This window comes from Peromyscus maniculatus, chromosome X, assembly GCF_049852395.1.
Source record: "Peromyscus maniculatus bairdii isolate BWxNUB_F1_BW_parent chromosome X, HU_Pman_BW_mat_3.1, whole genome shotgun sequence".
Lineage (NCBI taxonomy): Eukaryota > Metazoa > Chordata > Mammalia > Rodentia > Cricetidae > Peromyscus > Peromyscus maniculatus.
In genome coordinates this window covers 128,271,353-128,415,531 of record NC_134875.1, presented here as the reverse complement: position 1 = coordinate 128,415,531, position 144,179 = coordinate 128,271,353, and the positions used below count along the sequence as shown (strand labels likewise).

General features: G+C 38.4%; 1 pseudogene; it reads left to right on the top strand.

Moving 5' to 3' along the window:
• Positions 1-91,539: 91,539 nt before the first annotated feature.
• Positions 91,540-92,420, top strand: LOC107401206 (small nuclear ribonucleoprotein G pseudogene; annotated as a pseudogene).
• The last annotated feature ends 51,759 nt before the right edge of the window (positions 92,421-144,179 follow it).

Sequence of the window (144,179 nt, the reverse complement as noted above, 5' to 3'; positions counted from 1 at the left end):
ATTCCTTGTGATACAAGTATAAAATAGAAACACAAGGCATCACCAATTTATCAAATTTCCACTTTATAATGCCCATCATTATGAATTACTTATTATGGAGCAGTCCATATGTGAGAGTTCAAGATGTATTATCTAGTTTATCTTTATAACTACTCTTTGATACAAGTCTGTTTTCTAAATAAAGACACTGCAACGTAGAAACATAAATCATGTTTCCATGAGTAGATAGTCCAGATGTTGAGATCTGAGATCTGAGCACAGAAATGAAATGACTCATGTCAACATCTGCTCTCAAACACATATCATTTTCTACACAGGATCAGTCTGTGTGGATTAGTCAATCAAACCCTCTCCAAATATACAGAGGATGTTTAATGTCAGTATCATCAAATCATCTTGAAAATCCCACACTGAAGACAATGTTCCTGACAGTTGAACCTTAGAATACCCTAACAGCACTGAAAACAAAGGGTTTAAATCTGACTTTTGGATTCCAGAGCATATATCACACTGTTGAAATTTGTTAATTACAAGTAGAATGTCAGTGTAAAAAAACTAATAAGAACAGAGAGAAACAGGGTGCTAGAGAAGTTCTTATGTGGTCATTCTGAAGTGATTTATTTCATATTATCATGCTGGTGACATGTTATTTTTGTAAATAACCATATTTATGGCTATGAGTATCATCATTATTATCATTATGTGTTTTATTTCTAATACTGAAAAATGAGTTTCTGGCAACTATGCTGTTTGCTGTGTCTTATCTTGAAGGAGATATCTTGCCTGGACCTTAAACCCTGAAACTAGAGGTACTTCAGAGGTGGGTTTGTGAACACACACTGTATATTGATAATAAAATTAAGTGCTAAATGCTGTTAAAAGGCAACAAATAATCTACAAGGCTTAGAAAAGAAACACTATCCAAAAACCAGAAGGAAAACCAACAAAATTTGCCCTTTAAGAAGGTAAGCAGGGGGAAAAAATTAGAAAATGCCACATCTCCCCACAAGGGTTAACTGCCAAATATAGTCCCTTAGAAAAAAATATAGTCCCTCAGAAAGAACTGGGGCCTCTCTGAGGCTGCTCCCCAACCCGTGATGAAAGTTGAAGAGCCCAAAGATACCCACAGCTGCAGTGAATTCAAGAGCACAACTGCGCCATGTTTACTGAGAGTAAGCCTCTGCACTAGGCTCCAACAGACCAGGCTAAAAATAAAAGTGGAGTAGCTTCCAATGAAGTTCCACTCCACCAAGCTTAGACTAGACTGCTTATTTAGTCTTCTAAGAAGTCAAGATTATTTGTCCCTGTGCTTTATCCAACCTTGGTTTCAACAATTCTCGCTCATATAAACCCTCCTCTTTCTCACTAATTAGACTCCCGGAGCTCCACCTGGGGCCTAGCCGGTGGATCTCTGCATACAGATCCCTCAGTCGTTGGATGGGGTTTCTAGCCTGGGACTTATGCAGGGTCGCTAGGCTCGGCCTGGGAGGAGGGGACTGGACCTGCCTGGACTGAGTCTACCAGGTTGATCTCAGTCCTCGGGCGGAGGCTTTGCCCTGGAGGAGGTGGGAATGGGGGTGGACAGGGGGAAGGGGAGGGGGCGGGAGGGGGAGAACAAGGGAATCCATGGCTGATATGTAGAACTGAATTGTATTGTAAAATTAAATTTTTAAAAAAAAGTCAAGATTAGAGAGGTGACAGCCAAATTTCTCAGAAAAGACCGTCTCATCTAGCATGATAGAGAAGCTCCCTCTCCCTAACTCCTATGTGCATACTCATGAAAGAGTGCATATGTATACACACACACACACACACACACACACCATACATACAAACACATATACCATACATACACATACACACAGCACACACACATACACATAACCACCACACACACACACACACACACACACACACACACACACACACACACACACCGAGGGAGAGAGACACAGACAGAGAAACAGAGACAGAGAGAGGAGAGAATTTGAAGTCACTTAGTGCTAACAAGTTTTTTCTATTGTGCTGTCTTCCTGTTGTTTTTAATGACTAATCTGCCTTTTACTTTTATTTCTGCTTTTTTCAGTCCTTTCTAGTTTGTCAAAGCAATACCCTCTGCTCTACTGCTTAAAACATGTTGTATTTTATGGAGTGAAATTGACGTCTGTTAATTAAGTTGTTGTGATTTTGTCTTTTTATGTGTTTGTATGAATTGGGTGTATGTGTGTGTGTGTGTGTACATATGCACTCTTTTGTGAGTATGCATGTAGGAATTAGGGAGAAGGAGCTTCTCTATCACGCTAGATGAAACTAATGGAACCAATTGGTAACAAATGAAACAGTGAACTTCATTTTTGTTCAGTTTTCTGTCTGGATTCTGAGGCCCTTTTTTAATATTGCCTTCTAGTAGAACCTGTCTAGAAATGAGGTGTCTCCACTGAACCACTATCCATTCTCTTCAGCAGAAGTATGCAATTATATTTCAGGTTAAAGGCAAGGCAAAGCCATGGGAAAGCTGCACCAAGTTTTATCCGCACTTGCTTTTTGGAGTGCCAGTCTGTTACCAGGATGAATGCCATTTTCAAGCCCTAGAGTCTTTCGTCTGCAGATGAGCAAAAACAGCTTTTTTTGACCAACTTGGCAAACATGCCAAAAGGGAATAATGCAGTTTACAAAAGGAGTATAGAAATAATCACTCATGTACCCTGCTACTTTAAAGTGTCAAGTATCCATCAATTAAAATGATATTAATATTAATTGAAAATAGAAGTATTTGCTCAAAAGACTCTGAGTAATTATCTTTTTACACATATGCACTTGCTTGCTCAGTGATCTGAGCATTTTATTTTAAAATAAGCCTCATCTTCATTATGATTCATTACTTGTCAGCCTATCATGAATCTGACTCTTCTACGAACTAGCCTACGTCTTTCTCTATGGCTCAGATCTTTTTGAAAGGAGTATTAAAATAATGCACACCTTATGAAGCTGTAAGAGTAAATGGCAGAACACATATAAAGTGCTCAAGCGTTTGCGTAGTACTTCCTGTTCTAGTGGCAACCATTACCTGAATCATTGTAATTATTGTCATTACTTCATTCACATTTGTTCCTGTGTGGAGCTTAAATTAGCTATTATTACCCTCATTTTCCAGATGAAAGAAATGAAGCACAGAGAGGGTCACCATTACTCAGTGTAATCCAGCTGATCCCTGGGAACACCTATCTTAACAACTTACCAAGCATACCCTCATTTGAATGTCACTAGTTCAGGGCTAAGGGACAACTTCCTGTTTCAAAGATGTTGAGAATAGAATTTACTTACACAGTGGCATTGGATTTAGAAAAGGGTCCCTGCCTCTGGGCTTCTCTGCACCGTGTGTTTCCCATTCTCTCATCCCAAGTCCTCCTCACGACGATTAGAGGTTGTAGAATGGGAGAGAAGGGTGAGGGTGGCAAGACAACAGCAGTCAGAACCAGGCTGGAGGATGGTACCCATTGACCATCATTGTCCACTTAGGTTTAAAGTCAGAACTCAGCTACAGCAGCAATTAATCTTATAAATCAAATTGGCAAGGCATCGGCTTTAAAATCCATTCCATTGAAACAAGAGTAGAGTTTATAGCTAATATACAATGAGGGTACCCTTACAGGGCAGCGACCTTTTAAGGTGGCATAAACCAATGTTCTTGCTCAGCTCTCTCTCCTTCCAATGCCAATGAGTTTGTGATATTAGTTCTCACAGAAAAAGGGCAGACATGTTGACTCAGATTATCCTTAGAAAAATAGATATTAGCAGAATAAATGACACTGTTTCATACTCTAGATGATCTCTTCACCTTCTACTGACCATAACAGCTGCCAGTGAATTGTTTCTCTTAACACGAAGAAGTTTCTTATCTATTTTTTAACTGTGCACTCATTTGGCAGTTACTTACAAATCTGGCTGCCTCCATCAAACTTCATAGACATTATTTTCTGGGCAACCGTCAGTGATGCCCTAACAACTAAATTCTACAAATTTTGCTTATGATACTTGGTAATGCTTTTCCTGCATTGAATTTTAACTGATTATCCTTTCAAGAAAATCTGTATTTTCTTCCCTTCCATAATATTCCAAAATTTTAATCCTCTATTCACCTATCTGAAGACTACAAAGCACCAAACCTTTTAGTTTTCTTGTATATGTTTCTTGAGCTTAGTTCATTAACTCCTGGGATAGAATTTTGGCCCACTAGAGATAACCTTAGTCTAATCTCCTGTGTGTTCAAGTTGATAATGATAATTGGCAGATAGCATTATGCCAAAGAATTGGAGATGGGGAGATCATTGCTGGATTATCCAGGTGGGCTCAACATAGTCAGAAGGAGGTAGCTTTAAAGACAGTAAGAAGCCATCTTAGTCAAGGGAAGTAAATGGCCTCTAAAATCTAGAAAAACCCAGGAACTGGAGTATATCCTAGACCTTTCAGAAAGCACACCTCTGCATGTATGTTGACTTTAAGATTTTTGACTTTCTGAACACGACAAGGCATGCTTTTTCGTGGTGATTTGTTATGGCCCCAACAGAAAACTGGCATGACTGTCTTTTTCATTTGTTTATTTCTCAGTCTGAAATTCTCACAAGTTCCAGTGCTGATGTCCTGTAGACATCTCTACTTAGAAGCTGCACTAGCATTTCATGTAAAAGTGAAATGACATTAAATCATTGTCTTTCTGTCAGGCATGCTGGTACACACACATTGTAATCTTAGCACTCATTAGCCTGAGACTGGAGGATCTTGAGCTCAGGGCCAGCTTGGGCTACATATTAAAACTCTGTCTCAAATTGTACTCTATCCAAACATCTATTCCTCCCATGGATTTTTATGATTGCACTCATTCAGCCATTTATTGGCTGCTACTTATTCAGAAAAGTAAAACATTTGTGTCTACAGCATAGATGTTGCCTAACTATTGGAATGCAGAAGTTAACAAAAGTCTGTGCCCTGGTGAAGATCAAATTCTAGGGAAGGTACACCCACAAACAGATCAATCAGAGGACAGTTTGTAAGCAATATAAAATGATAGAACACGGTGCGAGGGAGGGGCACCTGAGAGGCATCTTTTCAGATAGTATGGTCAGAGAAAGCCCCTGAGAAAGTCACACTTGAGTAGAAAGCTAATTGAAAAGAAGAGGTCAGGGTGAGAATGCAAAAAGGAACATTCCAGAAGGTGCCTCAGATAGAAAGAGCTCAATGCAGCAATGAATTTGGATTGTTCACATTCAAATGATTACAAGATGTGAGTAGTGTAAGGAAGAAGGTAGAGAGCAGTAAAGAGATAAAACCAGGAAGACAGACAGCTATTTCTGTAGTCAGAGACAGGAATTCAGATTGTTTTTGGAGTCTAAGGGAAAGCATAGGAGAATTTTTAACAGGGGAGCAATGTGATGACATGATCTGATTTATAGTTTACAAAAATTTCTGCTTGCTCCATAAAAAACAAACTGAAAGATGAAAGAAGTCTAGGGAAGTAACTAACAAATGGCTATTGTGGTGATACGTTGTTTGTGCTGAAATGTGGTGATGTTTTATTTGTATGTTAATAAATAAAGTTTGCCTGGAGGTCAGAGGAAATAGCAAGACATTTTAAGTAAACACAAAAGTCAGGCAGTGGTAGCACATGCCCTTAATCTGATCACATGGCAGGCAGAGTCTCTGTGTGTTCAAGGACACAGCCAAGTGTGGTGACACACACCTTTAATCCCAGTACCAACCATAGAGACCTGGAGGTCTGTACAGCCTGGCAGTGACAAGGAAGTGAGGTAGCTGGGGTAAGAGCCAATGAGAGAGCAGAACATCAAGGCAATAAAGGCGTGGGTAGACAGGAAGTAGCACACTTTGGAAGCTGCAGCATGGTGAGGTAAGGTTAGCTGGTGGCTATTCCTATATCCCTGATCTCTAAGGCTTTCACCCCTATATTTGGCTCTGTGTTTTTTATTTTATAAGACTGCTTAGAAATTCATCTACAGGCTATAGCTTGCCTTATAGAGGTAATGTATGGAAGTCAATACCAGGATGGATTTTGAAGCTAGAACTGGTAGAATATGTAAGGATTGATGTAGAGGGCTAAAAGAGGAGTTGAGGACAAATACTAAGCATCTGAATTTTGGCTAACATTTCTGTAGTCATCTAAGTTAAATCCTGTTATGTGAGGTTGCTGTTCAAATGTGAACTCTGGATGGAACACAAAGGCACAGGCCTGACACTCAAAGTCATCATACTGGAGAATTTGTTTCAGTAAATACTAAAGACAGAAAGAATTCTACAAAAGCTAAATCTCAGGAACACCGATTCAGAGAGAAGGGAAAAGGAGATGAAGCCAGCAAGTGAGATAAAAAGGGCCAGTTTGTGACCTGGCAGGAAAGTGAGAAGACTACACATAATAAAGCAAGTGGATGATTGGGAAGGGGGAGAGAAATGTGAAGAGAAAGCAAGGGAGAGCAATAAAAGAAGTAATGAACAAATACTACATGCTTGCTCTCATGGACAGAATATAGAAATATATGGCTTGAAACCTAACAGAATACTTGGGGAAAGGAAGGGTACTGGAAGGAATGGGGAAAAAATAATAGGGATGAATGTGAACATGCATAAAAATATAAAGAAATTCATAATTTTATTTATTTATTTATCTATTTAATTATTTATTTATTTGGGTTTTTCGAGACAGGGTTCCTCTGTGTAGTTTTGGAGCCTGTCCTGGAACTCACTCTGTAGCCCAGGCTGGCCTCAAACTCACAGAGATCCGCCTGCCTCTGCCTCCTGAGTGCTGGGATTAAAAGTGTGTGCCACCACCGCCCACCAGAATCTCAGAATATTATATGCTAACTAAAACTTATGATTTTTAAAAAGTCAAAAGAGAAGAATGATTACCTCTGTTAAATATCCTTGAATAGTCACATAAAATAAGACAATGTAGCTTTTGACTTGGTTGTATGAAGTTCTGCCCATCATGACAAGAACTGTTTCCCAAAAATGGAAGGAAGGAGAGGGAGGAGAGAGGCTTTGTATAGAATGTGATAAAGAGAGAAAAGGGAATGAAGAATTTGAGACAGAAAATATAAGTACTTTTTAGGAAACTGCTGTGTAAAAAGACAGTGAAAATGGAATCATAGCTTAAAGGAGATGTGAGATAATGTTGGGTTGTTTTGTTTGAGGACTGAAAATATTACATTTCAGATGACAGTTTATATCATGTTTATATGATGACAAAGATAGGGATTATCATATAGAGATTGTCTCCTAATAACAAATGACAACAGGAATGGGTGAGGGGGTTATGGGATTGATGGGAAAGGAAAATAAGCTTTAAAATGATCTTTTTGAAGGAAGTAAACATTATTTTCCTGAGACCAATAGTTAATATCCAAGACCCTGAAATTTTCAAGATGTAGCTTAGGTACTGTCTATTGTAGAGAACTCTGAGCTCTGTAAACTTATTTTCCAAGTGTAGAGAGATGTTTCCAAGCCTAGAGGAAGAGCCACCAGGAATAGCCATTCATTGCACCTATCAGTTAACTTCTTTTCAAATTAATTTTACTGAAATTTTTTTCATGTGAGTATATATTGTATGTCGAACAGAGGCCACCCATGCCTATATTCCCCCATTCTTTTCCTCCCCTTTCCACATAGCATTTTTTTACCTTTGTTCATCTAACTAGTTTTATTTTATATGTGTATACATGGCTTTATGTATCTATATTAAATGTAGAAACCACAAACATGAGAAAGCATATTTGTCTTTCTGGGACTGGCCTAATTTACTATTCTCTTCAATTACACCCATTTTCCTGCAAATAACCTAATTTCATTCCTCATTATGGCTGAACACAACAAGGCTTATCCTGCCTCCAGCTATGAGTGGTTGGTTTGTGGCTAAGGGATAAGGTAATCATGCTAGTCACACTCGCCCAGATTTCCTCTTTGAGCCCCAGGCTACCATGTCTAACAGTATAGTCAACTTATTTATTTCCAAATCTTTAAGTGGTCTCATATTCAACAAGTTCCACACAGTACTCCTGACCTTCAAACGCTTGCATCCCAAATTGGACACCCACAAATGTCTCTTTTATTATTGAATGGTACAACTGAGAAATCCAATGGTCATCTTTCACTCCTACTTTTCCTTACCTACCATATCAAATCTATTCCCATGGCTTATCTCAAATCTGCGTCTTTTGTTCCATGTCAGCACAAGCATAGTTCACAGATAATACCTTAGACTCTAAGACTTAGAGCAAGCACCCATCTTCTTTGATCAAGTGTAACAGCATTCCAACTGGACTCATTCCTTCCATTTCAACACTGTTCTTGAAAAGTTTACTCTATATTATGCTTATAGCCAATGCAGCCCCTTTCATGAATTTCCAATGTATTCATAATAAAATCTCCATTCATTGCCATGATTTCTAATGCTCAGCATGATCCAGTCCCAGCTTATCAAACTCCAGCCACACCATCCATGTTTATTCTTAACTTTGGACCTTTCCACTTGTTTTCCTCTACTTAGAACTTGCAGTCCTAACTTTTCAAATGACTGACCATTTTGCATCATTTAAACCACAACCCAAGTGTCCTCTTCCCAACAGTTGTCATGAAATGCAATTTGAAGTAGCCAGCTCTTACTCCTAACTTGCTTTAGTCAGCATCACATTTCCCATATTTTCTTTATTCCTGGTGGAATTTGCTTTGCTTATTTACTTCCTGACTTACTTATCATGGGCTTCTCTGTTAGAAAAATGCAATTTCTATGAGGACAGTACCTACCTTCATCATGTTCCTGAAATATGCTCAGAGCCTAGAAATTTGATATAGAGTCAGTATCTAATAATATTATTCAACAACTGCCAGAGGGTTTCTATTGTTAAATGTTTATGTCTTCCATGAATTGGATATCTTCCATCTTACAAGATTGCTAGCCCCACCTCCCACAAATGCCAAAGCTCTATTATATAACATGCCACCATTTAAACTGCTTCTTAGACTCATTTTTTGTACTTAATTTCTCTTGCCCTTCTGCTATTTAATATAAAGCCAGTCTGAACAGAGGAAACTATTATAATGACTTCCCAGGTCTGTTCTGAATAAAAGTAACATAGTTTCAACATGCAAAATTATTTGGATGAAGTTATATTCAAGGTTCCAATGCCTATATTTACCGCTAATATATTATAAAACATTGACTTCGCTCTCTACAAAAGATACAAGACCTCTCTCTCTCTCTCATACACACACACACACACACACACACACACACACACACACACACACACACACACACACATACATAAACAAATAAGTATATCCTGTTAACCATTTTTAAAAGTCACTATACCTACCTACCTACCTTTCCAGCTAATTGTTACTTATTACACAAATTTGTTCCGAAAGGTTTACCCTATTGTCTTCCTGGAAAAAGAAATATGCATATACATTCCTGGATGCCATATGCTGGGTGAGGCTCGGATAATCATTGGTGAAAGTACTCATTTTTGAATGAATCTGGGCTATGTGGGAAGATTATTAATGGACAAGAATCGCAGGCTGCTCTATAGCAAGCTTTCTTTTGGGCCATCAACCAGCTCCCAAATCATGACATGAAGACTTATTATTATTTATGAATGCTCAGCTTTAGCTTATGCTCGTTTCCAGCTAGCTTTTTTCCTTTAACTTAAATTAACCTGTTTCTCTTGATCTATATTTGCCTCAGGGTTTTTTATCTTTCTTTCATTCTGTATGTCCTACTCTGTATCTGGCTGGCTGGCAGCTGGTAGTCTTCCTCTCTTTCTCCCTCATTCTCTTTCTTTTCTCTCTTGAGCCTAGATTCCTACTACTACTTATTCTCTCTGCCAATTAGACCCACCTATTCCTCTACTGCCTTGCTATTGGTCATTCAGCTTTTTAATAGACTAATCAGGTGTCTTAGGCAGGCAAGGTAAAACAGCAACACATCTTTACATAGTTAAACAAATGCAACATAAATAAATGTAAAAATCCTTTACATAGTTAAACAAATGTAATATAAATAAATGTAACACATCATTTAAAATTCAGCATAAATATATGTAATACACCTTTATATAGTTAAAATAATATTCTACAACATTGCTCAATTAATTGTTTTTTTTTCTTATCTACAGGATAGCCATTCCTTCATTTTCACTGTAGCTGATGTATAATAGACTGATCTCAAAGTACACAATTGAACTCCCTCTGGGTGTAAGAATATGTGCTTTTATAAATGGAAAACTTGCTGTCAATTTAATAAAGGAAATTATATGGGTTGAAATTAACCCTTCCTGTTTGTTCTATGGGAACATGTTGTCATTATTCTCATGGGTAAAAGCTGGCCCAGATGGGAAGGAAAAACTGACAATAAATAGATGTGTTTATATCAAGGTCCACATGCTTCTTTGATCATTGTATGCAGATCCCTTGTTCTTCAAATGAAAGAAAATGAAAGTTCTTTTATAACTTCATTTCTAAGAAGCATAGGTAGTATTTTTCTTTCAAACTACTCATAATCATCCTATCTATCATTGTCCTGTTCATTTCTGAATCTATGACTCTTTACAAATATCAATTTTCTCACTGTCACTATGAAATAAGATAGGATGATCTCACAGATCAATTAGTCTGTTCACATGTTGTAAGGACACTGCAGACATTTCTGGCTTTAAAAGAATTGACCTTTCTTATTGGATTTTCCCTGCAGAGTAGTTATTGGTCACTTTTTGGAGAAAATGTCCTATTTATTTCTGAAGTAGATCAAATCTATTGGCAGTTCTGAACTAAAATTCCATCCAAAATGATATTTCATTAATTGCAATCAATGTATTAGTTGTATGTGAAGCAATGAGAGCCAAGCTAGTTCATCTCCAGAACTCTTGGTTAGTTGGACTTCCCAGATCACACACACCTTTAATGGGAATGATGATTTTTCCATGAATCCTGGCTTCAGGTGCAGTTGGAAGTTTAAGATTAAAAGTTGATACATTTTATTGATGAAATACATCAGTAGCCCTTCTTTTCTTTGTGAAGGGATTCTAAAAAGCTTGTAGGTGTTAAAGGAAGTGAAATAGCTTATACATTTTCAGAAAGTATAATACTTTGGAATTTGCCAAAACCATGAAGATTTTCTGTGTATTAACTTTTCTCTGCTGTAAAGTAAAATGATAATTAGAGGATGGAATTTTTATTTACTGTGATTGAACATTATAAAATGCTAGTTGAGAGCTGGTTATGCTGGTACATGCCTCTAGTTGCAAAACCAGGAGGGTCATGATTCAGAGGCCAGCCTTTGCTACATTATGGAGACCCTGTCTCAAAATAAGTCAGTAAGTTAGTTAATTAAAATAAATAAAATGGCTGTTGAAATCCTCATTGGCTGACCTTCCTATCATAAATCCTTCAGCTTGGGAGTCAACATTTCAATTAACATTATAAACCTGAAAGGTGATTAACAGATGAAAACAAAAATAATTGCCCATTTTTCAGATATTTAATAGCCATTGGCTTTTGCTGTATAATGAAATAGCCTAAGCTTGATGATTTCAAATGCAAACCATCTAATGAGTAAATAATTTGGGGGGTTTCACAGCTTGGGTTATGTTCTTCTGAGTAATTTGGTGTCTGCTGGAATCGTTTGTGACTTTGTGGGTTGTCTGGGTGTTGATTTTTCTCAAAGCACTTCTTGTTCAACAATTCATCTCTCCTTTGTGTGGCATCATACTTCAGTAAGCTTCTGAGCAGTTCTTCAAAAGGGCAAGCATAAACATTCAAGTCCTCTTGAAGTCTATTCTCGGGCATAGTATCAGTTCTGCTGGATGCTACTAGCCAAATCAAAGCCTCGAAGAAAGGATTGAGAACTGGTAAATCAGAGAAAGTTGGAGATGTCAAAGTAGATAGTTACATGGATAGAAATACCCTGGCCCAAGAATCTGTTTTAATTATGGAGTGTGAGAATATTTGGCTTAAATACAGAAATTATACCCCTAATATAACCTCATGTATTGGAGGATTTATTAAGGCAACTCCACATAGTTAAAAGGGAGGTTTATTTGGGGTAACTTACAACAAGTAAAGGGACAGGTAATAGGATCCAGGAGAGGTGAAGTGCAGTCCAGTGGTGTTCTCTAGAGAACTCTGCTCGGTCTACATCCAGCATCCAGGATCACCAGGAACGAAGAGAGCTGGCATATCCACATCTTGGGTCTTAAGGGCCCTGCCTCAGGCGTGACAGTTACAGGAAGCCTCAATGGGGGTAGTACTTCCAGGTCAAAGCTGGAACAGCTACCCACTACATCCATGCTCAAAATGTAACCTTCTGATTTTTGTTTTGGATTTGGTACAATGATAATTTCCTGACCAATATACTTTAGAGTCATTAATATTTGTTGCAAATATGCATATTTACACTCAGCTACATTTAACTCTTTCTTGTCCAACCTTTTTCTTCTTTTCCTCACATTACAGAAAGTAGCTTCATTCTTCCTCTGTACCTTGAGTACTATGGCACTCAGATATTGGGGCTATGGATTTAATTTTAGCACAGGATTCCTTGTGTCAACATCATAGATTGTCTTCCCTCCCTTTAGCATCAAGGGCTCACAAGCTTGATCGTATTTGCTCCAGAAGTAGTCTCAGTCCAATACCCAAATCTGATAACCTAGATTCACAGAGGTTTTGTCTTTTCTCACGACTGATTACCAGAATAGGTATAGGTGTTAATTCCTACAGGGTGAATTTAGACCAATAAGATAAGAGGCAGAAAGGAGTTTGCATATAAACTCCTGGCCCACTCGTCCAACCCAACCAGATGTTTTAGGCAATCTTTACTTCACACACTCTGGGAAAAAAAGAAAACCTACACAGCCAATCAACCAGCCAGGCTTCTTGTGCCTCTGTCAATGACTTGGTAAAGCATTGCCTTATATCAGGTTTCCCCCTTCCCTGACTAAAATCTCCCTTTCCCTCATTTGTGACTCCCAGAGAATAACATTATGTCCAAAAATCATGTCTGCAAGGTGGTGTGACTCTGTTTTTTTTTTTCGGGGGGGGGGGGAGGGATGACTTAGGATAAAACACAAAAGCATGAAAAACAGAAACTGTCATGCATTTGTTATTTTCTGTTAAGTAAACATAGAGTTGGAGGACTTGTTAGTTTTGAGTTTTGTCCAACCAATGAACGATGGTTGTATTTAGAAATAGTCTTGATTGACTGGAGCATATTGTGGTTTGTTGTTTTGCTGAAGCTTAACGTTTAATCTCCTATGCTTTGGGACAGATTGGCAGAGTTACCTAGCTAGATAACATCTGCAGCCTGCCTACAGCAAAGCCAGTTTCAGCAAAAATATTCTGTGTCAAAACATTTTTTAACTTATAAAGAAAAGAGACAATTTTTACTGGCCCATCATGGTGACAGAAACTCTTTAAAATTATAATGGCCTATAAATACAAACCCAATGATAAACTCTTTATGCTATTATCCCCTTTATATTGATGCAATATAAGTTAAAAGTTGAATTCATTATATCATGTGACTAATAAAATTCAAATAACATTAATCTGTATAACAGTTAATTTTCTACTAAAGCCAAACTAGTACATTAATATTACATGTCCAAATAGGATAGTCTGTCATTTCATGGACTGATTTTCCTATTGCCTACTTTGTTTAGAGAATTTTATGATGCTTTATTTTAAAGATAGTATTTATTTTTTTTTCATCCTATGAATGGGCCATTCACATACTAGTTTTACCTTTGTAGTTTTCCACAAGCTCCAAAAAATTAAAGTATAATATTGCTACAAAACACAAAGTAGTTTTCAGAATATCACAACAGACTCTTATGTAAGCAAATGAAAGTGAAAACTGAAAACTTTCAAAGACTAATGGTTTTATCATTATTATTTATTGTGTGTGTGCACATGTACACACACACACACACACACACACACACACACACACACACACACTCGCCATACTGTTCATGGGGAGTTAGAGGACAACTCGGGCTAATCTATTCATTCAGCATGTGGATCCTGGTGACTGAACTCAGGTAATCAGTCTTAGTGACGAATCAGGCTAGGTGCAAGTGCTTTTACAATGTCACTGGCACCTATTTACACTTTTGTTCAAACTATTTTTTTGAGATTATAATATAGTTACATCATTTTCCTTTCCTCTCTGAAACCCCTCTCATATACCCTACCCCAACTCTCATTTAAATTCATAACTGGTTTTTAACAAAATTGTTGTTGTTATTGTTATTGTTGTGTATATATGTGGTGTGTGTATGTGTATGTATTCCTAAATATATAAGTATAACATGCTCAGTCCTTATAATGTTACTTGTATGTATATGTGTTTTCAGGGTTGACCATTTAGTATTAGATAACCAACTGGTATATTCTTCCTTAGTTGCATGTAGTTATTTGACTTGGGGTGAGGCCTTGGGAGCTTTCCTCTCTCCATATTACCATGTCTATTGGTGTCATCCTTGTTTACATCGTATTTAGGCAGCCAGTTTTAGGATTCATGTGTGTAGCTTCTCTGCCATTGCTAGGCCAGACAATCTCATAGCAAACTTCCTGTTGCACTGGGTTTTGCAGTCTTTCTGCCACTTCTTACACAATGAATTCTGAGCCTTTGTTATGTGCAGGAGTTTTGTTGCAGAAGCGATTGAACTCCACAAGGCTGCATTTGGTTTAGTTGTGGCTTTCTGGAATGGTCTCCATCTTTTGAAGAAATGCTATTGATGAAGAGTGAGAACTACACTTACCTGAGTGTGATACCTGAGTGAGGATAAAGACAAGTATTTATAATGTGGGGTTAGAGACCATGTGGTTTAGTAAAGTAGTAGTTGTAGGTTCTCTTCCAGGATCCAGGACTTCACTAGCCCTGGGTAAGTGCTTAAGTTTCTGTGGTCAGGCATGACTTTCCTTTTGTTGAGCGGGTCTTAACTCCAATTAGAGAGCTGGCGGTTACTACCAAGGTATGCATATCACTACTGTACCCTTTGGCTTATTGTGCCAGGCTGGTTGCTGTGGTGGTTATTAACACTTTTAAATAAGGGACGCATAATTTATTTATTTTGGAAGATGGAATATGGTATCAGATTCAGCACTCAGTCACTTAGTCCCATGTTCCAGGGTGGAAAACCGTGGTGGCAGCGGCCTGTGTTACACACTGCCCTTCAGGAAGCAGACAACTAATACTTTTATAAGAAAAATTTAGGGGATTTTGTCCTAAAAAGATTTGTTTAAGGTAATCAGTGTTTATACAATAATAAGGGCTAGGAAGGTTTTATTTGAGAATTTTTTTATTTCATATAAGAGATTTTCTAGTTGTTTTACATATCAGCCACGGATTCCCCTGTCCTCCCTCCTCCCACCCAGCTGTCCCCCTAATCCACCCCCCATTTCCACCACCTCCAAGGCAAGGTCTCCCCTGGGGAGTCAGCCCAGCCTGGTACATTCAGTTGAGGCAGGTTTAATCCCCTCCTCCTTGCACCCAAGATAGGCAAAAGAACCCTGTACAATAAAACCTACTCACTAACAACTCAGTGAGGTCATTTTTTAAAAGAAGACATGAAGTTGGAATGTGGGGCTGTGGAGTTCTGGTAGGAAGTGAGATAGAATGGAGGATGGATATGATCTAAATACATTAGCAAATAATAAATTTTAAAAAACCTCAAAAGTCCCAGATGGGGTATATGCCTTCAATCTCAGCACTCAGGAGCCAGAAGCAGGGAAACTTTCTAGGCCAGTCTCATCTACATAGTGAATTCCAGGATAGCCAGAGCTATACAGTGAGACCCAGTCTGAAAACAAAACCAATCAAACAACAAAGCACATAATATCCAAAATATTCAAACCATTTACATTTAATGTGATTGCTTACATATTTATATTGCTTCCTATATATTAAATGTATTTTAGTTTTTCTTTCCTGTCTTATTTTCTCCATATTAAATAAATACCATTTTGTCATTCTACTTCTTTTATGAAATTTCTATTGAATTTTTAAATTTATAGTTTCTAGTTATTTTCTGGTCTCCATATATAATAACAACAATGGCTTTGTCTTTTTTAAGTCTTATTTTTGTTTGATAGTGCTTGGAATGTAACCTAAGACATTACACATCTACCCCTGAGTCATACTTCCAGCCCTACTGATTTTCCACTGTATGTGACCATTGATGGTTTAAAGCACTGGGTTATAATTTCTTTCTCCAGTGAGAATGTGCCTTTGTTTCTGCATGGCAGTGATATTAGGATACCCAGGCAATGAGGTATGGAGCTCTTTCAAAGCTATCAGTCTCTCTTAAGGCTGAACTATTTACTATTCAGTATTATTTTTAAATTAGATGTCTTTGAGGTAGTTCATTCTTCACAGGCTGCTATCTGAAATCCCCCTCCATATGCTGAAGCCTAGGAAACTTCCAGCTTCTCAGCCACCACTGTTTGCAACGTCTTTGCTTTGCAGGTGTTTTCTGCCTAGCTTCTGAGTCTAGCCAAAGGCAGTGTTATATTTTCACATGCATAGAAATAAGTAGTAACTTCCTATAGGACTAACACAGTGTATACTTATATCTTAGAACCCCATGGACCAAGAATCCAGCTTTATAAATTCTCACTTGATTTGTAAGCAGAAAAGATCTAACTTAAGCCTAGAGAACAGTCTTACAGCAAAGATCTCTTTATGTCAGACTATGCTGATCACTGCTTTGACTCCACAGACTATTATAGTACCTACATCTTGTCTGTGGAAGTTTTAGACTAGTTTCTTTGGACCTAAACAGCAGGAGTTGCTTTTTTCAATCTGGAGGTCAGAAGTATGAAAGCCAAGTTTTATCAAGGTTGGTTCCTTCAGGAGGCTGTTGGAGCCTATTTATTCCATTTCACTTTTCTAGCTTCTGCTGTTGGTTCTGTATACCTTGACATCCAAATTCCCCTCTTCTTATAAGGAAACCATCGACATGATTATAGACCACATTAATTCATTACGACCTTATCTTTATTTTATAGCACCTCAAAGACCCCATTCTGTAGCTAGGGTTTTCCTGCCTGTCCCACAGTCAGGACAAATCTCTCTTACCTGTCAGTCCTATAGCCGCTCAGACCCAACCAAGTAAACACACAGAGACTTATATTGCTTACAAACTGTATGGCTGTGGCAGGCTTCTTGTTAACTGTTCTTATAGCTTAAATTAACCCATTTCTATTAATCTATAAGTTGCCACGTGGCTTGTGGCTTACAGGTATCTTAACATTTTGCTTGTCATCATGGCGGCTGGCAGCTCTCTCCCTCTCAGCCTTCCACTTCCCCGAATTCTCCTCTCTGCTTGTCCCGCCTGCCTGGCTACAGGCCAATTAGTGTTTTATTTATTAACCAATCAGAGCAACACATTTAACATACAGAACATCCACAGCACCGTTCTACCATTTATAAGTACCAGAGGGTATATATATAATATATACAATCTTACAAAAGCAATTAAGTGCCAGATCACTGTCATCTTGGAGTTCCTTCATTCTCCTTGTATACAGGGCTTCCAGCTTTGTGGTAGTGGTTCCCATAGTAATTACTGATATGGAATGAACAGTCAACACTGTTAGGGAGAGTGTGCAGGCTTAGTGGATTAAGACATTGACATTTCAACATCATGAACCATTTGTTTGGAGCCTTGATCACAAACTCCAAGTCTCTTAGAACTGCACAGAAAAAGATTTTTGTTATTTAAGTTCCTATCTTTGGTGTTTTGTTGTGGCAGCCTAGGATGACTAATATAGGCTGATGTCAATAAATTCTGCATGCAATATTCCTTTCATTTTAGCCCCATGCTTTTAGGAATGATTGAAATGCATATTTCCTAGGTGTTCATTCACATAAATGAGAGAATCATGAAACTGCTGTTCTTCTTTGTTGCTTTTTCACTTTATGAGACAGGGACTTACATAGCCTGGACTCTGATTCCCAGTGTAGCTGGGCATGATCTCAAACTATGATTCCTCCTATGGCTATCTCCAAAGATATGGGTGGCAGGCAGGAATTGCCATACCTGATAAAGCTGTGCTGTTCTTTGATTTTCTACAGAGGCACCTCATTGGTCACACTTTAACATTAACCTTTGTGGCTCACTGGAACTGAAGTCTAGTAGAGATGTAGAAGCAAGGATGATTGTGAGCTAAGTACAAAGTCAGTGCCTTACAAATCAACCCTTTCACTAAAGGCAAGGATAGGCTGACCTTCTCAGAAGGTACTAGAAGAGCCGATTCTACTGGCAAAGCAGAACTTACAATGGTTAGAGGCGCTCTGCCTTGTTAGGAGCTTCTCATGGGACTGCCTTCCAGTTTTAAGAGCTCATTCTTCCCCCAAACAAGCTCTTACGTTTATTCCTAGAGGTGCTGTGGGACTGGGAATTTCGTTTGCATAATTCAGCACTGTAGGAAGAAACCTGGGTTTCCTTTTCAGAAATCTCAGCCCTCTAGCTACAAAAGAGAAACATTATTTCAGGCCAGACAAAACCACTTTCCCATCCTCTCTGTGGACATTGCTATGAGAGTTTAGATCTCTGAGTTCATCCTTTCCCTCTTCTCTCCAGCACAGTTAAGAGGAACCAACCAACCCTTTTACACTTTTGGGTACATCATATTCTAAGGTACCAAAGACATGTTCACCCCAAACTGTGCCTTCCATATGGTGCTATTTTATGTATCTCTAATTCTCTGTTCTGCTGTTGACTATCAGTACCTTCCTAGCTACAGGGAATGTGCTCATTAGTGCTTTGAACTCTAATCTTATTTCCCTAACACTCAAAGCCAAACTAATTTATGCTCCTATTGCTTTGGAACCACATTCGGTATAAAAATCTGTGTCTGTTTGAGTTTAATCAAAGGAAAATCACTAATATCTATCTCTAGCTATGTCAAAATTTATATCAGAATTTCTTTAAGGTGACATTGACGATGATTTGGAGATGCAGATTATTTTGTGAATTGTGGGGTGTTTAGGAGTATTCCTGGTCTCCACGTACTAGATATCAGTAGCAAAATTCACATATCCACACAGAGTCAGAACAATAAATAATATGTCCAAATATTGCAAATGTTACCTGAGGGACAAAATTGACACCCAGTAAGAACCATCAGTATGTCTGTCACTATCACCTAGATTTATTTCTAAGTTCTGTGTATCCTTTTAAGACAGGTATTTATTATATAGTACTGGCCTCATGTGATTTATTGGAGAAGTATATGTAGTCTATGTATGGCTGTTTTCTTACATTTGCTGCTAAGGTTCTGTGCTGGTTAGTTCTTGTTAACTTTACAAAACTAGGGATAGTTGGGAAGAGAGAACATCACCTGAGGACTTGCCTGTATCAAATTGGCCATAGGCAAGCCTGTGATTCATTTTCTTGATTAATGACTGATATGGGAGGAGCCATCCCACTATGGGCAGTGCCACCCATATAAAGGTGGTCCTGGGTTGTATTTGAAATCAAGTTGAGTGAGCCATAAAGAACAATCCAGTAAGCAGTGTTCCTCCATGGACTCTGCTTCTGTTCCCAACTCCAGGTTCCTGCCTTGTGTCCCTTTGATAACAGAATGTAACTTGTATGGCAAATGAACAATTTCTTCCCTATGAGTTGTTTGGGGTTGATTTTTTTTTATCATAGTAACAAATCAAATTAGGAGGCATTCCAGGTTCCCTATGATAGCACTCCAAAAGGAAGCTCTCAAGCAGGATGAAAGCACCAAGCCTGCATCACTTCTCATGGCTTTGGACCTTGGTGATAATGCTGTCCAGCAGAAGTAAGGCCTTTTGTCACTAAGTTAAACACACCCGTCTGGTTCAGGAGTCTGAGAAACTGAAGGAGGATCGGAGGATGGGGGAGGTAAATCATGTTCAGGGCAAGGTATTGCTTCATACCAACTGCATGAGTCAGCAGAACATTACACACAGGTTTGAGAATAGCCAGGGCTTCCCTTCTAGAAGCCTTCATATCTCTAATAATATACCGTTTCACTGGCCTGAGTCCAAAATGAGCAAGGGGATTAAGATGGGGAAATTTAGTACAATTTAAGCACATTGACATATAACAAACCATTACAAGATAGTTTTCTCTAAGCAGGATCCAAAGTAAGTCAAGAGTCAAATGAAAATATTGATCAAGTTGGGACAATTTGCAATTACAAAGATTAACCACAAGAGAAATGGTGACTTTACCTAAGTCAAGCAAATATTAAATATCGGGAACTCCATAACTCCTTAATCCATGTTTTTTCCATATTAAATCACAATGGATCCAGCAATTGTGCCTTGTGGGGCTGGGGCAAGGACTCCAAAAGTTTCTATAGTTATGTGGTTTGAATATGGTTTATCTTCACCAAAATTCATGCAGAAACTTAGTCCCTACCAAGGCAGTGCTTAATGGTGGTGGAAACTTTAAGAAGCATGTTGGATCTTGGAATCATTAGTCTTGGAGGGCTCTAATGCCTGTATTATGGGAGTGAGTTAGCTTTTATGGGACTTAAATGATCATGTTTCCCATGAAAATATGTTGTTGCTGAGTTTTGTATCCTTTGCTCAGCTGTGCTTCCCATATTCCCATGTGATCTCTTCTGAGCACACTTGCTTCTACTTCTGCTTCTCTGCCAACTTGTGATACAATTTGCACTGCTATCATAATAACAGATGAAGAAAATTAGCACCCAACATATGGTACTGTTTCTTCCCAATTGGATATTCCCAAATTCAGGAATGGAGTGGTACCTCTTACTATTAACACTAATGTCACACTGGCAAAAGTCTGGTTTTCACTCCAGTTAATTCAGGCTGGTGGTGTGGGGTCCTTGGTGTAGTGATACTTGTTCTGCCCATGACCTTGGGCTATAGGGCCTGAAGGAAGCGGTGCTTCCTGCCATTTTATGTGACTCTTATAAGGGAAGAGAGAAGGGTCATATGCCCCTTCTCCCTGTTCCTGCCAGCTAGGTAGATTTGCTCCCAGTCAGATCAGAGGATGGCTTCAGCTGTCTACTCTGTTCTGTATTCATGAGTATATTTCCTCAATTTATATCTTAATAAATTTTGTTACCTACATAATAGACCCACGTGGATTGATCATAATACCTTAGTTTTAAAGAGCAGGGTGCTTTTTAAAGTGTATTGGTTATTTTTATCGTCATTGTGACCAAATAGCTCTTGTAAACAACTTAAGATAGGAGTTTTATTTCAGCTCATGGCTTCAGAGGACTCACTTCTTGCTTCAGCGGTTGTTTTGCACTTGTAGCAAACCAGTAACTTCAAGGTGGTGGGAACATGGAAAGATTTGTGAATGGCAAGAATGTATGTAGGCTAACTGCTACACTTTTACTTTAAAGTGTGATCACAATTAGTAACAATGCTCCTCCTCCTCCTCCTCCTCCTCTTCCTTCTCTGCTTCCTCCTGTTTCTTTTAAGTAAAACTTGCCAGACCTGGACAAAGTCACTGTTGGTTTTAAATGTGGCACTTGTTACTGTGTGAGAAAGGTCATGAGGCATGACAAAACCCAGCATCAGAGCTTTATTGGGGGAGGGAGACAGAAGAAAGTGACCAGGCCTGTGAAAGACATGTGCAGGGAGAAAGAGAGGGGAGAGGAGGAGAGAGCAGAAGAGAGGGGAGGAGTCTGTGACCAGCTTTTTAAAGGAATCCCCTGTATATGCACATGTGGCCTTACAGAAGATGTTAGGCCCCTTGCTTAGCTACTGAACTGCACATGTGTAGTCATGCAGCTGGAGGAGTGGCAGAATCCTAACAACTTTTGCTTATTATAAAAAAAAGGTGTGTAAACAGGAATAGGGGCATCGTTTCTCTCAAAAACTGCCTCCAGCTGACTTGGTGGGCATCAGTTGACTCTTGGGGGGCATAAGGAAGGGGGCTTCTGAGGTAGACATGCATCCTGAGATGGTGGCTGTCGTCTGATGCCTTGGACCTGTCCATCATCCTTCTCAGCGTGGGACTCTGGCTGCTTGTATCTGAGAAGGTGCTGGTGAGACAGAGAAAAGCTTAGAAAAAAATATTATTATTATTATTATTATTATTTTCCTTTGGGGGAGTCCCCAGGGTGAGAGAGGAGGTCCCAAGACCAGGAAAGTTTGTTTGCACGTATCTGAAACATATCCGACCTGTCCAAATAGATTCAAGCTGGTCCCAGAGCTCGCTGACCTGTCCAAGTGGATTCTCTGGAGCTCGGGAAAATTTTTAAACATATTAAGAAGCAGCCATGGGAAATTGAAAATCTTGAGCTGGTGACCATATTATTGTAATGTTTTAGAACTCTGATATATTGGTTAGTGTTAGAGGGGGGGATATTTGGAACATGCTTTTAATTTTTACCTGAGATAAGCCTTATCAAAGACAGATTATTTTAAGGCACCTGTTTCCTTTATTAGTTTAGCATCTAGGAGACACAGGTGATCAATTGCTGAGGGCATTTAACAGTAATAGATTGTTACATTAAAGTCTATATTTTGCAGAGCCCAGACACTTTTGGGTCTAGGGGTGTAAATACCTTTGGACTGTTACTGCTCCTTTCCACCTGGGTATATACTTGATGGTCCTTGGACTCCAGCTCTATGGTGATCCTCTAACAATTAGCTGAGTAAATTAGAAGAAGTGAACCAGGAAGAGTAAAGCTTGTGGGGTGAGACCTCATTCTCCTGGAATTGGTGACAAATTAGTGGATCCTGGTGTCCTCTGGAACTTGAGAGAGAGCAGGGCCCTGTCTGTGTCACTGTGCATGAGGAGGAGAAGCACTTCTGACCAGTCTGGAGTGAGGCACATGGAGGGAGCAATGAAATGAAAGCTCCTACCTTAGCTGGAAAATCTTTTCCCATTAGGTACCCCTGAAAGTACAATTAAGTGGTGGGATCTGGTGAGGTGGTTAAGGCTGTCCCCGTACCCTGACAATAGGGAAATGAGAAGGAGAGGTGGGACCCCAAAACTCCCTCCGGACTGATTAAGTGGCTCCGTGTCCAACAGGAAGGAAATGGATGGCCCCATGCTACATCCTGGGTTCCCTGTGAGCTCGTGGTCAAGCCTAGGAGGTCTGCTGGAGGTCCTTGTTTGATGTCCCCACACCACAAGGTACGTGAAGGCAGTCAGATGACCAGTTATCTCTCGAGGTAACTTTTTGAACCGAGGGGCAGCGCACGCACTAGCCTGAGTGGCCTTTTCTAGCACACAATTAAAACAGGGACCTGGGTGCCCTTATGCAGCCACTCGGATAGCGTGTGCCAGCATTTGGCAATTCTGTTCATGGGCTTTCTCATCTCTCCCATGGCACCTTAAATGCCACAGCTGAAACTTCTGCCTGTGTGGTTAGGGGACCCTGCTCTCCAGATGCTTAAGCTTAGCCCTGATATTGGGGAGCTCTGGGAGACATGAGATGAATTTTATTCCATGTCTTGAATTCTTTTTTTTTTTTTTTGATAGTTTGTTGGTTTGAGGACAGCTTTAGGAAGACCCACCAGGAGGCAGGTTGTAAACTGATCTCTGGCTGGAGAGCCATCCGGATTATTATAATCCCCATGTGGGTCCTGACTGTAAACTTATTTGCATGCATCCTAGCCTGCTTCCAGACCTGTCCGTGCCTCTCCGGGCAGCTGAGAAGGGTGACAGGTGACAGCAAGAGTGAAAGAGGGAGCCAGAGTTGGAGAGGTCCGCCTGATCCCGGGGAGCAGAGCAGAGGGCAGATAGGCAGAGGTTCTTTGGAGTCAGAGATTCCTCAGGTTCAGGAAGGCACGTGGACAGGAGAGAAAGACTCAGAAAGGGAGGGTTCAGAGCTTAGGTAAAAGCGTGGGGATAAGGTAACTCTTTTCATTTGATTGTTCACTGGCAGAACTTAGATAATTCTTGTGAAATGTTGGAGTTCAAGCAGCCGTTATGTGGCCATATTTACCTAAAATTGGGATATTTAAGCCATTTCTCAGAGGAGGAGTGGGACCAAGAAGAGGAAGCCTCTATGTCATGTGACTGCAGCTGAGAGAAAAACAAAAATAAAAAGTTAAAATGACAAATGGGATCCCAGACTCCCATCTTGGGCATCCCCAAGAGTAGGTAATCTGTGGACTGGCATAAATTATCAGCACAAGTTACCCCAAACTTCATCAAGGGAAGGGCAAGGGCTGGAAGTGTACACAGCATGAGGACCCCCCAGGAGTCCAACAGCATTCAATGCTTCATCAAGAGAGAATGTGTCATGGCCTGTGCAGCCCAAGGACCCCCTGGGGTCCAACACGAGAAATATATCTCAGGCTACAATCATGGTAAGTGGTGAGGAATCAGAAAGGGAAAACTCACCAATCTGGGTAACTGGTGTGTTGTGTATAGCAGTCCCAGTGACTGGGCAAATGAAAAAGGTGTGCAGTCATAAATCCAAGAAACCTCTGTACAGGTTCCCAGACACAGAGCACTATCAGAGCCTGCTTCATCACAGCACCAACGTTTGTTTTAATTGTGGCGCTTTTACTCTGTGAGGAAAGGTCACAAGGCACCACAAAATCCGGTATCAGAGCAAGGTTTTATTAGAAAGGAGGGGGAGGGACAGAAGATAGCATGACCAAGCCTGTAGAAGAGACACATGCAGAAAGGGAGAGTGGGGGAAGAGAGAGGAGAAGAGAAGAGAGGAGTCTGTGACTAGCTTTTTAAGGATTCCCCTGCACAGGTGCAGTTGGGCTTATGAAGCTATGCCACGCATGCAACAGATTGCATGGCCATAATTATGCAGCTCACTGATGATGAAAGATGTAAGGCCCCTTACTTAGCTACTGAACCGCGCATGTGTGGTCATATAGCTAGAGGAGTGGCAGAATCCTAACAGTTACCACAAGGCCTGTGTGGGTAGGGGTAGTCACCAACTGATGGTGATTTGCAGGTGATTATAGAACTCATCATCACTTAAAAGTACTCATCACAAGAAGAGGGTTCATTTGGGTGACTTCCTCACTCTTTAAAATACCTTCTGGAGAAGAACACTATTTTCATCTAGGATATTAGTCACTTATCCAAATACACCTTAATCACATTGAATACTTATGCCTAATGCCTAAATGAAAATGTCTCAGGCGGTGAGGGTTTTGGATGGGATAGTTGAGTAATCACCACACAGCAAATAGCCAGGAAGTGGGGTGCAGAGGATTTTGATAGGAAAAAGAGGAGCAAAATGGGTGAGGTTGGACTGGATATACCATTTGATCAAATGGAGTTATGGTAAGGATTCAGGCACCCCCAGAAGACAGTGTTGGGATGCTAGCCTATAAAAGGTGATTCTCTTGAAGAAAAGGAAGAGCACATGAGATAAGTAAAATGAAGTGTTTTTTTTTAATTTTTAGTAATTACACTGATTTGATTTCTTTCTTTTTCTCTCACGCTACATACCATCTATTAGCAAATCTAATATCTACTTCAGAATATCCTTAGAATCTGGTGCCATTTTTTTTACTTCTTTAAAGTGTGTGTGTGTGTGTGTGTGTGTGTGTGTGTGTGTGTGTGTGTGTGTGTGTCTGAATTTGAGTGCCTATGTATGGAGGTCAGGGGACAAATTTTCAGGAGTCATTTTTTTCCATTCTGCCTTGCTTTTGAGACAGGAGCAATGCACATACAACTTCTAGCTGATTCTCTTGTCTCTACCTCCCATTTTTCCCTAAGGAGACCTGGGTCTATCCCATGGCTTCTCAGGGGGTCTGAACATGGATAGGCAAGCTTGCAGAGTGAGTGCTTTTAGAGCTGAGTCATCTCCATTTCCTGACTTCCTCATTTTCCTGTCCCACTCTTTCACCCTAGTCTCTCTGATTACTGTCCTTCTTGCTTTTTCCATTTTCCCCCTAACACACTCGCCTGTATAAATAGCTCATCCTATCTGACTTCACCCATTCTGCTCCTCTTTTTCCTATCAAAATCCTCTGCACCCCACTTCCTGACTATTTGTTGTGTGGTGATTACTCAACTACCCCATCCAAAACCCTCACTGCCTGAGATATTTTCATTTAGGCATTAGGCATAAGTATTCAATGTGAATAATGTGTATTTGGGTAAATGACTAACATCCTAGATGAAAATAGTGTTCTTCTCGGGAGAGTGCGGAAGTCACCCAAATGAGCCCTCTTCTTGTGATGAGTACTTTTAAGTGATGATGAGTTCTATAATCACCTGTAAATCACAGTCAGTTAATGACTGCCCCTACCCACACAGGCCTATGATTCTGTGTACAATACTGTGGCTTGAATACGGTTTGTCCTCTCTAAAACTCATGCAGAAACTTTGTCCCTACTGTGGCAGTGCTTAACTGTGGTGTGAACTTTAAGAAGTGTTTTGCATCATGAACCCATTAGTCTTGGGGTGCCCTAATGCCTGTAGTGCAGGAGTGAGTTAGGTTTTGTGGAACTTAAATGACTAGGCTTCCCATGATAGCATGTTGTTGCTGAGTTTGATGGTCTTTGCTCCCTGAGCTTCCCGACTTTCCATGTGATCTCTTCCGAGCACACTTCTGCTTCTCTGCCAACTTGTGATGCAATTTGCACTGTAATAGTAATACCAGATGAAAAAATTAGCACCCAACATATGGCACTGTTTAATCCCAAGCTGATATGCTCAAATCCAGGAATGGAAATGAGAGTGGTACCTTTCATTGCTAATGCTGTCACACTGGCAAAAGTCTTGCTTTCACTCCAGTTACTTCAGGCTGGTGGTGTGGAGCCTTTGGTTTTAAAGAGTAGGATGTAGCTAGAGTTTTCCTGCCTTGCTCACAGTCAGGACAAATCTTTGTCACCCATCAGTCCCACAGCTGCTCAGACCCAACCAAGTAAACACAGAGACTTATATTGCTTACAAACTGTATGGCCGTGGCAGGCTTCTTGCTTACTGTTCTTATAGCTTAAATTAATCCATTTCCATAAGTCTATACCTTGCCATGTGGCTTGTGGCTTACCGGCATCTTCACATGCTGCTTGTCATGGCAGTGGCTGGCAGTGACTCCTTCTGCCTTCCTGTTCTTTCTTTTTTTCCTCTCTGTTAGTCCCACCTATACTTCCTGCCTAGCCACTGGCCAATCAGTGTTTTATTTATTGACCAATCAGAGCAATTTGACATACAGGCTATCCCACAGCAGTGGGATGCTTTATAGGGTGTATTGGTTATTTTTATCATTACTGTGACCAAATAGCTATCATAAGCCAAATGGAGGATTTATTTCAACTCATGGCTTCAGAGAGTTCTGTTCGTGCTTGTTTAGTCCCACTTGATTGGACAGAATATTATGGCAGCTTAAGAATGTGGAGAGGAAAGATGTATACCTTATGTCTAAAAATAAATAGAAAATGGAATATAGGAATAGGTCACATGATTCCACTGATCTACTTCTTCCAACTATGCTCCAAATCCTTCTCCATCACCTCATAATAATGTTATGAATTACGTTCAGAATCTCTGAATGTAAACACCAAGAGTTCAATGGCTGGAGACTATGGAGGACAATTCATATTCAAGCCATACTGGCTAGGGTCTAAAGATGGCTCATGTGATTGTGGAGGCTTGGTGCTTCAGTGAGTTCAGATAGCTTTCACAAAATACTTGGAACAATGCTGCCACTTATTAACAACACAGGTAGATTTCTCTGAGTTCTAGAGAGTGGGAAGTCCACAATGATGGTCAAGAACATACAGAGTCTGGTTCATAGATTATGCCTTCTAGGTAGGTCCTCATGTGGTAATAGGGATAAGGAATTTCTCTCTGGCCTCATCTTAAAAGGGCAATAATACCATCCATGAGAGTAGAGTACTCTTGACCTAATCATGTCCCAAAGGTCCCTCATTCTAATATCATCACTTTGAAAAGGTTAGGATTTCAAAATATGAACTTTAGGAGGAACATAATCAAACCCCAACATTTGGTAAGTTCAGAATCATAAATGGAATTATCTAACATCATCCTAGATACCTGGAGAAAAGTTGCAGTTTGAGTCCAAAGGTAGTGGGGATATGGCTGCAGCATTCTTTCCTGTTTACAGGAAGCCAGTCTTTGTTCTCTCAAAGCCTTCAATTGAATGTGTGAGGCCTATCAACATCGTGAAAGGTCATTTGCTTTAATTAAAGTCCACCAAGTTAAGCCTTAATCTTATTCAAATAACACTTTTGTAGAAACATTTATAATAATGTTTGCCAAAATATCTCAGAACCATGGCTCAGACAAGTTGACACAAACTTAATCCCCGCACTAGTTCCCAGGATCCTTTCTAAGAAGTACATTCATCCTGGGAAAATAAAGTCCTGTCCTGCAATGAAACATGAATAGCATGTTCTTTGTGTGAATGGCTAAGCTATAAATTGAAATCCTACAAAGAACTTGAACTGCCCCCATCAGGACTCATACATGCAGACTCTGAAAAGAAATCATTCAGAATCAGTTGATTGTCCTGTTATGAGGCTTTTTTCTTCATAACTCACTCCTCCCTCCCTCTTTGTAGAGACTTTAATTCAGCTTCTAGTAAAAATAGCTACAGCAAACAGGCCACTTTCACATTTCCATTCTCGGGGGACTGAATGATTTATGATGTACAGTCCATCTCAAACATCAGTATTCAAAGACCACAGAGGTCCCTTGGTAAAGCTGACACTTACTTAAAAAACAAAACAAAACCTGGAGTTTCAAAAAAAAAAAAAACACTGGACTTTGAAAAACAATGTTGAACATTTGAACAAAAGAAGAAGGACATGGAGATTTGAGATAGTATGTCCATGTGAAATCATATTACACTAAAAATGCAAGTGAAAAACATAAATGTCTATTTGTATAATTAATAAGATTGTACCCATTGAGAGAATATCAGATAACATTCAAACAAAACCTAGAATTACTAAGTTTAAACATGCAATGGAAGTGGGAAAAATGAGTTGAAAAGTACAAAAAACACAGTTCATACAGGATAATTAGGAAAACAATGAAAGATAAGGAAATTGAAGTTATGAAGAAAATTGATGAATGAATGTATGTATGTGCATTTATTCCATATTTTCTACAAAATCACATGATGTAAATGAAACACCACAAAAAATTCAGGCACATGCTCTGTTTTCCTCCTTCAGATCCATGCAGGGCTTGCTTATATGGAATAATAGTAAGTTCATAAAAAATAAGAGTGCATTGTTTTAAAAATACTACAAAAGGCTATAGCTTTCCTGGAAAACTGGATTTCTTATCTCCTTGTGATTATCAGGAGAAATAATAGAATAATTAGAAGACTGTGATATTGGTCCATTGTCCAGAGGTAGAAGCAATAAGGAAAACTATCTGGAGCTGAGTGTGGAGCTCAGTGGTAGAGCACTTGTCTAGTATATGTGTCATAAATGAGGCCTGAGTTTGAGGCCTTGTACCACACATACACACAGAAATAAGAAAACGAAAGAGGAATACATCAAAATAATAATAGATCTTATCAAGTAAAAACTGAAATCAGTTGCATTACCAAATGAAATAAATCAAAATGAAAAGCAAATAACAAATGAATAAAATATTTACAATATCTATTACAGACATAAATTTGATGGCTTTAATATGAAAAATTCTTCTAAAATAATGAGAAATGACAAATTGCTACTATGGAATAATAGGCAAAATGCATAAAGTATCATTTCACATTAAAAGAAATATTATGGCCAACAGGCATATAAGATATTCAAACTCACTAGTGGTAATAAAGAATGCAAATTAAGATTTTTGCTTCTGGCCAAGATGCAATAACAGGGACTAGATTTATTCTCATACTTGAAACAATTCAATAAATGAAATTGAAATAAATGAGCAATGGCTTTCAAGACACTGAGTATCAGGTAATCAAGGACAATGATCTTTATGGGGCCAGGAACAAATGAGGTGAATCCTGCAGTTGTACTAATTTACTGCCTGGAGAGTTCTAAACCAGGGTGCTTGGATGGTAACCCAGGGAAAAGCATGGAGAAGTAAATTTAGGAAACAGAGCTGGGAGGTCAGGGAGTCCAAGAAACTTAGAGATGACAAAGCAAAATTATGAGGATAAAGATTCACAGAGAATCCTACAGACAGAGTTATAAAGAGGTCCCTCCTTAAGTCAATTTCAGGATATTCTCAGAGTGTTTGTGGTAAAAACTACCCAAGGCCAGGGAATAACCATTTTAAGAGGTTAAAGTATGGGAGACTTTTACTCAAGACTAGGAATAATGCTCCTTCCCACTAACTAGACTGAACAGACTTATAATTCACTGTACATTACATGGACTGGTTTGAGAAATCTTTCCTCCATCTAAAAAATAATTGGGCCTTTATTGTTCACTGCATTGTACCTAACAAATCATAAAAGCAAGATATAAGATATTTCAAGGGTTAGCACCTAAAATAATCACATCAGTAGAAAAAAGAAAAATATCCAAAACTAAAAAGGTAAAGTCATAATATTTGCATAGGATTTAGCCGTTTCTTTTTATTGCTATAAAACAACATCTTAAAAAGTCCAATTGAAAGGTAAAGGATCTTTATTTAGCTCAGTTTGAAAAAATCAAATACAAAGACTGAATTGGAGGTGGATGGGTGAGTCTTTGGCCTCTGATTAGGGTAGAAGATGACAGCATGCTGCATGTGAACTGCTATCAAGGTCATGTGGAATATATCTCATGTGCACAATGACCTAAAAACTGTTGACTAAGAACCTAGTTCTTACACAAGGTAAGAACCTAGTTCTTACACTAGGTTCTTACCTCTTCAAGGTTCCACCAACTCACCAACTCAAACAAACAAACAAACAAACAAACAAACCAACCAAAAACAATCCTGGAAAGAAAGCAATCCTGGAAATAAAGTCTTCAATCACTATAAACCTTTAGGAGCCACAGAGCACAACCAAATATAGCAGCATCAAATCATATCTTTCTAAGATTACAAAGAAGCAAGAGAGCCTTACTTGAACTGACCCACATGTTAATTATCAGACAACAGGAATCAATACAAAACTAATTCTGATTAGCAGAAGAGTGTTGTAACACTTATCAGAAGTGTATTTTGTGTGTTGACAAAACAGACAGAGGATGTATGTCAAATGCTCCAAATGAACTTACAGAAAAAGTCTATAAAACATAAGAAAAATATACTAGGTCAGATTAAAATATACTAGCGATTTTAAAGATTATTACTTGTTGGGGAATATTATTTTAAAGTGTGTTGTATTTTTTCTATTGCTTTTGTTAACAATTCAAAAATGTGGTTGATTAAATAAAATTAACCTGCGAGCAGGAGGCTGAGTCAGCAAGTAGTTGACAGGAAGTTGTAAGGAGGAACCACGCATAGCAAGGGTTCTTAAGTAGAGGTTGAGAGAAGGACACTGGGTTTTATGGAAGATACCAGCAAAGGGAGAAGGTTAGCTACTTGCTATTCAGCCTTTCTGAGAGAGCAGAATTCCACCCAAACCATTGAATCATGAGTTCTTTAGATTTAGATCCAGTTTCCCTTGTAGCTTTGAAAGAGTCGGTGCCTGAGGGAACAGAGTCCCCTCAAGCTGCAGCCCTTGACCTCTGCTGGTAGCAGTGGAGTTGCAGTTTCTGGTTTGGACAGCCATTGCCTAAGGGTCAGTCACTATAGATAATAAAAAGAGTTAACAACAATTACTGAAGGATGTGGGTTCAGTCTCTATGAATTTAAGAAAATGAATTAGCTTGAAGAAAACAATTTAAACTATAATGTAAAGAAGAGATTTATTTTTAAAGCTGAAGTCCAAAGAAGGGCATGCCTGATGCTTGTAGAGACAAAAAAGAAGGTACTTGATTCCCTGGAACTGGAGTTATAAACAGTTAAGAGCTGTCATGTGGTTGCTTGTAATTGAACCTGGGTCCTCTGGAAGAGCAGCCAGTGCTCTTAACTGCTGACCCATCTCTCTAGTCCCCCTTTAAATAATTTTATGTATCTGCTCTGTATGTTCAGGTGAGGTTAGAAGACAGTGATGGATGGATCCCTTGGAACTGGAGTTATAAGCTGAGCTGTCCAACGTGGTTTCTGGGAACCAAACTCCTGTCTTCAGGAAGGGCATCTGAGCCATTTCTCCAGTCCCTTGGCTTTGGCTTTTATCAAAGAATTTTTCAGGATGGAAGTCTGTGCTAGTAAATTTTGTTTTCTGCTTTGTGGGATGGAGGACCAGCCAGCATCTTTGAGCATCTGTTCCATGGATCTAGTCCAAGGTTGGATGAAACATGGGAGCATGCTTTCTACAGCCATGTGGAGGGATCTAGACCAGAATCTGTGGAGGGAGCAGTGCCAAAGGAAGGAAGAGGCTCATATGCCCCAAGCCTTCAGTGGCTGGGGTACCACATGAACCCAAAAAGAGGGTGCCAAGACAACAGAACAGCCCATTGCCAGAATGAGGGAATCTCTCAATCCAGAAAAGAGAATTTAAAAAAAGATGGTTTCTATCTGCAAGGGAGGAATGGAGGAAGAAGAGGAGGGAATATATATGTACCTAACAGTTTATGCAAAAGTCATCTCAAAGTCGATCATGGGCCTAAATGTCAAACAAATCTCTAAGGCTTTCCAAAGAAAATACTGGCAAAAATCTGTCCTTGGGGTAAAAGCATGATTCATGAAAGAAAGAAAAAAATGTCAAGTTGAACTTTATAAAAATTAAAAACATTTGCTCTGCAAAAGGCATTGTTGAGAGTATGCAAAACGATAAGCCTTAGAGTGGGAGAAAATATTTGTGAATTATGTATTAAATAAAAGACTTGTATCTAGGTTATAAAAACAATTTAACAAGAAGAAAGCAAACAACCCCATTACAAATAAACAAAAGATCTGAACAGTTACTTCATCTAAAAAATCCATACAAATAGCAAACAAGCATATGAAATGATGCTCAGCATCACTTGGTATTGGGAAAATACAAATTAAAACAACAGTGAGATACCACCACAGGACAATGAAGGAGGCCATTAATATCTGACAATATCACATGCTGGCAAGAATATAGAGGAACAGGAGCTTTCATACATTATTAGTAGAAATGGAAAACAGCACAGCCCCTCTAGAAAATAGTTTGGAAGCTCCTTATCATATGATCCCACAATATACTACTAGGTATTTATCGTATGGCTTATGAAATTAAAGAAAAACTTACAACCATTTAAAACCTGTATATGAATACTTGTAACAATTTGAGTCATAGCCACATAAAAATAGATACAATTCAAATGCCTGTCAATAGTTTAATAAATACTTGGCACATTCATGCAATAGAATAATCCTCAGCTATAAGAAGGAACAATTCATAACGTCACTACTGAATGGATCCCAAAGGCATTCTACATTGTGAAAAAAACAGCCAGTCTCAAAAGATCATATATTCTAAATAATTATATGTGTGTATGTGTAATTATAAAAAAAGAAATTATGACTTTGAAAGGGAGTAGAGAGGAGGACACAGGAGGAATTGGAAGAGGGGGAAGGAAGGGTAAAAGCTTTGTAAACATAGTACTCACGCATGGAATTTTCAAAATAATAATAAAAAGATTATATATTTGGTTGTGAGCCTAGCCTTTAACAGCTGAACCATCTCTCCAGCCATACTCAAAACTTCAAACTTCAGGTAACTATTTTGAATTACAAATGACAAAAATTTAGTGTTCAAACAATCTGATAAAATAACCATTTATAAACTGAAAAAAGGTAAATAAAAAGATTATATATATTTGATGATTATATTTTGTAGCATTTAGAAAAAAGAAACTTATAAGAACATGGAATTGCCAGGCGGTAGTGGCACATGCCTTTAATCCCAGCACTTGGGAGGCAGAGGCAGGCGGATCTCTGTGAGTTCAAGGCTAGCCTGGTCTACAGAGTGAGTTCCAGGACAGCCAGGACTATTTCACAGAGAAACCCTGTCTCAAAAAACAAAACAAAACAAAACAAAAAAACCAGGGAATCACCACTGATTACCAGTGATTATGGTTGGATGAAGGTAGTGACTATAAAGGAGCAGCATAAAGGAATTGATAAAACCATTTCCTATCATAATAGTGGTGAGAGCTTATATAAATATGCATGTGTTCTAATTCATAGAAATATATACATATGATACTGTAATACCACTATACATCCATAAAGACAGGCAAAAATGCAAATAGTTAACTGATAAGACCTAAAATTTTATATACTACTCATACATATTTGGGAAATCATAGTAAAAGTCTAGTGCCACTTACTGAATTTTAACAATACATATTCTATTCCACCACCTTTACTTCTTCATATATAGAGTTTAAGTGCATATATCAGCTTGCATACAAGTCTTACAAACAAATGGAAACATCTCAAATTTCTATCCACAGAAAAATAAAATAATACTGTGTTATATTTTAATATAATAAAATATTACTTCATTAATGTGAAACTAATAAATTACCACAGACTTGGAGTTTATAAATCACTGATATTTATTTCTTTCAGCTCTGCAGACTGGGAAATATAAGATCAAGTTGCTGGAAGATTTTATTTGGCAAGGGTTCCTCTGTTATAGGCAGTGACTTTTTCTCCTCCCCTTAGATGTTTGAGGGGCAAGCTAGCTTTCTGTATTTTCTTTTATAAAGAAGTTAACACCATTTATGAAGGTAGAGCTCTCATAACCAAATTATCTCCTAAAATCTCTGTGTTCTATGGTACTTGAAGGCATAGACATTCAATATATGTAATTTAAGGGCACAGAAATGTTCAGACCACAGAAAAGCTGATAACGACAAAGGAAGTTAACAAATCACTGTTATATCTACCAATTCTGGTGAATCTCAAAAATGTAAGATGGAGTAAAGTAAAACACGTAAACATGCTTGTCATATAATTTTCTATTTAGAAATCAAAAGGGGAGAGGTCTGATGTATTACAGGTCAACATAGGGATTATCTTGGGGAGGAAGCATGGTTTTTAGAAAGTTATTTTTAAGATAATGGTGCAGGATCATTTTTGTGACAATTTTTCATTGCTAGATTTATTTCAGTATGCCATTTTTAAAAGTATAGCTAATAGTGAGCACTGAAAGAAAAGATGAGTAGAGAGAGTTATCCTGACAAATGAAAAAAGATTGTTTCCTCTAATTCTTAAGCAGTTCTTCTCCCACCTCAGTTAATACTCTCTGAAACACACCCCTAGACACACCCAAAAGTTGGCCTCAGAATCCTGGGTGGTTCACAGTAAGGGCTGATTATTCTAGGAAGTGTCCAAAAGAAAATCAGTAAGTCTTCAAACAGGTGGATTAGAATTGGAGGGTGGGCTGGGGGGAAGGGGAGGGAGGCAGGAAGGGAGAGAACAAGGGAATCTGTGGCTATTATGTAGAACTGAATAGTATTGTAAAATAAAAAAAAATTAAAAAAATAGAATTCAACTTTAAAAGTATTTAAAATACCATCTTCATTTGGGCATGGTGATACATGCTTGTAATCCTATCTGCCCAGGAGGCAGAGGCAAGAGGATCACAAATTTCAGAACAGCTTTGGCTATATAACAAGACAATGTTTCTAATCAAATAAATTATCTGTTGTGTAGCAGCTTCTTCTGAGTTTAAAATCTTCCCTCTTCGAGGGAAACTGCATAGGATGGGAGAAGGGGTTGGAAAAAAACAGGATATTTTAAAGATAGGATGATTCAGGAAAAGTGAAACAACAGGATGTTTTAAGGAGTGTAGCGATAATGCCCGAGCTCCCATCACCCGTTCGCCATGTCCGAGCGAGGGGCTGTGGATTGAAAAACAGAGACAAAGACAGAGGGTCACTCGCCTCAGCAGAATGTTGAATGCCATTTATTGAAAGAGGGAGGAAACCTTAAATACAGGCTTACAGCACAATGGGAGAACCCCAGAGGGCAGAAGTTTGCTACAGAACGTTCTATATTCTTGCATCTAAGCTGTTAACACCCAATATGCAGGATACACAGACAAGGAACTTCCTTAAGCATTCAGGAGGTTGGATACCCGCAGGGAATTAGCATAGGGAGGACATCTGGTCAAGGTCGGCAAGCAGGCAACAGCTTTACTCAATATGGGAGGAGACCAGGGCCCTACAAAGGAGAGGTAAATATTCCATCTTACAGGAAGCTAGTTAAAAGATGAAGTAAACAACTCACAATAGTTTTAGGAAGTCCCTAAAACTGACTAGACTCACTAGGCCCCTCCCTCCTCAATATTATATGAACAGTAAACACTGCTGAGAGTTACTCTCAGAGGAGCCCAGCTACTTGGGGGAGGCTCAGATGAAGCAGACATGAAGAAGCAGAGACCAGCTAAATTGCCTAGAAGAAACAGACCAGTTGAGCTGCATAAAAGAGGCTCAGACCAACTGAGTCACGGGACACCCCCCAACCTGCCAGCAGGTTGAGCAGTGTGCTCCAAATATTGGCTTTCAAGAGCTGTCACTCATGCTGGGGTGGGCTTTGGTGATGCAGATGTCTGAGTTATTTCTGCTCTTTTAATTCACACTCGCATTCCTGTAAGTAACCTCAATAAAATTCATTGGTTCACAAGTTGGATTTTGTGATCTTATCCATATTTTACTCTGTCATTGGTTCTCTATCTTGGATGAATAGACATTTGTTCAGGAATAATGTCACAAAACACTATCTTCAGTTTAAATAAATAAAAAGAGTTGTTATGAAAGAGGCCAGACATGGGGAAGTGACCAGGAAAACCATAGTAAATAAAGATAAAGTGTATTATACAGGCTCAAGTCTTGTCTGTTCTCCTTTTCATTCTCCATTGATTAAGAGTCTCTGGTAACTTACTTGCTTTCTCTTCTTGGCACTGAATTTGGGGAGGCATATGCTGGGGGTTTCCTTCATTGATGTAAATTAACTTCACAAACGAGTTTTAGTCTATTTTCAGAGCTTTTCATATGTCTGCAGTTTCTCAAAATAACCCTTATGCCTGAGGCATATTTTGGGATGGTATATTCTGGTCTTCTGCAGTACCAATAAAATCAAAATCTAAATACTGCCTATAAATTGGAAAAATAATGTAGAAAATGTTGATATGCCTCCAACAGAGTAGAGAAATGTTGAAGTTTATGCAACTTTCAATCACCACTGGAAAATATGTATGCCTATAATGCTCACATGCCTTGGTAGAAGAGCCCTCCAAGAATAAACTGTAGGAGAACCTTTAGCTAGGATCAACTGATATAAAACTTAGTCTATAGAATGAGATTATGTCTTCCTCCCATGATTAATTTGTGGACTAGTGTTCAGGAAAAAAGTCCTAGGTCAAAATTTAAGGAGATAGTATCTTGGGTACCACTTCTGTGTCTCCACTTATTTCTCCTAAAACGTTTGCCTTAAGTATTTCAGACCTATTTCAACATAGGACAATTTCTTGACCTTTTTATTGTGCATTCTGGTTCTTCTCATTCTAAATTCCTGTAATGGAATTTCACACACAGTAAAGCCCAGCAATCTCAATTCAGTGTCTAAAAGTCAAAATAGAGACAAGAGTAAGAACTAGAAGCAGGTTTCCCAGGAGTCCTATGAAAAGAAACCTATGTGTGGCTTTAGGGTGAAAATAACTTTCTACTTTCTGAAAATTTGATCATTTGAATCTATAAAACAGTGGAAGAATAGATTAGCAAAAAAAAAAAATCCATAGAAGTTTACTAACTTTGCAAGTGCCCAGGAATCACGCAAGTGTGTGAAACCCCAAGAAAGGTCAGAGAGTTGAATATTATATGCACTCTCACAGGGGGAAGTTGAATCATCTCTCTAGGCAACTTTAGGGGAACAGCAACTAATCTTGAGGAGAGAAAAATGCTCCCCAAAGAAAAGACACAAACAGGAAATCAAATTTGACTGGGATCTGGTAGCATGTCCTCTGGCATTTCTTCTGAATCATGTGCCCTTTTAGTAGACAAATGTACTTTGAGGGGGCTTTCTGGGGGCAAAAGCTGGAAGACTATAATTTTAGGGCCAGACTGAGCTATAACACAATAACTTTTCTCAAATAGCAAAAAAAAGAAGAAGAAGGAGGAGGAGGAGGAGGAGGAGGAGGAGGAGGAGGAGGAGGAGGAGGAGGAGAAGGAGAAGGAGAAGGAGAAGGAGAAGGAGAAGGAGAAGGAGAAGGAGAAGGAGAAGGAGAAGGAGAAGGAGAAGGAGAAGGAGAAGGAGAAGGAGAAGGAGAAGGAGAAGGAGAAGGAGAAGGAGAAGGAGGAAGAAGAAGAAGAAGAAGAAGAAGAAGAAGAAGAAGAAGAAGAAGAAGAAGAAGAAGAAGAAGAAGAAGAAGAAGAAGAAGAAGAAAGATGAGGAAAAGAAAGAAAATGGACAGAGCTGGGAGAGGGGGAAAGATGATGATGAGGAGACGAAAGGAGAACAGAGAGGGAGGATGGAGGGGATATTTGGGAGGACTGAAGGGAATCATGCTCATGTTCCAGGAGGGAAAGAGAAATGAAAGAAACAGATAAGGAGAAAGTCTGAGAAAGCTTGATGTGTTTATATAAAGTTATCAGCATGCCAATCATTAAACTTTGGAGTGGCACTTCCTGAGCCCCAAGAACTGAATGGCAATAATGCAACATTTGAAATGGAAACACTTCTTAAAAGTTCCAGAGCTGAGCAATGACATGGGCCTTTATATTAAAAGGCATTCATGTAACAAACACAAGAATTCAAAAAAATAGTAAGATAAATCTTTTTGAAATAAGAGAAACCAAGGATAAAGATGGAAACTTTGAAAGACAGAAAAAAGGATGCTTTTCCACAGAAAAGGAATGCAATCTTGAGTATCTAATCTGCTTCAAGCACATAAAAATGTGGACTTACCCTGTATGAGCCAGAAAATAAGCACATAAAAATGATGAATAAAATATTAAGAAGAGAAAGTAAAAAGGTAAAACTCAGTGTCTGGCATGATAAGGATTTGCAAAACAAATATACACAATGTGCAACAAGCAGTTGGCTAGTGAACACACTTAAGTCACAAGCTGGCTAAATGTTCAGTCTGAAAACCAAGACGGCCACTGTTTGGGTGACTACGACAGCACGGATTTAACATTTCCACTTTGATGTTAGCCAGGGTCAAGACCCGTCTCTGAAATCACCCCACCCCCTGAAAGAATGAATACTGCTTCTGCCAGGTGTCTGCTCATGACCCACAGCAGTACTGGGACATCAGATTATGGAGCTGCCAGCCATCTATGCAGCTGAATCAGCCATATGCCCAAAATTACTGTGAGACAAGCATTGCCAGTTGCCAAGTTTGAACTAGTTGCAGATGGGGAGATTAGACAATTCCCATTGAGGATCAAGGGGAGAGAGACAACAGGAAAGAGGAAATAAAGGAATAGCTTTTGGTAGGCTTACATTGATTGAGTGGGCAGTCATCCTCTTTCCTACTGCTGTCAAAGGGCCAAACTGTGAGCCAACTCAGAGTGTTGCTCTGGCTCATAGAGGATAAGTCCACTAAAATCTCCAGGAGTCCTGATTATCTTTCCAACAGTGGCCTTAGTGAATATTGTTTCCTCTGCTCCTTCCCATGAAATATAACCCCCTGGAGAATCTTCTGGTTTCATGAAATACATCCATTCTAGCATGCCTCTTCCTCTGACTCCTTTCATTCCTTCCTCCAGTCTTCGCCTTGGCAACACAGACAAAGCCACTTTGTTCACCATGTGCTGGGTTTTGGCTCCTGAGAGTCCCAATAGCAGAAACTTACTCTGTTCCCTGCAATCTTGTCTGGGTTTGGTTTTATTTGTACTAAGGGAGTGGCCTCAATGTTAATAAACTCCTGATTGTCTTTAGTACATTGCATTCTGGCCCACCTAATCAAATACCCTCAAAGTCCAATCCCATTTGTACTTCTCTGGTTATTGCCAGTAATGGTAGCCAATTCCTGTGACTCTTGTTGTTTCAATCTGTTTCTTATTTTATTAGGCTGAGCTGGGTATCTTCCAGGGTAGATTAGAACTTATATCTATTATCAGTTGGAAACCCAAGAGAGGCAAGTGTCACAATTTTATTGGTATTTTGACAAATGCTATGACAAGGAGAAACTTAGGGAAAGAATGGGTTTATTTCATCTTATAGTTCCAGGACACAGTCCATAGTTGAGGGAAGTCAGGGCAAGAAGTCAAGCTGGAAATTGAAGCAGAAACCATGCAGAAAGGCTATGTGCTGACTCTCTTGCTAGCTTATACTTATCCATATTTTTTATAGCCCAGAATATCTGTTCAAGGAATGGCAATACCCACAGTGAGCAAAACCCTTATTCTACATAAATTAATACTTAAGACTGTGCCCCACAGATATGCTCACAGGCCAATCTGATATAGACAATTTCTTTCTCAAGTTATCCTAGGCTCTATCAAATTGACAGTCAAAACTAACTAGGACAATGATGGAAGATTCTGGGACAAGTCACCTACAAGCTTAGGGAGCTCTGTAGGATATTTCCACACAGGGGAATGGTTATCTTTCAGTATAGTGGATAGGCTACTTCTGTAGGCTCTTTAGGATTCAGAGAAGTTATCATTTTTTAAACATTCACCTAGAAACCTACATTGTACATGTCAGGTTTCCAAGTAATGTCTTGACTACAGTCTTGACATGACAGTGTTTCACAGATTCAGTTCATCATCAACATAGTGGAGAGCATGGCAGAATCCAGGCAGGCAATGAGGCAGTAGCTGAGCTACATCTAATCCACTGGCACAGCCTGGGCCTGGTGTAGGTTTTTGAAACTGCAAAGCCCACCCCAGTGACAGAGTTCCCCCAATAAGGCCACACCTATTCAAACAAAACCATACCTCCTAATTCTTCTAATATTTTCAAACAGTTCTATTACCTGGTGACTTAGCATGCAAATATATGAGTCTATGAGAACCATTCTTATTCAAGCCACCACATTCCACTGCATGGCCCTCATAGGCTTGTACCATTATAATAATGAAAAACTGCATTCAGTCACCTCAGAAGTCCCCATAGTCTTTCACAAACTCAAGACTGCTTCAAAGTCCAAAGTCTCTTCTGAAGCTCAAGGCAATCTCTTAAATTGTAACCCCTTGTAAAATCAAACAGCAGATCACATATTTCCAACATAAATTACCATTTCAAAAGGGGATTGTGGAACCAAAATAAGACCAAAATGCTCTCACCCCAAAACTAAAGGCTTAAGACTGTAAAGGCCTAAGACTGCTCCTTTTAGCTACAGGCCATAAGTTACTGGAACAGGCCAGAAGTTACTGAGACCAGTCAGTTCAGATTCCAGAAACCAGGAAGTGTAAAAGTACAGAGTCACAAGGTAGTCAGGAGGTAATGGCTGCTGGACTATGGAATGTCCTCTCCCTGGCCCCCTAGGCAACTGCTTGACCATAGAATGTCCCAACCCTAGTTTCCATAGTGAAGGTAGTCAGGAGGTAATGGCTGCCGGACTATGGAATGTCCTCTCCCTGGCCCCCTAGGCAACTGCTTGACCATAGAATGTCCCAACCCTAGTTTCCATAGTGACTGGGTAATCACCAGATGCCCCCATCTGGGGGCAGCCAATGAAAAATGGTGGTGGGCAACTACTTCCTTAGAAGGAAAACTGAATTGTGATTTCTGGAATTCCTAGACACAAGCCAATCAGAATTGTACCCGTACTAGCACACCCTAAATGATGTAACCTTGTGATTTTTCCCTTTAAAAACTGAGCTTGCAGACAGGTGGGCGCTTCCTCCAGCCTCCACTGCGTTGGATGTATTGGACGAAGTCCCCGCCTAGGCTTGTATTGCTTTTGGATATCCAGAATTAAACCTTGCTTTTGCATTCCGGCTTGCTCGTCCTTGGTGGTCTCTCTGGGGGTCGCGATCTGGGCACAACAGGGATAAGGGGAGCATAGTGAGGAAATACTGGACCAAAGCAAGACCAAAAACCAGCTGGGCAAACTCCAAGTTCTGCACCTCCATGTCTGATGTCAAAACTCTTTTCAGCTTTGTTGACTGCAACAAACTTCTGTTTCTTGGGCTGGTTCAGCCCTGGTCTTCAGCTTTCCTGGGCAGATATGACTCTGTCATCTCCAACATCTTGGGGTCTCCCAACACAATCCAGTCTTCACATTCACTGCTTCCTAAAGTGGCCTCCAGGAAATGACATCTCTGACACGTTCTTGGCCTCAGGAACATTCTTTAGCAGTGGAGGGAGTTTCCACAACCCTTTTCTTATAGCCTTGACTCAAAAGCCAGAGTTACAGGGCTGATGCTGTCAAGTTCTCCTGCTTCATGGGGCTGGAACTTGGAAGCTGGCTTCAATCACATTTGCATCAGCTTTCTGTTTTTTATGTGTTCCTTCACTGGTTGAAATTTTCTTTAATTTCTTTGCACAAGTTGGAAGCTTAGCTGAGTGTGGAGTTGCCCGGAGGTCACCACTCCCTTTACTCAATTTAGCACCAGGCTTTTCTTTAAACATTTTTATCTCCTTGAATACTAGACTTAGCTCTATTCTATTTCCTGGTGACCCCTTTCTCCTCAAACTGTACATTTTGGATTTATCTTTGTCCAGCTTGCTCCCTTTTTTCTTAATAAATCTGAATAATAACCACACAACACAGTCAATATTAGGCTGTCTTGACATATGCTTTACCAATGACACTAATCCATAATTCTTCAGTTTATCCTCAGGCAAACTTTTAGGACTCGGGTAAAAATCAGACACATTATTTGCCAAAATATCATAAGAATGGTCTCTATATGATTTGCCCAATCTGTCAACACTTCATTTATGAACTTAAACATATAGTGTTGTTGATTGTTATTTGGGAGCCCACTACCCAGCTCCCAAATACATCACACATAGAAGTTTATAATGATAAGTAATCACATTACTTACAAATGCTCAGCCTTAGCTTAGCTTGTTTCTAGCCAGCTTTTCTTAAATTATCTCATTTATCTTTTGCCTCTTGGCCTTTTCCTTTTCTTAATTTTGTAATCTTAACTTCACTCTTTCTCTGTGGCTGGATGTGTAGCTGGGTAGCTGGCCCCTAGTGTCCTCCTCTTCTTGTTTTCTTACTCTTCTTCTTCTCCTCCTCCCAGATTTCTCCTTCTATTTGTTCTTTCTGCCTGCCAGCCCTAAATATTCTTTCTTCTACCTCATTCTTGGCCATTCAGCTCTATATTAGATCATCAGGTGTTTAGACAGGCAAAGTAACTTTCCAGAGTTAAGCAAATGCAACGTAAAGGAATGCAACACATCTTTGCATCATTAATCAAATGTTCCACAGCTTAAACAAATGTAATACATCTTAAAATGATATTATATAACAATATAGAAGTTGTATTTCCTGAGAATTTAGGTCTTCAATATGAAGGGTCCTATGTCATGTAAAAAAATTTATTCTAGTTTTTCTCTTGTTAATCTGTTGTTTATTGTATTTAGAGAAATCAGTAATTATTCTTGTGATGGGTGAGAAAAGTAATTTTGTATCTTTTCAACTTTTCACCCCCCCCTCTAAATGAACAGAGAGTCTTACACCCATGCATAGATGGCAACTCAATGTACAACAAAGTTGTCATTACAAGTGAGTGGCAAAAGTTAAGGTACTCAATGTTTATTTTTTGTTGTTGTTGTTAAGACCATTAGATGTTTTAGCATTTTAGTGAAAAGCAGACTTATGAAAAGGACTTCCTTTCCTTTAAATTTGGTATAAGGCCAATTCATTTGGGCACAAGTACAGAACATAATAGAAGTGAGCTAGCCACTCAGAGCCAGAGCAGCTGCTTCATAAATTGGAATGACTTTTTCATTTTCCACTATCCTTAAATTCATAAAGCATGAATACCTGCCAAACACAATCTCAGAGCAGAAAGTAGCTAGAATTTTACTATGCCTAAGCTCAGCTATTCTTGAGCTGATATCACTAGTCCATAGACATTGCATTAATAAACTATTACTTCTGTTTAGGGAATATTCACACAGATACACACACACACACACACACACACACACACACACACACACACACACTAGCTTGATTTTATAAAAGTACATTCAGCAAGAACTAAGCCACAATACCTTGTCCAGTGAGAGAAAAAAATCATTACCCAGGTCAATATTTTTACCCACATCACACCAGTTTACTGAAAGTATATCTTTCCACATACCACCTCCTAAATCTGGTTTAATATCCTTTTATCTCCAGTGGGCTTTGGCACTCTGTTATATTTAGGATCATGATCTCAGATATTTTCCCATAGTTATCCATATAAAAATAACTAAATATAATGAAATTTTATATTATTATAAATTTTAAGTAGAATGGAAACTTAAATGAAAAAACACTAAAATTTCAAAATTATTTCTAATGGAGTATACATGCATAAGACTGTAAGATGAATTGCTAAATGGTCTTGTTAATAAAAAACCTGATGCCAGCTATTGGGGTAAATTTTGAAAGATCAAAGAGACTGAACAAGCCACAGATAACCTCACCTCGCCAAACTTCTTGTTTCCTCAAACTGGAAGCCTCTGAGTCCTCATCTGAATAGATCTCAGCTGAACTGCTACTAAAAGCCTAAAAGCATAAAGGCCTCTAGTTCCTGGTCATCACATCTTATATACCTTTCTGCTTCCTGCCATCATTTCCTGGGATTAAAAATGTGTGTCACCATGCCTGGCTGTTTCCAGTGTAGCCTTGAACTCACAGAGATCTGGATGGATCTCTGCCTCCCAAGTGATAGGATTAAAGGTGTGTGTGCCACCATTTTCTGGCCTCGATGTCTATCTAGTGGCTGCTCTGTTCTCTGACCCCAGATAAGTTTATTAGGGTGTACAATATATTGGGGGACACAATATCACCACATAAGACTTTTAAGGTCTAAATGAAAATGGCTTTATCAAACAAAACAGTGATACAATGTAAATAAACATGAAAATTTTGATATAGCAGGACATGTTAGGAAGAGTGAAAACATTAGACACACAGTATAGAATAGGAGAAAAATATTTGTATCACATGCAAATAGTAATGTACTAGCATCCAAGATGTTTAATGAAGCCTACAAATCAATAAATAATGCAAATAACTCAATAGCAAAATGGACAAAGAATGTGAGCAAGCAATTAGCAGAAGAGGAATTTCAAATGGAAAGCACATTTTTAGAAAATCTACCACTGTGCTAGAAATTAAGGAAATAAAAAAATATTGGAAAGCAGTAAGATACCATGCCAGATCAATCTGCCTAGTGAAAAATATGAGACCATTTGTTGATGAGGATGAACACTCAACTGAGAGTTTATCCTGATAGTACTAATTTGGAAGGTAATTCAAAAATAGTTAGAGGAATAGAACACAAATCACATATAACTCAATAACTGCACTTCTAATTGTTTTCTGGTAAGCACTACTGTCAGGGAGTGCTACCACATTTTTTTTCTGTTTAATTTTCCGACCAAAAAATAATTGGCATGTTAGAGAACATGTCCTTGCCTCCAAACCCATGGGCAGACTCCTCACATTTCTGAGGTATTCACTGAGAGATGTCTGCTTTCATTCAAAGAATATCAAAACCTAACTCTCCCTAGAACCAGGGATGTAAACCTAAAGTAGAAATATTGCCCTTTTCTTTTTTTTTTCTTTTTTTGGTTTTTCGAGACAGGGTTTCTCTATGTAGCTTTGCGCCTTTCCTGGAACTCACTTGGTAGCCCAGGCTGGCCTCGAACTCACAGAGATCCTCCTGCCTCTGCCTCCTGAGTGCTGGGATTAAAGGCGTGTGCCACCACCGCCCAGCCAGCCCTTTTCTTTTTACAAAGGATATATATTTGCATTTTAAAATCTGCTTTTCTGTGTGTATGTATAGAGATTAACTAATTAATACTGTAAGGTTATTTTGACTGTTTTGTCTCTGTGGTCTTTTCTACACACACACACACACACTTTGTGTGTGTGTGTGTGTGTGTGTGTGTGTGTGTGTGTGTGTGTGTGTACTCTACTGTGGGACATGGGTCATATACAGGGCACAACTCCCAGCTGAAGCATCCTGAATTTGGAAGTTATTCTAAGGAAAAGAGCTGCCTTGGAGGGTCTCTTAATGAAAAGAATTTTATGAGAAATAAATGCATGTAGTATGTCACTAGTATTTAAGTCTTATTTTTAAAAGTTGAAGTTTGTTTTGACTAATAAAATAGTGCTGTCAAACATTTTTCCTGACTTTTCTAAGGAACCAGCTCTTATTAAATGCAAAAATAGTGGCTTCTATATTAATAATTTCTGCCTTTTCTCATATCCTTTCTGCTTTTTTTAGGTTTAATTATTGTTGTTTTTCTACACACTGAATTCATTTTTATTTTCTTATAGTTACTAAAGTAAGCATTTGAGTGTAATATTTTTACTTTGAATAGCATTTTAGTTTTTGTCTGATATACAACATTAAATGACTATATTTGTTTTTGAAATTGTATTTTCCCTCATACCTGTTTTTTTTTTTCTTCAGGAAAATGTTGCATTTGACTTTAATTTTGGAGCATCAATATGATTTTCTTTTTTCTTCCCTGCATCACTAAGCTAGTTAAAAACTAACTTTAGTTTATTACAATCAGAATATATTTTTCTACTTTTCTATGCATGTCAGTATAAGTAAATCTTGAATATCTTACTGTACAAATCTTCTGGAGACTTACTGTTCTTTCTTTTCCTGATTGTTCTAGCTTGACACATGTAAAATACCAAACCCCCAAAATTGTAAACTATTCATTCATTACAAAGGTTCATAAATCATATGTAACATATGTTGGCCATATCAAAGGAATATGAAAGGAATAAAATAACTCAGAGTATGTTCCTTCAAAATAACAGAAATAAGTCAGACATTAACATTAATAACAAAATCTAGAAAATTCTTTTGGGTTTGGGTCAGAGAATAAATTATAATACAGATAAAAAAATTCCAAGTTGAATCATAATTGAAATGTAAGCTGTCATGTGCATATCTGAAGATTTATGACACTGAAACAAACATGTTTTGGTTATTGCTGGGGATATGTGAAAGAGTCATCATAATTAATTATTAAAATTCAAATTCAAAATGAAATATAGCTATTACTTACCAGAATGGATGAATTAAGGGTGAACTTGCTAGATATTGTAATGATGTGGAGCAACTAGACCCCACATATATTACCAATACTATTTTAAATTGACACAAAGTACTTTGGAAACCTGGGACTTTTCACTCCTTATCATTTATCCTATAGTTCAAAATTGCACTTCCAGATAAACACCCAGAAATATGTGTATAGGTATTTATGTACATCAAAAGTCAGGGACAAGTATGTTCATTTCCACATTATTTATGACAGCCAGATATTTGAAACAGCTTAGATAGCCATCAGTTGAGTGGATAAATGAATTGAGTATATTTATAAAAAACATAGTGATAAAAATTAATGAACTACTGCTGTGTGCAATGATACTGATGAATGGCTCACATAAATATAATGCTGGGCAAAATGTCCAGACATAGAAAAGCATATGCTACAAGATTTCATTTATGGGAAATGCGAACACTGGTTAGGAATCAAGATAGCAGCCACTTCTGGAAGGATAGTGGGTTTTGTACATGGGAGAAGACCCAGAGTCACTTGGGAAGTGCTGGCCATGCTCTAGTTCTCATCTAGATGACAGTGATTATTTCTTGGCTGAAAAATGTGTGATTTCTACCTTTTATTTCCAGTATTTCCTTTTTCAATGTTTAATAATTGAACTAGAAATTACTATTTTGTCATGCATGTCAGATAAATACTGATCTGAATCAAATTTGAGTTGCTGAAGCAGACACCAGAGAATGTTCAGGTTTTAAAAATGAACTGTTCATATTTGGGAGCTCTCAGTGCATTAGGTCCCTTTGGAAGTCAGAACTTGGACTGTGCCGTCTGAACACCCTCCTTTATACAATTCAGCTTCAGCAACATCAAATACTTCCTCTTTTCTTTCACTCTTTTCTCTGATTTTACTTCTAAAAGTTCTGATAAATTTTGTAAACTCTTTTGGCTACTTGGACTCTCCTCTATCTTAAAATGTGCTGAGCTACCCTCAAAATGTGTTCAGAAACCCACCATTTCTCCAACTCTCTTTCCTAGTTTTCCTGGCTTAAGCCACTTCATGTCTCTCCTGAAGACACAAGACAACAACTTTTAGTTGTTGTTTTTTTAGCCTAGCACTCTGATCTGGACTGCATAAGGAAATCAAACTTCTCATTAATGTTGAGATAGTTTTTCTTATACTCAAAACATTCTGAAAAAAACCCTCTTATTCACTCAACATCTGATTTTAAGCTGTTATCTAACCTACAATACCTTCTAATGGCCTTACCTCTCTGTCCTTACTTCATTGTAGGTGTCTGGGCCTCCTTTATATCCCTTTAAATAATTAGTGTGGCTCTATCTCAAGGCTTTTGTATTTGTTCCTCCTTCCAGGGTATTCTTTATCCACAAATGGCCATTGTCCTTGTACCTTTCTTTCTGGATTCTGCTCACATATCTTTGTCACATACAAGCCTTGTTGACCATTTAAAAAAAAACTGCTCTCCTTATCACCCACTTTCCCTTTTTCCTATCTTTTTTTCCTTGAAATTTATTACTACATAATAGCATATAGGAAATTCTGTGCTATGATTTAATTGCCATAAGGCTATGAAATGTGTCTTCTTCCAACTTATATCTTCAACATGAAGAAGAATGTATCTAGAAAATAAGAATCAATAAATGATGAATTTATGAATAGTTGAACAATATCATAAGAATTAATGTGACTGTTAGATTGTAACACAGATTTGGCAGGCATATTTTTAAGTCAAAAGTAGTGAAGTAACACACACATAACATTCTGTTTGACATCTGAAGTGGAATTTTTAACATCCTTCTATGTGATAAAATTGTTTTCAGCAATAGCCACCCAATGACCGATAATAATTATCATTTTCTTGATTTGACTTTAGTTTTAATGTTATTAAAAATCAAGGAAAAATTTAATCCAAACTCCATGATATTTAACTTCAATGCAATTCTTTCATCTATGCGCTCTAATTCGCACTTACCAAATAAGAATATCATACTTTACTATTGCATGTGGTTTCACTACTTCAACATTTAAGCACAAATAACTTGAAAAGTAATTCTGTGGCCAGAGAGATGGCTTAGCAGTTAAGAGGACCAGCTGCTCTTCTAGAGGATGTGAGTGAGATTCCTAGCACCCACATTGTGGCTCACAGTTGTCTGTAACTCAAGTTCCAATGGATCCATTGCCTTCTTTGGACATTGCATGCAGACAAAACATTCATACACACAAAATAAAAATTGATAAATCTTTCTTTAAAAGCTTATACATGGTTAGTAAGAATGACAGAAATGAAAGAATTGAAGTGACCGTAGTCTTTTTTATTTTCATAGCCACTGTCTTAGGGTTTCTATTTCTGTGAAGAGACACCATGACCACAGTAACTCTTATAAAGGAAAACATTTCATTAAGGCTGGCTTACAGATCAGAGCTTTAAAAAGTTGTCATCATGGCATAAAGCATAGAGGGTGCAGGCAGATATGGTGCTGTAGAAGGAGCTGAGAATTCTACATCTTGATCTGCAGGCAGCAGGAAGTGAACTGGTTTGAGCTTCCGAGATCTCAAAGCCCACCCCCTAGTGACACACCTCCCTCCAACAAGGCCACACCTACTAGTGCCACTCCCTATGAGACTATGGGGGGCATTTTTTCAAACCACCACAGCCACTGTGCTATCATTATTTACTTCTAATTTATTTTACTCTACACAGGAATATGAAATAATGCAGATGTTGGAGGTAGAAACTGCCAAACAGAGCTTGTGAAAATCTGAGCTTCCATTAACTCACACTCAACTGAATATGTATAGTTGAGGCTGCATGTGCTGAGGACCCACCATACAAGTCACAATTCTCAAAATGAATGTCTATATAGAAAGATTTTTTAAAGAGAAGTAATAAAAATAGCTCTTGGTTGCCTGCCAGAACTTGAAGACAAGATTCTATTGCTGAACATATCATACATTTAATCACAAGACTTGAAGGAATCATGCTGGTATTGACCTGGAAGACTCCTTACTTAGGACTAGGGGGGCAATTTTTTCTTAGGTCCTGGTTATTGAGGGAGGGGAGTCCCAAGACCAGAAAAAGGTGGGGAAGCTTAGGCTGTTGATTGACAGTACTTCTGGAGTGTATCTGACCTGTTACAGGTGGATTTAAGTCCCTGGAGCTTACATGATTTTTTTTTGAGTTTGCAAAGAGATAAGTTTTAGACACATTAGCATTGCCACTGTTTATAATCTGTACTGAAATTTACCTTGTAGAAACAGCAGTATACTCATGCCTTTGAGCCGTTAAAAAGCAACCAAAGGGAATTTAAAATCCATAGCTTGTGGCTATGATAATAGTAGTAGTAGAGTGGTTAGTACCCTGCCAGAGTTAGATTAATTGCTTATCAGAATTCCATCAATTAATATTTCATTCTGTTATACATCTCAAATCACTTTCTCCTTATCACCACTTAAGCTTTCCTATCTTCACATAAACAAACCTTAAAGCACCTGCTCATTTCCCATCACCACAGCATCACCTTGACATCCTCATTCTATCCAATTTACCAGGAGACACAGGTGGTTGATTACTGAGGGCAGTTATTGTAAAGAGTGACTTTTAAATAAAGGAATAGTAAAAAGTTACATTGAAATCCATTCTGTGAGTCTCTTTTGGAGTCTGAGGTGTGTGGATATCTCTGGCAGTCCTGTAACAATAGCTAATTAGTTGTTTGATTAGAGATTTTTTTCCTTTTACTTTATTTTACAATACCATTCAGTTCTACATAACAGCCACAGATTCCCTTGTTCTCCCCCTTCCTGCCCCCCTCCCCTTCCCCCCAGCCCACCCCCCATTCCAACCTCCTCCAGGACAAAGCCTCGCCTGAGGACTGAGATCAACCTGGTAGACTCAGTCCAGGCAGGTCCAGTCCCCTCCTCCCAGATTGAGCCAAGCGTCCCTGCATAAGTCCCAGGTTTCAAACAGCTAACTCATGCAATGAGCCCAGAACCTGGTACCACTGCCTAGATGCCTCCCAAACAGATCAAGCCAATCACTGTATCACCTATTCAGAGGGCCTGATCCAGTTGGGGGCCCCTCAGCCTTTGGTTCATAGTTCATATGTTTCCATTCATTTGGCTATTTGTCCCTGTGCTTTATCCAACCTTGGTTTCAACAATTCTCGCTCATATAAACCCTCCTCTTTCTCGCTAATTAGACTCCTGGTGCTCCACCGGGGGCCTAGCCGTGGATGTCTGCATTCGGATTCCTCAGTCCTTAGATGGGGTTTCTGGCACAACTATTAGGGTGTTTGGCCATCTCATCACCGGAGTAGGTCAGTCCCGGCTGTCTCTCGACCATTGCCAGCAGTCTTTTGTGGGGGTATCTTTGTGGATTTCTGTGGGCCTCTCTAGCACTTTGCTTCTTCCTTTTCTCATGTGGTCTTCATTTACCATGGTCTACTATTCCTTGTTCTCCCTCTCTGTTCTTGATCCAGCTGGGATCTCCCGCTCTCTTTCCCTTGACCCTCGCCCTTCATTTCTCCTACTCATGTCCAGGTTGTTCATGTAGATCTCAGCCATTTCTCCATCATTGGGCTATCCTCATGTCTTTCTTGGGGTCCTGTTTTCCAGGTAGCCTCACTGGTGATGTGAGTAGCAGTCCAGTCATCCTTGTTCCACATCTAGTATCCTCCTATGAGTGAGTACATACCATATTTGTCTTTCTGAGTCTGGGTTACCTCACTCAGGATGATTTTTTTCTAGATCCATACATTTGCCTGCAAACCTCATGATGTCATTGTTTTTCTCTGCTGAGTAGTATTCCATTGTGTATATGTGCCACAATTTATTTATCCATTCTTCAGTTGAAGGGCATCTAGGTTGTTTCCAGGTTTTGGCTATTACAAATAATACCAATATGAACATAGCCGAGCAAGTGCTCTTGTGGTATGATTGAGCATTTCTTGTGTATATGCCCAAGAGTGGTATAGATGGATCTTGGGGGAGATTGATTCCCAATATTCTAAGAAAGAGCCATATTGATTTCCAATGTGGTTGTACAAGCTTGCATTCACACCAGCACTGGAGGAGAGTTCCCCTAGTTCCACATCCTCTCCAGCATAAAGTGTCTTCAGTGTTTTTGATCTTAGCCATTCTGACAGGCATAAGGTGGTATCTCAGAGTTGTTTTGATTTGCATTTCCCTGATGATTAGGGATGTTGAGCAATTCCTTAAATTTCTTTCAGCCATTTGAGATTCCTCTGTTGAGAATTCTCTGTTTAGTTCTATAGCCCATTTCTTAATTGGACTGTTGGTCGTTTTGATGTCTAATTTCTTGAGTTCCTTATATATTCTGGATATCAGTCCTCTGTCAGATGTGGGGTTGGTGAAGATCTTTTCCCATTCTGTGGGCTGTCACTTTGTCTTGTTGACAGTATCCTTTGCTCTACAAAAGCGTCTCAGTTTCAAGAGGTCCTATTGATTGATTGTTTCTCTCAGTGTCTGAGCTATTGGTGTTTTATTTGGGAAGTGATCTCCTATGCTAATGTGTTCAAGACTACTTCCTACTTTCTCTTCTAGCAGGTTTAGAGTACCTGGATTTATGTTGAGGTCCTTGATCCACTTGGACTTATGTTTTCTGCACGGTGACAGATATGGATCTATTTGCAGCCTTCTACACGTTGATATCCAGTTATGCCAGCACCATTTGTTGAAGATGCTTTCTTTTTTCCATTGTACACTTTTGGCTTCTTTGTCGAAAATTATATGTTCATAGATGTGCGGGATAATGTCAGGGTCTTCAATTCAATTCCATTGGTCCACATGTCGGTGTTTATGCCAATACCAAGCTGTTTATATTACTGAGGCTCTATAGTAGAGCTTGAAGTCAGGGATCGTGATGCCTGCAGAGGTTGTTTTATTGTATAGAATTCTTTTGGCTATCTTGGGTTTTTTGTTTTTCCATATGAAGTTGAGTATTATTCTTTCCAGGTCTGTGAAGAATTGTTTTGGTATTTTGATGGGGATTGCATTGAATCTGTAGATTGCTTTTGGTAAAATTGCCATTTTTACTATGTTAACCCTGCCTATCCATGAGCATAGGAGATCTTTCCATTTTCTGACATCTTCTTCAATTTCTTTTTTCAGGGACTTAAAGTTCTTGTCATATAGGTCCTTCACTTGCTTGGCTAGGGTTACAACAAGGTATTTTATGTCATTTGTGGCTATTGTAAAGGGTGATGTATCTCTGATTTCCTTCTCAGCTTCTTTGTCCATTGTATATAGGAGGGCTACTGATTTTTTTTTAGTTGATCTTGTATCCTGCTATGTTGCTGAAGGTGTTTATAAGCTTTATCGGTTCCTGGGTGGATCTTTGGGGTCACTCAAGTATACTATCATGTCATCTGCCAATAGGGAAAGCTTGACTTCTTCCTTTCCAATTTGTATCCCCTTAATCTCCTTATGTTGTCTTATTGCTCTGGCTAGAACTTCAAGTACTATATTGAATAAGTATGGGGAGAGTGGACAGCCTTGCCTCATTCCTGATTTTAATGGAAATGCTTTGAGTTTCTCTCCATTTAATTTGATGTTGGCTGTTGGCTTGCTATAAATTGCCTTAATTATGTTTAGGTATGTTCCCTGTATTCCTGATTGCTCCAAGACTTTTATTTTATGAAGGGGTGTTGGATTTTGTCAAATGCCTTTTCTGTATCTAGTGAGATGATCATGTGGTTTTTTTCTTTGAGTTTGTTTATATGGTGTATTACATTGACGGACTTCCCTATGTTGAACCACCCTTGCATCCCTGGGATGAAGCCTACTTGATCATGGTGGATAATTGTTCTGATGTGTTCTTGGAGTCTGTTTGCCAGTATTTTATTGAGTATTTTTGCATCAATGTTCATGAGGGAGATCGGTCTGTAGTTCTCTTTCTTTGTTGTATTCTTGTTTGGTTTAGGAACCAGGGTAATTGTAGCCTCATAGAAGGAGTTTGGTAATGTTCCTTCTGTTTCTATTATGTGAAACAATTTAGACAGTATTGGTATTAATTCTTCTTTGAAGATCTGGTAGAATTCTGTGCTGAAACCATCTGGTCCTGGGCTTATTTTGGTTGGGAGACTTTTAATGACTGTTTCTATTTCCTTAGGGGTTATTGGACTATTTAAATAGTTTACCTGCTCTTGATTTAACTTAGGTATGTGGTACCTATCCAGAAAATTGTCCATTTCTTTTAGGTTTTCCAGTTTTGTGGAGTAGGGTTTTTTGAAATATGACCTGATAATTCTTTGGATTTCCTCAATGTCTGTTGTTATGTCCCCCTTTTCATTTCTGATTTTGTTGATTTGGATTCTCTCTCTCTGTCTTTTGGTTAGTTTGGATAAGGGCTTGTCTATCTTGTTGATTTTCTCAAAGAACCAACTCTTTGTTTCGTTAATTTTTTGTATTGTTCTCTTAGTTTCTATTTTATTAATTTCACCTCTCACTTTGATAATTTCCTGGCATCTATTCTTCCTGGGAGACTTTGCTTCTTCTTGTTCTAGAGCTTTCAGGTATACTGTTAAGTCACTAGTGTGAAATTTCTCCAACTTCTTTATGTGGGCATTTAGTGCTATGAATTTCCCTCTTAGCACTGCTTTCATAGTGTCCCATAAGTTTGGGTATGTGGTGTCTTCATTTTCGTTGATCTCCCAGAAGTCTTTAATTTCTTTCTTTATTTCTTTCTTAACCCATTGGTGATTCAGTTGAGCATTATTCAGTTTCCATGAGATTGTAGGTTTTCTGTAGTTTTTGTTGTTGTTGAAATCTAACTTTAAACCATGGTGGTCTGCTAGAACACAGGAGGTTATTCCAATTGTTTTGTATCTGTTGAGGTTTGCTTTGTGGCCAAGTATGTGGTTGATTTTAGAGAAAGTTCCATGGGGTGCTGAGAAGAAAGTATATTCTTTCTTGTTAGGATGGAATGTTCTGTAGATATCTATTAGGTCCAATTGGGTCATGACATCAGTTAAGTCCTTTATTTCTCTGTTAAGTTTCGATTTGGGAGATCTGTCCAGTGGTGAAAGTGGGGTGTTGAGATCTCCCACTATTAATGTGTGGGGTTTTTTATGTGGTTTAAGCTTTAGTAATGTTTCTTTTACATATGTGGGTGCCCTTGTGTTTGGGGCATAAATATTCAGAATTGAAACTTCATCTTGGTGGATCTTTTCTGTGATGAGTATGTATACCCTTCTTGATCTCTTTTGATTGATTTTAGTTTGAAGTCTATTTTGTTGGATATCAGGATGGCTATACCCGCTTGTTTCTTAAGACCATTTGATTGGAAAGTCTTTTCCCAGCCTTTTATTCTTAGGTAATGTCTGTCTTTGAATTTGAGATGTGTTATATGCAGCAGAAAGATGGGTCCTGCTTTCCGATCCATTCTGTAAGCCTATGTCTTTTTATAGGTGAATTAAGTCCATTGATATTAAAAGATATTAATGACCAGTGATTGTTCATCCCTGTTATTTTTGGTGGTAGTGTGTGTGTACTTCTCTTCTTTGGGGTGTACTGCTGTGTCTTTATCTATTGCCTGTGTTTTCGAGGGTGTATCTGACTTCCTTAGGTTGGAATTTTCCTTCTAGTGCTTTCTGTAGGGCTGGGTTTGTGGATAAGTATTGTCTAAATCTGGCTTTGTCTTGGAATGTCTTGCTCATTCCATCTATGATAATTCAAAGTTTTGCTGGGTATATTAGTCTGGGCTGACATCCATGGTCTCTTAGTATCTGCATTACATCTGTCCAGGTCCTTCTGGCTTTCAAAGTCTCCATTGAGAAATTGGGTGTTATTCTGATGGGTTTGCCTTTATAGGTCACTTGGCCTTTTTCCTTTGATGCTCATAATATTCTTTCTTTATTCTGTACATTTAGTTGTTTAATTATTATGTGTCGAGGGGACTTTTTTGGGGGGGTCTATTCTGTTTGGTGTTCTATAGGCTTCTTGTATCTTCATAGGCATTTCCTTCTTTAAGTTGGGAAAGTTTTCTTCTATGATTTTGTTGAATATATTTTCTGTGCCTTTGAGTTGGTATTCTTCACCTTCTTCTATCCCTATTATTCATATGTTTGGTCTTTTCATGGTGTCCCAAATTTCTTGGACATTTTGGTTCATGACTTTGTTGGCTTTAGTGTTTTCTTTGACTGATGAATCTATTTCTTCTACTGTATCTTCAATGCCAGAGATCCTCTCTTCTATCTCTTGCATTCTGTTGGTTATACTTGCATCTGAAGTTCCCGATCTTTTACTCAGATTTTCTATTTCCAGCATTCCCTCTGTTTGTGTCTTCTTCATTTTTTCTATTTCCCTTTTCAGGTCTTGCACTGTTTCCTTTATTTGTTTCATTGCTTTTTAATGATTTTCTTTCAGTGCTTTATTGGTTCTTCAAGGACTTTATTGTTTTCTTCTAATTTGTTTGTCCTTTCCTCTAGTTGTTCATAGCGTTCTTCCCATTTTTTTTGTCTTTTCTTCTACACAAGCCTCTACCTTCTTCTTCATGATGTTATTCATAAGGCTGTTTTCTTCTGCTTCTTCCAATTTTTGATGTTCAGGTCTAGATCTTAGAGGCAGGCTAGGTTCTGGTGATGCTGTATTGCTCTTCATTTTGTTGTATGTACTTCTGCCTTGACGTCTGCCCATCTCCTTGTGGTTCGTTCTTGGTCTCATCAGCGCACTTGGTTCAGACAGAGCTGACAGATTCAGGAAGTCTCTCTCTCTTGTCCAGATGGGAGCTCTCTTGTCCAAATGGGAACTCCAGGGCAGGATGGAAGCTCTTATCTAGATGGGAATTCCGGGGCAGGATGTGTGCTCTTGTTCAGAAGGGAAGTCCAGGGCAGGATGGGAGCTCTTGTCCAGGAGGGAAGTCCAGGGCAGGATGGGAGCCCTCTCTGGTCCAGAAGGGAAGTCCAGGGAAGAATGGGAGCTGGGGGCTGGTCTCTAAGTCTCTGGAAGTGGCTAGGGTCTTGGGCAGATGGGTGTGGGGGCAGGGCATGGAGATTGCAGGAGCTGCCGGGGGGCTTGGAGAAGGGGATCCTTCCCGGTGGGGCTAGAAGGGGACCTGCCCGGTGGCCAGAACCTGGGGCCAAGTTGGGCAAGTCTTCCCTGGAGTGGCTGGTACCCAGGGATAGAGTCCAGGCTGGGCCCAGATACTCACCTCTGATTAGAGATTTTTGAATGTGTAATTGGAGATATAGAGAAGAAATTGATGAAACAGGGTGTGATTAGTAGAGACAGGAAAGTGAGGAAAGTAGTCAAGAAGGAAAACATCCACTTCCATATGGGGTTTTCCATCCAGTAGAGTTGATCATGGCTATGGGGTGAAGCCTCATTCTTCTGGAACTGAAAACAAGGCAGTTGATCTCGCTTTCCCTTTGAAATTTAAGGGAACAAGTTTCTGTTGGCATTGATGTGTACAAAGTAAAATTGTCTTGAGGTGGGGGAATAAAAGGGTTGAGGTGGGATAAGTGAATCCAATAAAGGAGGACCTCAAGCTTAGGAGCTGTGGGGGTTACAAGAATTATGTTGAAGGGGCCCTGCAAATTAGGGGAAAGAGGTGAGGGATGTTGGTTTGGAGAAGAGAGAAGGACCTGATCCTTGGTTGATTGGAGATGGACAGGGGTTGATGCATGGTCAGGGTAGGGAATGGTCAGTAAAGTTCCATAAAAGAGAATGGATATTACAGAGTAAGGGAGTGAGTAGGTGATCAGGGAGAGTTGAGGATTTGTGTTGGAGACCAGGGAATAGAACCAGCTGCTCATAAATAAGCTCAAATGGGAAGATGGGAAGTGGTTGCTTGAGGAGAGTCTGGAGCCTGAAAAGAGCCAGAGGCAAGAGTTTTATCCAATTGGGGTGAAGTTCCTGTGATATTTTTAAAAGGCTGTTTTTTTTTTTTTAAGAAGCAATTAGTTCATTCTATCTTTCCTGAGGACTGGGGATGGTATGGGATATGGAAATGCCAAGGAAGGTTGAGGGCTTTAAACAGGGTTTAGGAAATCTGGGAAGTGAATTCAGGACCATTGTCTGACTGGAGGGAGGCAGAGATTCCAAATCAGGAATGATCTCCCAGAGGAGCTCAGAGACTGTCTGAGCCCCTTTGTTAGTTATTGGGAATGCCTCCACCCAGTCTGAGAACGTGTCCACTAAAGACCAGGAGGTACCTAACTCATCTGATTATGATCGTGTGGGTCAAGTCAAGTTGCCAGTCAGTCCCTGAGCAGGAGCCTCTGGCCTGGTGTATAGGAAAAGGAGGACTGTGGTTTCTGGACTTGGAGTCTGACATTTGACAGATTTTACAAGAGCAGTAATAGTCCTTAAGAAATGCAAGTCCTCAGGGATGGGCTGCAGGTGGGCCTTGACAAAATGGGACAGAGCTTGGCTATTCGGATGAAAGAGCTGGTACAAATAGCATAGAATCTGTCAAGTGTCAGGTGGTGACTGTGGGGATGTGGGTTGTAGTGTATAAATTCCCTGTTGTGGATTGGGTGAGTCTGGACCTTGGAGAGCTGCTGCTCTAGCTGCCTTGTCAGCTCAGTTATTTCCTTAGACATGATGGTGTTGTCAGTCTGATGAGACCATCAGTGAATAATTCCAATAGCTGTGCAGAGATGGGAGGCTTTTAGCATGGCCATAATTTTACCTGAGTTGGTTATGGGCCCTCCTTTTGTTTTAAGTAGTCCACACTCTTTCCAGATGACAGCATGGGACAAGAGGATATAAAAGCATATTTTGAGTCTGTGTAAACATTAAGGGATTGTCTTTGTGCCAATTGGAAGGCACAGGTGAGAGCTATTAGTTCAGCCTGTTGACTAGTGGTAGGCAGGAAGGTCCTGTGCCTCAACCACCTCAGTATCAGACACTATGGCATAGCCTGCTTTTCAGGACCCCTCATGTAAAAAGGAGCTGTCATCTGTATACCAGGGATAGATGGCCTGAGGCACTGTGCCCTCCTAAATGTATAAAGGATGGGGCAGTAGTCCTAGGGTTTCAATGCAAGAGTGACATGAGGAGTGGTCAATGTTTGGTTGTGAGTCTCTGCATCTGCTCCCATCAGTGGCTGGATGAAGCCTCTCTGGTGATGATTATGCTAGTCTCTGGTCTACCAGTATAGAAGACTATCATTAGGAATCATTGCTTTGACTTTTTTTTTTTGCCAGACTTGTCTGGTTCTATCCTAAGTCTCTGGGCCATCCAGCCTCTGGGTCCTGGCCCTCCCAACAGTGTCAGACAGGTTCCCTTTAATGGCAGAAATCTCAAGTTGGAACATCATTGGTTGGCCACTCCCACAAGTTCTGCACAACCTTTACCCTAGCACATCTTGTAAGCAGAACAAATTGTAGATTGAATGTTTTGTGGCTGGGTTGGTATCCTAGTCCCTCCACTGAATGCCTTGCCTGGTTATGGGAGATGGAAGATTCAGGCTTTGTGTTCCCCATTACTAGGAGTTTTTGCTAGGGTCACCCCCATAGATTCCTAGGAGTTTCCATTGCTCTAGATTTCTACCTTGTCCCCCAAATGTCCTCCAATTCCAGTTATCTCTCCTAGTTTTCTCTCTCCAACCTCCATCTATTCCCTCCTGTTCCCATCCCCACCTTTCCTCAGTCCACCCTCAAAATCTTGTCTATTTTCCCTCCCCAGGGTGATCCATGTATGCCTCCTTGAGACCTGTTTGTTACTTAATCTCTCTGGGTCTATGGATTGTAACATGATTATCCTTTCCTTTATAGCTAATATCTACCTATAAGTGAGTACATACCATGTTTGTCTTTCTGGGTCTGGGTTACCTTACCTAGGATGATTTCTTTCTAGTTCCATTTATTTGCTTGCAAATTTTATTATGTCATTAAAAAACAGCTGAGTAATACTCAATTGTTTAAATGTACCATATTTTCTTTATCCGTTTTAGGGTGAAGGGCATATAGGCTGTTTCTAATTCCTGCTATTACAAGTAAAGCTTCTATGAACATAGTTGAGCAAGTATCCTTGTGGTAGAGTGGAGCATCCTCTAGGTATATGTGCAGGATTGGTATAGCTTGGTCTTGAGGTAGATTGAATTCCAATTTTCTGAGAAACCACTATATTGATTTCCAAAGTGGCTGTACAAGTTTGCATTCCCACCAGCAACTGAGGAGTGTTCCCCTTGCTCCACATCCTTTTCACTATGAGCTGTCACTTGTGTTTGTTATCTTAGCCCTTATGACATGTTTAAGATGGAATCTGAGTTGCTTTGATTTGCATTTCCCTAATGGCTAAGGATGTTGAATATTTCTTTGTTTCTCAGCCATTTGAGATTCTCCTGTTGAGAATTATCTATTTAGATTTGTATCCCATTTTTTCTACATATTTTATTGAGTCTTTGGGAATTTCACATGATGCACCTCAATCCCACTCACTTCCCAGACCTTCCATATCCACTCCTCTATCCTTTTGACATCCCAACTAAAAAGATGAAAAAAATTAAAATTAAAACAAATAGAAAAAGAAAACAATTTCATTTTGTGTTATCTATATGCTCGTTGGAGCATGACCAAACTTTCAGTGGCCTACTCCTTAAATAGAACTGAGTCTGCTTCATCCCCACCAGAAGCCATCAATTATAGAGCACTGACTTCAGCAGCATCCTTATCACACTTTTTAAGAGTTCTCTTTAATGGCTTCCCATTTAGGATATTACTTTTATTTTGGGTGAGGGGTTAGAGTGGGGGTAGGGTTTGTCACAGAGGCCTTCCCTGTCCCTCTTTCTCAACTGTATGTCTGTAGTCATTGATATCACTGCAAAAATAGCTTCATTGCTCTTTACAGTCTGTGGGAGCACAGGTCATGGGCTTCCACGTTGTTTCTGGTGATAGTACAGACAATGAACTTGGCCCCCAGCTGCAGTAGGACCACAGATACAGACAAAACACTCAGATGCATCCCAGATCATGGACATCCACAAGGACCTCAGTGGTAACCTGGGCCACTGACATCAACACAGATCCCGCTACAGCAAGGATCGATCAGTGGCAGCATCAATCCAGATATCACCATGACAGTGAAAGCTTCTCAGCTCAGTATGGCCCCTGGCAGCAGCACTATCCACAGACGTCAACATGGCTTCAGGAAACAGCCCAGAACACAGACTGTACACCGTTTTTAATTAGATTATTTGGTTTATTGAAGTCTAATTTCTTGAGTTCTTCATATATTTTGGATTTTAGCCCTCTGTCAGATGTGGAGTTGGTGAAAATCTTTTTCTCATTCTGTTAGTTGCTATTTTTTCCTATTAATAGTTTCCTTTGCCTTAGAGAAGCTTTTCTGTTTCATGAGATTCTGTTTATTAATTGATGATCTTAGTTCCTGGTTATTGGTGTTCTGGTCAGGAAGTTGTCTCCTGTGCCACTGTATTCAATGTTATTCCCCACTGTCTTTTCTATCAGGTTCAGTGTATTTGGTTTTATGTTGAGGTCTTTGATCCACTTGGACTTGAGTTTTGTGAGGATGATAGAAATGGATCTAATCTATTTGCTTTCTTCTACTTGCCCACATCTAGCTATGCCAGCACCATTTGTTGAAGATGCTTTCATTTTCCAATTGTATATTTCTGGCTTCTTTATAAAAAATACTCAGAGGTCCATAAATGTGTGGATTTATGTCTGGGTCTTTGATTCAATTCCATGATCAACCTGTCTGTTTTTTATGCCAATACTATGTGGTTTTTATTACAATAGATTTGTAATAGAGCTTTAAATCAAGGTTGGTGATACCTGAAGGAATTACTTTATCCTATAGGATTGTTTAAGCTATCTCGGATTTTTTTGCTTTTCCATATGAAGTTGAGTATTGTTCTTTTAAGGTCTGTAAATAATTGTGTTGGAATTTTGATAGGGTTTGTGTTGACTCTGTAGATTGTTTTTGGCTGGATAGCCATTTCTACTATGTTGGTCCTACCTATCTATGAATGTGGGAGATCTTTGCATCTCCTGATATCTTCTTCAGTTTCCTTCTTCAAAGACTTCAAGTTTTCATCATATAAATATTTCACTTGCTTGGGTAGGGTTACCTCAAGATATTATTATATTTTTTGAGGCTATTGTGAAAGGTGTTGTTTCCCTGATTTCTTTCTCAGTCCATTTGTCATTTGTAAATAGGAGGACTACTGATATTTTTTTCAGTATTGAGCCACTCATTGAAGGTGGGGGTTTTTTTGGCTGTAAGAGTTCCCTGGTAGAATTTTTAGGGTTACTTATGTATACTAGCATATCCTATCATCTGCAAATAGCAATACTTGGACTTCTTTCTTTCCAAGTTGTATCCCCTTGATCTCCTTTGTCTTAATGCTCTAGCAAGAACTTCAAGTACTATATTGAATAGATTTAGATAGTGGACAGCCTTGTCTTGTTCCTGATTTTATTGTAACTGTTTGGAGTTTCTCTGTTGTAGAATGTTATTTTAAAATGTGTTACATTTGTTTATGCTGTGGAAATTTGTTTAATGATGCAAAGGTGGGTTACATTCTTTTATGTTGCATTTGCTTAATTCTGTGAAACTGTGTTACTTTGCCTGTCTAAAACACCTGATTGGTCTAATAAAAAGCTGAATGGCTAATACCAAGGCAGGAGAAAGGGTAGGTGGGGCTGTCAGGCAGAGAGAATAGAAGAAGAAAAAAAAGAAGAGCTTGAGGAGCTAGAGAAAAAGGAGGAGAAAAAGACTCCAGGGGCCAGCCACTCAGCTACCCAGCCACCCACCCACCCACCCAGCTACACAGCAAACCATGGAGAAAGAAGTAAAGAAAAGTATACAGAAATAGAGAAAGATAAAAGTCCAGAGGCAAAATGTAGATGGGATAATTTAAGTTACGAAAAGCTGGCTAGAAAAAGCCAAGCTAAGGCTGGGCATTTATAAGTAATAATAAGCCTCTGTGTCATTTGTTTGGGAGCTGGGTGACAGGCTCCTCAAAGATCAAAGAGTAAATATAAACAACAACATTTCTCTACATTTAATTTGATGTTGGCTATAGACTTCCTGTAAATTTCCTTTATTATGTTCAGGTATCCATGAGTTCTCCAAGATTTTTATTATGAAGGAATGTTGGATTTTGTCAAAGGCTTTTTTAGCATCGAATGAGATGATCATGTGGGTTCTTTTTTGTTTTGTTTTGTTTTTTTGCTTTCACAATGAAGACACTAGCAACCCATCACCTTTCCCAAGTGATAGACCTTAGTATCACTAATAGTCAGGCAAGCTGAAGTTAGAAGATCCCTTGTCACATGAACTTGAAATACATAGAAATACCTAATCAAACTCCTATGCTTAACGTTTTTTCAATATAGCATATAGAAAGAAGAGACTGAATTAGTTTTATCATAAGGATATATTGGGTAAATCAAGCATAGGAAATATTCTATTGGACAACTGGCCTGGAATCTTTATTTATTGATGTTATAAAATGAGGGTATGAAGATGCATAATAGCAAAGTTGTATTACATGAATTGTGATTGGACCTTGGTCTGAAAACTATTACTACTGAAAGCACTCTTGGGATAGTTGTTATGTAGTTATTTACAGTATTTCTTGGAAATTGTTTTTTGATGAAAACCATAGATTTCTAATATTAGATGGAATTTGTGCTTTATTTGGTCGATAGCAATTTAAAAATGCTAATAATTCTGAATTATTGAAAGAAGTATAATTTAAAACTTGAGGAAGCATTTTAATTCAAGATAATTTTAGAATAATTTGGGAGGACTGGAGAGGTGGCTCAGTAGGTAACAGTGCATACTGTTCTTGTAGAGAACACAAGTTTGGTTCCTAAAACCCACGTTGGGTGGCCCTCAGGTGGTGGTACTTCCAACACCAAAGGATCCTAAGGCCTCTTCTGGACTGCCCACCCAACTGCACCCCCACCATGCATACACATTTTAAAAACATTTGTAAAGGTTTCTGCTAAATAAATTTACTAACTATAAAAATGATTTGTATGTGTTTTCTGTTTAATTCTTTCAATTGCCACTGTTATTTGAATAGTATATCTGAGTTGGACAAGGTTACTTGGGTCTGTAATCCCTGTACTTTCAAGGAAAAAGCAGAAGAATCAGAAGTTCAAGGTCATGCACGTCATAGAAAGTTCAACACGTGCATTACAAAACAGAAAATATAACTTAAAATTCAATAGTAGGGTATTGGTTAAGTGAGGAACTGCTATGTAGCCATTATAAATGTCAATAATGTCATATAATATCTTCCTGTGTAGCTTGGTTAAATTGAGGAGTTTATCAAAAAAGATAATGAATAACTCCCAGAAACTCTGAGAGGTCTTGGATGTCCACAGTCAAGAACATGTCCCAAATCATGCTCAACATGGCACAATAATGACCATGATATTGAGAGCTGACAATAGAATTACCACTTCAGTTGCCTCTGACAGAACCATAAATATGAAACATTGTTTCTGTGACCATTCACGGCAAAACTGTCTGAGGACTCAGTGAATGGTGACAAAAGTGTGTATCTGGACCACACACCAAATGATCAGTATTACAGCTGAATCCAAACAAAATCTCCAGTTCCTATGGTACTCATACACACTGAAGCAGTTAAGGAGATTTTCCTAGGAAGATACCTGCAGGAAGAACATTCTAGAAAAGAATAATCCAAGGCATACATAGGCTTGAAAGATTTGAATATGATGGAGGTTGCTAGTGTGGCTGAAGCAGAATAAGTGAAGGAGAATGGAAGTTGAGGCAGGAATAACAATCAGGGAGAGTTTTGTAAAGCACTGCAAGTTCTTTGCCTCACATCTAGATTAAATAAGGAGTCATAGTTAAATCAGAGTGGGTATTCAAACAGCATCTTAGTATGTAGTCCAGGTTAACTTTGAACCTCAGTCCTCCTGGTTGCTGAGATTACAGGCGTGTTCTACCACATTCATTTCTCCAGTACTAGAGGCTGAACAGAAAAATGGTGTGACTCACTCACTTTTTAATCATTGTACTTTTTATTCAATATGCAGAAAAAATAAATGTCTAAAATTGAAGGCAACACTCCCAAGTGAACTGAAAACAATATATGCTGTAGTTTGTATTTTAATGTTCCCTCATAGGTCCGTGTGTTTAAATGCTTGGTTCCTAACTTGGGGCACTATAGGGAAGTGATAAAAACCTTAAGAGGTGAGACCTAGTGGAAGTGAAGTCAAGGAGAATGGACTATGAAATCCTCTTATTTTTTTTCTTTGTATCTAAAATGCTGCAAGGTGAGCCACTGGTTCCATCACAGACTCTCTGTCATGATGTGTCACCTTATCATAGACCAAAAATAACACAGTCAACCAAGCATGGGTTGAAATCTTCAAAAACGGGGCGGGGTGGGGCGGTGTTTATGAGGTGATTACCTTAGGCATTAGTTACAGTAATGGAAAGCCAACTAAAACTGTGTAGGAGAATGTCTTTATCACTGGTGACTGGGAAAACAGAATAGACAGAATCCTTCAATGTCTCTACATAGAATTATTTCTGAGGCCTACGAGATGAGTCAGCAAGTATAAAGGTACTATGAATGAGTTGGATCTCCAGAACCCACATGGTGGAAGGAGAGAACCAGATCCCCAAAGCTGTCCTTTAACCTCCACATACATGCCACGGCATTTTGTGTGTCTGTGCTTACACATATAAACACAAGAGTAAGTAAGTGAATAAATAAATGAATGTTAAAATATATATTATATTTCATGAAAGATGCATGCTTTCATGAAAATGACTAGTTTCATTAAGAAAGAGGAGGAAAATAATAATGTGTGCAACTGAGGAATGTTTTAGATAATGCAAGGAGAGCCTACAAAATAACCAGAAAGTAGTAGAAACTGCAATGTGTTGTGAATGACAAAACATTTTTTAATAGATGTGATGTGCTTGTCAAATAACTTTCTAAATACATGTATACTTCTAGATTGGAACTTCTGGGAGCTTTGGTCAGAGAAATTTGTTTTTTCAGTGGTCAGCAGCAGCTGCAAAATATTATAACTGGTCAGAGTGCTGAGAATAAGTGAGAATAGTGTGAAGGAAGGCCCAGAAAGGATGTGAAAGAAAATGGAAGGTCCAGGGGCAGTGTGGAATGCTGACCTTTGGGTATGACATGGTTTTTGCACTCTTGAAATCATAGCAGCTGTGACTCATTGCACAAGATCGACAAGGGATTGGACCTACCATCTTTGTCATAGAAAAGGAATAGATTGTGATGCCCCACCCTCCCTGATGATTTATACATAGTTAATGGCTTCTGGGTGAGGGAGAGACATTTTCTTTAGTGCTGTGGTCAATGATGATGTTCCCATGTTCCTTTGTGTGTAGCAATTTCCTTTGAATTGAAACATTCTCTTCTGGAGAGAAGCTTGTTAAGAGTTAGGAAATAAGTCAAGTGTATAAACCTGGGAGATTAAACTCACAAGTCCCAGGGAGTTGCTGAAACAAAATTCACCAGACGCTCCCCAAGGTTATATAAGTAGTAAAGATTGCTGAAAGGGGAAGATCTCCTACCAGCTGAGTTGCCTGGAAATTCATCAAGGAGGCCCAGGGAGACAGCTTTGGTGAGTGAGTTATTATCTGTACTATGATGGGCTTTTCAGCAATACACATTGCCTTTGAGTCATCTTAGCCAATACTCTTGCAAGTAACCTACATAAACTCACTGGATCATTATGCTAAGTATGGATAAAACCCTTTCTTTTGGTCTGTAACTAGTGTCCTAACTATGGTAAATACACATTTGATCAGGGTTCTCCAGGGAAAGTCACACAAAATTCCATAATTTATGGGATCATACATAAAACAGACTGGGCTGGTGAGGTTTTTTTTTTTTTTTTTTTTTTTTTTGTCAACTTGGCACTAGCTAGGCTCATATGGGGATAGGAAGCCTCATTTGAGAAAATGTCTCCATCAGATTGACCTATAGGCAAGTCTGTGAACCACTTGTTTTGATTAATGATAGATAAGTGAAGGCCTAGGCCACTGTGGGTGGTGCCACTCCTCAACAGGTAACCCTGGAGTATATAGCAAAGCAGGCTGAGCAAGCCAGTAAGCAGCACTCCCTGTGGCCTCTTTCCATTTTTGCCTCTAAGTTTCTGCTTTGGGCTCCTGCCCTGATTTCCCACAGTGATGGACAGTGACGTGAAAGTAAAAGCCAAATGAACCCTTTCCTCTCTGAGTTGCTTTTGGTCAGTGTTTTATCATCACGACAGAGAAGCATATGAGGACAATATGAGAACAGAAGTAGGGTATATTGGTTTGAATGAGAGGTTCTCCCATAACTCTTGGGCATTTTCACACTTGTTTTCCAGTTGTTGGCTGTTAGGGATTAGGAACTTTGGACTTGCAGAAGGAAGCATGTCACTGGGGGTGGGTTTTCAGGTTACAAAAGACTCCTGCCATTCCCAGTGAATCTGCCTCTTGCATGTGGTTTAAGAAGTAAACACTCAGCTGTTTGTGCAGCCCTGACTTTCATGTGTCATCCAGGTCTCTAAAATTCTTGAACTGTAAGCTCCAAATGCTTTCTTGTATAAGCTGCCTTGATCATGGTGTTTTATCACAATAACTGAAAAGTTAATTCAAGTGGTATTTGGAACAAGAAAGGGGATAGCAATAGGAAAGGGAGAGACAAGAGAAGGTAGCAGGGAATGAATATGATCAAATTTTTTATGTACGTATGTATAAATATCATAATGAAACACGTTCTGTAGAGTTACACATATGCTAATAAAAGGCAATAAAAACCAGATATTGCTGCTCCACACAAGGTATATCTAAAAGCATGAAGGATTCAAAAAGAAATGTATTATCTTCTGTCCCTTTCTTGCTACATATACTTCTTGGCTTTCCTTAGAATTTGGCCAACTGAGAACTCAGAAGAATTCCATGTTAACTGTTTTTCACATCTTCATTTTATTATAACACTTACTGTCGCCAAATGCTGGACTGAATCTTTACCACGATGAGCTGAGGAATAATAACAGCAAAAGAAAGGAAATAGTCAAGTCCCACTGTGTGCAGTTTGAATGTGCACATTTTCCATGTCTGTTTAGAAAGCTGGCATAGTTTGCCAGCTTTTGGAAAATTCATGTTAAATACAAATTATAGTTTAATGATTAGAGAATTTCACCCATTCCCATGAAGTTAGAATTTAATAAGATATGTGGAATTTAATAAAACTAACACAGAGTCCTAAATACAACTAAATTTAAAAAATATTTCCTGTATATCTTAGTTTGACCATTTCCTTTCTTAGTTTTTTAATATCTATCGAGGAGGGTTCTATTTGTATCTTCATATATTTAATTTTTACAGTTTTTTGCTTCATTCTTTTTCCTGGAAATCTTTTCATATACGTCTATGAATTTGCATCTATATGAAATTTTGTTTCCTATTTCTGTGAAATACTTCTGTATTTTATATAGCCTTTCCTATTTTTTCATTTTTTATGGCATTGGGGTGTTTTGGAAGTTTCTTAGTTTAGTTGTTCCCATTATCTTGATATAACAAAGTCAAGGCATGTTCAGCAGATTTGTTTGTTTGGGGGCTTGGAAAAAGCTGTGTGTCCTCTGCTCTTACGGTTGTTCTTGTCTGATAGGACCCTCCATTTTTCCTTTTACTTTATTTTCTCTTCCAGCACCTAATTGCCAAGTGGAGTTTCTTTCTTCTTTATTGACTTTTTTTGGAAACTACACGTTTCCAAGATTGCCCCTTTAAGCCACTGCTGGCACTTTAAAATCCCTTTCCTGTGATCCATCCTCTGCTCTATTCTGGTGCTTTTATAGACTATCTAGACTTAAGGTGAATTTACCCTTCAGGGGCTGGTTTTAGATGAATTGTAGCCTTATCTTCTGTCTTATACACAATTGTGGCTGGAAGATGGGAGTTAAAGCAACACCAGCAGCAATTGCATTGGGATTTGATTTTTTTTAACTTATAGTTACTTGGAAATTCTAAAGTTCTGATGCTCAGTGTTGAAGTCCTGGTGTGTGTGTGTGTGTGTGTGTGTGTGTGTGTGTGTGTGTGTGTGTGTGTGTGTGTGTGTGTTTTCAATTCTCATGTTTCTTCTTTGATGTTTTAGGGGGAGATAAAATAGGAGACTAATAGGCAGCTTGAGTGACTACCACAGTCACCAGCTCCCTTTGTAATTGTTAAATACTTCTAGTTACTTTTTCAAATTTTGTCTCAGAAAGTTTGGGGAGAGTAAGACCCATGTCTGTCTTGTACTGATTTGTCTCCTTTGTGTAGTATATGTGTACATAAAGGGCTTGTCTTAGAAACTTTAGGTATGAGATTCTTTGTCTATAACTAAGGCTCTCATGGAGTTCTTGTGTAAACAACCAGAGACAAAATATCCATACACTTTTATGGTTAGTATTTATTTTACACACCATGCATACACACAGACACACACACCTCTGCACTAATAACCTACATATCTTTCTTTATTACCTCATAGAATCCTAAGAATCTGATAATTAAACTAAACTTTTTATATGTATTTTAAAAATAATCTACCGTCATCTTTTTTTGCAAATATAAGTACCACAGGCCTCATGTTTTAGGATCTGGCTTTAGAAAACTACTGTTGCGTTTTTCTTCTTATAAAAAATGTTTACAAAAACAAAAAGATATTAGTTCATAATCTATATATTTTTAAAAACTATTTCTCTTATTATTTGAGATTATTTCATTTACCCCTTCCCTTTTCTCCATATAAACCCTCACATATATGTAGTTGGCTGTTTTTTACTCTTTTGAGGAACCCACTACCCAACTCTCAAATAAATCACACACAGAGGATTATTCTTACTTATAAATGCCCTGCCTTAGCTTGGCTTGTTTCTTGACAGCCTTTCTTAAATTAAATTATCCCATACACCTTTTGCCTCTGCACTTTTTTTCCCTATATTTCTGTATACTTTTCTTTCTTCCTCCATGGCTTGCTGTATAGATAGATGGCTGGCCGTTGGTATCCTCCTTTCCTTGTTCTCTCTCTCTTCTCCTTCCCCCAAGATTTCTCTTTCTGTTTATTCTCATGTTTTTGGACATGACTTCCACATATGAGCGACTCAGCTCTACCCAACCTAGTAACTGCTGAGATGGCATCATCTCATTGGCCTTCTATCCTCACCTTATCCCTTATCACCCCAACCTATATAAGTCCACTCCTGATGCAATAAAACAAGTTTCTGCTTTGACAAGACTCCAGGCTCAGTGTGCTTCTCTCCAGTGGACAGGGGAAGTCTGGGCCATTGACACTCACCATCCTGCTCAGCCCCAGGGAGAGACTGGCTGGACTGGTCCTGCTTCAGCACTACAAAACTCAAAAGTATTTTTTATTTCCCTTTGGAAAAATACATGTTTTTTTTTTGACATTTTAAAAGTTAAGGCATTCCTAAAGTATATAGGCTGGTTTATTTCATCAATCCTTCTTTCAATCCCATGTCTCTTAGCAGCAGTTGTTTCCTTATCAACATTCAAAAAAAAAGTAAAATCAACACAATATCATACAGGCTGCAGTCTTCCTATATATTTCCCATCTTAAGTGGATTTTTTTCTTTTATATAAATTTTGCTTCTCTCTTTAAAGATTTTATTATTTTAAACTATGTATTTCTTTCTATGACTACCCATACCCTTTTTGTTTCTTTCTAAAGTCAACACACATTATAAAACACACTGAAACCTATTTAAAGTTTATTTTCCATCTGGATCTCTTTTTACTGAATATCTTTTAGCCTTTTTTTTTTGACTGTGTGAGCAAACTTTAAAGTGCTAACCTACACCTGGATCCTCTGCGCAGCTCTCTTGGTTGGCTCTGCCTGCTTCTAGGTTCATGAGAGCCAAGTGTTAAGCTTGCAGCCAGGTAGGAGGTAGGTGACCAAGAACTGCATTCAACCTTCCTAGAGCTCTAAAATACTGATGCTTGTGCTGTGGCAGGGAACTTTACTTAGTTTTTTTTTTTTGTTCCTACTTCATATACTGGCTGCTCAATGGCTCACCAGCAGGCAGAAACTTTTAAAGGAGCTGTGTCCTTTTTTTTTTCTTTTTTAAAGCTTTCTCAGGCACTATGGAAATTTGAGGGCCACATGTTGGTATACCAAAATGTAGTTGGTTGTTTTTTTTTACTTTTGGGGGCCTACCACCCAGCTTCCAAATAAATCACACATAGAGGCTTATTCTTACTTATAAATTCCCAGCCTTAGCTTGGCTTGTTTCTTGACAGCTTTTCTTAACTTAAATTATCCTGTTTACCTTTTACCTCTGGGCTTTTTCTTTCTCTATTTCTGTATACCTTTCTTTACTTCTTTCTCCTTGGTTGGCTGTGTAGCTGGGTGATTGTCCCCTGATATCCTCCTTTCTTCATTCTCTCTCTCTTTCTTCTCCTTCCTCCCAGATTTCTCCTTCTATTTATTCTCTCTACCTGTCAATCATGCCTATTTTTTCTCCTGCTTTTCTATTGGCCATTTAACTCTTTATTAGACCATCAGGTGTTTTGTATGGGCAAAGTAACCCAGATTCACGGGGATAAGCTAATGCAACATAAACATAAGTAACACACTTTAAAATAATATTCTATAATACATATAACCCTCCTTGTGCTCCTTCATATTCATGGCCTTTTTTAATTAATAGCTGTTATATCCATATATATATATGTGTGTATGTTCCTAAATATAACCTGCTCAGTCTATATAATGCTATTGGTATGTATATGTATTCAAGGCTGACCATGTGCTATTGGATAACCAATTAGTGTGCTCTTCTATGGGGAAAACTATTTCTCCCACTCTCATCATTCCTTACTTGCCTGTGATTTTTTGTGTAAGGTTGAGGCCTTGTGACCTCCCCACCCGACCCTTTCTTCTACAGCGATCCCTGTACCTTAGGTATAAGAGCAGTATATAGTTTATGTCAATACAAAAATCCTGGTTTATGAAAAGCCTACTTTTACCTTAAAAGCTAGAAACTAAAAAAAAAATTCATAATAGTAACTAACATATCAACATATTGATAGATTTTGTTTCCAGTGAAACTCAAGTTGAGGCATGGTCCTCAGAGGATCAGTGTTGGGAGATAGGGATTAGTGGGAGGCAATGTAGTGGAGCTCACATGCATGGATTAATGCCCTTTTGGTGAGTGAGTCTGCATATATTACCCCCCAAAGAAATTTTGGATTCCTTGTCTATCTCTTTTGCATGCTATGTCCTGTCTGCCATGAGCTATAGAACCATGAGAGCCTCACCAGAAAATGAGCTTGTATTATATTCTTTGACTTCTCATTCTCTAGGAGTGGGAACCTAAATAAATAAATAAATAATTTCTTTTGAAATTATTGAATCTCCAGTGTTCTTCTTTAGCAGTAGAAAACTTACTAGGAAGCTAATATTGAGAGCTTACTGTATGCATCTTAAATATGTTCATTATCAGTCATTTGATCTTTATAGAAATGGTGAAGTATGGATTATTATTTTGATTATTTTGATATAAATAGGCAAACTAAGTTGCCAGAGGTCTCAGGGCTAGTAAAGTGTATATCCACTGTTCAACCCAACGAAAAAGATGCAACAAATTGGACAGGGACATTATAATACTTCTAATTTTTAACCCTTAAGCCACATAACAAATTTTAAAAACTAATAAAAAATCTTTGAAATCTTCTGTTCCATGGATAGAGCCCTAAGCAGCACAGATGATCATTTCTCAAAAGAAGAGGATTAGAGAAGAGTGAAAATGCATAGTCACTGGTGTGTAGAAATAGTGAATGAGTCTATTCTAAAGGGAAAGCCAGGCTATTTTTACTGAGTTGTCTGAAATGTGTAGCTTCAGGGCAGTCAATGAAGATGTTGATATTTTTACTTAGCAGTTTCATCCTGGATTCTTTGACTTGGAAAACAAATGAGGCAAAATGAAGTTAATGATACTTTTTCAAGTCCTTTCCATCAAAGACTCTCGAATTCTATCCATTATATGAGTGAAAAGCATTCCAGTAGGAAGACTCAGTTGGTCCAGAACATAGAGAATAGCTCTAGCTAAGTGAGGCTTAGAAGTTGGCTGTCTATCACACATAACAACAGGAACCACAGAAAACAAAGAGATTATCATTGAAAGGAAGAGTAATCATCTCCATCCCAAACCCCTGTCTCAAAGCCCATATATGATTAGGTTATGTGCAGCAACAATCACAGCATAAATATTAGGAACCCAGCACTATTCCTATTATTACATTTGAAAAAGCAATGTGAGAAGATTTGGACATGCACAAGAACCTGGAGCTAGCTGCCCTTTGTAATCTTGACCATTCAAAATCACAACATCTTTGATTTCTTCTATCTTCATCATTTATCTAAATGCCAAACTTAGTTGGAAGCATGAACACACACACACACACACACACACACACACACACACACACACACACACGGACATGCGCACACACACACACACACAGAGAGAGAGAGAGAGAGAGAGAGAGAGAGAGAGAGAGAGAGAGAGAGAGAGAGAGAGAGAACACTGAAATATTCTATTGCCTAGAAACAGTTGGATCTGCTGTACCTTTGGCAGGTAAATATTCACCATGAATGACGTGTAACATTTTACGTTTAATCTTAGCTAAAATTGCTAGCCTTAATTTGAAACTTTTAACTATACTAGAAGTAAATCCAAATTATATATAAAAAACCTTATACAGATAAGCATCTCTATGTAGTAAAAAAAAGAAATTGAAAAGAAAATAGATGTCTTTTTCTCAATTATGCAATCACTACATTTTGGACGTAGATGGGGGAAAAATCAGAAAGGGAGAGGGATTAGAGAGGTCATTCCAGATGAGAAAAAAATAGAGAGGCAGGAATGGCCATTTTTTGACATGTCTTTGAGACAACAGAAAAATTGGATTTTTCCTTTTCTCACCCTCACCCTGATAACGTTCATTGACTTCTGCAATTTGAACCAAAATATTTGATCTGCTCCAGGTCAGTCCCATCTCTTGACTTCTGAGCACAAAATGCTTATAAATAGTGATTCTTCATGATGGCAACCCAAAACCAGTTGGGACCTTTCCCCCTGTTTTGGTGTTTGTTTGGTGTTTGTTTTGAGACAGGCTCTCACAGTATACCCCAGACTGATCTGAACTCAATATCTGTACTGCTTGAATATGTTTAATCATTTTTTTATTTAAAAGTGTTTTTTATTTTACATACCAACGAAATTTCTCCCTCCCTCCCTTCCTCCCACTTCCCCCCCCCACCTCCCCCTACCCCTACCCCCTATTCACTCTTCAGAGAGGGTAAGGCGTCACATGGAGAGTCATAAAGTCTGGCATATCAAGTTGAGGCAGAATCAAACCCCTCCCCCTTGCATCAAGGCTGAGCAAGGTATCCTTCCACAGGGAATGGGCTCTAAAAAGCCAGTTCATGCACTAGGGGAAATCCTGGTCCCAGTGCCAGGGGCCCCACTAACTGTCCAAGCCACACAATTGTCACCCACATACAGAGGGCCTAGTTTTGTCCTACATAGATTCTCCAGAGTCTGTGAGCTTCCACTAGCTCTGGTCAGCTGTCTCTAAGTTTCCCTATCATGATCTTGACCCCTCACCTTGCTCATATAATCCTTCCTCCCTCTCTTTGACTGGATGCCAGGAGCTCCGCCCAGTGCTTTGTAGTTACAAGTTTTCCTATGTGCCACCCAGCCACTTGGTCCCTCAGCTGCTTAAAAAATAATCATTCAGAGACTTATATTAATTATAACTGCCTGGCCATTAGCTCAGATTTATTACTGACTAGCTCTTACACTTAAATTAACCCATAATTCTTATCTATGTTTAGCCATGTGACTTGTTACCTTTTCTCAGTTCTGCCTTCACATCTTGCTTCCTCTGTTTCTGGCTGGCGACTCCTAGCTCAACCTTCCTCTTCCCAGAATTCTCCTCATCTGCTTATCCCACCTATACTTTACTGGTCAATCAGCATTTTATTAAACCAGTGTACAAAACCATTATACCACAGTAGTGCTTAGCTGTGAATCTCTGCATCTGCTGCCATTAGTTACTGGATGAAGGTACTATGACAATTAGGGTAGTCATCAATCTGATTACAATGTGGCAAGATACAAGATTAACTAAAAAAAAATCAGTAGCCCTCCTATATATAAATAATAAACAGGTTAAGAAAAAGAAGTCAGGGAAACATCACCCTTTACATAGCCACAAATAACATAAAATATCTTGGGGTAGCTCTAACCAAACAAGTGAAAGACCTGTATGTCAAGAACTTTAAGTCTTTGAAGAAAGAAACTGAAGAAGATATTAGAAAATGGAAAGATCTTCCATGCCCTTAGATAGGTAGGATCAACATAACAAAAAATGACAATCTTACCAAAAGCAATCTGCAGATTCAATGTAATCCCCACCAAAATTCCAACACAATTCTTCACAGACCTTGAAAGAACAATACTTAACTTCGTATGGGAAAAAAACCCAGGATAGCCAAAACAATCCTGTACAACAACCAAAAAAAAACCTCTGGAGGCATCACTATCCCTGGTTTCAAGCTCTACTATAGAGCTATAATAATAAATCAGCTTGGTTTGGGCATAAAAACAGACAGGTGGGGCAATGGAATAAAATTGAAGACCCTGGCGTTAATCCACACCTGATTTTTGACAAGCCAAAATTGAACAATGGATAAAAGAAAGCATTTTCAACAAATGGTGCTGGTCTACCTGGAGGTGGACATGTAGAAGAATGCAAATCGATCCATATGTATTACCATGCACAAAACTCAGGTCTAAGTGGATCAAAGACCTCAACATGCATCCAGTTATACTGAACCTGATAGAGGAGAAAGTAGGAAGTAGCCTTTAATGCATTGGCATAGGAGATCACTTCCTAAATATAACACCAGTAGCACAGACACTGAGAGAAACAATTTTTAATCATCTTGAAACAAGCTCAGGTCATTTGGGAAGAGGGAACCTCAGTTGAGAAAATGCTTCCATCAGATTAGCCTGCAGATGCCTTGAATTTAGAGAAGAAAGATTTGAACAGCTCATAAAGCCGTCTTTAAATCAGTAAACAAGTTTCTTTGGATTTGGAGGGGTTATTCTCTTGAGGATGAAAAAGAATGAGAATGAAAAACACGCTCACTGCAGACCTCACATGATGGTTACATTAAAGATGGCATTTTTTTTTTTCAGTAATGCTGCAACAACTGAATGCTTGTTCATCACTTCTGTTCTTTACTGGACTAGGCCATCAGATAGGGATACATGACTACCTTTTGGCATGTCCTTTATTTAATAGGTGTTTATAGTCAAACTCAAAAGAACAAAGAGCAGTTCAGGCTTCTTTCTTTCTGGAGTCTCTATTGGCAGGCTTTAAGCTCTTATGTCAGAAAGACATGTGCAGCCTCGGAGCAGTGCACCATGGACAAAAGATATCATGAGAAACTTAGTCCCTAGCCAGAATTGGTGAAGGCCACCTCTGATGATGGGGGCTGGGGAGAATTATATATTTGTGCACCAAATTAATTAATGAATCCACAAAGTGTGCAGACTGCAATATGTATATATATCCTTCTTCCAGGTGAATTCCAACATGCAACACCACAGAAGTCTGTTTTTTTAAGAGTGCAGACTCCTAAGGAAGGCTGTTCCCCAGGTGGGTTGTCCTTGACAGGTATAATTGTTACCTTTTATTATCCATTGTCTACTGACGACAAAGGGAAACTAATTGAACATAATTTTCAGGCTTTCATAGTGAAGGTCCCCTCCGTGGCCAGAGAATTGCGTTCAGGTTTGGAATGGTGCCAACTGTGTGTTGAATCTGGGCAATGATCCTGCACTCCCATAAATTCTGGAGTTAATGGTGAAATAATAGAGTCACAACTTGTGGGAAGCATATTTTTCTCTCCCGGAGAATGAAGTTGCTACAGATGTGTAGTGAATGCTTCAGTGTACACTGCCATTGTGAATTTTCCTAAGGCCTCCTTCTAAATTCACAGTGTCTTACACAGCACTTTGAATCATTGGCATTTTCTGTTATTCTTAAGCATGATCTTTCCATGGCTTATTTACTTAAAGCTTCATTGTACATTTGTGAAAAAAATGTCTTGGCATGGTGTTTCAGTGACATCATTAGTTTCTCAGCATGAATAAATGCTCCCAGATGGCTTTATGTCAGCCACATGCAAAGTATTCCATTGTTCATCTCTGTGGAATGTAGAATTTCTTTATTTCTATTTTATACTATTTATATTCTTCTCATTACAGAGAAGTGTACCAGCTACACAATGAGCTGTCATTGAACAATAATTTATTTACTATTATTTGCTTATCATGTAAGTATTTATTGTTTTGTGGTTTGTACTATGTTGACCTTTAGGTTTGAGTCCATCAGGTACCTATAAATAGTACCTAGTGCATAGTAGAAGACCAATTAAACTTTAGTAGATGAAGGCCAGTAAGGTACCTCAAGAGGTAAAGGCATGTTGGCCACCAAGTCTGATGAACTGACTTAAATCCCTGGAATCCACATGGTTAAGGAAAGAACCAACTTCGGTGGGTTGTTTTCTGATCTCCATACATGTACTATGGTATGAATACTCACATACATGCAAAAATGCACTCACTAAAACACAAAACACACACACAGAGAGAGAGAGAGAGAGAGAGAGAGAGAGAGAGAGAGAGAGAGAGAGAGAGAGAGAGAATAACATTAAAAAATTACTAGAACAACTCTGGAATGGATGAATCTCATATGCACCCCACTTGCCTTGTTACTTGGATCTTGGGAATATTCTGCTTTGCAAAATGGAAGTGTTTATAGGAAAAGAAACCCACAATTTTACCTTAATACTCTGAAAACACTCAGGTCACCAAAATGTGTGAGATTTTTCCCATACCCCAATTCTCTGACACCAGCTTGGTAGCCTATAATTCTAATTCTAACCAGAATTAGTTCAGACCCCACGGATCGAGTCTTACCAAACTAACCCATTGTATCTAGTGCTAAAAGTACTATGTTCCCCGTTTACTAGCAATCTAATTTGCTTGTGCGCCAGTGGTTCTGTGATCCCCTTCTTGGACTTGACAGTTTTCTAGAGAGGTTGAGAGAGAACTCAGAGAAGCATGTGTGTTAGCTGTATCTCTGTCTCTGTCTCTGTCTCTGTCTCTCTCTCTCTCTCTCTCTCTCTCTCTCTCTCTCTCTGTACATATGGAACCCAGGGCCACACATATGCTAAACCTACCATACAGCATCATCCCTGATCCAGGTGTGGCATTTCTATGCAGGCTCTACCAAAGAGATATGATAGATTATTTACTCCCCTCCAGCTGTTCTTCTCTTCCTGAAAGATGGGCATAGAGCTTAGAGTTCCATGTTCCACCTAGGGCTTGGCTTTTTGATGACTCTCATACTTTTTCAAAAGTCATCTCATTAATGCAAAAGGCGTTCCCATCACTCACGAATTTCCAGAGGATTCATAACTCTGTGTCAGGATGCAAGAACAAAGAGAAAATTATATAGCTCTTATTATCAAATCACAATATCACAAATGAAAATGTCAATAACTGGAAATCTTTGGAGAACTTGTCACCCTGGAATATCAAGAAATAGATTTTGTTCCATCTTTACCAGGGCACAGATGGTCCTTGTTGGTTTCAATTGTCTGACAGGTAGAGAAAGCTTCCAAAAGTGAGGTTTGAGATTTGCTGCATGAATTATGAGCTGGACTGTGACTCTCAACATTGTATTTTCTAGGATGAGCATGGGCAACAGTTCTCATCGCCACTTTCCTCGGGGCTTTAATGCTTGCATTATCCCTGCAGGGAAGTAGACTATTCAAAAGTGCATATTTGTGGAACATTTCATTATAACTGTGCTCTTCACAGACAGCTAGTTTCTTTGGAAATGTAGCATGTGCATAATCCTCTTTATGAATTACAAGCAATTACTGGCTCCCATGCTTGAATGGTTTGAACTGCTTCAGTCCAATTAAATTTGGCAGGTTAAATATTTGAGAGGGTAAGGTGTGTGGTTTTGCAGGTAAATCTGTGAACATCACTTCTTACTGAGTTCATTGTGTACAAACCGCTTTTCAGGTTACCAGCATTCAAAGTGCTTCCCTGAGCCTTCATCAAATAAATGTTATTCCTTATATTAAGCCCTCCAACCAGCTTTTTAGAACTTTACTGCCTGATTGTTTCTACCTAATACATTTGGCAGGAGAGTTTCTCAAAGAATATCACAAATTTAGATACAGCTAACCCAAAATGCCTTATATTCAGAAAGCAATTTGCTTTAATTTCTAATCCATAGTTACCCACTGAGTGGAGTTTCGCAATATGGGACCCAAAAGGAGTTCGTTTTCTAGATTTCTTTTTAAGTCCTCCACTTCCTCAACCTTTTGCTTTGGTTTACAATAGGGTTTTGCAATGCAAATCAAGTCGGCCTCACAGTTGCAGCCTGCCTGCTTCAGCCTCTCCAGATCTGTCATGGAGTGATGGGGTTTGATGCTGCATCCACACACGTGACACGGTTTCCTCTACTTTCAGTTAGCCAAAAGGTTTAGAACATCGAGGTTTCTTTATTAAAAGAAAGCAGCAACAACAAACCCAAAACAGCTGGTTTTGATGCTCACACATGAACATTATTTCCTAGATATTTTCAGAGCCTAATAATTTTGAAAGAAATGCTTGGTATGTAGCTTAGGGTGGCAACAAATTTACAAACCCCCCCCCCCCCCGCCTCAGCCATCCAAGTGTCAAGTATGTGCCTCCTTATCCAGACCTAATGTGATATTACAGTATCCCCACAAAGCGAGATGGCATTTGAAACCCTTCCATGGGTTATTGGATATTCTCCAGCTGGGCTCTAGGTTTCTGCATTTCAGAGGAAGAGAAAATGCAACCTCCAGTAGTTTTCCTTTGCAGAAGGTATCAATTGCAGGGAGCTTCTTAGTGAGGGGAGGGAGCTCCATCCACATGCTACTCTCAAGTGCTGGGACTCCATCTGGCTTGAATTTGTGCAGGCCTTATGCACGTTCCCAAAAGTCTCTGTGACTTGCACACTTAGGAAAAGAAAAAGCTAGAAAACTAGGCTTCATAGAAACAAATAATTTATAAAAAATTAATTTACTATCAAAGATCAAGTATAGAAACTGCCCTAGGTTTTCTTTTCTGTTGCTGTGATAAAGAGCAAGATCAAAAGCAAATTGGGGAGAAAAGGGTGTATTTTGTCTTACAGCTTGTAGTCTATTACTGAGGTAAATCAGGGCACAAACTCAAGGCAAGAACCCAAAGGCAGGAACTGAAGCAGAGGCCATGGGGGAATGCTGTTTACTGGCTTATTCTTCATGGCTTGCTCAGCATAGAAACGTTTTACTTAATATTTCTAGTGTCTGCCAATATGCTACTGAGCTACTTAACAATAGTGAGGCCATGTACTGTTCTGCTGGTGTCAGACCATGAGAAGTAATGAGCATCTGGACTTGACCATCAGAGAAAGTTTCCTATTCAACCCTTCCTTTCTGTGGTGAGCCCAGAGCACTGCATGCATGGCAGAGCTGTAGGACTGGAGCTTCCTGATGGCTCATCATCTCATGGAATATGGTTTCATTTGACCCACAAAAGACTTCAGGTGTTAAAGAAACAAACTCCATGTGTGAATCATCCAAGATTTGGGGGATATTTATTATTACCACATAATTCAATCCCAATTTGACTGAAACCACTTGAGATCATTGGATTTTTTTTCCACGAGCTTGAGAAAATAGCCTTTCTGTTGTGTGAGAACTGGGGCATGATTTTTACTGCTGCATTTTATTAGAAACAGGCTGAGCCCATTCCTGAATACAGATATCATGAGATGAAGGAAAATCCTAAAAGGCTGGTGTTGTGGTCTGAATGTCTCTGTCCCCCAAGAATATGTGTATTAAAACCTGATCTCCTATACAATCTCTAGTTACAGGTGCAGCCTTTGGAAAGTGATTGGGCTCCTCATGATGGGGCTAATGGCCTCTCAAAGGGGCTTGAGGGAGCCTCTTTACCACATTCCACCATGTATGAGTACACTGAGAAAATGTCCTGTATGAAGCAGAGAGCAAATACTGCTGCCTAAATTTCAACCTTCTAGCTTTCTGTTGGTTGCAAGTTACCTGGAGAATTGTTATAGTAAGTCAGACATGCTAAGATAGCAGACATGGGTGAGGACTTTTGGTTTAGCATTTCTCAGTAGCTGTGGGAGGATCATAGGTATTTAGAGCCTTCTAAAGGGACTTTGTTGGTTTTATTTCTCATGGTGTCTGTTTAATTTCACCATTCAATAAATTTGGTTTATTCGACCCTTGTAAATTTTTTACTGATATCCTTATAAAATTTAGTTTTATTTCCTTTTCAGTCTTTAGGGTTATAAGCATGCCTCCAATATTCAGTTTAAAGTCAGGCACCAAAGGAATAAAAGCACTGACTTTCAAAACTGGCTTCATAAAATGATTTACTTGGATAAAACAGATAGTCGTATTTGTTCAAACTTCCTGTATTTTCTCTTCTAGCTTTAGTGTTTTTGACCAAGCAAACAATTTCCATTTTTCTTTCTTCTGAGCACATTTGCAGAATAGCTTACTGTATCAGCACATTCCTTTGTGTTCTCAATATTCTTGGTGTTACTTGGGCAAGACGCCCTCTTCTATTCTTATGATGTGCTCTCAGAAAGGCTTACATGTGCTGTTTGCAAAATTGCATTTGGCTTGGCATTTGCTACTTAGTTGGTGTGCTCCTAAGCAAGCATGTGCTTACAGGTTGCTTACTGCATCTAAACTAAGTTCTGATGAAGAGTGTCATTCTCGTCTGCGTGTCATGGGACCTGACACTTTACTTTCTCCAATCACAGCTTCAGTGCTTTATCCATCTGCCATTTATCTGCTTTACTGATGACCAGCCAAACCTGCAATTAATCTCTCAGTGATTACTCTGTCCTGAATTGCCACACAAACTCGTTGATCTCATTTAATAGTGTATTTTAGCTATAAATTATACCTAGCTTTAATATAATCATATATACATCAATACAGCATGAGATTGTTATCTGTACATAACAAAGTTGGGAAGCTCACAGATTTGCATCTGTTTTATTGTCAAAAGGTAATTTCATTTTTTATTACATAATAAATGGAAATTTAGGCCTGTAGCTATACACCCAGATATGGCTGAGGCAGATATGGCTGAGAAGAAATAGAAAATATTGCAGTCCAAATAACTAGGGTATCACTTCAGGAAAATGAGAATAGAATTTGGGGTCTGATCAGTTGCTTTGTGTCCAATCTGAGTAGGTAGAAAAAGATGGGCTTTAAGAGGAAGAGCTAGAACTCCCATCCAAACAGGCTTGAGGAACATACTATCATTGTTATCAATAAATCTATTATGTTGTGCTACTATTGCTAGCTCCACTAGAGTAGACTCATCTATGGTCAGAACTATCTTTCTTCTTTGGTATGAAGTTCATGCACACCATAAAGACTATAAATTACTAGTTTGGTTTCTCTGGGACCTTGATATAGGGTAGAAGACTCACTGGACCATGGAGATGAGTTATCTGAGTTATAGGTAAAGTGACCACATGTCCTGTTTTGTCCTGGACAGTCACGGTTTGCATCTCTTGTCATAGATTAATTATCAGAACTTCCCATTTTCAATCTTATAACTGTCAGTTCAGACAGTAAATCATGTAGCCACTCTAGCTTGGGAGGAGCTTTATAGCAACAAATCTGTTTGCACATTCTTTGTGCTATTCTGTTACAAGTTTGGTTAAACATAGTCTGTCCCTGAAACCTTGATTAAAACACAATGGACTGACAGATTAATTTTCTAGTCACGAATTACTAACAGACATCAGCCTAGGAGATCCCACCCAGTTGATGCCACCCTGGGAAATCCTGTTTAATATCTTCATACACTCTCTAAGTCATTTCTTTAGTTTCTGTATATGGAATAGAGACGAACTTGCTTATAGATGATTCTACTAGGCTCTGCTTAAGTTTCTATGCAGTTAACTTCTTTGAAATAGCCACAAGATATTAGAATTTTGACATGTGGCATTCCTAAAACTAATGGCAACTCTTGGGAGGGGCTTCAGGATGTTTGTGATTAGTGAAAAGATGATATACTGAAGTTGGTTCACGATGTTGAGAGTGGAAAGACTAAGAATTTCAAGTCAAAGAACTGCCTTCTAGCTAGTGGCAGTCAGTTAGGCTAGAATATGCAGTTGGGAAAAAACCCAACAGCCAAGAACGATGTTAATACCCTAAAAATAGTGATTCATCATTAACACCTTGACGGTGTGAGGTATAGATTGTTGTCCTTTTCATTCTGAAAACTTCCTTGGTCAAATTCAAAATGACTTATGTTTGCAGCAAATTCCAAGTGCAAACAAAAACTGGACCCTGACAGGCATGTGACATCTGTCCTTTTTGCCACAAATGGTTATTACATGTTTTGCTTTGATCTATAACTGAATATTATACTCACAGGTGGATGTTGTCTTGATAGACTTGTCATAATTATTCATACACAGAATAAAATAAGACTTAGTCCTTCATTTATGTGACCTTCAAAGTTCCAGTTCATTGCTGTAGGGGGATCTTTTTAAGAATTTCACTATGACTATTCTCTGGAGATAAGAAAGGGAAAGAATGAAGGAGACATTATAGCATATGTTAGTAAGTGAAACTGTCTCAACAAATCCAAAACTTAAGGTCCTAAGCACCAGCATACCCAGAATGTTTCTGGATGTGAAAGTAGGAGTTTTAATGAAGAAATTAAGGTCTTAGGGACAGGGTTCTATCCAACTTGAGTGTTGTTCTTCTACAGAGAGGTGAAATACCAGACCTGGATGCACAATGAAAACTGCAGAAGAGGAAATATGAGAAAGTGGCCACCTCCAAGTCAGGGAGAAAAGAATCAGGGAAAACCAATCACATTGGGCATATGGATGTCAAAATTCCAACCTTCAAAACTGCAAAAATGTGTTTCTGTTGTTTAAGCCACTCAGGTGATACTATAACTTGTTATGACAGCTTAAGCAAACTAAGAATACAGTACAAGAATATAATCATTGAGTCGTATGGTGAGTCTATGTCCACATTTTTACAGAGCTGCCAAACTGTTCCCAGTGGATACATAACTTTATATCCCATTACCAAAACAATGGAGTCTCTTCTCCAATTCCTTACATTTGTTTTCACTCTATTGTTGGTACAGACCTCTTAGGGTGCATGTATTATCTTATGTTGGTTGCAATGGTTTTTTAAGGTTACAGCATCTGATATCACAGGTTGTTTCCCATCCAAGTACTAACTAGGTCTGACCCCTCTAAGTGTGTAGGGTGGTAAGGCCTTAGTAGACCCAGTACTTGTAACTGACCACTTCTAAACAGCAATTAACATTGCACAAACTTTTTATATATGTATTGGGTATTTTTATAACTTCTTAGGAGAACATTTATTCAAGCCCTTTGTTGGCATTCAATGTTGGGCTGGTTTTTCTATTGTTGAGTTATGAGAGCTCTTTATTTGCATTCTAATCCAGGTCAGATGTATAGCTTGTAGATTTCCACTCATTTTGTGAGCAAATTTTTTTCAGTTTTTTAATAGTATCTTTTGATGCACAAAATTTATTTTTATTTTGATGAAGTTCAGTTTTTCTATTTCTTTTGATTTCTGTCCCTTTGATGTAATATTTAAGAAACCATTGACTAATCCAACTTCAGAAGATTTACAGTTTTTTTATTTTAGTTGCTGTGGGGTTTTTAGCTCTTATAGTTGGACATTTGCTATGCCTGTCATGTGTGCAGGGTTCTGGGTCCTGGGGGTTGAATCAGGGACTGCTTGCATCCTCTCTAGTTAAGCAACCTACCACTGAATGACCTGCTCAACTTCCACCCCTTTTGAGTTAACATTTACATATTATGTGGCCTGGGGATCTGACCTCATTCCTTGACATGTGAATACTCAGTTGTCTCACTTTCATTTATTGATGGCATTGTTATTTCCTTATTAAATAACAGTGACACATTGACAAAAATTAATTGTCCAGAATTTATTTTTTTATGTCAGATAATTCTATTCTCAATTTGGTTCTATCATCAGTTTTTGTGCAACTTTTCTGTCCTTATTTCAGTGTGCCATTATTTTGATTACTGAGCTGTGTAGTAAAAATTAAAATTGGGAAGTGTGAGCCTTTTTGTACATGTTTTTAAAATAATATTTTGGCTGGGTATCTTACATTTCAATATAATGTTTTGAATGATTTGTCTATTTTTCTGCACTAAAAGAATGCAATTGGAATATTTTGAGTGGGATGGTATGTTTTCTTTACATCATTTTGAAGACTACTGCCATCTTAATGATACTATCTTTTAGTCCATGATCAACAAGATGGCTTTTTATTAATTCAGGCCACTCTCAGGATCTTTTGACAATGCTTCAAAGTTGTAAGCACCCAAGTGCTTTACATGTACTAGGTAAAATTATTCCTTGAAGAATTTTTACATTGTTATTATTATTATTATTATTATTATTATTATTATTATTATTATTATATGTGTGGGAGTGTTTTGCTTGCATCAATGTATGTGCACCGTGTGCATACCTGGTGCCTGAAGAAGAAAAAAGAAGGCATTGGAACTCCTGGAGTTTTGGATGATTGTGATCTGCCATGTGGGTACTGAAAACTGAACCCATGTCCCCTGTAAGAACAGCAAGTACTGTTGAGTACTTGAGAACAGCACCTGCTGAGCCATCTCCCCAAGCCTAAATTTGTTTTTAAGTAGTTTATATTTCTTGTTGCTGTTAGGAATTGGATTGTTGTCCTGTTTTCACTTTCTGGTTGTTCACTGTTTGTAGAAATACAACTGGCTTCTCTATATTGATTTTGCATCCTGAAATACTACTGAATTTATTTATTAGCTCTAATAGCAACTTTGTTGTTGCTTTTATTTGCATTGGGTTTTTAGAGTATTATGTTAATTATGAGGGTATTTTTGCAGACACCATTTATTAATTTTCCTTATATTCTTTGTGAAGTGTCTTTTTTTTGGGGGGGGGGGTTCGAGACAGGTTTTCTCTGTAGCTTTGGAGCCTGTCTTGGACTAGCTCTGTAGACCAGGCTGGCCTCGAACTCACAGAGATCCACCTGCCTCTGCCTCCCGAATTCTGGGATTACAGGCGTGTGCCACCACCGCCCGGCTGTGAAGTGTCTTTTTTAAAACTATTTATATATGTTGGACTTTGTTCTTCATCCACTGAGATTCCTCATGCCTTTTTATACCCAATTTTGCATTCCTGGGATAAATTCCTCATAATTGTATATAATGCTTATGATATGCTGCTGAATATAGTTTGATACTGTTCTCTTGAAGCTTTACTTCTCCAGAATCGGTTATAAAACCATCATTGCAAAAGTGTTCCCCTGGAACTAAAGAGAAAGAAATGGCCTTATCTTTGAAGACATAACGGTATAGAAAAGAAACCTTACTCAATTCCCATATTTGTTATAATTAGAATATACCTTTTGTCTTCCAATCAGACTTCTGCAACATCCTCTCTTCATAAAACCCAGATTTCCCTGTTTCTTTGGGTCTTTACCACTAGTCTAAATTATTTTGGTTTGGTTGTTGTTTGTTTTGTTTTGTTGAGGCAGTCTTGCTATGGAGCTAAGATTGGCCGCAAACTTTTGTTCCTACCACCCTGGAACCTCAAGTTCTGGGACTCCAGGTTTCTTTCACCATGCCTTGTTTGAGAATTTTTTTCTAAAGACCCCTTATGTCACTTATAATTTATATCAAATAACATTTCATGCATTTATCTTATTAATCTTTCTTTTGTTACAAGGATCTTAACTATGAACAGATAACATCTTTTCACCCTTATAATACTTTGTGTATTTCTAGATATCTGTTCATCTTACCCAAGGTATCTGATTTATTAATATCTATTATAATCCTTTTCATTTCTGTAGTACAAGTCATAATATAGCCACTTTTATTCTAAATTTTCATAATTTATGTCTTTTTTTCTTAATCAGTCTAGCTAAGGATTATTAATTTTGTCCATCTTTCCAAAGAACTAAATTTCATCAGTCAGTTTTCCCTACTGCTTTTCTTTCTCTGTATTTGCTTATACTTTCTCCTTCCTTGGAGCTTTTCTTGCTTTTATTTGCATAGTTCTTTTTGATTGATGAAAACTTGACATTTTAGGGGCTGGAGAGATCACTCACAAGTTAGGAGCATTTGTCACTCTTCAGAGAGCAGAGCTTCAGTTCGCAGCACCTATGTGATGTCTTACAACCATCTGTAACTCCAGTTCCAGGGTATCTGGTGTGTCCAGGAACAACTGTAGTACACATACACTCATGTAGGTACGACACTCATATGCATAAAATCAAAGAAATCAATCGAAAAATGCTGAATATATTAATTGCTGAATATAGAATCTGGAAATGGTATTTTTCCCCTTCTCCAAGATTTTCTTTGCGGTTATTTATTGAGGTATTATATGAAGTAATTTTCTAGCATCTGTATTGTTTTATCATGTGTTGAAGTTTGTTTCATTAGCACAATCGGCAGTTTGTTATTGAAGAGATATTTTGCCAACATCTAGAACCAAAAAGGATCCCACCATTCCCACATAGGTTCTAAGAAGGCCAGGAATGCTTACCTTAACCAAGCCAGGAAATTAAAACCCTGGCCTTAACCTTCACTTCACATTTGCTTGCACAATAGGTCAAGGTCAAACAGCTTTCTCCAGTCTTTCCTGATGATGTGCAAAACACACATGGGACTTTCTAGAATTCCAGGAATACATTGGAGGTTTTTGCATATTTCCAAAGACATATTACTCCCCAACTTTATTTCCATGGTTTTTGCTTTGTTGTTTGATGAAGCTATTATCCTTTACCATAGAATGGGGAGGTGTATATATCTGTAAATATTTTTCACAAATTATCTCCTAGTTCCAGTAAAGCAAAATTAAAACAAGTCTTTTGACTTAGTTTGGGTTTCTATTGCTGTGAAGATACACCATGACCACAACAACTCTAATAAAGAAGACATTTAATTGGGGTGGCTTATTTACAGTTTCAGAGGAGGTTCGGTCAATTATCATCATGACAGGGGGTATGGTGGCATGCAGGCAGATGTGGTGCTGGCTACATCTTGGCTTGTAGAAAAGAGGAAGTTGATTGAAACACTGTAGCTGGAGTTTTCCTGTGTCCCAGCCTGCTGGTGGTCAGGACAAATCTATCTCACCTGCCAGTCCTGCAGCCACTTGGACCCAAGTAAACACACAGAGGCTTATATTATTTATGAACTGTATGGCCATTTGCTCAAGCCTATTACTGACTAGCTCTTAACACTTAAATTAACCCATAATTCTTATTTAGGTTTAGCCACATGGCTTGGTACCTTTTCCCAATTCTGCCTTCCCATCTTGCTTCTCATGGTGGTGGCTGGCAGTGTCTCCTGCCTCAGTCCTCCTGTTCCCAGAATTTTCCCTTTCTTTTTGTCCCACCTATACTTCCTGCCTGGCTATTGGCCAATCAGCACTTTACTTATTAACCAATCAGAGCAACACATTCACAGCATACAGAAAGACATCCCCAGCAAAACACTGATCAGTATCTGGAGCATAGGAAACATCAAAAGTCAGACCCCATAGTGACACGCTTCCTCAAATAAAGTCATACCCACTCCAACAAAGCTACACCTCCTAATAATGCCACTCCCTGTGAGATTATGGGGACCAATTACAATCATACTACCACAGCTTTTAAGAGGCTCTTTCAATGAACTCTTTGCTGGACTTAGGGAAGTTTGCAAATAGAATTCACTCTACATCTTCTTTACTGACACAGTGAATGTGGACTAGTGTTTCTAAGGCTATCACTGGTGGGAAGATCAAGGATAAAATCAATTAAAACACACAAAGATCAGTGTTCACCAAAAGTCAGACATTTTTTTTTCCTAAATAGTTTCTGGATTACTGTGAACTCTCTTTTAGTTTCTAATATTCTGAAAAACTTCTGACAGTTTTAGTGAGCTAGAAACATTATTGTGGTTGTTTGGAGAGTCAGACTTTTAGAGTGCCTTGCTGCCTCTGCTGTTTTTACTGGTATCAGTCTTCTGGAGAAAATTTTAATAAATAAAATGGTGCACATTTCTGGTGAGAATGCAAATTTAATATAATATATGTGATTAGAGCATGAGAAATTTTAATCTTAAACTACAGACATAACTATTCTTAATATTTGGCTTATATGTAAGAAACTTGGTTATATAAATTGTATATTGGGATGTGATACTATTGAATATAAATATATATGTATAAAATAATTTTCTTTATCTCTCATTGATATGTTTGTGGTATCTGATTTCCCCTAATATATAAATGTTATATAAACATTTTTATATGTAATGCTTTAGATAAGCATAAAGACTTTCTGTCATATAGTTAGGATTAAATTGTTTTTAGCATGCATCAGAAATTTCTTTCTCATTCTCACACTTATGACAGTGATATGCAAAAACATTAAGTGCTATTTTCAATCCAAAATACCCTCATCTCTCTAGAAGACTTTTTTTTAAATTTGGGGATTCTTTTAATCTTTCCTTATTTCCCTGGTACTATTTCATATTTTTCATATATGTTTTTGGCTACTTTTAAAACTGTTTCCAGTTTTTATCCCATTACCTTTTATAATACTTACTTTCTGTAAACATTATTAATATGATTATGATTGATGCTAAGGGTCCAACTTACTGAGAGGTTTCAGGCTTAAGGTTCAAGGGGGACACTGAAACAGAATGTCCTTTGGGGTAAGAGGATTATGATAAGAGTTATTGTAGTAAAACCATAGTCAGATACAAAAGCATGGTAATGACACTGAGAAGAGTTCAGGACCATGTGGCAGAGTTGGAGGATACATTCTTCCAGATTTGAGAGGAAGGTGGATGTTATATGCAAAATGGTTGATGAATAGCCCATAGTACATGTTTATAGTCAAGCTATCTCTGAATTCACTGTGAAGACTGGGAGGGCATTAATCCAGAAAAATATGTTATTCAGTTCTGGGGACCAGCTTACTGTGGTTTTGATCAATGTTACAGCTCAACCAAAATGAAAGAGTTTACAAAATGGCATAGCCTGGCTACCACTTAGGGCTTTTTATACACACACAGAGCATGCACTATGTGACAGACTTTGTAATATATGTTACATACATCATGTGTGCTTCTTTTGCATATTTTTTCAGGTGGAAGAAAAGAGTTTTGCAGTTATAAAAATATACAGTCCACCAAAATCTCTTTTGCGTAAGTATGATCTATCTTTACTATTCCTTAAAGTCAATATCTTTCTTTCTTGAGATTTATTTTTCATTTTCCCAAGCACAGTAGCAAAAAATATTGTTTCTGTTTAAATATTTGCTGGTGTATCATAACATGAAATTTAATCATAGTCTGCATCAAAACTTGAGAGAATCTCAACTCTGTCTGTCTGTCTGTCTGTCTATCTCTCTCTTTCTCCTTTCTCTCTCTCCCTCTTTCTTTCCCTTTCTCTGTGTGTGTGTGTGTGTGTGTTCTGAGACACAGATATGAAGTAGAGAATGGTAAAAGCATGCTAACATATTGTCATAGATAATTGTCATCAGAAACAATCTATTTTTTACTTATATATTTATTAATAAAACAAAAGTAACATGTATGCAATTGCAAATAAATATGTATTTACATGTATTAAATTTTCAACTGAAATTAAGAGGTTGTGTCTGAGGAAATAAGGAACAAAGGGAAATTGACAACTCAATACAAATCAGAGAAGACATTAAATTTTTAAATATGCTAAAACACCAATTAACATTAAAGTCTGACAAGAGAATATAAAGATTAGAGAACCGTACAAACATGCAAATCCTCAAACAATGTGGCATATTTATTTTCTTAATAAATGACTTAGAGAAGTGAAAAGGTTTTACGTCTTACTTTTTTCCATGTTTTTAATCTTTCAGCAACTGAGCTCTTGTTTCTTGAATGCTTACTACTGTGTAACATAATTCTATAATTATGCTAACTGTGCCAATTAATTCCCCATATTTACATATGTCAAAAATAAATTCAAGGTGGAGTAAAAATAAGCTAATCCTCAGAAAATATGTAAAAGTTAAAGTATATATTTTTTACTTCTCAGGAGAAAAAGACAGATTTAAAAATGAAAAACAGGACTGGCTTTCTTATAAGAAAACAGAAAATTTGGAAGATGTATCATGCTACCTGTAACATAGGAAGGAAAAAATACATGCAGATATTATGCTAACACATTGTTAACAAGATACTATGAAGGAACAGAAGAACAAGATACTGTTAATTGCACAGCAAGTAAGAACTCATAATCAATGTCAAGAGTCAGCACATTTTTGAAGAGTTAGCTTTCTCATACACTAATGGCAGTTGTATAAACTGACCAAATCATGTTTTAGGACAATTTAGCAGTGTCTAACCATGCTTACAGGCTTTCTGGCATTGATTCAGGAGAAAGCTGAAGTAGTGAAATTTGTGCTATAAAGTACTTGCAAATAAACTTGCCCAGGCAATATTAAGAAGAATTTAGCTAAAGGAGCACTGCCTCCAATATGACTGGAAGGGAAGGAGTGTACTCATCTGGCCCTATTGAAAGTTCGCTATGAAAGTTTGGGCTAATGTTTGTTCACCAAGATTAGGTTTTATTCCATAACAAAAGGCAACCCTGATTTATAAGCAGCCATTAGGTCCATCCCCATATCAAAGACTATATCAGCTCAAGGAAGGTGGCACTGTAGGGTCACAACCATCATTAAGTCCTCGTCTAACATCTAATATTAAGTCCCTGGGCTCTTATCAGGTAAAGCATAATTCTGCCAGATGGTCAAGATGACTCTGAGTAACAACTATTTAAAAAGAACAACACTGGTTTGCTTAAGATTCTGTCTCATCATGTTGAGCCCACTAATGAGCAAAGCCAACCCTCTGAATTGAAGAAATTTATAGCTAAGAAATTACCATTGAAGTTAAATGGTGGCAGACATATACAAGGAATCCTATGGGTCTTTGATTCCTTTATGAATCTTATAATTAATGAGTATTTGGAGATGGCAACTAGTGGGCAGCAGAATAATATTGGAATGGTGGTCAAATGAAGAAACAGCATCATCATGTTAGAAGCCTTGGAAAGAGTCTAAAAAAGGCTGTTGAGCATTAGAGTCCACATCCCTCCCCAAAGGGCCTATTTCAGTCTGGTGCAGAATTGGGCCATGAACATTTTCATATGAAACTTTTTGCTAAATAACTTTTATGATACTCAAAAAAGGAAATAATTCTGTCATCTTTTCTGTGTAACTCCCATCTGTCCAACTAGTCAGACTTTAAGTCTCATGTCTCTGTTTAAATAGTTTGAAGTGTAACTTGGGTTGGGGACCCATGAATATTTAAGGATAACAGAGTATTCAGAATGAATAAACCTGAGACCTCTATAAGGTGGTCAAGTTTTCTGTTCTAGACTGATTCCCCTTTGTTCATTAACCAGAATCAGTCATTCATTATTATTAAAGAGCTTTTTCTATGCAAGGATGATACCAATATACACACCAAACTGAATGGAGGAAAGAATATGAGGCTTCAACCCTATAGGCCAACTCAACCTTATAGGAAAGCTGGGAACAGGAGAGGTCGCTTTCACTAAGGAAGATTACCTTAATTGGTTATACAATATCAAAAGGTTGGCCCTGAAAACCTACAAGCAGATAACATTACATGAACTGAACAGGTTATATTTGGGAATATGCATGATATAACAATTAGTGAGAAAAGAGGCCATGAGTTTTAAGAAAAGCAAGAAGGTGTATATGGGAGTGTTTGGAGGGAGGAAGGGGAAGGGAAAATGTTGTAATTAAATTATAATCTCAAAAATTACAAAAAGAGTTTCCTTTACTAATCTCTAAGTGCTTGGAGTGATTTCTCTCTGGGCAGGCTAACTAATTCTCTAACAGTGTTTACCCAAGAGAAATGAAACACTATATAAATGCACAAAGAGGCTTCTAAATAAAGGTTTCGTACAACATTTATTTCATAATAATTATAAAAATTAGAAACCATCCAAATGATCATCAATAAGATAATAATGATGTAACTATAACATTCAGGAGGATAAGGAAGGAGGATTGTGAACTTGAGGCCAGCTTGAGCTATATAGCAAAAACTGCTTCCAAAATAATGGGGATCAAGGAGTTGGTTCAGTGGTTAAGAGTACTTGTTCCTCTTGAGAACATGAGTTCTGTTCCCAGAAACCACGTGGTGGCTTACAACAGTCTGTAACTTCACTTTCAGGTGATCCGTCAGCCCCATCTGCCATCCATGGGCATGTGGCATGCACACACACACACACACACACACACACACACACACACACACACACACACACACACAGAGAGAGAGAGAGAGAGAGAGAGAGAGAGAGAGAGAGAGAGACAGACAGACAGAAAGAGAGAGAGAAAGAGAAAGAGAGAGAGAGTGAATACATGAATACAGGCAAAATACCCATGCACATTAAAAAATCTAAAATTATGATCCCATCAATTAGAAAATATTCATATATCTGTCAGTTACAAAGAATAGAGTGTGTCTGTTTATATTGATCTATTGCTAATGAAGCTAATGAAGAAAAAATAGAAAAGAGATAGCTAACCTTCTGAGTCAAATATCTAAATATCAAAGTTTAATGCATGTAAATGAATCAACAAAAAAGAATACCCATCAAACCAATCAAGATTACTATTGCCAAGGAATAAATAAAAATCTGTCTTCATTTATTTATATATTGTATATATTGATGATGATATCCACTATAAAATCTGTGTATACCAAAGGTGCAAACTACAACCTAAGTAAACTTGAATTCTATGTATAATTGCAACAAAACTTTATTTTCTTATTTATTTTAATTACTAATTGAGAGGACTGAACAGATACCATAATAGGCTGCTCACTCTTCTCTCAGAGATCAGGCCTCAATTTCAGTTTCCTTATACTGAACAAGCAGTTTCTGAGAGAGCCACAAAGGACAATCAAACACCCCTGACAGGAAGGATGAGGAAGCCTGGTACATGCAATACTAGGCCAGCCAGCCTCCACAGATAACCAAATAAGGACAAAGTCTGAGACTTGTCCATGTCTGTCCTCAAATGGTAAACTGTAGCTCAGACCAGCCTGTAAATAGCCCTGGCCAATTAGATAGAATGTAGTAATATAATTGCCACTTGCTGAAGACAATTATAGACAAAACGAGCTAACTGCCTTAGGACCTCCTCTTGACTATGCTTAAAAGGAGCCTGTGAGCTCCTCTCAGAGTCTTCACCATCTTACCTTTGTGTGAGATGGCAGTCCCCCACATAATGGAATAAAAACATTCTTGGTGATTGTATATTGGATGGTGGTCTTTTGTGGGACTTCTCTAGGACCCTAACACTCATTATTGTTTGGTTTGGACTGGTTTGCCTTTGGCATGTTGAAAAAAAAGGGAAATGTTTTAAATTAAAATAATGTTTATAATGATGTTTTTAATTTATCAAAGGGTTTCAGCTGGGCATGGTGGCACATGGCTTTAATCTCAACACTCCTGAAGCAAAGGCAGAAGAAGACAGATTTCTGAGTTTGAGGATAGCCTGTCTACATAGCTTGTTGTGGGCCAGTAAGGGCTACACAGTGAGACCTCACACACCCTAAAAGATTGTGGCTTTCATATGTATTTGTAGTGTGGTATATCTGACATTTTCTGTACACAGTATCAGTTTACAAAACTGAACTGAACCGGGACTCAGTGAGTGTAAATTTTAATGCTACTATGATGCGCTAACTTCGGAAAGTTCCTCACTTGTTTGATTATTCTCTTATCAATGAAGGAGCAAAGACAAGTGATCTCCAACATCTAATCATCTATGATCCTGTGGTTCTATGACAGTTTTTAAGAAAGGTACTTATGTTTTTGTCCATAGATTTCACATTTTTTTAAAACTTCTTTCAAATTCAAGCACTTTGCAGGTTAATAATTTATATTTGCATTTGTGGGAGAAATAGTCACCTTGACACAATTGTCCTTATCAAAAAGAGCCTGAGAAGTATCCTCCCCAGAATGAAATACTGATAGATAATGTAAGCAGCTAGTGCAGTGAGAATAGAATAGTTGAGAAGTCAGGTATAAATTAGGTGGAAGACCTTGAAAAAGCTATTGGAGGGATCAGAGCCTTATTATCTGCATCTGTACCATGCCACTCAAGCTATCTACTGTTATATTCCTCTATTTAGAGTAATAACTACCACTTATTGAGTCCCAACTCTATGACTAGCAATGCATCAAACATTTTATGCCATATCTAATTTAATTCTCACAATCAATCTCAGCTGCCAAGGAAAGCCAAGTTCCTATGTGGCTCACTCACTGCAAGAGAATACTGATCTATGGTGGCTAGGTAGGCCTCTTAGGAATGATGGCAGATAGTATCATGGAGTTCTTTCCCTGTGAAGTCTGAATACAGGGTTTGTTGCACTATATCAGTGTTAGTGAGATATAATGTCCCTTTAGTGCCAAATAATGTTCGTTCAAGACAAAATCTCATTCTTCTTGTTTTCATTTGGAAATTCCAAGTTATGGGGTCACTACCAACAGTGAAGAGTTAATATGAAACCACCTCTTAGCTTTCTTTTGTCCCTTGGCTGATGATTATGTACTATTCTTTTTTGTAAGTCCTTCCCACTGCTTCTGCATGTTGTAACTGTTTGATAGTTGTCAGCCACAGGCATCTTCTTTACTCATTTCCTCCTCCTCATTTGCTCCTTCAAGGATACTGTTCATAGATCCATCACTCTATAGCAGAAATTCTTTCACGCAGTTTCCAAAAGCACAAAGAATTTTCAGTTCTGCCAAAGTTATTTTGTAAGTGCAATGCCATTGGGATCACAAACATCTACAGGAATGTTTTGATTGAATGAAAAGAAATCATTTTCAATATATTCAGAAGATAAGATACATGAGTTCAGCCAAGAATTTAAAACAAAAGAAATGTGAGGAAAGGGGGAAAATGAAATAGAGAAAAAAGAAACACCATAAACTGTGATTCGAATTCAAATTTTAGGAAAGAGGCTTTATTAGTTAAAATATGTGAGTACTAATCACACTACACTCATAGCAAATGTTTCTTGGTATAGCTACAAATAAGCCAGTTTTTACATTTCTTCTTGCCTATGATATGATAGCTTGGCAAGGCTTATATTTTCTCCAAATACAGCATTAGAATTAAGACTTAGTCAAAATCATCCCCCCCTGCCCTGCCTGTAGTGCTACCATGGGTTCTCGACCACCCTAAGGAGGGAATGTAGGGACAGGAGATACAAAGGAAAATACACGAAGTCTAGATTCTGATCAAGGTGCAACTTTATTTCCTTCCACAAGGGTTTATATAGTTCCTGCAGGGTGGGGGGAGCAAGAAGCTGTCATCTGCATAAGGTTGGGCAAGCTAACAGGATGTTTGTATAGGATGTTTATAGGGTGAGAGGGTCAAGGGCTCTGACTCAATGTCCTGTTGCTAGGCAACCTGACTGTAAGCTGATCTAGTTCCCTGTCTTGTGTGTGTGTGTGTGCGGGGGGAATCTGTATTTTTCCACTAACTAAAGATTCTGTCCTTGTCCCTGACACACACCCCTTTACTAAAGCCTGCTTTTAGTGGCAAGATGCTCCACTCCTGAAGCAGCAGTGGCTTCAGGATGGAAGGGATCATGCTGATAGCAACAAAAAAGAAGAAAAACTTGAACCTCAGGACATCATTAAAATGCTAGACCAACTCTGAGACCTCTCACTTCAGGGCTTTTTCTTTGACTAAAAGTGTATTTGTGCTTGAAGCCATTTTAGACAACTTTTCTGCTACTCACAGCTAAAACAATTTCTAATTAATAAAGGGGATGGGTGTATAGTGGTGTGTAAAAATAAACATTCTAAACCAGGTGTCATAGTTCATGCTTGTAATCCCAATGGTCTTCAGAGTGAGTTCCAGGGAAGCACAGGCTACAGAGTGAGACCATCTCCAAAGATGAACAAATAAATGTACTGTATCTGAGCACAGTAGTGTACTCCTGTACTAATAGACATGTATATTGCTTTTCTGTTGCTGTGATAAAACACCATGACCAAGACAACCCATAAAAGAACCTTTCAATTGGGCTTATGGTTTTAGAGTCCATTATAGTGGGGCAGAGTGACAGCAAGCAGTAGACCTATGGCTGGAACAGCTGAGAGTTCACATCTTGATCTTCATATAGGAGGCAGACAAAATCATGATTCCTCAGTACCCACTCCTAGTGACACACCTCTCTGTCAAGGTCAAACTGCTTAATCCTCCTGAAGCAATTCCACCAATTTGGGACTAAACAGATAAGCCTAATGGGGGCCATTCTCTGTCAAACCACTGAAACATCATAGCAAGTTTGAATGGTTATCTACTACTTTTTCAGATTTCTTTGGGGGTGGGTAGGAGGGCAGGGGGAATTTTGCTTGCATTTATTTCTTGAGACAGAATCTTCCTGCATATAGATACTGAGTTTATTGAAAATGAATTAACCACACCTATGTAGATTAATTGTGGCCTCTTAATTCTGTTCCATTGGTCTATGTATCTGTTTTTAAACCAGAGGACCCTGGTTCAATTCACAGCATCCATGTAGTAGCTCACAACTGTCCGTAAATCCAGTTCTAGAGAATCCAGTGGCCTCTTCTGGCCTCCATGAGCTCCAGGAACACAAGTGGCACACAGACATCCATGCAGACAAAAACATCCATACATATGAAGAAAGATGCTTTGGCTATACCTAGAGAACATTTTTACACAGTTTTCTTACATGTTTTCATTTCTTTGGGGCAAATATCTAGGAGCAGTGTTGCTGGCCCACATAGTAGCTATAATTTTATTTTTTTTTAAAGTGACAAGTTGTTTTGTGGTGATATTTTAATTGTGCTGAAATGCGTTTTCATATTGGAGAAATTATTTTGGCCACTCCACGTAGTTAAAAGGATATTTATTTAATGGCGTAACTCACAAATTAAGTAATGGGTAGTCGCAGGGTCTGGGGAAGGTGTATCGCAGTCCAGCGGTGTTCTCCGGAGCTCTGCACAGTCCACCTTTCAGCATCCCGGCGCACAGAGAGAGCGCTGGCCCATCCAGCTCTCGGGTCCCCAGGTGCCTCCCCTTGCCCCACCTCGTAGACGTGACAGTTGCCAGAGTCTCAGTGGGGGTTGGAACTTCCAGATCCAAGCTGGAATGGCTACCCACTACATTTTCATTTGTATGTTAATAAATAAAGTTTGCCTGGAGATCAGAGGTCATTAGTGAGCCAGGAACAGAAGTCAGGTGGTGGTAGCCCACGCCCTTAATCTGATCACATGGCAGGTAGAGTCTCTGTGTGGTCAAAGACACAGCCAAGCATGGTAACACGAACCTTTAATCCCAGTACCAACCATTGAGACCTGGAGGTCTGTATAGACAGGCAGTGACACAGAAGTCATGTGGTTGGGTTTAGAGCCAATGAGAAGGTAGAACAGAAAGGCAATAAGACAAGTCAGACAGGAAGAAACTCTCTCTCAGGGGAGGCAATGGCAGTGAGTGATAAGCTAAAGAGTCTTGGCTCTTTGCTAGTGCTCTGATCTCTTGGGCTTTTGACTCTGTATTTGACTCTGTGTTTCTTATTTAATAAGACTGTTTAGAAATTCGTCTACATTGTTTTCAAAGTAGTTCAATCATTTTAGTCTAACATCAACAATATATGAAAATTCAATTCGTCTTATACCCTTACCAACACTTATATTATCTGTCCTTTGGGGGGCATTTTATTGGGTATATCATATTTTTTGTTTTAATTTCCATTTTCCAGAAGATTGACAATTTCTGCCATATAAAAATAAGTTATTGGAATCCAGCTACTCTGAACCTGCTAGAAGAGAAAGTAGGAAATAGTCTTGAACGCCTTGGCATAGGAGATCACTTCCTAAATATAACACCAGTAGCGCAGACACTGAGACAATCAATCAATCAATGGGACCTCTTGAAACTGAGAAGCTTTTGTAGAGCAAAGGATACGGTCAACAAGGCAAAGCGACAGCCTACAGAATGGGAAAAGATCTTCACCAACCGCACATCTGACAGAGGACTGATATCCAGAATATATAAGGAACTCAAGAAATTAGACATCAAAAGGACCAACAGTCCAATTGAGAAATGGGCTTTAGAACTAAACAGAGAATTCTCAACAGAGGAATCCCAAATGGCTGAAAGACATTTAAGGAATTGCTCAACTTCCCTAATCATCAGGGAAATGCAAATCAAGACAACTCTGAGATACCACCTTAGACCTGTCAGAGTGGCTAAGATCAAAAACACTGAAGACACTTTATGCTGGAGAGGATGTGGAACTAGGGGAACTCTCCTCCACTGCTGGTGGGAATGCAAGCTTGTACAACCACTTTGGAAATCAATATGGCGCTTTCTTAGAAAATTGGGAATCAATCTCCCCCAAGATCCAGCTATACCACTCTTGGGCATATACCCAAGAAATGCTCAATCATACCACAAGAGCACTTGCTCAGCTATGTTCATATCAGCATTGATTGTAATAGCCAAAACCTGGAAACAACCTAGATGCCCTTCAACTGAAGAATGGATAAATAAATTGTGGCACATATACACAATGGAATACTACTCAGCAGAGAAAAACAATGACATCACACGGTTTGCAGGCAAACAGATGGATCTAGAAAAAATCATCCTGAGTGAGGTAACCCAGACTCAGAAAGACAAATATGGTATGTACTCACTCATAGGAAGATGCTAGATGTGGAACAAGGATGACTGGACTGCTACTCACATCACCAGTGAGGCTACCTGGAAAACGGGACTCCAAAAAAAGACACGGAGAAATGGACGAGATCTACATGAACAGCCTGGTCATGAGTGGGAACAATGAAGGGCGACAGTCGAAGGAAAGAGAGTGGAAGATCCTAACTGGATCAAGAAAAGAGAGGGAGAACAAGGAACAGGAGACCATGGTAAATGAAGACCACATGAGAAGGTGAGAAGGGGAGGAAGCAGAGAGCTAGGGAGGCCCACGGAGATCCACAAAGATACCCCCGCAAAAGACTGCTGGCAATGGTCGCGAGACAGCAGGAACTGACCTACTCTGGTGATGGGATGGCCAGACACCCAGATAGTGGTGCCATAAACCCCATCCAAGGACTGAGGAATCTGAAGGCAGACATCCACGGCTGGGCCCCTGGTGGAGCACTGGGAGTCTAATTAGTGAGAAAGAAGAGGGTTTATATGAGCGAGAATTGTTGAAGCCAAGGTTGGATAAAGCACCGGGACAAATAACCAAATGAATGGAAGCACAGGATCTATGAACCAAAGGCTGAGGGGCCCCCAACTGGATCAGGCCCCTGAACGGGTGAGACAGTCATTTGGCTTGATCTGTTTGGGAGGCAGCTGTGCATTAGTGCCAGGTCCTGGGCTCGTTGCATGAGTTGGCTGTTTGAATCCTGGGACTTATGCAGGGACACTTGGCTCGGTCTGGGAGGCGGGAATGGACCTGCCTGGACTGAGTCTACCAGGTCAACCCCGGTCCTCGGGGGAGACCTTGATCTGGAGGAGGTGGGAATGGGGGGTGGGCTGGGGGGGAGGGGTGGGCCAGAGGGGGAGAACAGGGGAATCTGTGGCTATTATGTTGAACTGAATGGTGCTGTAAAATAATAATAATAAAAAAATAAAAAATAAATAAAAAAGAAAAAAAATAAGTTATTGGTTTTAAAATATTTTATTACATTTTATTGATTGTTTTGTATTGAAAAAAGAAAACTTAGAGAAGTCAATTCTCTCCTTCTACCATGTGGGTTCCAGGGACTGAACTCAGGTCATCAGATTTGGTGACAGTTGCCTTTACCCACTGAGCCATCTCATTGGCCCATATTGACACTTCTTATATGTCCTTTTATAATACCTGTCTCAAAACCTTTTGCTTGTTTTTAATGGTATTGTCATCTTTTTAATCATTGAATGTCAGGAGTTCTTTTACAGATACTGTATCATATGTGAGTGTAGACATTGATACTTTTCTCATTTGCTGATGTCTAGCCTGCCTGAATTTTGAAAATTGAAAAGTTGTTAAATGCCTGGAATAGCGATTATGGCAAATAATAGTCTTTAGTTTTCCCATATTTTTCTGGAAAAGTATTTCTTGAGGTACATATGGAGTTTATTTACTCTATGCCCTGGCCTCTAATCTACAAAATACCTTAAAGATCTTTTTTAATTGCAACATCATTTAGTTTCATTTAAAAAATAGTAACAAAGACACTTTTGGTTAGGAACCACTATATTGGTATGGTTGTTGAACACAAAGATTCCAGGAGGATACAATGTTGCTATTCAGCATTCCTACCCAGAAATGTTTCCTTTCCTTTTGATCATCCATTTCAAAACAAAGATCCTTTAAAAAACTGCTTTTCTCAATAAGACAACAGAAAACACTACACTAAAAGAATTTCTGAGGGTTGGAGAGATGGCTCAAAGGTTACGAGTATGGACTGCTCTTTCAGAGGTCCTGAGTTCAATTCTCAGCAACCACATGGTGGCTTACAACCATCTATAGAGAGATCTGCTACCCTTTTCTGGCGTGCAGGCAAATATACAGACAGACCACTGTATACATAATAAATAAATAAATAAATAAATAAATAAATAAATAAATAAATAAATAAATAAATAAATAAATAAATAAATAAATGTTAAAAAGGAATTTCAGAAACAAACTCAATCATTGTAAATTATTTTAATTGAATCTATTTTTTTGCCTTGAAAGAGAACAATTAGCAGTAGCAAAAAAAAAAAACCAATACAAAACAAAGCTCTAATAATTTTTTACTCCATTGAATATGGACAGAACTTACCCTTGGGTAATAAATCTTGACCCTTGGTCACTAACCATTTCTCATTGGAGCCATATCACTGAAAGTTCCCACTTTAGTAAGGGTAGGAAGGGAGTAGAAGACTCTTATCATTCCAGGATTGCTTTATGTACTTCTTAATAGCCCTCGAAAGGGATGCTGTTCAGAGAGAAAATGTGTTTGTAATTAGATTCCGAGAGAAAGGATTATAGTGTATGAAGTCCTTTTGTTTTTTACTGTAAGTATTTCAGCTAAAAAATATTGAGATTGCTTATTATGGTCAAAAGAGGGGAAATCAGCCGGGCGGTGGTGGCGCACGCCTTTAATCCCAGCACTCGGGAGGCAGAGCCAGGCGGATCTCTGTGAGTTCGAGGCCAGCCTGGGCTATCAAGTGAGTTCCAGGAAAGGCACAAAGCTACACAGAGAAACCCTGTCTCTAAAAAAAAAGAGGGGAAATCAGATTTTAGGGAACAGTGAGGAGAACTCAAATTATTGTATGATTCTTCTTTCAAAGTCATCTGTGGAGATACCTGCCTTATTACTGCTGCTGTAGGAACTTGGAAATGTATTGAAACACTTCTTTGTTCCATGTCATTCTTTGGAAAGGAAGAAAGTCTACAAGGGATTTTCAGCATGTCCAGATTCCTGGAAAGGAAACAACTCATGAACAGGAGAAGAATATATCTATCTACACAGGAATTAAATTTGAGCTTCCTAAGTAGGGGGGATCTAGTGAAGAAATGGGAAGTGATCATTTATTGATATTTTCTTGACTCCATTAATCAGAGTATGTGACAAAGAAGAGAAATCCTGCCAACCTTAGCCAGATGCTTCAGGCTTACAAAATTAATCATGTTGTGTAACTGAAGAAGTTTTTGTGAAAAAAAAAAAAACTTTTTTGTGTACAATATATTTTGATCGTGTTTTCCTCTCTCCTAATTCCTCCCCACCTCCCTCCCCACCTAACTTTATGATCTTTTTTCTCTCTTTAAAAACAAACTACCAAACACAAACAAAAAATAAGAAACAAGAACACAAATAACTTACAAAAATGTAAATCAATAAGTAAGAAAAAGACCAAGAAACAAAAACAACGCACAAACAAAGCAAGATGAGACAAACCTCTATAAAATTACAATTGAGTTGGTTTCATTTTGACCAACTACTCCTAGGCCTGCTATAAAGTGTGGTTAAATTATGCAGTGAGATTCTATCAGAGAAAACTGATTTCTTTTCCTTTAACAGCAGGTATTAATTGCATATAGCTTGTTAGTTTAGAGTGGGAGCCCATGTCTACTTCCCCATCTCAGAGCTGGGACCCCTCCTGGCTTGAGCTAGTGAAGGCCTTGTGCATACTTTCAACAGTCTCTCTGAATTCATATGTGCCTCAATCATATTGTATATGGAAGACACTGTTTACTTGGAGTCAGCCATCACCTCTTAAAATCTTTCTGGTCTCTCTTTTTTTTATAGATTCTTGAGATTTAAGGGTAGGGCTTTTATGAAGACATCCCATTTAGAGCTGAGTTCTCCAGTCTCTTGTTCCTGTACATTGTTTAGTTGTAGATTACTATGTTAGTTACCATCTACTGGAAGAAGCTTTTCAGACAAGGGCTGAGTGAGGCATTGATCTATGGGTATAGTAGTTTGACATTAGGAGTTACTTTATTGCTATGTTTCTTTAGCAGAATAATATTTGGTTTTCTCCTAGGCACATGGCCTAACTAGTCCCAGGTTCTTGGCTACCTAAGCACTGTCGAGCATAGGTTTCATCTCATGGAGTAGGTCTTAAATCCAATCAGAAAGTTGCTGGTTACTTCTATAAGAGTTGTGCCACTGTTACATCAGCATATCTTTCAGGTAGTTCACTGTTGTAGGTTGCAGGGATTATAGCTGAGAGGTACTGATGATTAGCTTTCTATACTACCTCTCAAATGGCCCTTAATTTTAACTGTCTTTCCTCATATTCCCTCACTCATCGCCCTCTTCCCTCCCACTCTCCATTGATCCTTCCATTCCAGCACCCATCCCTCCTGTCCATCCATAACTATGTATTCTATTCCTCCTTCTTTGTGGGAAATCTATTCTTTCCCATTAGTCATCCTATACCTAACCTCTGTGGGTCTATGGATTGTAGCTTGCTTATCATTGACTTAACAGCTAATAGTCACATAAAAGTGAATACATATCATATTTGTCTTGTTGGTTTGAGTTGCCTCACTTGGGATGATATTTTCCCAGTTTCATCTATTTACCTGCAATTTTCATGAATTAGTTATTCAATGACTAAGCAATATTCCATTGTGTAAATATACCACATTTTCTTTATGCATTCATCTGTTGGGGGACATCTAGGTTATTTCCAATTTCTGAATATTATTAAGAGAACAGCAATAAACTTGGTTGACCAAGTATCTCTATGGCAGGTTGGAGCATCCTTTGGGTCTATGCCCAAGAATGACATAGCTGGATCCATCTTCCTTAGGACCTACCACACTGATTTCCATAGTGACTGTATAAGTTTGAACTCCCACCAGTAATGAAGTCAAATTCCCACCAGTAATGAGTCCCCCATACTCCACATCCTCACCAGCATTAATTGATCTTGGCTATTCTGACTGGTCTAAGATGAAATCTCTATATAGTCTTGTATTTCTCTGATGGTTAAGTTTGTTGAACATTGCTAAGTGTTTATCAACCATTGTGTCTCATCTTTTGAGGACTCACTGTTTAATTTTATACCCCAGCTTTACTTGTGTTATTTGTTTAACATAGCAATTTTTCTATGTTACAGATAAGACAAAGGTGGCAATGGGTGGGCTCTATTTCCTATAGAAGATAGGATTGAAGAATTTAGGCCAAATCAGTTTTAAAGACTTTTAGACAGTGGCAGAAACAATAGAAAAAAAACAATACTGCATCAATACATGAAGGGTAGAATTAGGAGGAAGATGTCTATATGAGAAATAAAAGGCTTTAGTTATGGGGCAGCTTTGGCCAGACAGTCTCTCCAGCAGAATCCTAATAGGCAATAGACATCCTACTTCCTCAAAGCATAATTGTGTGCTCTCTGAAAGTGCTGTTTGGGTTCAATTCAAGGTATGAATGTTTAAGGTGCTCATTTTAAACTGTGGAGTTGGTGTTGTGAAGGAAAAAAAATTCCAATACTTTTTAAAATGAGAAGAGTGTATTTAGTGCTGTTATGACAAACATAAAGACTGTCACAGCAGGGGACAAAGATTTGGCTCAACTTCAAATAGAGCAAAGGTAGGAAGGGATTTATAGACAATCAGAAAAATGAGATGATCTGTGGATTGCAAATTGTAAAGAGAGGTCATGAAGTTGCTGATGGCAGGCTGAGGACTTGGGCATCAAAGGCATGGGTCAAGAACTTGATCTGAAATTGAGCGTGAACAAATGTGGAGAGTGTTGACTCCATGCAGACTGATTTATCAGGAGTATTGCTAAAATTAACTAGGTGGACTCAACGACAAGAGATAAAGATGGCCCAAGGAAAGAAGACCATGCATTAAAATTGTGAGGAAGCTTTTTAGGACAACTTGGGCTATTTGAATTTTACTCATTGACAATTTGACAAAGGTAGTGACATGATCAGATATAGTTTTCATGAATAAAATAACACATGAGGGTGGAAATGGGTTTGGATAGAAGAATTCGGGCCAAATCAGTTTTAAAGACTTTTAGACAGTGGCAGAAACAATAAAAAAAATACTGGATCAATACATGAAGGGTAGAATTAGGAGGAAGATGTCTATATGAGAAATAAAAGGCAAAGTCTGAAATTGGAAAGGCTGAAATGATCAAAAACATTGTTAGAAGGAGGTTTATTTCCAAGTTAGGGTAGTTGCAGCTTCACCTCTTAGCAGGGCATTTTTCAACTTTCCTAATAGGAAACATGCTGACTTTAAAATCCTCCCATGTACAGAGAATGGACTCCATGTTCAATAAAAAGAGCAGGGGTTGGCAAGACTATATGAAGACTTCAGACAAATCTACCCATTTCTTGACATTTAGCTGTTCACAAAGCATCCTGAGAGAAATTCAGTATTTATTCTTCATGTTTGTGTTTGTTTGTTTCATTATGTTTCCAGGGATTAAAAGGCTTCTAGAATCCAGTGTGATAGAAGCACCTACATGCTACATGCATTTCTAAGATTCTTTATCTCTATTTTAGTTAATGTCAGATTTACCAGAGGCCAAGGGAACTATTCATTTCCCTTTGAAGGACTCTTTGGAATGGTGCTATCTTAAAAGGATCTGCTAAACTCTTCTTCCAGTAATCATTGAAACCACAAATGACTTCCATGTGGTCCTGAGGCATTTGGCAGTCATTAGCGATAATGGTCTCCATCCAGTTTTGTTCTATTTTCTCCAAAGGAAAAGGCATTCATCTCTTTTTTATAGATAACTCCAAAGATAAACATGGCTCATATCTGTAGAGGCATATTAGTTGACCAGAAATGTAAATCATGACCTTCTCTGATTCATTGACCTTCTCTAGAGTTAAGTGTTCAATGTTCTGAAAGAAAGTTCATCAATGACATGTCACTCATCAATCCTCTAGAGAAGGGCAGTGCTCTTGGAAAGTAAGGAGGAGAAAAACTGTCAACAGAAGCTGCTATTGATTACCTGGTTCCAGTCAAATGAATCTTCCAAGCTATCATAGTTCTGAAAATGTGAACAGGAAATGCTCTTGATAATTTGTGTAGAAAAATCACCTAAATCTTCAATTGAATCCTATGTTTCTTGGGCCCATGCCAATGGTCTTCGTCAATGTATTTGATTTGTAATTTTATAATCTATTTCACATTTGTGTTTCATATTTCTTGCCCTCATAGGAATTAGCCACTGGATCAACGATCCTTTGCTTCTTTTAATGGTAAATGATATTTAGAGAGCACAATTAGGCACACATTGCTACAAGACTAGACATTTCTTCTACTTTTGGGGGCAGAATCACCACAAATATAGCTTTGAGATACATGAAGTTCTCTTCTTTAAACATGAAAATTGGTAGCCTATCACCCTTTTCATGTGGTTTAATCCAGTAGTTAAAAGAAAATACATAACAAGATCATACAATTCAAATTTGACTTTATAGAGTTTTTTTTAAATGTCTTTTATTTCTATTTGTACTTTGTCTCTTTTACTGAAAACTTGGACCTCTGTGTCATTATGACTATTCATTTTATTATATTTCTATGCATTATATAATGTCAATACTAATATTATTTTCTATATAATTGCTAGAAATTATTTCACCAATAAACAATGTTAAAAATAGATGGCCTGAAACCTATAGGTTAAGAAAGACTTAAAAATCACAATGTTATTAACATATAAGTCTTATTTGGTTTCAACAAGAATGTTACTTTTTAAAAATGTGGGTTTTTTGTTATTGAAATATATCTTTTTATATAATATATACTGATTTTGATTTCTTTTCCCTCTACTTCTGCAAGTTCCTCTCCATTTCCCCTCCTATCCATTTGTGTCTGTCATTAGCAAACAAACAGGCTTCTAAAGGGTGATAATATAGTATAATATAGTAAGATAAAACAAAAACAAACACATCAGACTAGAACAAAATGAACAGAGGGAAAGGAGCCCAAGGAAAGGCATAAGAAATGGATATAGATTCAGATATCCGCTCATTGGCACTCTCAGGAATCCCATAAACCGAAAACCAGAAGCTATAATATCTATGCAAAGGACCTGTAGGGTAAAGAGATAGACAGATAGATAGATAGATAGATAGATAGATAGATAGATAGATAGATAGATAGATAGATATTTTAAAAATACATAAAAATAAAAATAATTGTTTTTTAAAAAAGAAAAAATCCTGATATGACATTATGAGACAAAGAATGTCCAAAGATGCCATTGAGTTCATTTTATATTGGCCATCTACTGCTAGGCATGCAGCTTACCCTTAAGAGTAGTTTGTTTCACAAATGAGACATTGGATAAAACTAAAATTTTATTTGCAAGCGGGTATTAATTGGAGATGGCTTCCAGGTTAGGGATGTAGGCATGTGTCCAGTTCTTTCAGTTCTAGGACCCCATCTGCCAGACCCTCAAAGGCCCTGTGCATGTTGCCTTAGTCCCTATGAGTTCACATGTGCATTGGTCTTGTGTTTAGAAGGCCTTGTTTCCTTTGTGTCCTCCACCCCTAGACTCTTACACTATTTTTGCCTCCAAGATTGCAGGGTCACCTGACACCTGGGGGAGGAATTTGATGGAGACACCCTGTTTAGGGCTCTCTCTTAGTGTTCCAAAGTCTCTCATTCTCCACATATTGTTTGGAAATACTTTTCAACATTTGTTTCAATCTGCAGCAGGAAGAAGCCTCTCTGATAATGTCTGAGCAAGGAACTAATCAATTAATATGACAGAACGTCATTAGGAGTTATTTTATGGCTATGTTCTTTTAGTAGTATTTGGTTTTGCCCTAGGTCCCTGGTTCTAGCACGACAGGGTATTTGGCCATCCTATCACCAGAGTAGGTCAGTTTGAGCTTTCTTTCTAAAGAAAATGGCTGAAAGACATTTAAGGAATTATTTAACATCCCTAATCATCAGGGAAATGCAAATCAAAATGACTTATACCTGTCAGAATGGCTAAGCTCAAAAATACTGAAGACAGCTTATGCTGGAGAGGATGTGGAGCAAGGGTAACTCTCCTTTGCTGTTGGTGGGAATGCAAGCTTTTACATCCACTTTGGAAATCAATATGGTGCTTTCTTAGAAAATTGGGAATCAACCTCCCTCAAGATCCAGCTATACCACTCTTGGGCATATACCCAAGGAATGCTCAACCATACCACAAGGACACATGCGCAACTATGTTCATAGAAGTATTATTTGTAATAGCCAGAACCTGGAAACAACCTAGATGCCCTTCAACTGAAGAATGGATAAATAAAATGTGGTACATATATACAATGGAGTACTGCTCAGCAGAGAAAAACAATGACATCATGAGGTTTGCAGGCAAATGGATGGATCTAGAAAAAATCATCCTGAGTGAGGTAACCCAGACTCAGAAAGACAAACATAGTATGTACGCACTCATAGGTGGATACTAGATGTAAAATAAAGGATGACCAGACTGCAACTCACAATTCCTGGGAGGCTACCTAGTAAAGAGGACCCTAAGAAAGAAACAAAGATCCCCCCAGCGACAGAGAAATGGATGAGATCTACATGAGCAAACTGGGGGTGTGTGGGGGGGTAATGGAGGGCAAGGGTCTGGGGAAAGAGAGCTTAGGGAAGCAGGAGGTCCCATTTGGATCAGGTGCAATTTTCATTAGGGAACATTTTCTATGGTTTTGTTGAAAATACTTTCTGTATCTTTGACCTGGGTTTCTTGTCCTTCCTCTCTTCCTCTTCTTATAGATTTGGTCTTTTCATGGTGTCCTAGAAATCCTGAATATTTTCTGCCTGGAGTTTTGTAAATTTAATATTTTCTTTGACAGAGGTAGCCATTTCTTCTATCATGTCTCTAATGCTTGTTCAAGGACCTAAAATTTTCATTTCCACATCTCCCTTATTTTGGTTTTTATTTATTGGTTCTAATTCCAATAAATTGAACTGTTTTATTCACTTCTTCCCACTATTTGCTTGTCTTTTACACAGGTTTCTTTATGGGATTTATTCATTTCCTCTTTAAAGACCTCTATCATATTCACAAAGGTCTTTTAAGGTCCTTGTTTTGTGCTTCAGCTAGATTGCATTTCTCCGGACCTACTGTAGTAGCATTGCTAAGCTTCAGTGGAATCATATTGTCTTTGTTATTATTGACTGAGTTTTGACGCTGTTGCTGTGGATATCGCTCTGTATAAATAAAATGCTGATTGGCCAGTAGCCAGGCAGGAAGTATAGGTGGGGCAAGCAGAGAAGAGAATTCTGAGAACAGAAAGACTGAGTCAGGAGACGCTGCCAGCTGCAGCCCTAAGTGCCAACATGTAAGATACTGGTAAGCCACGAGCCATGTGGAAAATTATAGATTAATAGAAATGTGTTAATTTAAGATATAAGAACAGCTAGCTAGAAGCCTGAGCCATTAGGCCAAATAGTTTAAATAATATAAGAGTCTGTGTGTTTATTTTATAAGTGGCCTGCGGGACTGCTGGGGCTTGACAGGAGCTGGAGAGAAAAACTCCAGCTACACACTCCCCCAGCTACATGAACATGTGTGCGCTGTCCAGTAGCCAGGCAAGATGCTTAGTCATTCCAGGGCCTTATGTCCTATGTAATCCATATGCTGCGTGATCATGTAATTTGTGCACATTGTGATCATGTAATCTATGTGCATGCATGAGATAGCTACATAAGTCCACATATGCATATGTGTGTGGGAACCTATAAAAGTGGGTTCCACCTATTCCCTCTCCTCTCTTCCTACATGGTCATTCCATAGGCCTATACACACCCCTCTCTATTCCCTTAATTAATCTTATAGTGGATTTTGTTGTATCTCGTGGCTTTTCTCAAATAGTAAATAGCATTGCTTAATGAATAACAGTCTGGGCATCTGGAATTGGGATTATTGTAATTCTAGATGTTGGTATCTAGTTTTGTCTTTGTTGGTTGGGTATTTCGCACATTGGTTTATGTTGTCCTCTCTGTGTACTGCCTGGTAGGAAATTCTTCTGGGGTCCTGCCAGGTGTGACCACTGGATGTTACAAGTTGAATAAATTTCTTGATATTCAAAGTTGTCACTTAGGAATTGGGATGGATAGAAACAGGATGTGTGATGGGACTGAAGGGGTCCACAGGAGGGAGAGAAGCAGGGTGTTCCACATGGATCTGCTTAATATACTGAAAATAGAGGAGTGAGGAGAGGCCACAATAAGTAGTTGGCTACAGAGCTGAGGATGACAATGGCGGATTGGAGTTTTGGGGGGAGGAGGGAGAATGAAGGTCTGAAGTTCACCTTCTTGCTTCACTAGCCTACTTGCTTCTCTGGCAGGCCTGGCTGGTGGGTTCCCAGGGATTGCCTGCTGGAGTTGGAGACTGTGATAAAGTGTTCAGTGTGGGGCAGGAAGGTTAAAGGAGAAGATCTGAATGGGGGCAGAAAGGAAGCCTGTTACAGTTTTGTTTTGTTTTGTTTTAAGTAGAACATCAGGGATATTTTTTAACATTATCTAGTCTCTAAGTAAAGTTTTTCAGAAAGAAAATATTTCACTTACATTACAAAATACAGGTTTCCTTATAGCTAGAGAATGAAACATTTATATATATAGAATCTATGAATTAATTTAAGTGAAAAATGACACATTTTTAATGCAACAAAACAAAAGGCAAGAAATATAGATTTCTAATGCCTTAGTTTTTGGCAATACTTAAACATGTTATAAAATCTGGGATTTACTTCATAATAATCAAATAGGAGATGGGTAAATGAAACAGCTAGGAATTTAAATGAAATATAATTTGCCATACATTCATAATTTTTGAAGCTAGGTGACAGATACATGAGAATGTTAAAAATGTTCACAATAAAACTAATTTTTAAAAAAGTCTGGAACAGTAATCTTAGTGAGTAACATTACAAGTAGATAAACTATTTGAATACAAGTATTTTAAGCTGGTCACAGAAAAATTATGCAGCAATGTATGTTTTGTATATAATGTTATCTAAAATGTATATTTATATGTAAGTAGTATTATAGACTTTGAAGACTTCATATACAGAATAAACATGTATTGATAAATGAATGAATAAAACCCCAACATGTTTTCTCTTAGAGCATATTTTATGCACACAACAGCTATGTGCTAAGCTCTTTGATGGAGTCTTGCACAATCCTCTGAGAATGGATGATCATAAATGTTTATTTAACTCAATGTCTGAAGGCTAGAAATGTAATGTAGCTGGAGAGCTTCTCTCCAGGTCCCACCGAGCCCCTGCAGTCCCACAACCCATGTATAAAATAATCACTCAGATGCTTATATACTTATAAACTATATGGCCGTGGCAAGCTTCTTATTATCTACTTCTTCTATTTTAAATTAACCCATTTCTATAAATCTAAACCTTGCCACATGGCTCATGGCTTACCAGCATCTTTGCATGCTGCTTGTCATGAGAGCGGCTGGCAGTGTCTCCCTGACTCAGTCTTCCACTTCCCAGAATTCTCCTCTTTCCTTGTCCTGCCTATACTTTCTACCTGGCCACTGGCCAATCAGTGTTTTATTTATACAGAATGATATCCACAGCAATGTAAGACATAGTAGTCACATTTGGAGAGGACTTTGTTCTACATCATGACATGGTAAAAGCTAGAAGGGCAAATGAGAATATATGGAAGAGAGCCAAGAAAGAGGAGCTTAGGTTTGCTTTCTAACAAGTGCTTCCCCAGGTAACTACTTCAGTCTGCTGAGAACTTCATAAGTACCCCTTATTGACCTAATTAACTCTTAAATGTTTTACTACCTGTCAAAGCTGTAAATAAATTTCATGTGTAATAATCAATATTTTGAAGAGGATTAATTACATCCAAAGCCTAGAATACAGAGTATCAACTCATTTATTTATATTTATTTGTAAGAGCATATACAACAACATTGTATAATATGGACTTAGGTGAGAACCAGAAAAGAAATAAAAGGAAGAGCATTTTGGAAACTGAAAATAGAAAAAGAATGAACATTGTGGAAAATCATGTATTACAAATTCCTAAGCTATTGTTCTATGTGGATTTCCAATTTAGTTTAAACTGTTCAGCCATAAAAATAAAAAGTCAAACTTGATCAGCTTCATACCTCAGGATTGAGCACAAAATAAAACCAAGGAAAATGTTACATAGAATCACTGCAGTTCCTAGCATTCAAATAAGCTTGGGAGGTTATCTGTCCACAGCTAAATTTTTCTGATTCAACACAAGAGGAAGAAAGCTGTCTTTTGTAGAATATTATTTTAATGTGGTGCATTTTTTCCTACTGCTTTTGTTAACAATGCAAATATATGTTGCATTTGTTTAATTAAATAAAATGAACTTGTGAGCAGGAGGCTAGCTAAGTCAGCCAGTAGCTGACAGGAAGTGGTAGGAGAAACCATGTGTAGCTAGGGTTCTTAAGTGGGGACTAAGCAGAAGGATGGTTGGGTTTTTTGGAAGATGCCATCAAAGGGAGCAGGTTAGCTACTTGCTGTTCAGTCTCTCTGAGCAAGCAGAATTCCACCTCAACCTTTGAATTATGGGTTTTTTTTGGGGGGGGGACAGTGATCTAGATTGAGTTTCCCTTGATAGCTTTAAAAGAGTAACTATCTGCGGGAATGGAATTTCTTCAGGCTGTGGCCCTTGTGGTAGAACTGCTGCTGGTAGCTGCAGAGTTACAGTCTCTGATTAGGAAAGTAGGTGCTTTTCGGAGGACCCACTGTAAATAATAATAAAAAAAAACAGTTAACAGCTGCCTTTTCATTTGTTATTTTGTGGGTTAGAGAAACCAATAGCTAAACCAGGTGTGTAGTGGCACATGTGTGTGATGCCAACACTAAGAAGGCTGAGGCAGGAGGATTACAAGGCAGAAACCAGCCTGACCTATGCAGTACTGACAAAAATCACAGTTCTCACATCAAAGAAATCAAGAGAGTGACCATGACCTTGGAACAAGGATTCAGGCTACCAAGAATACCATGTTTTGTTATGGTAACAATTTCATGAAGTTTTTTATAGTAGCACATTAAAAGAAAGTCATAAATTCATAAATCAAGCTGCTTTCCAAATCCATTGGTGGAAGTTTCTGGTTGTGTGGGTCACAGGAAAACAAGGAAGTCTTTACTGAAGATATTCTAGTTTGGGGGCTTGGTAAAAGCTAGTGATTTGTTTAATACACACCAAGAATTTCTATATTGTAGATAGAGTATTCCTGTGTCTGTGTCCACCTGGCTCCTGCAGCCACTCAGACCCAAATAAACACACAGACGCTTATATTATTTAAACTGTTTGGCCTAATGGATCAGGATTCTTGCTATCTAGATCTTACATCTGAAATTAACCCATTTCCATTAATCTATAAGTTGCCATGTGGCTTGTGGCTTACCGGTACTTTACATCTTCTCATGGCGGCAGCCTTTGGCAGTGTCTCCTGACTCGGCCTTCCACCTCGCAGAATTCTCCTCTCTCCTTATCCTGCCTACACTATACTTCCTGCCTGGCTACTGGTCAATCAGCATTTTATTTATCAATCAATCAGAGCAACATATTCACAGCATCCCCAGCACCACATGGTATTCACAACTGTGTTAGCTCTGACTAAGAAGTACTCAAAGGAGCTAAGGACAGCCTTAGAATTTCTATTGCTGTGACAAAACTCTACCAATATCAACTTGAAGATGAAAGGGTTTATTTGTCTTACAGCTTGTATTCTGTCACCCAGGGCCCTCAGGGTAGGAACTCAAGGCAGGAACAAAAAGGCAGGAACTTAATGTAGAGGCCATAAAGGAGTGCCCATCCAGGACCACCTACCCAGAGGTGGCACCACCCAAAGTAAAGCTAGTTTCAATCAAGAAACTAACTCACAGTCTTGCCCACATGACAATCTGATGATGACATTTTCTCAACCAACGTTCCCTTTTGTCAAACGACTCTAGAATATGCCAAGTTCACATTAAAACTAGCTATCACAAAACCCAAGAAGATTTTGCTCTTGATCTGCAACGTTTCAACTTTCTCCAATCAGCCATTCTAATCAGCCAGACTTCCTATCAATAATCCATGTAGAATCATTAACACAGATGATGATTTTTTGCTAGAAACTTCAGTTCACAATAGTTAAGACTCTTTCTCAAGGAAAGGGAAAGGGAGAGGGACAGGAAGAGATTACCTGTTCACACTACATTTCCAGTAAGTTTTGTTGGAAGCAACAAAACCTGTTTGCCATTAGTCGGACAGATCAAAGCTAATGTAATAAAAATGTATGGAAATTTTATAGAAGAAAAAGAAAACAGAGTTTATGAGAACAGGTACATGGAACTACAAATCTGGGAAAATGACTCTGACATTGAGAAAATAAGATTTCTTTCTTTATTCTTGAAAGAAAAGCAGAATTAGTTTAACCTCTGAGGGCTCTCTTGGGCTATTGGTGGGTCTGCTCACTCTCTCTCTCTCTCTCTCTCTCTCTCTCTCTCTCTCTCTCTCTCTCTCTCTCTCTCCTCTCTCTCTTTCTCTCACTCTGAAATCCAGCCTTTTCTGTGTCAAGATTCATATTTCCTCAATGTATTGTGTTTACATGGTTCTGATTTTAATTTTTCTTTTTAAAAATTTAATTGGTATGCTGTGTGTGTGTGTGTGTGTGTGTGTGTGTGTGTGTGTGTGTGTTTGTATTTCTGTGAGAGAGGCATGGAGTTGTCTAGGATAAAAGGAAGCAATGGGCTAGTCTTTCAAATTATGAGGTGTGTGGAGAATGCAGATATGCAACTGAAATAGAACAGAGAGTTTATGTGCAAACCAGGGAAATCAGAAACTAATTTAGAGGGCCTGGATAAACTGGGGACTACAAGTCAAGGGAAGAACAATATTTCTTCCGAATTCTGGCTTGCTGGCATAGCAAACACATTTGTTGATCAAGACATTTTTCAATAAAATGACAACAATAATAAATGGAAAACTCTTCCCAGTGCCTTTATTAAGTAGCTTTAGAAGTCAAGGGCAGGCAATTTAAGGGGGATTTTTCATGAATCCTTAACTGCAAAAAAGCAAAACCATAAGCATACCACAGAAAGATTTAGTATAAGGATAGTATGTAAAGCCTGACCCAGGCAGCCATAATCACCTTTAATGAATCCCTTTATAACAGTGGAGAGGGAACAGTCATAGTTACCTTTAATAAACAGTGTTACAACATTGCAGAGGGGACAGTCCATGAAAGCTTGGTTTCAAATTAGCCCTCACTCTAACAATTATATTTGATTTGATTTGAGTAATACTTCTTTTTATGAGACCCTATTATAAAGAAAAATAAAGTCCTAAATTTGCAGGTAAATGGATGGAAATGGAATAGATTATATTGAGTGAGGTAACCCAGACCCAGAAAGAGAAATCCTGCTGGTTCTCACTCATTTGTGGTTGCTAGCATAAAATCTTCAGATGTGAATACAGAATATGGAGTAAATGAAAAAACTAATAGTGATAAATAACACTAAGAATGTTTGAAAAATCCAGAATGAATTTTATATTATTTTATAGTTACCTAAAATCACATATAATACACATAAATATATATAATAAACTATTTCTTTCTATATATTTATACATATACAAAGACATATATATATACATACACACACACACACACACACATATATATATATATATATATATATATATATATATATATATATATTCTTCCTCTCCTTGAAAAGGAGTCTTACGATTGCGAACTGAAGTTCCCAGAAAAAAAATGCCTTTAATCCCAGCACTTGGGAGGCAGAGCCAGGCGTATCTCTGTGAGTTCGAGGCCAGTCTGGGCTACCAAGTGACTTCCAGGAGAGGCACAAAGCTACACAGAGAAACCCTGTCTTGAAAAACAAAAAACAAAACAAAACAAAAAAACAAACAAAAAACCCCCCAAGAGATCAGAAAAGCAGAAAGAAGTCAGCCACATTCTCACCACTTGGAGATCCTCAGCCAAAAAGACCTACTTCCTGTATACCCACGCCTGTATGCCTTACTGTTCTGCATCTCACTTCCTTTTTCTGCCCTCTATATCACTTCCTCTTCTTGCCCAGTTCTGTCACTTCCTGTCTGTCTGTACAGACCTCCAAATCTTTATGGTTAGTGCTGGGATTAAAGGTATGTACCACCACCCATGGCTCTGTTCCCAGTGTGGCCTTGAACTAACAGATATCCAGACAGATTTCTGCCTTTTGAGTGATAGGATTAAAGATGTGTGCTACATTGCCTGACCTCTGTTTACTATAGTGGCTGGCTTTTTCCTCAGATCCTCACATAAATTTTATTGTGATATGTAACTGTAATTCTTGCTTAATAAATGTTCTATCATATGTAATTTTACTATGTTAAGAAAAGGAGAGGTGCTGTGGTATGTCGGTCTGTATGCTGAGTCAGTCTAGCGTTACTTGTATGTATACCTTCAGGGCTGACCACTTGATATTGGACAACTATATAAGGGGCTCATCCCTGAGAAGATTCTCCCTCTCTCTCTCTTTCTCAGCATTCGTTAGTTGTCTGTGGTTCTTTGTCTTTGGTTAGGTTCCTGTGAGATCTCCCCCTTTCTGTGTTAGGATGTATGTTGGTGTACTTTTTCAGTCTTACTTTGGCAGCCATATTGTTGAAGGATCATGGATAAAGCTTCTCTTTCATTTCTAGGAGACATAATCTCACAACAGACTTCCTGGTACTCCAGCTCTTACAATATTTTATGCCCTCTCTTCTGTGATGTCCACTGAGCCTTAGGTGTAGGGTTTATATTGTAGATGTATCAACTGGGGCTGGGCAACTCATGATCAGTGGCTCCTTGCATTTTGACAAGTTGTGGCCTGTGGTCATATTTTATCTGTGTACCCCAATAAAGTTTATAAAAAGGTGGATTATTGAATCTACTTTTAAAAGGCAACTACTAGTTTAAATATTTTACATTTGGATTGGATTTTTGTATATTGTATACAAATTATGTATATTGATACCAACTTGAGACTGATTTATATAGATATGACAAGATAAAAAAAAGGTGGATCATTGAATGTACTTTTAGAAAGCAACTACTAGTTTTAAGTATTTTACATTGGACTGGATTTTTGCATATTGTATACAAATTATGTATATTGATACCAATTTTAGATTTATTTTGTTAGAATATATTATACATATATTTCTAATCTTGTTCAAGGTATTGTACCTATACAGTTCATTTAACAATGTAATGCAATTTGCTAATTCTTGAAAGTTATTATTACCAACTAATTAGGATATAAAGAAATGGAAGTTGGTAGTTAGTCATTACAATTGAACTTGTAGTCATATTAGGTATGTTTTCAAGGTCAAGCAGAGATATATTTTAGATAGACAGGTCATCTTCAAACCCTTCAGAGATCTACAGAATATGCTATTTAAGATGTTTTGATAACATAGATTTTTTTATGACTATGAGACATGTCTGCTCCTGGCAGTACCAATCTACTTCAGAGAAGATGTGCATTGAAGAATTTCTACAAGGAGTATACATTCATTGTGGCAAAAGTTAACCACTGGGCAAGAAAGTTCCCTCACAATTGCTGTCCAAAATGCACAAGCAGGATACAAACAAAGGACTGCCGATTCTTGTCAAGACAAGGTAGGAAGGCTGTTTAGAAAATCCTGCTTCACAGATGAGTCTGACAGATATGCTAAGCCTGTAGGCTGAAGATGATGCCCCAACATCACAAAGAAACCTCAGGTGACTGTCCAGGCAGCTGGCTGTTTCTGTCATCACTCACATTTTTTAGAAGTTGCTTGTTTGCACTTCCTAGGTAATATTATTTCCTTCTTGGGTCTCTGAGGGAGTTCAAAATTAGATAGTTATAGTTATAGGTTTCCTTGTTAAGAAATTCAGAAAAGAAACTCACTAAGAGGTGTTAAGTGTAAAAGTTTGAAAGACAGCCGGGCAGTGGTGGCGCACGCCTTTAATCCCAGGCAGGCGGATCTTTGTGAGTTCGAGGCCAGCCTGGGCTACCAAGTGAGTTCCAGGAAAGGCGCAAAGCTACACAGAGAAACCCTGTCTCGAAAAAACCAAAAAAAAAAAAAAAAGTTTGAAAGACATTAAAAGGTAGTTTGGGTAATGCAAATTAGGATAGAAGGTAAATCCCTTGGATTCACAAAAATAGGATAGAAAATGGAATATTTTCTCTGAATTTGTCAAATGCAAATGGACTAGACATTATTAATGCATTTATTGCTTATATATACTGTATATAGTTATTGTACTTATTGTATATAGTTTTTCTTATATTAGCTATACCTTTTTTTTATATTAGACAAAAAGGGAGAATGTGGTGATATTTTATCTGTGTGCCTCTGTAGCTGAAAGTTTTCCTGTGTCCAGCCTGGCCCAGGGTCAGGCCAAACCTCTCTCAATGCTCCAGTCCCATAGCCACTTGGACCCAAATAAACACACATAGGATAATATAATTTTTAAACTATGGCCATAGCAGGCTTCTTGTTATCTAGTTCTTATATCTTAAATTAACCCATTTCTATAAATATACTTTGTCACATGGGCATGGCTTACTGGTCTGCTGGCATGTTGTTCCTTTGGTAGCATCTCCTGATTCAGCCTTTCCAGAATTCTCCTTGTCTGCTTATCCTGCCTATAATTTCTGCCTGGCTACTGGCCAATCAGCATTTTATTTATGAACCAATCAGAGCAACACACATTCACAGCATACAGACCGACATCCCACAGCACCTCCTCTTTTCTTTCAAGAGAGAGGGAGAGTCTTCTCCGGGATGAGCCTTATATGGTTGTCCAATATCAAGTGGTCAGCCCTGAAGGTATACATATAAGTAACACTAGACTGACTCAGCAGCCTGTATTTACACTTCCAGATCATAGTCCTTCATTGGAGGAACTCAGGGCAGGAACTCGGAGGCAGGAGCTGATGCAGAGGCCATGGAGGGATGATGCTTACTGGCTTGCTCCTCGTGGCTTGCTCAGCGTGCTTTCTTATAGAACCCAGGACTATCAGCCTATGAATGCCATTGCCCACAATGACCTGGGCCCTCATGCAATGATCACTAATTAAGAAAATGTCTTACAGCTGGATCTCACAGAGGTATTTTCTCAAATGAGGTTCCTTCCTCTCTGATGATTCTAGCTTGTATCAAGTTGACACCCAACACAAGCCAGTACAGGTTTCATTATGACATTTTTATATATGTATATAATGAGCTCGATCTATTCACCCTCTCTGATACTCTTTCCCAGTGACTCCTTCTCCTTTCATATCCCTAATAGTTCCCCTTTTCAGAAAGTGAAGCATCCTAACAATAATTGTCCTTTTTAAAAATAAATTAATGTCAGAAAAAGAGGGTGTAACAGCTGTTACAGCTTAAAAGACTTAAAACTCCATAAATAATTGGAACATGCATTTCACATTTCTACAAACCAGCTGTAGAAGACATACACCAGGGACCACTGTGAAAATGTAAATACAGATCAGGTATTAGGTATCATTAGGAAACAATTAATTTTATCAAGTGTACAAATGATTTTGTGGTTATATACTTCTATGTTTTCTTAGAGCTACAAAATGAAGGTTTTTTTCAATGAAATCTCATTGTTTATAATTTATTTTTAAATACTTCACTTAGAAGACAAGTATATTAATTTTTTTCTAAATTTTCTGTAAATTTGAAAGTCTTCAAGTACTGAAATGCTTTGAAGAAGGCAACATTTTCTGAGCTATAAATTCTAATATGCAAATCAGCATCAGACAAACAAGAAAAATTGGGAACATAAACACAACAACTATTAGTTTTATTTTCATTTTCTCTGTCAATAAACCTACAGTTTTCCAGATTGTGAAGAAGCATGAATGAGCATTACAGATAGCTCTGGAATTTGTATTCTTTCCTTTTTAAATCAATTTCCATTGCTTTCTTACTCAAAATATAAAACATACTGGCTCCCATTTTTATTAAATGTTTTATATTCAGTTTCCCCCAAATAGAAAGGGAAACATGGCAGGAATCCTAAAATCTTTTGCAAAAGTTAATGTGCTATGAATATCAGTGTCCATTATTTTGTTTACTGAAATATTTAAGCATGTCACTGGTGGTTTTACAATCTTGAACCATGTAAACATTTTGGAGAGAATAGCCAGTTAGATTTGTGAAATGTCTTAATGCAAGAAGACCTCTTTTTGTCTTATTTTCATGTCTGCTGTGGTGGTAACATACTTTGGAAAAGAAAATTTAAGGGAAAAAGGACATAATTTGGATTACAGTTCCAGAATCACAGAGTTCATCATGGTGGGAAAGGTAAGACTGCATGAGACAAGTTCATCACATTCTATAAGTAGTATGGAAGCTGAGAGAGAAAGAACAGGATGTGGGAGCAGGCTATAAAACCCCAATGCCCACTCTTTAGCAAGACTCTTTCTCTTAAGGATTCCAGGAACTCCCTGAACAGTGTCTCCAGCCGGAGAACAAGTGTTTGAAGACTTGAGCCTATGGAGGCTATTTCACATTCAAGCCAGAACACTATCGGAGACTTGGGTTTGTGGCTTTTGTATCCTAATACCACAGTTTTCAGTTAACAAACTTTGTTTTCCTGATGAAAGATTGACATAGTTGTTCATTTTTTTGTTATTATTTAGTAATATATGATCCAAGTGAGCTAAAAAGGAAGTCAGTTGGATATTATCCTGTGGGACACTACATTAATTTCAGTGGCCTGAAAATAGTATGTAGACTCTCCCACAGGCATGGCATGGAAAAGCTCATGGCCCCAATTACAATGTGCAAACAACACAATCTATTGTCACAACTGAGAACACATAACAAGAAGGGCAAGAGGAAAGAGAGACAGTAGGTTTGTACCCTTAGGATGGGGTACAAGTAATAGAAAGACTATACGGCATAAGTATGGGTCTTGACACCCTTTGTGCTATTGGCTTTTCAGATTGTAAACACATATACATATTTTTCAGGAAGGGTATTCAAAACCAACTTTAGTCCAAAATGTTACCTAGTTGTAGAACATGTCTCTTGTTCAAATACAAACAAATACACTTTGTTTAACTTAAGTCATGATGATATGTAGTGGGTAGCTATTCCAGCTTGGTTCTGGAAGTTCCAACCCCCATTGAGACTCTGGCAACTGTCACGCCTACGAGGCGGGGCCAAGGGAGGCGTCTGGAGACCGAAGAGCTGGATGGGCGAGCGCTCTCTCTGTTCCTGGACCCTGGACGGTGGAGGTTGACTGAGCAGAGCTCCAGAAAACACCGCTGGATTGCGATACACCTTCCCCAGACCCCCCGCAACCTATCTATTCCTTCATTTGTAAGTCATCCACTAAATAAATCTTCCTTTTAACTACGTGGAGTGGCCTTTATAATTTTCCCCAATAATGATATATCTTTAATATTTCTAGATAGTTTTAGCTGTCATTATTTTTTACTGTGAAGCACTCAGTAGAAGATTTAACTCGCTTATATATAGACTTCTATAGTTATGGAAGCAGAAGACTCAATCTTTTGGTCAACTGTCTGTTTTGCACAATTCTCATGGCAATTAATATTAAAAATGTGTAAAAGGCAAAACAACTAAAGAAAAGTCCATTTTTACATTGGAGAATAGGCTATAAATCCAGGGGGTATTGGTTGGCTTATGACTTTGTATTGAGTATTATTTATAACAACAGCAATGATGTCTTACATAGTGCCAAATAGTTGTTAAACTGTTTTCAGTTTAGCTACATTGGTTGATGACTAAAGTAACCATGTAATGTAAATTACAAGAGGTAATGATGCTACATTACAAATAAAGACATAAACAGAGGTGATTAGATGACACTGTCCCAGGAGCAACATGTGCTAATTTCAGGACACTAATTGGACCATGTCCTTACCTATAAATATCATTATTACAAGGGAAGATTACTCACAGCTGGATCAGTTTTTTCTTTAACACATTCATTATCTGGCTCCATGTCCACACTCACAGAGCAAACTCCCAATCCACACCATTATTTTTAGTTTGAGCACTCAGTATAGTCAGACCATACTGTATACCAGGATGATTTTTTTTTATCAATATATGATTTCCAGTTCCTATTCCAACACAAGCCCCTAACATATTTTAAATCCTAGAGATACAGGGGTCAAATCTGTTTACTTACTGTTTTAACCTTGGTGCTTTGCCCTACAGTCAGTGCATTGCTGGTACTGAAAGAGCACTTTGTTGAATTCACAAATGGGAGAATCAATAGTGAACTAGTGGGTAAAGCGAGGCAAAAATCTAAGTGGAAGTTGGGCTTTTCTCTGTTCTGAATATGCCTGGAAAGCTCATACAAAAATCAGTCCAGAAAGTGAGATATTCTAATAGTGAGTGTGTGGTGGTGTACACTTACACTTGGACTCTGGCTCTCTTTTTACTATATGCAGAATCGAGGAAGAATCTCTTGTAGTTGTAGTCAGTGGTGGCTGTTTCTGTTTAGGACTGATGTTTCCTATAGTGAACCCAGGGGTGAAAAATGACAACACTGGGTGACATCTGTTGTCATGCACACCAAAAAGCCTTTAAGACTATGAAATACAGCAAAGCCCTGTGATGCTTTCTACCAAAGTAAAAAGAATGACTTGATCTCACTTTGCAATTTTACTTTTCTATATAGCTACCAAATGTCAGAACAAAATTTAAGGACAAAGCTCATTCCCTTTCTGCATGCCTAAAAATATGCAGATGACTGGACTAGAGTACACATTTGAGGTTTTATTTTTTATTCAAATTCCCTTTTCTGTCTAAGCATGTTAGAGATTTGACTCTTCTCTTTGTCAAAAGTCCTCTCTCCTGATTGAGTTTTCTGTCATATTACTGCATTTCAGGTACCTCATTCCTATAGTTCTCAGACTTAAAATCTATGTTGAAGAAATAGCAACAAGACCCTCTAGTTACTAGAGTAGGAGTGTAAAATAATACAAACAAGAACATACATATGTCTTATGACCTAGCCATTCTTTCCCCAAGTCTACGCACAAAATAAATACCTACATATATTAACCAAAAAGTAAGTAAAATGACATATAATTTCTAATATCCACCAATAAAAAACTACACAAATGTCTTTCAACAGTAAATAATAAAAATAAACCATAGGGTGTTTAAACTATAGACTATTATTCAGCAAGGAGAATAAATAATTTGTAAATGTGTATAAAATAAATATGTTTTTCACAAACGCTGGATAAAAGGAACCGAACCCCAAAAGGAGTGCATACTCTGTTCCTCTACTTATATAAATTTCAGAAGAAAATAAAAACCTAAGTGGTTAGGCATTAAAATACCATCTCCTTATAGGGAGGCTACTGACCAGATAGAACAATTTCATCCTTTGGAAGCATTTAGAGTTATGATAATGGTTTGTTTCCTTATCTGAGCCTTGAATATACAGATATGCTCAGTTTAAAATGATTTGTTGGGCACTGGTGACCAGCCAGGAGCCATACCCTTACAATAAACTGACTTTCCGATCAGTTGCTAATATCTCCTCTGCTAGAGGTTGGGACGTCTACCTCCCTTCTTCATTTTGGTTTGCCCTGAGCTTTCACAGGTCTTTTACATGTGTCACAACCTCTATATGTGCAGCTACCCTGCTGTATCCAGAAAACACTGTCTTCTAGTCATCTACCCACTCTGTCTCTATCTCGCTACACCTCTTCTGAAATGATCGGTGAGCCTTGGGGAAAGAGAATGTGATATAGGAGTATGAAACTCTCAAAGAACCAATAAAAATACAATTTGTTGAAATATGAATTCTAATATGAGTACTTTTTGCATGCATATTATACTTCAATAAATTGTTCCAATAGATGAAAGAAAGCCAAAACCCAAAGAAATTTATTCTTGAGGTCTTGGGGCTTTTTGTCTGTGCATTTTGTGTTTTTGTTGTTTTGGTTTGGCTTTTTGAAGTTGGAGATTCAACCTATACTCTTGAACACTAAGCAATATCCAAAGCTTGAAATGTTATTCTGAAGAAGAGAATATTATAGGAGAATGGATATAGGATAGGATGAGTACTAAACATCAAAATCAACTGGGATGAAGAAGAGCCACAACTTTTTACAGGAAAATATAAAGTAAAATATCTTCTAACCCATTGAATGATAAAATGCTTCTACTTCTCTGTATCTGTCATTCACTTTCTTATCTATTGATACTTAGTATGAATGCTCATGTCAGCTGTATAAGAATCTTAATTCATTTTAATCAGTATTTATCTGAACAAATTATGTTATTAATTCATTTTCAAACATACATATATACACATAGTACTAACCCGAGGGAAACTGAGAAAGTCAAAGTTGTACTGACTGAGACTGTCTACTTGTTTATTACTTTACATTCTTACTGGAAAGAAAAATATTACATTTTTCGTACATAATTTAGTAATATTTTCATGAAGAGCAAGAAATCTACCATAAAATAGACTGACATCCTTCCTTCTCATTAACTTGACTGCTCTGCCTCTAACCCACTTGATGTGCAAGTAAGGAGAGAAAACAGTGACAGTACCTAATGTTAGAGGGATTAATCAACTTTCCAAATGCTCAAGATTCCAATGGTTTCTATCTTACTGTGTTAAGAGTAATAAGACAATTTAACAAAGATATCTTGATGGAAGATTTAAATACCTCTGTGTAACCATAAAAGTTTTTTTAAGTTAAAAAAGAGGAAATGTACAGCTAACTAGACTTCTAAATGAATTATCAAATTGATTTGCTTATTTATTATATAGAAGAATCAAAATATTTTATCCCGGAGCTAAAATCTTTGAGCAGTGTTTGTCACTTATCAAAAACTGTGTTAAAATCTTTGTATAAACTGTATCCATGTGCTATATGATACCTGAAAGCTTTCTAAAATGTGACTGCATTTGTCTTGTGCACAGAGTATGCACATTAAAATGGATTAATAACTTCAGCATCCTGGAGATAGAATGTCGATACAACTAAACCCAGTATAGTCCTCAGTACTCACCTTATGAAGTTTCCAGTTGGCTGCAAAAAATAAAAGGAGATTGTAAATATATATTTGTGTCCAGAGAACATGACCATCTGCTAGCATTTATTTGAACAGGTTGTCTGGTGCTCTTTTCTTCTTTAGATCAGTTCCCCAACCCCCAATGTATTTATTTAATGTTGTAAAACTTGAGTGGTTTCAGTGCACCTCACTGAACAAACCACTCTAACTGGAGCAATGCCTTTTGTAGTTGACTCTCTGGATGGGCCCTGTTTGGGGCCTTAGTCTTAAATATGGGCCTCTGTTCTTAGCCTTTCCTCTAAGAGGCAGAAACAGCCTTTGAAGCAAATTGTAGGGTTGATATAATATGTATTGATTAGTATCACTGTTCGCTTAGAAGCCAACCAACTTATCTTTCTGAGCTAATATGATGTTTAGCAAAATAGTTGTTGAAGTCAGAGGTCTGAGAGTCAGAACTGACTACATTGCTTATTGCCTGGAGAAGGGGAATTCCTAACACTAAAAATCAACTTCTTTACATGTAAAATGAACAAAGAATGGTTCAAAATAATTCCAATATCACAAGCTATATTCACTGTACAAAGAAGAGCTTTGTGTAGACATAAAAACAAGATATAGTAAAGCAGTTGAGTAGATGCTACCATTGCCGTTGCCCCGCCTCATAATCTTTTGACATACCTCTGAGTCATCTGAAATCATTCCTGTGCACAGTTCTTGCTTCTCTGCTTGGGAGTTTTCTATGGAAAGCAGAATCTTTATTAAGTGCACACAGATGCAAACAGACATTGCAAAAAGTTGATACCTTTCAGGACAGCCCACAAAAATAAGGGATCAGATTCACTGAATATGAATATCAGCCTCTCCATTCCTCTGAAGGAAGATTCAGGATCATATTTAATACAGTTTTCCCAGGAGTTTATGTAATACATAATTTTGTATGGCAACAGCAGTGAACTAATAGGTACACAGAGATAGCTTATAAAATACTATATATGTACATATGTACATGTGTATGTATGTATGTATGTATGAAGGTGTTTCTGAAAAAATTAACATTAAAATCACAAACTGAGGAAGGATTGTTGGCAGTGGGATTTCTCAGCCTCTATAATCTCATAAATTAATTTTCATGGCAACTATTTCTGGATAGATAAATGGTTGGATTGATAGATAGACAGACAGACAAATTAGCATGTTCTACAACCTACAAAGGGGTTTAGAAATTAAGCTGAAAGCTAAACCATCACAAGCTGAGGACTACATGTTAGATACATATTATATAGGTTAATATAGAAGTCTAACACACATTCATATATCCCTAACAATTTCTATCTGTATGTGTTAGGATACACATATGGGTAATAGTTCTGTTTCTCGAGAGGCCCTGAACTACCACAGTTCAGGTCAGGATTAAGCCTAAGTGGCCTATCATAATAACTTGTTCTTTAATATCCCCTCATCAGCTTTTTTCCACTGTTTCACTTATGATAATTTCCTATTTAAAACAAAACATGTAGACATTGCATCATCTCAGCATGTGCTTTAAGGCAGGAGAGGCACCTGAGGATAGTGGTGATAGCTTTTGAATGTACCTAGGTGAATTAACTCCTTTGTTTCTACCAATAGCTTCAGAATCAAGGAGAAAATCATTCCCAGTTCCTAATTCGGAGCAAATAATATGTTGCTGTTCTGTATCATCTGCAAGGTCAGCATGATTTAGCACCTGGAGTGATTATGGAATCTTTATCATTTGACTGCAGTGAATCTTGAAAAGCTAATTTCAGAAAACTTCAAACGTAAGTAAGAAACAAGACTCAGGATGACTATCATTTAGCAAATGTAATGTATTTGCTGAAGAGTATTCATATAATATTCTAATTTTAATATTTGATCTAAACAATGACTAATTTTCAATTCCTCTGTATTCAATGAATATGATAGGCTGTTTTCTATATATCGGATACGTACCAAGGAACAAATCAAATAGATGGCATCTGAGGACCACATTTTTGTATTCTTATGGAATTTTGCAGTAGAGATGCTATGAGATAGACAGCAATCCATCAATTAGAAAAACTCACTTTTAATTTATAATTATGATACATGTCCTGAACATGGCTATATAAACATGGTCGTGCATCTCAAGACTAATGTATATATAAATCAACAACATAAAAAATTATTAAAATTATTCTTGGCCTTCCTGAAGTGGTTAACAAGCCATATAGTTACCCAGTTTTATTTACCATTTTTTTCTCACAATGGAAGAATATAAAGCTATGTGTTTCTGTTTTGTTACTATCAACAGCACAATGACTTTCAATGATATTAACTGGCTTCACAGAACCTTTACTGCTGCCTATAGTGGCAGAATGAATTATCGACAGGGTTAATTTTCTCCAAAATAATTTATCCCTTCTGCAATTTACAGCAATAAGTTTCTCGAGCATGTATTTACTGCTAACCCCTCCCCTTTTGGCTTTCATAAAAACAGTGGGAGATATTTGTTACCTTGTTCTGTCATCCTATGTAGTGTTAAATACAATAGCAATGTTTTAATGTGATAAACAGAGTGGGGAAGACTGCTGAGACTTGAATATAATCAATTTGCTCCAATTCTAGTTTAGATGAAAATTTATTGCTAAATCGTCTTTTTAAGAGTTGCTTTCGTTATTTCATATTGATCTCCAAATGATTAAGAAGTGGAGCACTATTGATTTATAAATGAAAAAAAAAGTCCTTATAATGAGAATAAGAACCAGACTACAAATATTTTCAGTTACAGAACTAGATTTTAATGGTCTCCATTAGTTCTTCCATAGTTCTTGAGCTTAAGCTGGAAATTCTTACAAGTTAAAAAACACATTTTGTTAAGTGTGGGGTTGATATGATAATTTTTAAATATGCAATATAGCTAGATTTGGCTATTGCTATCTGGAGTTTATATCTACCTCACTTTCTCAACATTAAATCTTGACAATCTGTTTGAAGGCATGTCTGGGGGGAACATGCAATGAATCCTGGTAGTCTTTCTTTCCTAGATTCATTTCTGTTCCTGCCCAGGTCTAGAATTTCTTGAGCTAAAGCTGCTCATAGAGACCTCCTTGATGCTTCAAAGCCATTTCTCATTACTTTTAGAGAAAGAGCAAAAGTCTAGGCCCTTGTGATATCTTGTTGATTCAGGTTTAAAAAATGAAAGTATATTTTTCTAGTTACTAAAGCATTCAATCTATTTTAAGTAAAAATCTTTATACAACCTTTCTTGCCTTTCTTTCCTCAAAGAAGCAGCATTTTCAGGACCACTTTTGTTCCTTCTACTTTGCCTCACAAAACCCTCTTCATAAGACTGTGATTATACATCATTCCAAACACCTGCCTATCTACTTCTAATAGAAAATCCCTTTCATTCATTTACTAAAATACTCACATATGCTGTTGTATTTTTATTTTATTTTATTTTTGCTCTTCCATATATGAATGCTAGGTGTCAGCCTTGGGAACTAGTATGAGAAGGTTTTTCTCCTCTCCATTTTACTTGAAATATCTTAAGCTGTCATTCAGGCCCAGATGTTTTAAAAATCCCAGAGTGAGTCAAATGCATAAATTCTTATTCTTGACTAGATCTTTAATTTGTAATAAGGTTTATAGCTACCCTAGGAGGGAAAGGAAAGTAATGTATAAAAATGTATAAAAATGGCCTCTCATTTTTTTGTAATTCAGTTCCTATTATTTTGTATGATTCTCCAATGCATACTAAATTCCATGAAGTCTTTTTTTTCCAGAAAAGCCATTTCTTTCAAAGAAATCTTTTGTTTGCCATGTGCTCTTATATTTCAATACCAGTGGTAAGTGCAGCAAGATTTTAAGAGTACAGATGTTTTGCCTGCATGTATGTCTGCAAACCACTTGTGTGACTGGTTCCACAGAGGCCAGAAGAAGGCATCAGATCCCCAGGAACTGGAGCTATGGATGCTTGTGAACCACCATGTAGGTTTTAGACAACAGAGCCCAGGTCCTCAGAAAGAGTAGCAAGTGTGCTTAACTACTGAGCTTTCTCTAGCTTTGAGTCTAATTTAAAAGTCATTTAAAATTCTTACCCTCCCACAGATACATCATGTCTGTAAAGTGGCAATCGATAAGTGTCATGTGTTTTCAGTTTTCTTTATAGAGATGGGTGACTACAAATAAGATACTGATAGGTGAGAAAGGTAGAACTAAAATTTCCATTATATAATCTAATTTCAGTTCATTCAAATTTTATTACATTTATTTATTTGTGTGTGTGTGTGTGTGTGTGTGTGTGTGTGTGTGTGTGTGTGTGTGTATGAGTGAGAGACAGAGACAGAGACAGAAAGAGTGTTTGTAACTTAAGGAAGGGAATGGCTCAGTTGCCTTTAGCCTACTGGCTATGGGTGGGATAGGACCTCTGTTGGTCTTTTCTGTGTCAAACACACAGATTGCAAGCCCAGTGCCACTTTGAGATCTTTGGCAGCAGTTCACTCTGCAACTCACACACGATTGAGCCTGTATGATAATGAGTATTGAGAGATGGGTAATGCCTGGGACGCTCACCAACCTAAGACAGAGTACCTGTGTGGCCTGGGCAGGCGTCTCCATGATGGGTAAGGTGACCTGCTGATGTCCCATGCAACCTAAGTCCGAAGCTCATTTTTTAGTAAAAGGGGAACCTGTAGGTCCCTGGCCCTCATTTTGGGTAACTGTTGCCTTGCTTGCTGACCTTGACCTTGATATTCTCCTTATGCTAATTCCCTTCCAGGTTCCATTCTCCTGAATGCTTAAGGGAAGTTCCTTGTCTGTGTATCCTGCATAATGGGCGTTAACAGCTTAGATGCAAGATTGTAAAATATCGGTAGCGAACTTCTGCCCTCCGGGGTTCTCCCATTGTGCTGTAAGCCTGTATTTAAGACCTCTTCCCACCTTCAATAAACAGCATTCGGCATTACATAAATAAATAAATAAATAAATGAATAAATAAATAAATAAATAAATAAATAAATAAATAAGCAAATAAGGAAAGAAAGAAAGGAAGGAAGGAAGGAAGGAAGGAAGGAAGAAAGAAAGAAAGAAAGAAAGAAAGAAAGAAAGAAAGAAAGAAAGAAAGAAAGAAAGAAAGAAAGAAAGAAAGGAAGGAAGAAAGAAAGGAAGGAAGAAAATGGAGAGGAAGAGGGAGGCAGAGAGGAAAGGGGAGAGAGGGCTTAGGAAGAGAAAGAACAGGGCAAAGGAAATGAAGTCCAGAGAGTGAGAGAATTTTCCTTAGCACTGTCCCTTCAAGGCTGAGCAGCTGCATCAACTTTTCTGAGGATTTAGCAGCTGTTCCATCCTTTGGACCTTCCCAGACATTTTAGGATTTCCCTAGCCTTCTTTTAAATTTAACTTTTTATTGATTCTTCATGAATTTTACATCATATACCCCAGAATCACTCATGTTCCCATCACTCCATATCTGTCCTCTGCCCTTGCAACCTCCTACCAAAATGAAATGGAAACAAAAACAAAAACAAAACAAAATCTACAAGACCCAGCCATACCACTCTTGGGCATATACACAAGGAATGCTCAATCATACCACAAAGATACATGCTCAACTATGTTCATAGCAGCATTATTTGTAATAGCCAAAACCTGGAAACAAACTAGATGCCCGTCAACTGAAGAATGGATCAAGAAAATGTGGTATATATACACAATGGAGTACTACTCAGCAGATAAAAACAATGACAGCATGAAATTTGCAGGCAAATGAATGGAGCTAGAATCCTGAGTAAGGTAACCCAAACTCAGAAGGACAAACATGGTATGTACTCACTCATAAGTGGATTCTAGATATAAAGCAAAGAAAAATCAGACTGCAACCCACAGAACCAGGGAGGCTACATAGCAGGGGGGACCCAAGGACGACTGTGGCTTATAATAAGTTTTGGTTTTACTCAATTACTGGACAAGAATTCATATTGTATCAAGCTAATAATAGAAAAATAAATAAATAAATAAAATTTAAAAAAAGAGTGTTTGTGCATGTATGTGTTAGTGTATATATGTGCATATTCCACGAGAGGTCAAAGGACACTTTGTGGGAGTCGCTTCTCTCTTTCCACTAAGTGGGTCTCAGAGATCCAACTCAAGGTGTCAGGTTTGGTGGCAAGTGTCTTTGTCCTATGAGCCATTTTGCTGTTCCAAAATTTTAATTTTATTGAAGATCTTAATTAAAAATTTATCTCCTACCTGAGACAAACAATATTTACATCATCTATTGGGAGCTTCCTGTTTTCTGCCATCAGTGCACCATCTCAGAATGTATACTGAACACATTTGGGTCTTTTTATACTGTCCAAAATCATTGTGTAATAATAAATTCACAAAGTAGGGCAGTTTCAATGACAACAATTTGCCACCTAGTCTAACTTTCCTTTGTAACTCTAGTCAAAGCAAACACAGATTCTATTATTCCAGTCTTTACTACTACCTCTCAGATCACATAGTACACACACACACACACACACACACACACACACAGATCACATCACATAGTAAATGTATCTCTCTCTATATATGCATATATGTATGCTCCCAAATTGCTATACAAACATGGGAAAGATGGATATGCTGTAGATGGCCTAGAGGCATGGAGTTCTTGACCCAGTCAGTGCCCTAGAGTACATGCTTTTCCCTCTGTTCACTCGTCCACTCCTGTTCTCAGAAGCCCGTTTCTTTTCTTAATAAACTGTACTATTGTTATGAAGATTTGCTTTGGGATACAAAACCCTTGATGCTTCAGGTGCCCCTTTGGGATAATTCATTGGCTGCTCTCCAAACCCAGGTCCCCACCTATGACAAGATGGTACTGTTCACATGTCCACCCAGGTGCTGAGTCATCTTTCAACCTCAAAATGGAATTGAAAGCTACTTGTACAATGTAGTCTCTCTGGGTAAAGATAAGGTCTAAAAAAAAAAATCACTGTTTTATGCAATATGGAGTAACAGGGCAGGGCATAGCCTGATCTCAATAATTGTTAATGAAATTGTCCACAGTTAGTGTTCCAGTTTCAAAGGACAACAGCAGTGGTGCTCTCTGCAACTGCTAATTAACATTTCTTCACTAGCTTCCACATAGGATCATGGCCATCCATCATTAGCAATTCAAATGATGTGCCTTTTACTCTCTAAGGGATTTGCTTCCTGAGTTCTTTGTTTGAAAGAAAAGCACTCTTGGCTTTGTTTCCAAGTATTTGAAGAGATACTTTATTATTTGAGGAGTCCTATCTTACTGTCATTGTGTTATTTATATATTTATATTTTAGTGAAAGTCATATTCTGACCTCCCACCAAACCTGCAGAGGGAAAAAAAAGGCTATTCCACTATTGAAACATTTCAATACTATTATCCAGAGAATCCCCCCCCGCCCCCCGGACAAAACTGAGATTTAACGCCCCAAACCCAGCAGTTTAGGGAATGCCAGAAGAAAGTTCTGATTCCTTGTCCCTTGTTATCTCTTTTCTTAAATGAGACCCCTTACCTAGAAGCTATGCCTGAGGGTCTGTCTGAAACTCCAGTCCTGTTGGTGGTGGCCTCCCTGGACACGTGGTCCCGGGTTGTATTGTTGTAAATTAGGTGATCTGCCAACCTGCCTTTCAGTGACTCAGTGGCTTATGTCATCACCCTCCACTGCCAGGTGTGAAACATTTCCACTGTCACTCTGAGTTGCATAGTGATAAATGCTCTCTTTATAAGGTCCTGGCCACCCCAGATCCCCCCCCTCATATGTCCCCTCCTACTCTTCCCCATCCCCCCATAAACTTCTTGCGTTGGATCTATCATGTGGCACCATCTCTTAGGGACCCACCTTGGCCCCCAATCTTCTAGAGTACCTTTTGCCACTTTTATCCTAACAGGTATAAGAAAGCAGGCTGAGCAAGCCATGTGGAACAAGCAGGTCAGAAAGCAGTGTTCCTCCATAGCTTCTGATTCAGTTTCTGCCTCCAAGTTCCTACCCTGATTTCCCTCCATGTTGGACTGAAAACAATAAGGTGAATCAAACCTTTTCCTTCCCAGGTTGATTTTGGTCATGGTGTTTTATCACAGCAGCAGAAACCGTAATTGAGCAGAACTTGGTATCAGTTCATAGGATGTTATTGTGATGAGCCAGACCATGGGGTTTGGGGAAGAAGGTGGAAGGACTTGGGAACTCTGGACTAGAAAAGCCACTGCGTTTTCAGAGCTTTGTGCTGTTGGGGGAACTTATGGGATAATTCTGAGAGTAGAGCAGATGGATGTCTGGCTTGTGGTGTTTCAGAGGTAAACAAAGACTCTACCTGGGCTGTTTTTGTGGTAATTTGAATTAAGAATCTGTGGTTCCTGTCAGCTGGCACTGAATCAGCTGTAATTAACAAGAGACCAGAACCACTATAATGAAAACTTTGTTTTACTGGGACAACTGATACTGGTCCACTGGGGCTTAAGAATCAGCTTATCCACCTCCATGGTTAAATATACTTGCCTAACGCAAAAGGCATGACATCCTCTATTCCTCTGCTCCATATCCTTCCTCCTAGCAGCTTCTGAATTTTGCTGTTTGCCAGCTCTGTTGTTTTTTCTTAAGTTCTAATAAAATTGTCCTTGAGCTCCCTGCTGAATCCATTTTAAATCATTTTGTCAGTGAGACTAAGAATACAAAGAGGGAACCCTGGTTTCCCCAGTAACATACAATGGTAGCCTCCCTAAAATTTCTATTAGTAATAGTTGCAGATCCAGCCTCTCTTGGAGGTCTCCTGAAAAGTTACAAATCTTTCCAAGAAACAAGTTCCCCTTTTGTTGTGGGACATATAACACTGTGAAACCCAGGTTTGTGTTTGTGTTAAATAAAATCAACCTTGGGTCATGATGCAGAACTAGCAACTAGTTGAGAGAAAGTAATCATAGAGAGTGAGAGGACATCTGGAAGATAGAGAGACCCACAGGAAGTAATAGGGAGGGACTTTGAGTGTAGCAGTCTATATTGGTTTGGCAGAACAGAAGGAAGCTCTCTTTTAGGAGTTGAGGGCTAAAAGGGAAGGTCCACTAGTTGCTCCTTAATGTCTCTGAGCTATCAGGTTTTCACTCCAGCCCCTGACTCCTAAGTCTTATTGAAAAATGGAACAACAGAGATTTAATTAAAACTGCATTTGGGGGCAGGGGCAGTAGGCAGATCCAGCAGGACTTCCCAAGGGCTGCTACCAGAGAAGTGGGCCAGTAACTGCAGAATCACGATTATTGGATGAAACAGCAGTAGATTCAGGTGAAGCTGCTGTGCCAGAGATAAAACAGCACCTTCTGTTTGGCCCTAGGTCCTCAGTCTTTTCCTTTTCTCTGCATGAAATTCCTGGAGAAATTCTAATTTTGTGGGAGGAGGTCTGTTGTTTCAGTAGTCCGATAGCCCATGGAAGGGTGATAAGTATCTCTTTAGAATCTCTTCATTCTTACCAGGATAGTTACAAAAGGACCAAACTTAGCTATGAACTCAAAAAATAGCTTCTCCCATGCCTTAATCCTGTCTTTCTTTGAGTTTTAACTGAGTGGGAGAGCACTGTGTCTGTCCTATAGTATCTGTCTGATGAGCCACACAAGACAAACGGAGCCAATTCAGTCACTGTTTGGGGGACTACCGGGAAGCAGCTTCTAGTTTCATCCAATCATATACACTCTAGCCCTGAGTCAAGGATGGAAGCTACTTTCCCTAGAGCCTCGGACTCTGTCTGTAGAGTTGGAATAAACTTTCTTTGCTAATACTTCATTCAGTTTTTTTGCCTTGGTGACTCTGACCCAAGCCTCAGCTTCTACCTAATAATTAGGAGACTTCTCTGCTCTAAATCCTAAGCTATATTCATATGTCTCATGTAAGTGCATTCACATTGTTCAATAAATATGAGCTTAAAAACTCACAACAATATTGAATACAACTTTAATAGAACATCACTTTTCAAATTAGAAAGACATTGCACATTTTATTAAGTAAATTCTGATATAAATGATACTCTGGTTAAGACAATAGATGAGAGGAATCATTCACAAGGACAGGAGATAATTTAAAGGAATTTTGTGATTAAGGAGTATGTTGATAAGTGTACTAGCTGGTTTTGTGTCAACTTGACACAAGGTAGAGTAATAAGAGAAAAAAAAAAACCTCAGCTGAAGAAATACCTCCATGAGATCCAGCAGTGAGACATTTTCTCAATTAGTGATTGATGGGGGAGGGCCCAGCCTAACCCATTGTGGGGGGTATTATTCCGGGGCTGATGGTTCTGACTTCCATGAGAAAGCAGGCTCAGCAAACCAGGGGAAGCAAGGCAGTAAGCAGCTCCCCTCCATAGCCTCTCCATAAGCTCCTGCCTCCAGGTTCCTGTCCTGTTTCAGTTTCTGTCCTGACTTCCTTCAATTCTGGATAGCAATGGGGCAGTGTAAGCCAAATAAACCCTTTCCTCACCAACACTTTTTTGGTTATAGTATTTCATTGCAGCAATAGAAACTGTAAATAAGACCATAAGTGAGACCAGAATTCAAGAGATAAGCTATTAGCAAAATCCACCACAGAGACATCATCCATGTAAAGAGTAGGAGAGCTAGTAAGAGTCAGAATACCAGGAAGTCTGCTCTAGAACACCTTTCCTGTAGCTGGCTGCATAAACAAGACTGGAATAATGGGACAGTGGTAATATCAGTAAACATGCTGAAGTGGAAGGGAAATATTCTCGGGGATCCCACCTGTAGATAAGCAACTAATGACTATTGGTTATCATATAATCATCCCTGAAACCATATACACACAAACAACAAAATGGATTTATCTGGTTGTATTTATATACTTGTGCATATATGTACACACACACACCACACACACACACACACACACACACACACATATATATATATATATATATATATATATATATATATATATACAAGTATAGACATCTGTGTGTATAAAAGCAATAATCAAAGGAAAATTTGAGAATGGGGCCTATGGGAAGGGTTGGAGGAAAGAGGGGAAGGAAAATGTGCTTTAAAAAGAAATGATCTTTTTTACCTCATGATTTGTCAAGATCATGAGAAATATGTCAATATCTGAAGCTGCAGTTGAGGGGAGATAATAATTCTCTGAAGTTGCTACTCCCAGATCCAAGCAACCAAATGTAAGGCATGTCAATCCAGCCTCTCCTGTACAAGGCAGAGCATCACTACTGCAGACAAAAGCTATACTGCAATTCACTCTCTATGGTTGTCATGCCAGCCTTGGCCATCTAGAGCCATTTTTACAATCATTTGTATGTTTGACTTAAATAATATGGCAATATCTTTTTTTTCTGAAAATATCTATTGCTTTTGAGGAGATGGAACTTCTGCCAAATCTTGCAACCAAGTTTCCTAAGATCATTTAAAACTATGTACTTAACCTGCTATACTGTATACTTAGCCTGTTTAAGATTAACCTGCCTTAAGAAAACAATGTAACCAACCTTACTATACCTTGAACTTCCCATGTAATCAGATTTTAAAGCCTAAGCTAAATGCACAGCATTTTATCTTAAACCATATACTTTTCCATGCCCTCAGCAGAGTATAATGTATGTTCATGTGCGTGTGTGCTGCGATAATCATTGTTGATAGCAGCAAACATGTTGAAAGTAACCTTAAACATAAATGTTGGAAGCCACATATGGATTTAGGTTAAATACTTGTGTGGTTCTGGGTGTTGTTGTGGGGTATTTGTACACTGTGTGAAGATGTATTGCTGTGATTGGTGTAATAAAAAGCTGAATGGCCAATAGCTAGGCAGGGAGTATAGGCAGGTTTTCTGGGCAGATAGAGAACTCTGGGAAAAAGAAGGGTGGAGTCACCAGCCTGACATGAAGAGGAAACAGGAGGTACAAGATGGAAGAGAATTAATACCACATGGCAGGTCATAGATTAATAGAACCAAGTTAGTTTAAGTTATAAAAGCACATTTAGGACAAACCTAACCTAAAGGCAAAACTTTCATAATTAATAGAAGTTTCTGCATTGTTATTTGTGAGCTGGATGCCCAAAGGAAAGTCTGACTACAGAGTATCTTTCTAGGTCAGTTGGGGTCAGTAAAGTAACTTCTCTTGTAAAACTCTGGTAGAGATTTCAGGGAAAAAAATATTTGTCATTCCTTTCTCATAAGTCCTTTGTTAGGGACAAACAGGCAACACTGACAGGCAATAGGGACCAGATGACACATACACACAACAGACAACAGGCTACAAGCCACAAACTAGAGACAGACAGGAGACACAGGAAGAGAAGTGAAGAATTCAAATTGGGGCTCTTATTCCATGGGGAGTCTCTCTTTTCAGTCCTTAGTATGTTATCAATGCTATAGGAAGGCATGTTCTCTAGGACTAGCTCATCAGCAATGAGAATGTCCATTGGAAACTCAGTTGAGACAAGTACTCTTGAATTCCAAAGAATAATAATCCACCCTTCTTTCTTTTGTAACTAACCGCAATGGTCTCTGAACAAGAGGGAGAGGAGAAAAAGGGACAGTTAGAATGCATGCAGAGCAGAGTACCGTTGGTGCAATTAGCTAGTGTGTGATGTTTACACAGAATTGTGGGAGCCCAGCTGGGAGACTGGCTCCCACATTTTACAACAGGGTACTCTTGAGGAGTGAAGGATAAGAGATATTAGATAAATAGATAGAGGGGAGAGAAAAAGAAACGCAGGATAGTCTTGGAAGGGCCTGGATCATCATCTGGCAGTCCCTCCTGTATCTTCTAAAGGGATGTTTATAGGAATGTCAAGAGGTGGAGCAAAAGACCTCCCTCTAGCTCAGCCAACTGTAGACCCTTCCAATCACCTAGTAACCATGTGCATGGTCAAGCAGTCCTCTAATGCAGCTCTGCTGGGTAAAGCAAGTTCAGATCTCACTATAAAACCTTTGTGGGCCTCCACAAGAACGAGTGAGGGGAGAGAAGAATGTAGAGAAGATGCTCCTAGTGACTTACCCATGCTAAATGTTGAAATGCCAGCATCTGCAATTCCATGCTTTGCCTACTTCTGCCTTCAGTGTTTTGGGGTTCTTCTCACCCTTACTGCATGCCAGACACTAGGCCTCTATGTGATAGACAGGAGCCGGGGCATAATTACCCCAGTTCCATTTTATTCCAGGTGAGCTGCCATTTCTGCACTATCTCTTGACATTTACTACTGGCCTTCTGTTCTATTTTTATGAAAGTACTGGGTAATATAATAGCATAATAAGACAGACAACCATCCCAACAGGCAAAACTTTCAGAAAAGCAGAGAAAAATGTTTCCCGAAGAAACATACTTAACCTAAGAAAATCAACAGAAAACCTTTTAGCATTAAAGAGTTTTATAAAATGTCAGGTTAAAGATAAATACACAAAAATAAATCACTTGCATACATACTGGAAAATACTGCTAAAGAAAAAGAACGTAAGTGTTTAGAATGCATTTCTTATCAAATTTATTTAAAGTTTTAATACACTTTCAATTCAAATAGCTATACTTACAGAGTGACACAATTATTTTAATAGTTGAAAAGTAATAAGGATAATTGAAAAAAATTTTAAAAAGTTCCAAATGTCTGAAATTCTTGCAAAGATATAGTGATCAAAACAATGTGATAAAGATGAAAGGAAAGCCATAGAAATATCAATGGACTTAGTCTGGAAAGCCCAGAAGTAGCCCCACAAAAACATGGTAAACTGATTCTCAACTGATTTTTTTTTATTGGAATTACTACAGATTCACATGCAGATTTTGTTGTTGACTGGGTTTCATTGCATAGTTCAGGCTGTTCTGGAACTCAGTCTATAGGTAGATAGACTTCGCTGGCCTCAAGGCAATGAACCTCTTGCTACAGCTTCCCAAGTGCTGAGATTACAGATGTGGGCTACCCTGCTTGGCTTCACCTGCAGTTTAAAACCTTTTAGGCTTTATTAGTTTTTCTGAATTATAACATTCTGAAAAACTATAGCAAAATATCACAACCAAAATATTTACATTAATGTAATTTGGTGCTCTTACTCATGGTTGCTCAGTTTTAATTATACTTATGTGTATGTTCGATTCTACATAATTTAATACTTTATATATGTTTATATATCCATCACTTCACTGAGACACAGATTAATTCCATCACAAAAGTATTTCTTTTTGTTCTCCTTTACAATTGTGGGTTATTTCTGTTCTGATGCTGCCTCCACTCTGTTCCTAAACGTGGAAACCAATAACCTGTCACTATTTCAATATTTGTCATTTTCAGAACATTCAGTATCTTTGTCATTTTCAGAGCATCCATTTGGTTTAATTTTTATATAGCAGGTAAAAATCTATGTCAAGATCCTTGAATTTGTTACCTTTCTTCATTAAATAGATCTTGCAACAAAACAGGTAAGAAAATAAATAAAAGGACAGGAAGAAAATTTGTCTGTACTTACAGACCACATATTATCAATGAAGAGAGGCCATGGAAGCCAGCAGAAAATTCAAAGAACTATTATGTGAGTTCATCAAGAACAGAAGATATGGGAGCAGACCTCATAAAAATTCAAATTTGTTTAGCATACTCATAGTCAACACAAGATGTGCAGCTTAGATTTTTGTCAACTTGTCACATGCTAGGGTCATATGGGAAGAGAAAACTTGAAGTGAGAAATATCCCCCTATGTATGAACTATGGGTAAGTCTGTGGGGCATTTTCTCAATTAGTGACTGATGTAGGAAGGCCCAGCCCACTGTGGACAGTGCCACTCCTGAGCAGGTGGTCCTGAGTCCCCGAGTCCTATAAAAAATTGCAACCTGAGCAAGCTGTGAGAAGCAAGCCAGTAAGCATTATTCCACTTGGCTTCTGCTTCATTCTCCAGGATGGACTATAAACTGTAAGCTGAAATAAATCCTTTCCTCCCCAAGTTGTTTTTGGTCATGGAGTTTGTCATAGCAATAGAGAAACAAACTAATACACAAAGAAACTTGGATTTAAAAATGCAATAAACTATTCATTGTTATTTAAAGAAAACGAAATTCTTAACAAATACAGGATGAAGTCCAATAGGGCAGGGGGGATGGCCTCCCAGACCCCGGATTAGGCACAAACCACACCCAAACACCTGTTTTCACCGAGAGATCCTTTACTAAGCAGGGAAGAAAAGTTAAAGTGGCTGCTTTCTGACTCAGGCAGAAAACAGGAGCAAATGACCTTGCAGGTGTCATTTTTAAGAGGGGAAAAGGAGAGGTCGGTGTTAGAATGTGCTAGGATGCGGTGGTAAAGGAGAGAGGGAATGAGGGAGAAGGGGAGGGGGCAAGGGAAAGGGGGCAGGGGTATTTGTCCTGGAGGATGAAGGACTGCCTCTGCATAGAGAGCAGACAGACATGGCCCATAGGAAAATGGTGGTTTATAAAAGTAAGGGGGGGACCCTGAGTTAGGACGAGATGTTCAGTTTTAATGGGGCATGTTGCTTAGGTGAACCAAAGAATGCTTCTGATTGCTGGACCTTGGTCGTCAGCCTCAGGAGGAGGAAATGGCCAAACAAAGGACTAGACCTTAGGGGCTAGCTTCAGGAATGTAATCTAAGGGTTTTTTAGAAAGGCACAGGGAATTGGGGAGAAGGGCAAGGCCTGTCAGAGCCACATGCTCAAGTGGGCTACTGTCCCTTCACAGGAACTATATTCTGAAAAGTTGTGAAATGCTGATGAAATAATCAAATACAGCACAAATGATCGTGTTCCTTCATTGACAAACAACACAGTCATGATGTTGGTTCTCCATTAACTGACTTACAGGGTTAACTCTAGTGCTACAAATCTCCCTGACAAGTTTGTTGCAGACACAGACAAGCTTATTCTAGAATTAATATGGAAAGCACATGCTTTTGAATGGCTAAATAATATTGACAAATAATAGAGTGAAAGAATCACTCTGTCACAAATGTTGGTCAACTGTATAACTAGTGTACTCAATCTGGTATACTGTTGGTAAAAAGATATGGTAAGTATATACAAATGAAACCAAACAGACAATAAACAAGTAAACCATTCAAATATTTTGCTTTTTGGCAAAAATATAAAGGTGGAGGAAGGATAAAGTTTTCTAGAACCATTACATCACACTTGCCTCTGATATCAGGGCTTGGTTTTCTTTGAGTTTATCTTTTTTGAGGTTCATTTAGTTTGTACCAATTGCCAAATTCAGGATGTATTCAGCCTGATGTATGTATGTATGTATGTATGTTTGTTTGTATGTATGTATTTGTATGTATGGTGGGGGGCTCTTTTGCCTGCTTGTATGCCTGTGCACCACATGCATGTAGTCCACAAGAAGGGGAGAAGAAGATGACAGATCCTCTGGAACTTGAATTAAAATGATTGTTTGCAGCCATGTGGATGCTGGGAATCAAACTTGGGTCTTCTGCAAGGGCAGTCACTCCTTTTATTTGCTAAGCCATCTCTCCAGCCCCCAACCTACTTATTAAAATATTCTTTTAGCCCCACCTCTTTATCTCTTTTGAGTTTAAGAATTTGATGCTACAAATGTTGAACTTGTTAACTGAGAAGATGCTCAAGCTTGACTCACATTGGTCTCAGTCTGTTTTTCTCTCTATGACTCAGCCCAACCAGGCAGCTATTTATTTCTATTGTGATTTTTCAGTTATGTATGTAACTTACATTTAGTTGTTCAGATTCCCTGTCATTTAGTAATGGTGAGAGAGCCCAATTGCTTGCACTTTTATGTCTGATTTATCTCAATGTCAGCATGACGTCATGGAGTTTTCTTTTGAAGTTCTGGTTGCTTGGTTCTTGGTATCATTTAGTGATTTTCTGGTGTATACTAAATGTTTGGCTTTTTGGTCAGTGGAGTCTGTGCCTTATTGAAATCAGTCACTTTAGCAGGCAGCCACTCTGTTTAAGCGTAGCATGCAGATTATAGTCAAGATTTTATGCGCTATTTTAAAGGCATTTTTATTTGGGGAACTTTTGCAGATTATTTTAGAAGATATAATCCCACTGTGTAGCTCAGACTGCATTTTCAGAGTCATCCATGTGTCTCAGGCTCCCAAGTGTACCGGGACACCTGGCATATAGGATCATTTTGCTCTTCTTCCTTCTGCTGCTGTTGAAGTTCTTTATGACAACACTCAGTGCTGCTTGAAGAGACAGAAGGACATGTTCAAGGATGGTCTGTCAGATGTCTCTCAATGGAAAGAAGGTACTGGGGGAAGATTCATTGTCACTGAGTTTGTGAAAAGAATCTCAAGTCAAAGGGAACAGAAAGGCTTCCTGGACCTGTTTATTTGTGGTGAGATCCCTTTTACTATTTCTGCTTCTGCAACTCTCAGACTCCTCATGGACAAGAAATTACTTCCTCCTGGGACTCCTTATCCTTAGCTGGCCTCTCAAGGAACACCCTTTTGGGCCTGTGTTTACCTAGAGTCCTGAAAGAGAATCCCTCATCCCCAAACCAGGGTCGTAAAACAGGCCCAAGGCTTCAAGAAACCTGCAGCCCATGGAACTCAGGAAAGCAGTTATCTCTCATCACAGGCACTGGAACCTGGAACTTGCAAAAGCATTCTGGCTCATCGCTAGCCCTACAGCTCAAAGGTCACAAAACCCGGGCAATCTGACTCATCGCCAACACTGCAGTTTATCCCCAGATAAGCGGTTTCTAGGCCTGGTAAATCTGGGCCCTCTCCTCTGCTCACTCTTTACCAATGAAACTGATTCCTAGACTGCTAAACACATTCGCCTGTATCCTTGGATACTGAGCCATCGGGTTCATGGGCACCAACCACTCAAACGAATAAAGTCTCTTCTCACCACTCTGAGGTCAAACTGAGCCTTTTCCTTCATTTTCCTCCACAATTTATTTCTCATAGTACCTATCCAGACATCTATTCATTCTGGGCTGCTGTTTTTTCTTATTTGGAGATCAGGAAATTCTGGGTCTGACTCACATTCTTCTGCTAAGTGTAGAGATGGAAGATCCCCTGCCATAGTTTTATTTTTGCAGTCCTAGGGTTTAAAATTGCTTTTCCTTCTTGCCAACTTTCACAGTTCTCTTTTAATTATATCTTGCTTGATCTCTAGGTTTGGTGGTCGTAAGGAATGAAAAATCTTATCCAAGCTGAATGTTCAAAGTGATCTGTGACAAAATTATCAAATATATCTTTCCTTATAGAGATCATTACAAGAAAATAAAACCT